At 32.5% G+C, this 119,672-nt stretch overlaps 7 protein-coding genes and 1 long non-coding RNA gene across 9 annotated transcripts; 5 read left to right on the top strand and 3 right to left on the bottom strand.

The window, feature by feature from the left end:
- Positions 1–28,525: 28,525 nt before the first annotated feature.
- Positions 28,526–42,022, bottom strand: LOC145312750 (uncharacterized). Its single transcript, XM_080151995.1, has 20 exons — positions 41,978–42,022; positions 41,185–41,266; positions 39,740–39,811; positions 39,027–39,054; positions 38,212–38,241; positions 37,781–37,822; positions 37,220–37,308; positions 37,030–37,079; positions 35,963–36,036; positions 35,036–35,086; positions 33,889–33,966; positions 33,350–33,403; positions 32,628–32,723; positions 32,266–32,280; positions 31,132–31,236; positions 30,487–30,546; positions 30,317–30,381; positions 30,007–30,085; positions 29,026–29,088; positions 28,526–28,656 (listed from the first exon to the last, which is right to left on the bottom strand). The coding sequence occupies exons 2-20, from the start codon at positions 41,256–41,258 to the stop codon at positions 28,540–28,542; spliced, it is 1,242 nt and encodes a 413-aa protein (XP_080008121.1). The 5' UTR covers positions 41,259–41,266; positions 41,978–42,022; the 3' UTR covers positions 28,526–28,539.
- A 1,426-nt stretch (positions 42,023–43,448) lies between these two features.
- On the top strand, positions 43,449–45,817 carry LOC145312751 (uncharacterized). The gene is made up of 5 exons (XM_080151996.1): positions 43,449–43,572; positions 44,219–44,292; positions 44,986–45,057; positions 45,235–45,347; positions 45,655–45,817. The coding sequence occupies exons 1-5, from the start codon at positions 43,509–43,511 to the stop codon at positions 45,767–45,769; spliced, it is 438 nt and encodes a 145-aa protein (XP_080008122.1). The 5' UTR covers positions 43,449–43,508; the 3' UTR covers positions 45,770–45,817.
- Positions 45,818–52,095: 6,278 nt separating this feature from the next.
- Positions 52,096–70,226, bottom strand: LOC145312477 (uncharacterized). Its single transcript, XM_080151735.1, has 14 exons — positions 70,200–70,226; positions 69,454–69,875; positions 68,963–69,023; positions 67,960–68,103; positions 64,425–64,473; positions 62,109–62,211; positions 61,262–61,930; positions 60,866–60,872; positions 60,548–60,679; positions 59,972–60,060; positions 59,203–59,560; positions 58,805–58,912; positions 54,817–54,881; positions 52,096–52,826 (listed from the first exon to the last, which is right to left on the bottom strand). The coding sequence occupies exons 1-14, from the start codon at positions 70,224–70,226 to the stop codon at positions 52,736–52,738; spliced, it is 2,325 nt and encodes a 774-aa protein (XP_080007861.1). The 3' UTR covers positions 52,096–52,735.
- Positions 70,227–71,320: 1,094 nt separating this feature from the next.
- Positions 71,321–75,062, bottom strand: LOC145306833 (uncharacterized). Of its 2 annotated transcripts, XR_013875242.1 has the most exons (5): positions 74,874–75,062; positions 74,414–74,480; positions 74,114–74,181; positions 73,569–73,685; positions 71,321–72,783 (listed from the first exon to the last, which is right to left on the bottom strand). It is a non-coding gene; the product is annotated as an uncharacterized LOC145306833 (long non-coding RNA). The 2 variants fall into 2 exon arrangements; XR_013875240.1 differs by lacking the exon at positions 71,321–72,783 and having other exon boundaries at positions 73,359–73,685.
- Positions 75,063–78,354: 3,292 nt separating this feature from the next.
- On the top strand, positions 78,355–80,119 carry LOC145312752 (uncharacterized). Its single transcript, XM_080151997.1, has 3 exons — positions 78,355–78,550; positions 78,815–78,989; positions 79,457–80,119. Exons 1-3 carry the CDS (start codon positions 78,470–78,472, stop codon positions 80,068–80,070), a joined length of 870 nt encoding a protein of 289 aa, XP_080008123.1. The 5' UTR covers positions 78,355–78,469; the 3' UTR covers positions 80,071–80,119.
- A 1,795-nt stretch (positions 80,120–81,914) lies between these two features.
- LOC145312753 (uncharacterized) lies at positions 81,915–83,379 on the top strand. The gene is made up of 2 exons (XM_080151998.1): positions 81,915–82,025; positions 82,254–83,379. The coding sequence occupies exons 1-2, from the start codon at positions 81,936–81,938 to the stop codon at positions 82,572–82,574; spliced, it is 411 nt and encodes a 136-aa protein (XP_080008124.1). The 5' UTR covers positions 81,915–81,935; the 3' UTR covers positions 82,575–83,379.
- Positions 83,380–83,934: 555 nt separating this feature from the next.
- Positions 83,935–90,364, top strand: LOC145312478 (uncharacterized). Its single transcript, XM_080151736.1, has 9 exons — positions 83,935–83,970; positions 84,248–84,370; positions 84,681–84,875; positions 85,286–85,904; positions 86,158–86,299; positions 86,584–87,929; positions 88,259–88,345; positions 88,826–89,173; positions 89,519–90,364. The coding sequence occupies exons 1-9, from the start codon at positions 83,935–83,937 to the stop codon at positions 90,322–90,324; spliced, it is 3,702 nt and encodes a 1,233-aa protein (XP_080007862.1). The 3' UTR covers positions 90,325–90,364.
- Positions 90,365–93,398: 3,034 nt separating this feature from the next.
- Positions 93,399–96,123, top strand: LOC145306841 (uncharacterized). Its single transcript, XM_080149157.1, has 2 exons — positions 93,399–94,958; positions 95,332–96,123. Exons 1-2 carry the CDS (start codon positions 94,892–94,894, stop codon positions 95,577–95,579), a joined length of 315 nt encoding a protein of 104 aa, XP_080005283.1. The 5' UTR covers positions 93,399–94,891; the 3' UTR covers positions 95,580–96,123.
- Positions 96,124–119,672: the final 23,549 nt, after the last annotated feature.

Consider the following 119,672-nt stretch of genomic DNA (forward strand, 5'->3'; position numbering starts at 1 on the left):
TTTAAATGCATTTATTCCTTTAATGTAATAATGAGGAAAATAACCTATTTTATTGATTTAATCTTAAGTCGTACAAAAATTAATTTCCTTAGGGAGGGAGTGAGAATTTTGCTGTTTATTACGCTAGTACTCAAAGTAGAGTTTTCGGGTATAGTCCCTTTTGTAACATCGCACCTTATGGGGCGATTCTTCGTATTTTTCACAATAGCTTTTATCTATTTCCAGCCCCTGCGGGGCCAATTACCTAACCCTGTCGGGCAATCACCTAACCCAATATAACCTAAAATAACCTCTAAAAAGCCATTTTAAAAATACGACGAATCGCCCCTTATGGAGCGACGTTACGAAAGGGACTATTCCCGTGTTTTCTTATTCGTTGGCCTTATAACTTTTGGGACCTTTATTAAATTTGTTTGGTAGGTTCATTAGTTGAGTGTCCAAACGATTCAACCCCTAATTGTAATTTATAGATTGGGTAATTTTGTGTATCGCTATTGATTATTCACATCAATTTATGGACTATTGTCTTATCGCATATCTTCTATAAGTAAGAAAGATTTATATATTAGTTTTTATTTAAGTGTCCAAGGACAACTGTCTGTAATGCTTTTAAAACATAAGAAGGTGTACACTTCTTGAAAATATATTTTGCAACCAAAAAGATGTTTTCTTCTAACAGAGAGCAAGTATTGAATTAAACACATTTTATCTCTTCTTAATTTCAGCAGCGATTAAAAAAACGGAAAGGTATTTTAGGTTTAATTCAAAAGAATAATTAAACAACCACTTTGTTTTAAAGAATCTGGTATAATTCTTTAATTGGTCTGTGTTGCTTTCTGGTATTTTTAAAGATTTGTGTTTGTTGTGTATATATTCAAATTAAATTACGCAACGAAAGCCTTTAAATTTGTTCCTTTTTCTTTGCCTTAACAAATAGATAAGCTACCTTGGTTTACTTCTTAGCAAACTAATTTTCTTAGGGGAAAATAAACAAAGTGTTTTGTAGAGTAGCTTCGCTTGCAAACCAAATATCCTCGGTATTTTCTTTAAATGTTATTTATCAGGCCTATTTTGAAGATGAAATATCTTGACCATTTAAAAATGTAATAGTTATTTCTCGCATCGTATTATAAACGTCTTTCCGCGGATATAGAATGTACAATTATAAGATTAAAACTAATTTTTTTAGCCCCGAGGTGCCGAAGGCACCGGCTAAAAAACTGGTTTTAATCTTATGATTGTATATTTTTATATTCGTAGAAAGCTGGATATAATACGATGCTAGACATAGTTTTTTCGTATGGATAAGAACCGGTTCCTATCCACCGGATTCGAATGAATACGAGAAATACTAAATATAACCTATCCTCACATTATAAAGTATTTGCAATTTGATTAGGGCTAAATTCATAATAAGATAATATAAATATAATTTAACTGTAAGAAGAATTTGAAAGAATATATAAGAAAGATATAGAGAGAGACAGATAGACTAATGGGTTAAAGGGAAAGTAGCAGATATATGGTTTAGGTTCGAGTGGGGGAGGGAGGAGGGGTGTCTCACCCCCTCATACAATACCAGGTCCCACATCATACACAATAATGGGCGGAAATTGAGTATTAATGGAGTAACAATCAAGGCATACTTATTAGGGTAGGCTTGTTACAAGTAGCGTGCACAGCGATATTTCAGAGGGGAGTGTCACCTTAAGGGATTTTTAAAAAAGGAAGCCAGGCCTTCCCGATTTCCATTTCAAGGATGGTATTGACACCACTCTTCTGCACTCGTATGGAAATTACAAGTGATTTATTTTATATATAAAAAGTTCAAATTCACTTATTATTTAGAAGCTTTGCTACTAAAAACGACACATTTAGCTTTTAAAAAAGCAGGATAATTTAATGGACAGAGTTGAATTTTTTCTGGGGCAATTGTTCATGTTTCAATCTACTAGATTACAATGAATTTTTAAAAATCAATATAGTTTTAACACACAGGATATGCAAATAATGCAGCTCTTAGATTTAGAATTTTTAATAAACTACCTGTACATATTTCCTTGGTAAAGATGGGTAACTGTACAATATCTCTCAATACTTGTCTGTGAGTCTGTGTACTTCTGTGTGTGTGTGTGCGAGTCTGTGTAAGATCCCACACTCAGGAGATCAGTGTGCACACACAATTACACAGAATAAAATTTATTGTCTTAAAAAATAATTTTCCGTATAAAAAATCATTTATCTTAAAAAATAAAAATGTATAAAAATAATATTAAAACCAGTTGTAAGCCCGTACCTACTGCATCTCAGAACTAAAAAAACTGGCTTTAATCTTGTAATTGTACATTTTTATAACCGCGAAAAGCTGTATATAATACGTTGCGATAAATAACTAGTCTTACATTAATAAGAAGCAGAAAGGGTGAGGTCAATGACAATGAAATAAATCTACAATACTTTCACCTTACTCCCAAAATAAAAATTTACTAAAGGCAAAACGGTTGAAGCCGATATCAAAGAAATAATAATTTTGTTTTTGGAAAGAACACTGTTTTATTTTGTAGGTGGTTTAAGGGTTGGGCTAGGTGACTGCAATTCAGGGAGAAAGAAAGAGGTGAAACACTGAAAATATTGGGTTTTTTTTATAGTGGATCCTTCGCCAATCTCTGTTTTAGAGTTAAAGAAAATGGCCAAAAATTTGTCCAATGTGCAAAGATTACTAGAAAAAGCCCAGTAATCATACACAGTTTAGAGGGAAACAAGATTTTGTCTGTAGCTTTTGGTTTTGATGACTACTTCTTAACTGATTAACTTATTCATTTTTAGGAAAACTTCGCCTTGTTAAAAAATAAGATACTTGAACCCTCTACTTAAGATTAGTAAAATCTTCAACATCAACATATGATGTGTACTAATTTTTAAAGGTCTAATTGAATGTCGCTTTATCTTTGATATAATACAGAAAAACCAACATTTTTAAATATTATGGTTTTTGGAAATCAGTTAATTACCTACCACGTAGTTTTTTGATGGGTTTTAAGGTCAATAAATAAATAAAGTATCACGGTAATATAATTTGCCAATTTAGACAGTAAGTCTAATGTTTTGTTTAGAATTAAATAACTATAAATATATGGTATATACTGTTAATTAAAAATACTTTAAGTTTTTCGCGGTTTGAAAATTTTGCTTTTCAAACTACCAATAAATATATTTTTTTTAATCACATGATTGGTTTTTACTATTTTTGCAGTATATAGCTTGAAATGTTTTTCTGTTAATAAATATATAAAAAGAGGTAATACTTTTCAAGTGTGATTATTATGATTTTGTCATCCTTGTTTTATTATTTTTATTGTCAGTACGATTTCCATTGTAGTACTATTTGATACAGTTACTAATATGCCATATATGTGTGCCGAAAAACTGACAAAATAATTTGATTAATTAGCTAAAAAAGTAAAACTAATAATCTATACGTATAGTTAGGATTTAAGAGGATATTTACAAACAAAAAATAGTTATTTCTCGGCTTTCCGCGGATATAGAATGTACAACTATAAGATTAAAACTAGTTTTAATCTTATGATTGTACATTTTTATATTCGAAGAAAGCTGGATATAATACGATGCTAGACATAGTTTTTTTTTGTATGGATTAGAACCGGTTTCTATCCACCGGATTCGAATGAATACGATAAAATATTTTCTTTCGGTATTATTCTCTTAGAAATTTTTTTTCAATATTGAAAATTTGAGTATTTATTTACATTTTTTTTTTTTTGTAAAAACTCAGTAAGTGCTGAACTGATTGGGCTCTACTCTTTAGGGAATATAGCTACTGGTTTTAATCTATTTTCTTGGGGGGGGGGGACACCCCAACCCCCCAAAAATAAAAAAAAACTTTCAAAATTTTAATTTTTTTTTTGTAGACAAAAAACAGTAATTGGGGTGGGAGAATCCCACTGCACCATGGGGCGAAGCCCCCATGAATCCCCTCCCCCTCAAAAAAAAATTTTAATATTTGTTTTACAAATTTTAATTTTTGTGTAAGCGAACAACCTAGGTTTAATTTTTACGAATTGAAATTTTTGTGCGTACAGCGCACAACCTGGGTTTAATTTTAACACAGAGTAATTAAACAAAGAATAACTTTTTTGAATATTTCTATTTAGTAGGGTTGACTTCCTATTACTTCATAAGGTGAAGCCCCTAGAGGCTAGGGGCGAAGCCGCTAGTATGTTATAAGTTCCTGAACTTTTTATAAAAATATTCTAAAGTTAGTATGTTTAAACCTATTTTAAAAAAAAAATACACTATTCTACTAAGACATGAAGATATATTTCGATTTTAGCAATCATTTCTAATTCATTAAGTCGATCTCTTGTAGAAGTGAATAAAGCTTGTCTTTTTAGCAAATATTCCTCACTCAATCAACTTAATTTTTAATAACCTATTCTACTATTATCATAAATTGTCTATTAGGACCCAAAAAACGACACATTACAAACTGTCCCAATTTTGTATAACTTTTGCGGAACATGTCCCAGTTACGTCATATTTTTCTTTCCCGAAAAAGAGAAGGGGGGAAGAAAATCTCTTCAAAAGAGATGGGGAAAACCCCCTTTTCTCCCATCTCTTTTTTCTTCCCCCTTCCCTTTTTTTTCTTTCCCCTTTCCCTTTTTCGGGAAAGAAAAATATGACGTAACTAGAACATGTTCCGCAAAAGTTATACAAAATTGGGACAGTTTGTAATGTGTCCCAAAAAACACTACAAAGGATCAACAAAAGACGATTTCCATAAATCCACCTTTAGATTAGATATCTATAGCTTATAGTATTACATACCTACATGTACAAAAGCATTTAAATTTTACAGTCTTGATAACAAAAGACACATCTTAAAATATAAAGACAAAATTATCATTGACAATTTTTTATTGATATTTTTTGTCAATTTTTTATATACCCACCTGGTATTATTTTATTTTAGGAAATTTCAGTTGGTTTGAACTTTTTTTTTGTGTAATTGTATAGTGTCTAATATTGCTTCGGAACCAATTAATATCTGCAGAATTAGAACCAGTTCTCAGCCATACTGAAAAATCATGTATAGCTTTTTTTTCACGAATACATAAAAATCATAATATCAATACCAGTTCTGTTAGGCCGCGCCTTCGGCTCTCGGAGAAAAAAATAGTTTATTCTTATTATCTTTCATTTCAAATCCGCGAAACTTTCTATAATACGATGCGATAAATAACTTCTCCTTTTTGCTCTATACATGATATTAACTCTCGCCATTTGTTTAATTTTTCCATAAAAATTTTAATTGAATAAAAACTACATAATATACTATAACCATTAAGGTAAATAAAAGAAATTTAATAGTTCCGTTATGCATAATATAATTTATTGTTAAAATTTAAAGTATTTTATTATGAAAAATTGTAAACAATTTGACAATAATAAGATTATTTTATGGAATAATTGAAAATACAGTATGGGGACCACCTATATGGTTGTGAAATGCAGGTGCCTTTGAACAAGTTGCCTGTTGAGCACCGATAACCCCACCTTCCCTTGTTCTTGAAATTAATTCAAAATAAGGGAGGAGGGGGTAATTTTTGTTTGACTAGCTACTGCTAAAACCCTCCGTTGCCTATTCTTGCGGTGCCCTATCAAATATAACCTAACCGTACCTGATCTAAAATAATAAAAATACTCCCACCCCTCCCCTTTATTTTCAATTATTTAACTTGTAATTTGTCTGAAAGCATTGATATGCATATTTTATAGTAAAAGTAAAAGAATGTCCGTTCATGAACTTGTCAGTTGAACTTGTCAATTATCTGTCCGTCTAAAACAAATGATATATGCAAAAACTAGGATTTGAACCGCCTTCAAAATTAACCTACACATTAATAGGGAAAAGTTGAAGAAAAATGAAATAATCCTTCTTTATTATAGTTCCGGGAAACAATAAACCTATCTGTCGGTCTTTAAAAGACAAGTGATTAAGTGTCTTATAAAAGACCGAATTATATATGAGCATGACTATTCAAAGTAGATTTGATTTACAGTCCATACTGTAAACCTAAAATTTAAGCTTTTACTTTATTATCAGAGTATTCAGTATCTAAAAGAAGTAAAGAATTGTCAGTATATTCGAAACATATTGATATCCGCTGGATTAAAAACTGGTACTCAGTCATACTGAAAAATCATGTATCGTATTGTATCATAATATCAATTAATACCAATTTGTTGTCCCGGGCCTTCAGCCCCTCGGGGCCAACAAAACTAGAATTAATTTTAGAATTTTCAATTTTACTTTCCGAAGAAAGCTGTCAAATAACATTTCTTACTTATTCCATTTCTTTATACACAAAAAGAATTTTAGTAAATCGTCTTAATTTAGTTAGAAATAAACTTTCTTCCTAATGTTTTAAGAAATCCTTATGCACATTAGAGTTTTTTTAGAACTATCTAATACTATAAAATCACAATACGATTTTCACCTGAGAAAATGTGGAATGATTTGTAAGTCTGCTGTCAACTAAGGACCGTGAAAACGGACTTTATTGTTTCAAGGTATAAATAGAAAAGCGTGTGCTTGTATATAATAGAGTTACTTAGATTATAAAGCACCCCCCCAGTTAGGTTATATGAAATTAATTTGTAGAACTTTGCAATCATACTACCAGACAAACGAACATTTACAAATGCAGAGTAACAACGCATTTAAAATTTAACATTATTTAAGAGTTATACATTATAAAAATCTGCATTAATAAATTACTGTAATACAGATTGGTTATTATAAAATATGTATGATTTAAAACTAGATTACTATTCGCTTATAATATTGTGGCAAATCAGGGTTTGAGTTAATACTTCGGACAAATCAACTTTAGGCCTTCTATCAATCTAGTACATTAAATCTATTATCGACTGCTTATGCTTATATATGATAATTGGTCAACTAAAACAGCAGGGGGTTGGGGGAGGAGAGAAATTATGCAATCTATTCCCCCTTCTTGCTAAATTTTATTACAGGGTTCTTAGGAATAGTAAGATAGGTAAATGGACTCAATACCTTTAGAGACAATTAAACTGACAACCTAAAAAGAATAGAGATAGACATTGAAGTAGAACAATACAGAGGGGAGGGGTTGAATAACTGTGTTTGCTTACCCCATGGACCCTATGCAGATTTTTAATAGGGCCTTTGAATATCAGCCAATAACACAGGCATGTCGCTTAAAAAGATCAGAAAGCAATTTGTTAGCAGACGAAAAAGGTCCCTAACAATAGATCCAGGTAGTTGTCTGTCTTTTACATCTATACTTAATACATTTGTTAGATGGACAAACATGTTTAATTTTGTCAATATCTATATCCTTTTATCTATATTACAAATTTAACTAGCTCATCCAGATTTATAGCCAATTAAGGAGTTATTTTTACCAGTTATATGTCTAGTACAAAATTATGCTTCGACATTTAGCACTTGGATAGATAGATAGATAGATAGATAGATAGATAGATAGATAGATAGATAGATAGATAGATAGATAGATAGATAGATAGATAGATAGATAGATAGATAGATAGATAGATAGATAGATAGATAGATAGATAGATAGATAGATAGATAGATAGATAGATAGATAGATAGATAGATAGATAGATAGATAGATAGATAGATAGATAGATAGATAGATAGATAGATAGATAGATAGATAGATAGATAGATAGATAGATAGATAGATAGATAGATAGATAGATAGATAGATAGATAGATAGATAGATAGATAGATAGATAGATAGATAGATAGATAGATAGATAGATAGATAGATAGATAGATAGATAGATAGATAGATAGATAGATAGATAGATAGATAGATAGATAGATAGATAGATAGATAGATAGATAGATAGATAGATAGATAGATAGATAGATAGATAGATAGAAAACAAACAAAGAGAAATATAAATAGTTTTGGAACGTTGTAATATATAAATGAGCTAATATTTATCTTCTGATGCTTAAACTAAAAACAATTTAGTTTATAGAGGAGTGAACTTTTTATATAATTCTTGCTAACAGTTTTAATTTTTGTCAAACTTCAAATACTGATTCCAATTACCACAAGGTACAATGGTGTAAGCGAAGCATCTTTGTAATCAAGTCCTAAAATTTTAAGTATGTTCTTAAACATTATTCTGTATTTAAAAATTTTGCATCATATTTAATTACAACTTTGTTTAGACTTATGCATTAATATTCTGCTCATTCAGATCTGACACTAAAGTGTTAGCGTTAACTTTTGTTTGTCCTACCGTTACAGGGCTTCACTTTTATTAATGTTGTCATCCTTGTTAAGTTGAATATTATATTTATTTCTCAAAAGTAATTGTAATTTAGTTAAATAGATGCATACATATGATTTAATTTATCAGAAAATATGTCCCTAACTTTAAGTTGAATAATATATTTAATTATCTAAAGTAAATGCAATTCAATGTTAGTTAAACCTTCCAGCATTTAATAACAAATTTCCCAGTTATTTCAAGATTTCTGAACCCCCATGAGGTAAGGAACATTGGACTGTTTATATTTTTCAATAAATTTATCCAGATTAGACATATTTTAATTTTTTTTTTGTTAATGCAAAGGTAAAGTTTGATTGTACTTGTTCGTTAATCAAAAGGAAAACCAGCTGAGTTGCCTTAAAAATTAGTCTTGATCTTTTTTTGCTTAGATACTGAAATAATTGTGTTTTGATTTTAATAAGTAATTACAACAGTTTGGCATGTAATGAGATTTAAGATAACTGATATATTATCGACATATATCTTTTATTTTATTGTCATTATGACTAGCTGCAATCAGCTAAGAATAGGTTTTAAAAAATGGTTATTACTGATGGTAAGATGTTGTAAAATCAGCAGCTAGACTATTCCATATATTCTTTCGAAAAACAAGGATGACAACATCCATAAAAGCGAAGCTCTGAAACGGTAGGACAAACGGACATAAACACTTGTATAATGTCAGAACTGAATAATCAGAATGCGAATGTATAAGAGTCAAAGCAAAATTGTAAGTAAATTTGTTGAAAAACTGCTTGGTACAGGATAATGATTATGGACATACTTACATTTTTAGGACTTGATTATAGAGTTGCTTCGCTTATAATATTGTACTTTGTTGTCCCAGGAATCAGTTTACCAAAAATAAGACCAATCGGATAATTAGGTCACATACAAATTTGTTGTTAAAAATGTAAAAAAAATCAACATCTTTAAAATGGACGTACGGACATTCTGGTAATGATTATAGAGTTGCTACGCTTTCTTACTCGTACCTAACTATTACAGGAATCACCATGCAAAATTTGAAATCGATAGGACAATTCTAACATGCCTAAATTAACGAAAAAAGCTATTTAAAAAAGTCAAAAAAATCAACATGTTTAAAATGGAAGTACGGACATTTTGGAAATGATTATAGAGTTCCTACGCTTTCTAAATCGTACCTAACTACTAAAGGAATCACCATGCAAAATTTGAAATGAATAGGACAATTCTAACATGTCTAAATTAACGAAAAAAGCTATCCGTGACGGACGTACGGACGGAATGACGGACCGACCCTAATTATAGAAAAGCTTCGCTTTTAAAAACATAATTAGAGTCAATGTAGGGGGGGGGGGGGTGGTTCGTCTACTATCCCGATAAAATATCATGGGATATTACCGATCTAATTGTAATTATCTTGAAGCTATTGATTTAGGTCGTTAATGTTAATTGCCCCCTCCCCCCTCCCAGAGATAAAATGTTATGTAAGTTATGATTAAACCTAAAAGATTAAATAGCGAACCTACTCTATGTGAATAGCGGGATAGTTTGTCTGTTTGTTTTGGTGTTTTTCTAAGTTCTACTTTGATTTTTTTTACAGATTTTTCGTTTTTCCTCATGTAAATAATTTTAAAAATCACACAGCATTAATTTAATTTATTAATTCTTATTTTGGATAATCTTTTCTTGCAAAACTACTTTATAAGAAGGGTTTGTCTGTTACGTCTGTCCATATTTTGTAGGTTATCAAAGTGTTGATTCAAGGTGGGAAACAAAATAGGCGTTAGAATTATATAAAAAAATGTAGTAGGCATTTTCTAGGGAAAGCTTTAGTCTAAAGAAGGCGTTTTTTAAGATAGGTATTTCCTAATATAGCCGTTTTGGAATTGACCCTCTACCTATAATCAACATATACTTATGCATTAAATAACAATTAATAATAATAATGAGTAAAATTTTCACCTTAGTTACCTAACCCTTTTGTCTCAACTCGTCCTGATTAAATCTGTTTAACCATATTATGTCCCCGTAGGGTTATTTAATATCTAAACTTTAATTCAAGACAGGGCTAGGCATTCTGAAAACAAAGATTATATTTAATACACACTTAGGATAAAAATCAATCAGATTAAACCTATTTCATTTTTTTACAACTTAATTATAAATCAAATATAAGACTTAGAAAACTATTGGGATCATATGAAGAAAATGAAGTCATTCCTTAAAAGGACAGAAATTTCATTGCAAAAAGGACAGAAATCATCTTCCTTTTTCTCAGATAAGTGAAATATGGACAAAAATCACTCTCCTTTTTCTCACATATCTGAAAAAGAGAATAAAAATCACCTTCCTAAATCTCACTTAATCTTCCTAATCCTAAGAAAATTAACCTAGTTCCTCCAAATTCTACCTTTTCATAACAAAGTCTACCTTTTCCTTAAACATTCTCACTTATTCTCAGATAACCTACCTTATTCTAAGAAATTCTTCCTAAATCTAAGAAAATCTACCTTACTCCCCCAAATTCTTCCTTGGTTTCCCAAATTCTTCCTTATTCTAGGAAATTCTACCTTATTCTAAGAAATTCTTCCTTATTCCAAGAAAATCTACCTTATTCCCCCAAATTCTTCCTTATTCTTGGAAATCCTATGTTATTCTAAGAAATTCTTCCTTATTCTAAGAAAAACTTCCTAATTCTCCCAAATTCTTCCTTATTCTAAGAAAATCTACCTTATTCTAACAAATTCTTCCTTATTCTAAGAAAATCTACCTTATTCTAAGAAATTCTACCTTATTCTTCCTAATTCTTTCTTATTCTCCCAAATTCTACCTTTTTCTAAGAAAATCTTCCTTATTCTAAGAAAGTATACCTTATTCTAAGAAATTCTTCCTTATTCTAAGAAATTCTTCCTTATTCTAAGAAATTCTACCTTATTCTAAGAAAATCTACCTTATTCTAAGAAATTCTTCCTTATTCTAAGAAAATCTACCTTAATCTAAGAAATTCTTCCTTATTCTAAGAAATTCTTCCTTATTCTAAGAAAATCTACCTTATTCTAAGAAATTCTTCCTTATTTTAAGAAATTCTACCTTAATCTAAGAAAATCTACCTTATTCTAAGAAATTCTTCCTTATTCTTAGAAAATCTACCTTATTCTAAGAAATTCTTCCTTATTCTAAGAAAATCTACCTAATTCTCCCAAATTCTTCCTTATTCTAAGAAAATCTACCTTATTCTAAGAAATTCTACCTTAATCTAAGAAAATCTACCTTATTCTAAGAAATTCTTTCTTATTCTAAGAAAATCTACTTTATTCTAAGAAATTCTACCTTATTCTAAGAAAATCTACCTTATTCTAAGAAATTCTTCCTTATTCTAAGAAATTCTTCCTTATTCTAAGAAAATCTACCTTATTCTAAGAAATTCTTCCTTATCTTAAAAAATTCTACCTTATTCTAAGAAAATATACCTTATTCTAAGAAATTCTTCCTTTTTCTTAGAAAATCTACCTTATTCTAAGAAAATATACCTTATTCTAAGAAATTCTTCCTTTTTCTTAGAAAATCTACCTTATTCTAAGAAATTCTTCCTTATTCTAAGAAAATCTACCTAATTCTCCCAAATTCTTTCAATATATAGGGGTCCCAAACTCAAAAACGAAATTTCAGCGCGATCCGACCACCCGTTCTCAAGATACAGTGACCTGGTGTCCTTGGCACTGACGTTGAGATTTGGGAAATGGTTCGAATCCTTAATAAAATATTTTGGCACTTAGTCAAAATTTTGAAGAAAAAATACCCAGGTGGACAAATAATTTTGATCAAATATTTAAAAATTATTTTAAGTGTCAAAATATTTTTGGACCTTAACCAAATTTACTAAGGATTCCAACCATTTCCCAAATCTTACTGTAAGTACCAAGGACACCAGGTCACTGTATCTCAAGAACAGGTGGTCGGATTGCGCTGAAACTTTGTTTTTGACTTTGGGACCCCTATATATTGCAAGAATTTGGGAGAATTAGGTAGATTTTCTTAGAATAAGGAAGAATTTCTTAGAATAAGGTATATTTTCTTAGAATAAGGTAGATTTTCTAAGAAAAAGGAAGAATTTCTTAGAATAAGGTATATTTTCTTAGAATAAGGTAGAATTTCTTAAGATAAGGAAGAATTTCTTAGAATAAGGTAGATTTTCTTAGAATAAGGAAGATTTTCTTAGAATAAGGAAGAATTTCTTAGAATAAGGTAGATTTTCTTAGAATAAGAAAGAATTTCTTAGAATAAGGTAGATTTTCTTAGAATAAGGTAGAATTTCTTAGAATAAGGAAGAATTTCTTAGAATAAGGAAGAATTTCTTAGAATAAGGTAGATTTTCTTAGAATAAGGAAGAATTTGGGGGAATAAGGTAGATTTTCTTAGAATAAGGAAGAATTTGGGAGAATTAGGTAGATTTTCTTAGAATAAGGAAGAATTTGGGAGAATTAGGTAGATTTTCCTTATTCTAAGAAAGAATTTCTTAGAATAAGGTAGATTTTCTTAGAATAAGGTAGAATTTCTTAGAATAAGGAAGAATTTCTTAGAATAAGGTAGAATTTCTTAGAATAAGGAAGAATTTCTTAGAATAAGGTAGATTTTCTTAGAATAAGGAAGAATTTAGGAGAATTAGGTAGATTTTCCTAGAATAAGGAAGAATTTTTTAGAATTAGGTAGATTTTCTTAGAATAAGGTAGAATTTCTTAGAATAAGGTAGATTTTCTTAGAATAAGGTAGAATTTCTTAGAACAAGGTAGATTTTCTTAGAATAAGGTAGAAGTTCTTAGAATACGGAAGAATTTCTTAGAATAAGGTAGATTTTCTTAGAATAAGGAAGAATTTCTTAGAAGAAGGTAGTTTTTCTTAGAACAAGGAAGAATTTCTTAGAATAAGGAAGAATATGGGAGAATAAGGTAGATTTTCTTAGAATAAGGAAGAATTTTTTAGAATAAGGTAGATTTTCTTAGAATAAGGTAGAATTTCTTAGAACAAGGAAGAATTTGAGGGAATAAGGTAGATTTTCTTAGAATAAGAAAGAATTTGGGGGAATAAGGTAGGTTTTCTTGGAATAAGAAAGAATTTCTTAAGATAAGGTAAGTTATCTGAGAATAAGGGAGAATTTGTGTAATTAAGGTAGAATTTCTGAGAATAAGGATGAATTTGGTAAAATAAGGTAGATTGATTGAACATGGTTGTAATAGTGAGGAAAAGGAAGAATTTCTAAGAACTAGGAAGAATTTGTAAGATGGTGGACAGAGGTCACCTTCCTTTAGTGAGAATTTGTAAGATAGTGGACAGAAATCACCTTCCTTACTGAGAATTTGTAAGAAAAAGGAAAGGAAATAGCCTTCCTATACCCAAGGAAGGGAATTTCTGTCCTTTTTAGGAATGACTTCATTTCCTTCATATGATCCAACTATTGTCATAATGTAATTATAGAAGTTATAAAATTGGTCTTAATGTGAACGTTAAACTCAGACAAATTAGCTTCTATAGCGATATGTTGTATGTATATAATATGTCCACAATAGATCATCAAATCTAATTTCAATTTTCTATAATTTGATTTTCGTAATACTTTTCCATATCTGATTGACTTAAATACGAATTGAAAATATTAATATGAATATAATCTCTTTTATCAAATATATCAATTTATATATTTTGCTATTATTTAACTAGGATGAAAATAGAATAAACAACTCTTTGCATCGCCACCACACTCTAGGGGAGGGTGGGAAAGGTGGGAAAACTAGCTTTAAACTATCCCAATGCATCTATAAAGCTTTCCTGAAAAACAAAACATATAAGGACTAGCAATTTTCGAGATATTGAGCAACTTCTATTTCGTAAGTCTGGCATGTAAATGATAAAATAATTACAGTTTCACTACTAATTTAAGACATCAAAAATCAACAGTCAAATTTAGTCACTCCGATTTTTATTTTTATATATGATAGTCGTTTCTTATAAAATCCTATATTATTATATTTATTTTTGATTTGGGTTAAAATTTATCTTTACAGTATTACTAAACAGCAATTTTGTCTATAGTTTTTAGAGGCTTTGCTTAACAAATTATTCAATAACTAAATCCGGCCAGCTATAGATATACATATAAAGTATCAGACTGGTCATTACCTAGATATTTTACCTCAAACAAGGAACCCTAACAGCTTAACATTATATATCCTTATATTTATAAATTCATACATATATTTGTAAAACCATGCTAAATTTTATGATTTTTACTTAAATAAAGGTTGGCAGCTCTGTTTTGAAGTGCACTTTAAAGCTTAGATGTTAGATGAAGGGCGGATCCTCTATATTTTCCTGCACTTACTTTAATCTACAAAAATGTATACTGTATCAGTATTACGATTGAAGCAGTAGAGAAAATATATACATCTAAAGACTTTTGTCATTTAGTCCAATATCATAGGTCCTTAAAATATTCCTTACTATTAAATTCTTTTTGGCCTTAGCTAAAGTTGGAGGAAACATTTTCTACCCTAGGTAATATGTTTTCTAGTAGCTACTACGATTTTTTTTTATTAGGTTTGTTTTGGTTTATCTAAAAAATCCTTAGTATAGATGTATATACAGATAGCTACCTGCCCCCATATTCCAAGGACATTTTTCTTCTGCTAGCAAATTATTTTCTGCTACTTGGCTGTTTTAATATTCCCGACACTATTGGTTGATTTTAGAACACCCAATTGAGAGTCGTCACAAGGTCCTTGGGATGAGGAATACAATTATTTAACCCTCCCCCCCCCCCCCTTAGTTTAGTGTTTTACTCTAATGTTTATCTAATCACCTGAAATATATAGATTAAATTTCATGACAAATACAATATTTGATACATAATATTTGATAAAACTATTATAAGTAGAACTGTATTATATTTGCTGAAGCCTAGTTCTAAATCTGTAACCATTAGTTTAAGCAGAGCAAGACAGTTGCAAATCTCATTTATTCCAACCAATTTACTTTTTATTACGTTTTGATACAATTCTCTACCCCCTACATTTTTGTTGTTGTTTGATTTTTATATTATTTTATGTAACATTATTCTCAGTAAAACTTTAATCTATTCTGCAGAATTTACATTTGGGAGGAGGGTATTTGCAAGCCCCTCCAAAGTAATGTCTTTGATAAGTTTACTAGGGCCAATTTTTGACTTGTATAAATATCTGGCCATTGAAGTACCCAGTACCTGGAGCGTTGTGCTGATCTTAAACTGTCATAAAACTGATGTTACCAGACAACACTTTATTCTTTGGGGTCAAGAAATAATATTTATACATTAATAGTTTAGAAATTGGGTGTATTTCCAATTGAACGTGTCATAGCTGTCTGTAGTGCCCTAGCAAAATGGAGATAGATGTCACTGCTTTTGGCCTACCTATTCTTTTAACGTCAGGAAATATCCTATACCCCATCTCTTTTCTAGGGGGTTTCTTTCCCCTTTTTCGCTTTCCAACTACCATGAAATCAATAGAATAGATAGGCCAAAGCGGTGACATTTACTCCCTTTTGCCAAGGACACTAAACACAGCTACGAAAATGTCTGTCTAGAGAAAGATGACTTCATAGAGACGACAAGACATGGTATAGACATACAGAAAATCTTTAATATAGATGAGCTGCACTAAAAATACTTGCAATCTTTTTTAAGGGAGGTATTTGAAACAGTCCGTTTGTCATTATTGAGAAAATATCATTAATTTTAACTCAGGGTAATTTATTTACTTTGTCTATTTAAATAGATAGAGAAAGAAGTTTGAAAATCAGATTCTATATTAAAGCTTTTTGTTTAAATTTAAAGAGTTGAAACATTTAAAATGGTTTTGAAAATTTTTACAAGAAGTAAAAAAAAGCTCTTATACAATTAAACCCTGAACAAACATATTATGCAAATCTGAATTTTCAAAATAGCAGCTTTATTATTCATTTAGGATGATTTTACAATAAATATGAAATTTAGATGCCTCTTTTGGTTACAAAATTCCACTGTTATTTTCTAATTAATCAGCACCAATAAAGCACAAGATCTCAAAAACAGCATTTGGGGGAAATACTGGTGAACAAACATATTATGCAAATCCAAAACAAAGCAAAAAAAAAAGTTTTTTTGGCACTTTTCTCCTCTTTTAAAGATTGATTATGATAAAATAATAATTTTTTAAGGGATTTATGCATTAATTATTATGAAATATAGTATAAGGTAGAAATTAATGATTTTTCTAAATAAGAAATGATTGAAAAAAATAAATTCGATCCCTATCACTTTAGAGGACAGCTGCTGACCCCCCAGTCTTATGGATGAACCTAAATACATGTTAAAGATTAAAATTACCCTGAAAATGATACAAAAATATTTTTTGGTGTGTTGAAAAAATCTATTTTAAAATCTTGATTTTGAGGATGATGACCTTTAAGATGCCCCTATTGGTGGTGATGGTGAGCCAAATGTTATCAAAGTGCATGTCCATGATGACAACTTATATATTAAACTATGATCCAATTTTTGTAGTTAAAGCATCCTCCAGCCCAGCATTATTAAAAAAGAAAAGAATTGCAATTTAATTTACTTCAATTCATAAGGTGAATACTGTAGTTTTTAGAAGATGGTTATATTTCTTGTCGGAAGGCTCCATTGGAGGCTGCTATGACTACAAAAAATGGTACATAGGTTAATAGATAAGTTGTTGTAATGGGCATGTACTTAGATAACATTTGGCTCACCATCACCACCAACAGGAGCATCTGAAAGGTCATCATCCTCAAAATCAAGATTTAAAAATGAATTTTTTTAACACATGAAAAAACATTTTTGTATACTTTTCAGGGTAATTTTTATCTTTAACATGTATTTAGGTTCATCCATAAGACTGGGGGTCAGCAGCTGTCCTCTAAAGTGATAGGGATCGAATTTATTTTTTTCAATCATTTCTTATTTAGAAAAATCATTAATTTCTACCCTATACTATATTTCATAATAATTAATGCATAAATCCCTTTAAAAAAATATTATTTTATCATAATCAATCTTTAAAAGAGGAGAAAAGTGCCAAAAAACCTTTTTTTGTTGCTTTGTTTTGGATTTGCATAATATGTTTGTTCACCAGTATTACCCCCAAATGCTGTTTTTGAGATCTTGTGCTTTATTGGTGCTGATTAATTAAAAAATAACAGTGGAATTTTGTAACCAAAAGAGGCATCCACATTTCATATTTATTGTAAAATCATTCTAAATGAATAATAAAGCTGCTATTTTGAAAATTCAGATTTGCATAATATGTTTGTTCGGGGTTTAGTATATTTAATTGTTAGCAAAGGACAGAGCTTTACAATTGTTAAAAGAAAGTTAATTTTAAACTTAAAAAATAAAATACTTTGCCACTACACTTTGATCGATTTTTAGAAGGGTTATACTACATATTATTTTTTTATATCAATTCCTGGGGCGATTAGTCATATTTTTTTAAGTGCAGCATCTATATAATTATGTCGTATTTTTTAAGCACTACACACAAACATTTAATTTTGGATTACAAAATACCTATTGATTATGAATGAATATATGTGATGAAAGACACATAATAAATCACATTTTATAAATGATATAAACAATCTAAATTAATGTTTTATGAAATAAATTCTATTCATTACTTTTAAACGTTGTATAGCAATTTTCTTCTGTCTGCTACGACAATGCTAACAATTGAACCGAGTAAGTTCTTTATTTAAGTAAAGCTTTTATTCAAGCTATTTCATTTCCAAGTTTAAGTCTTTAGATAGTTTTAAGGCTACCTGTCTGCCTCTATTCTCCAACTTTCCTTGGACCTTTTTATATTTTTTTTTATCACCTCTAGAGGCTAGGGGCGAATAGTTTATGATTTTTTTTAGAATATCCATCACTGCTATTAAGAAAGTTAGGATTATTGTAAAATGACCAATTATGGGCTCTAACTTATTGAATACTGTAATTATTTTGTTTTGTATCTTATGTCAAAATATTAGGATAGAAGATCGACTATCTTTGTTTTCATACCAATGAATAGATCCATGAGGTTTTGGTTCTTAACAGACCCCAGCGATAGTATTAAAATATTATTGTAGGTATATCCTTATAATAAATTAAAAAGATCTCTGTCTGTCTGTCTGCGTGTGTGTACCGAAGGATCATGCTAACCACTGAACCGATAAGGTTCTCATTTACATGGTAGCTTCTCATAGGAAGGTTTGTAACATTTTCTTTTTAAAACTACAAGTGAAACTATAATTATATAGGAATCAAAAGCAGTGAACAAAAAAACTTTTAATGTTTATGAAATCAGTGCCTTATATTATTCCTCAATTATAAGAAGATCTGAGAAACCATTAAGTAGGACCTTTCATTTCCCCCCACATGACCTCCCTTAAAATTTAATTGTAACACCCCCCCCCCCCCCTAATTTTGTGATATGTGACTGGGCTCAGGGAACTTCAAGGATAAGACAATGGCTAATAAAACTCTCGTAAATTATATAACAAAATTAATCACTCTGTAGATTAATATCATTGGTGGAAATGTTTGGGTACTGCTAGTTTCAACATTTTTAAAAAGTCTCTCCAAAGTTTTTAGGCCATCCAATGAATGACAAAACGTGATTAAAAAACTTTGGTTACCAGTGAAATTTGCAGTGCTATGTCACCTCCCTTCCTGGACTCTGCCTTAGTCAACAACAATATCGGTGTACATACAAAATAACCATATTCAGTTATGCCAATAAAGAAATTATTTTAATTGAATAAAAGAATTCTTCAAAAATTTAAAGGAGGATTTGTAAACATCAAATTGTTTACATTTAAATAGTTGACTTTTCAAGACACGAAACTTGAAATATATAAACTATTAATAATAATAATTATTTTATAATCAAATCCAAACAATGGTATTTTTGGAAGAAAAAGATTGCCAAATTAAAAGATTTTGTTTTAAATTAGATAATTTGAATCAATGGAGCTGTGTGCATTCCCCATAGTTAATCTTTGTGCATGCCCCTGGTTGGAATATTTTTTTTCATTCATATAAAGATTAATTATGGTATCAATTCATTTTCAAAATATTGTTATTTAAATGATAAAATAAAATAATCATAAAATTAAATTCATAGATTTTGTAAGAACACTTTTGTGAGCTTTATAAGTTGAATGAATCAGCACAAATTATTAATCCAATTTTCACCGTTTTAAAACTTTATTTTGCCTTTTATTAAAGCGTATAGCTACTCTGTAATTTGTGTTTATCGTAAGGCAAAATCTTAGCTTTAAAATAGTGAAAGAAATCTATATTACAACTTGAAACAATAAAGCTATATTCATATATGTTTATATCGTTTAATGAAAACTTAAAATTGTCATCCTCGTAAGTTTCAGATCGGAATGGGATGGGATAGTAAATTGTTAACCAACGTTTTATGTACACGTTCTCTCAATAGTTGTCTAAAAAAATTACGTCCTTTTATTAAATCTTAATTGGTTGATTCTAATCAAAAGAATAGTTGTTGTTTTTTTGTCATTATTAGGGATATACAATTATCTATCGTCCATTGTCTTATCCCTTAGATTAGTTTTACAAGGAGCTCCTACTTTTAGGCTAACCTTTTCTATAAAAATTGGGTAATTACTTATGTATATTTATTAAAGGAGGTATAGATCTCTAATCAGTAAATTAGATTAATAAGAACGCAGTGTAGGAACAATATGGCCATATTATTGTATGTCCAATACAAAATCCTAGAAATTCCTTTTAAGTTGAACGGACTAATGCGTTTTCTAGGGTAAAAGATTTTCTAAATGAATCTCCCTATTCCAGATTCAACTTTATATGGATTATGAAGATTTTAGATTTTATAATCGAACAATAGCTTAATTCAATGGTAATGAAATTAAGTTGTAAAATAAACACTTTAACCGCCTAAATGTTGAGTTTTAGTTTAACGTTATTTATAAATTTCTCCCTCCTATTCTAGCCGATAAGGATAATACATCATTTTAACAAATAACTCCTAAAGAAAACTTTGTACAAACCTACCTATGTTTTTATAAAATGGGGTAAATATTCCATATTCCAAAGTGTGGGAATTTTCCCCCAAGGGGGAAAAATCATGCCGAAAGCTTAGAGATTGAGATTTATCCCCCCCCCCCCAAAAAAAAAATAAAAATAAAATAAAAGCTTGGGCGTTCTCCAAAGTATGAGGACTTGATTTCTGCAACGATCCGCTTAAATGCCTTTGCAAATCATAAAATAACTAGGTACAAGATTTTTTGAACTTTTAAAGCAATGTCAGCTATAGTCAGCTAAATAGCCGCTAGTTATATAATTAAAGTTTAAGAGTTTAGTTAATTGTTTCAAAATTGAAATACTTCTTTTTCTTACATTGGCTAACGATTAAATTTTTACGAAAGTATATTTATAAAGCTTAAAAAGAACTGTTTTGATCGGTCAGAAAAAATGTCCCAGTTAAAACATAAAATCAAGAATGAAGTATATTCCAAAATACGATAATTAACAATAATTTAGAAAAGATATGGTATAAAGTCGGATATAAAAAATAAGATAATTTTGGAGGCTGCTTGCCCCGAAACGGCTAGCCTCACAGACTAGGTCCTAATTGAACTCTATGACTGACTATGTTATGTATCTTAATTCTAGAGAATCTTTGGTTACTTAAGATTTTTTGCATCGCGCTCATTCCTGAGCACTTTACCTTTTCTTTAATGAAAATTTATTAGTGCTTAGACCATAATTTTATTGCACAATTTACAAAGCTAAATGCCTTTTTAAAAAGGGAAACTAGGCTTAAAAACGTACCAACTAGAGTATAGAACGTTCGTGTATAGTCCCTTTCGTAACATTGCGCCTTATGGGGCGATTCTTCGTATTTTTCACAGTACCTTTTCTCCTATTTCTAGCCCCTGCGAGGCCAATTACCTAACCCTGTGGGGCAATCACCTAACCCAATATAACCTAACCTAACCTAAAACAACCTATTAAAAGCCATTTTAAAAATACGACGAATCGCCCCTTATGGGTTAGGTTTTATTGGGTACTGGGTAGCATCGTAGGGTTTAAGTATCGCAGGTATAGGTCCCGCAGGGTTTAGACACAGGTAAGGCAACCCTTTCTTACTTTCCATGATTTTTAGACTGGCCAAACCAAATCTTTTATAGTAATATTTACAAAAAATAAACTTAACTAGTTTACTTTTAAATTGTTTAAAATGCCATTAAATAACTTGTCTTTTATTGTTTTCATCTACATTTAATTGAATCCGTTTTGTTGGTGCCAACAAGTATATATTTGTTCTGTTTAGCAAAGCTTTGAAACACTTTATTTTTATCTGTTTGATTAGTTTTTATCCGTTTTTTTTTAAAGCGAAGCTTTTCTATAATTAGGGTCGGTTCGTCTGTACGTCCGTCCGTCCGTAACGGATAGCTTTTTTCGTTAATTTAGGCACGTTAGAATTGTCCTATCGACTTCAAATTTTGCATGGTGATCCCTGTAGTAGTTAGGTACAATTTAGAAAACGTAGCAACTCTATAATCGTTACCAGAATGTCCGTAGTCTATTTTCAACATGTTGATTTTTTCACTTTTTTAACAACAAATTTTTATATGATCCAGTTATCCGATTGATCTGAAATTTGGTATACTGATTCCTGGGACAAGAAAGTACAATATTAAAAGCAAAGAAACTCTATAATCAAGTCCTAAAAATGTAAGTATGTCCTTAAACATTTTTACTTAACACCATAGGAGGTTGAAAAAGGAAAACAATATATATTTCATCTTAGTACTAGTTGCTTCGCCTTTACCCCCTAATATAAAAGGCATCGACCCCATACTTGATGTAAAAGAGTAACTAAAAGACAAGCAGATATCGTTCTACTGTTATACAGACTGCTTTGATTTATAGTTAAAAGACTTATGTTTGATAATTGGATTTGCACTTCAAGATTACCTATTTTATATCCCCATTATGTTCAACCCCAAGTACCCCCTTATATGTATATTTAAAGAAGATATAGTCTCTGGAAAAATACTGTGCACACAACCGATACATATATTTTATTTTCAATTGGTCATATTTGATATTAAGTAGTTTGATTTTTCATAGAGGAAGTTTCGTGATTTCTATTCATATTACATACATACAGTAAACACAGTCGATATAAAATAATGAAATTACAATAAAAATGACATACCCTCTTTAGGAATGTAGGATACATTAATATACATAATTCTCTTTTCTGTAGAATAAAACTATTAGTTGAAAAGTTTGGACACTTCATGTTGAAAACAAACATTAATATTTAACAAAAGTGCCAAGTTATTAATCCCACGAATGAGAGGATCCAGTATATAATTTACTATGTATCCCTCTCCTTACTGAAGTTACAATTTTTATTAATCTTTTTATGTTGAGAAAGCTTCAGTGTTTTAAAACTCGAGAATGTTTCTTTACTTTTGCTAAAATCTAATTTTTCAAAGGTATACATAACAGGTTGTTGGAGGTCAAAAAATAGCCTAAAACCACCCCAAGACACTGTTAGATCTACCCTGATAAGTAAAACCTAATCGGACTGGCAAAAATATGGTATATATTTTCGATAAACTGAAGTTTAAGTTCCGAATGTGTACACAGTTTCCTCAGTTTTTCCTCATCCTATCTCAATATTTACTACTAGCTAAAAAAGCTTCAAACATAAAAAAAAATATAATTTGAAAAATTAAGATTTTAAATGTATAATGTATAAATCGTTCATACATTCAAATTTTGATTTTTTTAGTTTTAAATATTGAGATAGGATGAGGAAACACCGAGAAAACTGTGTACACATTCGGAAATTAAATTTCAGTTCATCATATTTCCCGACTAATTATATATTAATACATTTTGGTTGTATTAAATGATAAACAATTTAAGCATTGGCGATTTTTCAAGATGTTTATCAATAAATGCTTCTCTGTAAATGTTTAAATAGTTGTTTCACATAAAAATTTGTGTCCAGGCTAGCCTGGTTTAAATAAGTAAGACTATAGTGAAAATTTACTCTAGACCCAACTGTATGAATGCGCCTTGCTCCCAAATTGCGCGCAGCAGCAGCTTTTAGTTGCAATGCTACGCGCGCATGGACAGGGATAAGTTATAGTAAAAAAAGACAACAACAAAAAAGGCAGATACATTTAAGTGTAAGATGTAAAGTAAATATAAATCATTTCCGTCAAAAGATACAACTGTAAGTAATTTAATACTTACATGTTTTTTTTTAATTTTTGCTTAATCTTCGGACAATTTAATTTTAATTTTTATAGAATGCCTTACTGTGGTCCTGGTCCATTAACCCTTAACGGTCGGGGGGGGGGCGTTGAACGCCCCCCCCCCCCCCATTCGGTTTTTTCTATCTCATTTTCTGTGTGTGAAAGATAAAGAGCCCAAACTGCTTGACTTTTTAAGTGTGGTTATGACACATAACTGAGAGTTGAAATTTTTAAATATCTCCATCCTGGCGGGCACAGGATGCCAGCAAACCTGGCAGGGTAATCCAGGTAAAGAGCAAAAATATTTTTGACTTAAACAAAGCATTTTATCTTACCAAAATACTAAAATATCCTCTAGTAGTACATCCTCATATTAAATACAGGTGTTCAAGTCAATTTCAGGTTCCAGGTATGATCCTGCAGGTCCTGATCCACCAGGTCTCTAGAAATCTATAAAAGGCTCCTGTGGCCGCAATTTTTGACTTAGAGACTTCAAATTTTAAACTTAAGCTTTTCTTACATGTCTACATAATGTATTAAAATTTCATAAAGATCCGCCGCCGTTTTCCCGCCGACCGCCGACTGCGGCGGCTGGCAGTTGCCAAATACAGCTGCGGCCGCTGAAATTTATATTTTGATATTTCAAATATAAAATTTACATAAAGATAAACATTTTCTGCAAAAAAAATTTTCTTCTGGCTTCAAAAATAAAAAAATTACAGCTGTTTGAAATTTTTAAGTAAAAAAGGACCTAAAAGCAAAGGTTGTTAAATAAAAGGGTGAAGGAAGCGAAAATTGACTTTGACTTACTTAAGGTCGGAAATTCATCATTACACAGGGGACTTGCACAAAAAATTTTAGCCCTCTAGCTCTAATAGGAACTGAGATAATATGGGGGGGGCGTTGAACGCCCTCCCCCCCCCCCCTTGACTGATTAAGGTGCGGCAAGGGGCCCGACTGTTAAGGGTTAATCTAAAGAGGCATTCATAACGCTATGTTTAAAAGTGTGTTGAAAAAGTGGAATAAAATCAGCACTCTTATCAATAATTCTAAGTGACCTATAGATAACGTCTTTCTTACCGTTTAAAATTTAGGCTGTCAAAATCAGGAAGGCACTATATTAGTCTTAATCCATAAACATCTTTAAAATAATTTAAACATCCTAATCACTTAATTTATGTTTGATGCTTAAAACATTTTTATTATAATTTATGAATTTCCCTTTTAAAATTAATCTTCAGATATCAATAACAATCTACAGGCAGTGTATATTAGATTTCTAAAGGTTTTAAAAATAATAAAGTGTATCTATTATAAAATGAAAAGGTGGGAAGTTTTCCAGTATTAGAATGAATTTATTATTACTTGGATCTTACACCAGATTAGCATATATTCTATTAAAGTGAACTTACCCCTTCCCTTCCCTCCTGCGATAAACTAACTGCACAATAAATAACAGGGAAAATAGAAACCTAAATTGACGAAAACGCATTTATAAAACTCTGGGGACTAGCATAATAATAGTCAAATGTTTTTTCCCTGCCTGGAATTTCTGTTTTCCATATTTCTTTATATTATCAACTTCGAAAATAGAGATTAATCGCTCATTTATTATTATCACCCTTGTTATAATTTTCTGCCAAAATAAATCAGTTTCAATTATTCCTAATTATATTTGAGGTATGATAATCCTAAAATAGTTTAAAACTGGCAAACAGGCCAAATTATAGAGCCTTTTTTAATACAAGAGGTGTTTTAACCTACCTGCGAGAAATTTTCATTAGTAAGTTAGCATAAGTAAGTATGTAACTTTCTTAAAATAGAATATGTATTTATCAATGCTTGGGATAAACGCAGAAGTGACAAACGTCGGAGTGGACACTTAACCTAACTTAACCTATTTTAAACCATCTTACATGTTTCTTAAATGTCTAGCCCCTGCGAGGGTGGGGGCTTATTTGTATATTCATATTTAAACCTAACCTATTTATAAATACTTAATTAACTTAATATTTTAGACACTAAGACGTTTGTCTACTCCGACATTTGTTAACTCCAACGTTCGTAAGACCTCAAATAAGCTTTCCACATTGAGATTACCTAAAAAACATAACTGCCTATCAAAAAAATAAAAAAATCTTTTTTCTCTTCGACTTTTTTTTTGTAGCTTTGTTGCAACAGAATCATTTAAAATGCGTAGAATTGGATCCAAAATTGACAAAGTTAGTGAAGGAGTGAGTGAGAAAGAATAGCTCTGAGACAAGGAAGGATATTTTAAAAACTAAACATAATCCTAAAATATAAAGTAATAAGGTTTTTTGTCTGATGCTAAGGATATTAGAAATTGGTCGGTATTGGCTGTACTTATCAGGAAATCTTTAAGATATCTTAATATGGTTTTAAGCTATTTTCCTGATATCTCCGCCCTCCTCTAGAGGCTAGGGGCAAAACAACTTGTATGCATAAACAGAAGGAATAGCATTCATTAAATTAATCTTAACAACATGCTATTCTTTGTAGAAGGAAAAGCAAATCACCTAGTATTTTGTAAAACCAATATTAACTCTTGTCATTACTTGTTTGAAATCTTTAGTATATTTTCAATAAATTTGAATCGATTGTTTTTCTTTTTAACATTCTTTAATCCTGGAAAGATGCAATTGAAAACTGCAGTATCAATCTGTCCATGGTTACCGCATAAGGAAAAGGTATTAAACAAGAATTGCATCATACAAAACAAGCGTGTCCCCTTCTGACTTTATCCCATACCCTCCCCTGACCATGATAGAACGATTGACCAATATTGAAACTATATTAGCAATCTAAATTGAAAACAAAAATTCCCATGCCGCAAAATCTACGTATTCTATATCCATATTTCTACAATTTATCAATATAATATGTATCAAATTTAAGTTGTATTAGGTTGGTGAATTACAGCTCCTTTTTTAACGTACCACCAAAAAAAATATTCCCTGTGACTCATCTGGTATACTGACGGAATGACCTAGAGTTAGAAAATCTTTGCTTATAATAATCTTATAAATGATGATGATTGCTGATTTTAGTGCATACCATGGTTGCCATATTCTATCATTTTTAGGGACTGAATTTTTTCTAGAAACCTGTTTGGCACCTCAATAGAATTCAAGAAAACATGACTATTGCAAAGCTAAGATTATAATACTTTATTTTCAAACTAGCGACTGCGACTCCAGTATTTAGGAGCTCTCCATAAAAGGAGTAGAGAAAATCAAAATGGCCTAAAAACCCAAAAAATAATTCTATAAATGCTTAAAACGGAGAACTTAATCGGTTCAATAGTTATCGAAATCTTAAGGAACAGAGAAAAAAAACCTTCCAACTTTATATAATATGATTGCATTACTATTTTATGTTAATACTTTGATAAAATTTTCCCAACTCAAAAATTTAAATTTGGGAGCCCCAGTATAAACTGCACAACAAACAATTTATCAAATCTAACTTTTTTAATTTTTACTTTTTTAGCACAGGGACTTACATTCTAAAAAAATAATGTTAACTCAAAGTTAGATATAAAATAAATTGAACATTATGTAACTAATTTTTTATATTTCTTTCATTTTTCTTCTATTTGTTAGTTTACTGACAATTCTTACAGTATTAATCTTTTTGTACTTTTAACAGTTAAAAATCTAGTTTCAATGGGTCACAATTTACAAACTTGTGCCGTTTGTCAGCAGTTTGGCCATTAAGAGCTTTGGACTTCCAGCTGATTTTTAATATTATAAAAGGTTGATTTTCCTGAGGCCTAAAAGCAGCTAACCAAAGTTATAAAAAAACATTTTAAGTTTCTTCAGAAAGCCTAACCCTTCAATTGAATTTTACTCTTATCAATTTAAAATTCTCAGTAATCAATTGAATTGGATGCACTGATATTACAGATAGCCCAAGAGTTATGCAGATATTCTTAACAATAAGCTTTCAGAAATAGATTTATTACCCTAGATGGACTGTTAGACACAATAACTCATCTAACTTGAGTTTTGTTGATATTTAGTCACATGATTGATTCCAATAATACGAGCAAATATATTTTGGATGATATAATTTACCGAGAGCTAGCTTAATATAACGTAATTCAAAATTTATTACATATGGATGAAATGAAAGAAAACAACTGCATTTTCGTACTAAATATATAAATGTTCCAACCAATACTATGGCTGGATTGTTCCTATTTGTTTATTTTACTGATCAGGGATCTAAATATTCTATATCTATTGTATCAAAGATACTGTGGTATATGGCAGAACTGATCACAAATATATATTTTCTAAGCAAACATTTCAGACAGGATATTGGCCAGTTTTCAGGTTTAGAAGCAGCTTATAGTGCCTATAAAAAATGACGCCATACAATATAGATGGCCAAGGATAGGCTAAAATAAGTATATAAAAAGCTTCGCAGAACTAAATACAGGATATTGTTTATAGAGATGCTTCGCTTATGATATTTTACCTTGTTAAAATAGGAATCAGTATTAAAAAAAATCAGATGAATAGGATATTTAAATCACATACAAAATTGTTGTTAAAAGGTTAAAAAGCAACATATTTAAAATGGACGTACGGACTTTCTGGTAACGATTATGAAGTTGCTACGTTTTCTAAATCGTACCTAACTGTTATTGGAAAAATCATGCAAAGTTTGGACAATTCTAACATGTCCAAATTAACGAAAAGAGCTAACAGACTGGCGTTACGGACGTACGAACGGACCTTTACTGTTCATAAAAAAGCTACGCATTTGAAAATGAAAAAAATCTTAGAAAGAAACATTTATTTGAGTAACTTTTTAGCATTTGGCATTATGGTGCTTTTTCTTAACAGTGTGAACAAAACTTCACTGAGACTCAAACAAGACACACCAAGGAACAAACCAATATGTCCGCCAATCTAAAAAGAACAAAAATATGCTTTTAACCTAAAAATGTTACTTCATTTGTTAAAAACTTTAATTATGCATATATTTTGTTTTTAAATGGCAAGTTTAAGGTTTCGTGAATTTCTGTATCATTGTATTTTTAACAGGACCAAGGACGATTTTGAAAACTAATTATGAATGATTGTAAAAATAAGTTTGTTTTAATGGAAAATTTTTTTTCCGTAGATTAGATTTATTGGTTAGAATGCTTTGAAACTCTTAGTTTGAAATAAACTCAAGAATCTAATAAAATATCGTATCGTTTTTTAGCTAACGAATAATTTTACTTGAATATAAAACTTATACAGTCCAATTATCATTATAATATAATTTATATTTACCTCTCCCATGAGACACACACTATTACAAGCATAAACTTCTTGACCTTCTAGTGTATCAAAATTCTATAAAAATAAGTATGACAATATAAAAAAGCGAAGCTCTGAACAAAGAAATGGTAGAATGACAGAACATGAACGGCCGCATGTAGAGGGTGAAAACTTAATAGACATAATATTTGTCTAAATGTATAAATAAATTGTATATGAACTTGTAGCAAACCTTTGTACTCCTATTTTTAACTCTTTAATATTGAATCTTGTTGTCCTAGTAATCATTGTTTCAAAATCATATTAATAGGATAATTATAACTTACAAACTATTTTTGCCAAACATTTCAAAAATCTGCATGTTTTAAATGTCAGTAGGATTGCAAATCTTAACAGACGGACAGACAAACGAACTTTTACAACATTCGTCATGATTAGTTTGAAATGGAGAGGGCATTACTAACATTAAACTAATTATTGGATTCTAATTTAAACCAGAAGCAAGGAAACACCAAATCACATCAAACTGATCCTTAATTTTTCAAATAATTGGTCAATGTTGTTAAATGGTGGCCTTACACTGAATGAGATTTTCAATATTTGAAACTTAAACATAGATAATAAAAAACCTTGCCTGAAGCCTATTAAAAGCTTCCTAAATCAGCTTTGTGGCATCTCAAAGCCACACAATAAGCTACAGCCACTAAATTTCTATACAACCACCTGTCTATTCACCACTGCCCCCGGACGAAGCCCAATCTGTACCACTTTTGATTCTTGTGACGTAATAAAAATGAGGGATTCTCCCTCTCTTTTTTAGGGGTTTTCTTCCCACTTCTACTCTCATCTCCCTCATTATATGACGTCACAGGAATCAAAAGTGGTACAGATTGGGCATCGTCTAGCCACTTTAGCCACCCTCAGTAATGTGGCACTTTTGACAAACCGCGCAGATTCGAGAAAGCTGGTCGACCCATGGGAATTTAATCTAACCTTAGCCCAGATAGAGAGAGCAAAATCAAATCTTTTTTGATCCCACCAATCTATATGCATAGTATCAGTTGGGATATACCTAAACACATAGATTTATGAGTATATGACAATATATTAATTATTTAATAATAACATTAATAATTTTTTATCGCATCTAATTATAGACAGCTTTCAGCAGATATTAAAATTAAAATTATAAAGTTAAAACAAGTTTTGTTAGTCCAGAGAAGCCGAAGGCCCTGGCTAACAAATTTAGTATTAAATTAGTTTAAATTGATTAAGAAATTTTCCGTGTGGTTTTGCTACTCACGTGTACTGTAGTGTGAAGGATGTTCTATTACAAGCAGGATAACATCCCTTATCTTTCCATTCTTTCTAAAAAAAACGGGTATAGTCCCTTTCGTGACAAAGCCTCTTAAGGGGCGTTTCGTCTATTTGTCTATCTTTGAGAGAAATAGCTTTATATGTTTAAAGATATACCTTAGAATTAAATACTTTGTCTTTAACAAATTGCCATTCTCCGCCACCATGTAAGTAACTCTGAAAGTTAAACAATTAATAAGAAAAACAAGGATGACAACATCCATATCAATAGATGTCTTTAAAAAATCATCTATAGAGTATGTCATAAAAGAACTTAAATAAAATAAATCACGAAACCTTTTAAAAATGTATAATGGTCCTTTGAAACATCCAGACCAGAAAATTACGAAAACGTAAAAATCTAGGAACCTATCTAGCACTCCAATTAAGAGACAACACAAAGTATAGATTACATGAGCATATGCCATAGGAATCTTCACTAAGACAGACGGACGGATGGACTTTTGGAATGATAGAGTAGCTTCGCTACAAAAAAATACAAAAAGGTAAATGCATTAAGTAGTTATAGTATCTTTATCTGTCTGTCTGATTCTTTTTACTGGAAGATCTCGTTAACCACAGAACCGATATGATTTTCCTTTTCCTTTCTTGCAGGGAGGTGTCATTGTTTTTACAGGAGGGGGAGGGAATACCTGACCCCGCCCCCCTATCCAATAAAATCTTTTTCTTAATTCATAAATGAAATGTATGTGTTCGGACAAAATCTTTTACATTTTTTGTATTCAAAATCTAAGAACAAACCTCATTTCTGAAAAATTGTAAGATTTGATCTTTAGAATATGATATTGTCTTGTTGATGAAAGGATTGAAGTACCAAGGCTCCTGCCAATCTCGCATCTCTGTACACTACAAAGCACAGTTCATTGTAATTTAGTTTTTAATTTCCAATCTTAACTAGACATCTAGCTAAACAAGTAGCGTAGATTTCTGGCAACTAGAAATCAAAAGGCATCTAATTTTTGAGAAAACTAATGTTAAGAATTTCAACTTTATTTTCATTAAAAAAACAAAGATTAAATCTTAAGCAAGTTTTTTTTATAGTTCTTCAAAATGGTAATGTTTAGCAATTGCTTTGCTAAGGTCACGCAAATCCAGCATTTAATAAATTAGGTACAGGGTGGTTTATGAAAAACTCTATAAGAGGATACTTGTAAAGAGTGAAAAAATTTGAATATTTCTTTTTCTTATCCAGAATTATTGTGAGCTCCAGGACGTCACCGAAACTGTCCCAATTTTGTATAACTTTTCCGGAACAAGTTCCAATTACGTCATATTTTTCTTTCCCGAAAAAGAGAAGGGGGAAAGAAAAAAAAGGGAAGGGGGGAAGAAAAAAGAGATGGGAGAAAAGGGGGTTTTCCCCATCTCTTTTGAAGAGATTTTCTTCCCCCCCTCCCTTTTTCGGGAAAGAAAAATATGACGTAATTGGAACTTGTTCCGCAAAAGTTATACAAAATTGGGACAGTTTCGGTGACGTCGAGCTCCAGCCAAATTAAATTTCTAAAAGAGAAATTCTTTAGATATTTGTTTGATTAAATTTTTTTTTAATTATAGAAATGATCTATGAGAGAAAAAAATGAATAATTATTTCTAAAAACAGGATTTACTTTATTTGACAAAACTGAAATAAATTCACGCAACCTTTTGTTATATTATTTTCAAAAATATCTTATTTTCATTTTAGTGTAGATAGTTTTTTTCTTGCAATGTTCCTTTTGGGAATGAGCTTTATAGTAAGTAAATTTAACATAAATTTCAAATAAGGCAAGTGATTTTTTTGTCATTAAAAATATATGAATTGAACTAATGTGATTTAAGTACATAATTTATATAAGGATACTAATTTTTGTTAAATCTTATATGAAAATTTAACCTTACCAGTTTGTCAACACAATTCCTTCAACAATAAACTTTTATTGTTTTAGTTCAAAAATAGGTTATAGGGACTAAGCACCAAAATATGGATATTAACATATCGGGAAAAATTTCTTCCAATCTTGGCTTTAGTAAAAATCAGAAAAGGCCATTTTTGCTCTGGCGTTGGGATAATATGAGTGATACGATGTTAAAAATTTAAAATCAAATGAGAAATTTTTTCTTGCTTAGACCCTTTAAAAGGTTGCTTTTATTTTGTATAGTTAAACAGTGTTTCTACTCTATAATTTTCAGTTGGACATTGCAGTAATTTTCAAAGTAGTCTTTTTCTTCAATAAAAAATCAACCAGGAGAATAAAAGAGTTATTCCTATATCTATAGTTTAATTCATCAGCACATTTAGCTTCTGGTTTGTTGATACTGCTGATTACTTCTTGGTAAAATGTCACCGAAGTTTCCATCTAAAATACAAGGACAATTGAATAAAAAGAATCACATTAATATTAGGATAACAAGATTATTTTCTGATTACAAAAAAAAGAAAATATAATTATAAACAAGGATGACAACATTCATAAAAGCGAAGCTCTGAAACGGTAGGATAAACGAACAATAACACTTGGAGAGAATATCAGAACTAAATAATCAGAACAATGTATAAAAGTCGAAACAAAATTGTAAGCATATTTGTTGAAAAACTGTTTAAATGCAGGATAATGTTTAGAGCCATAGTTACATTTTCAGGACTTGATTATAGAGTTGTTTGGCTTATAATATTGTACATGTTGTCCTAGGAATCAGTGTTCAAAAATCAGATCAATCGGATAATTAGAATACATAAACATTTGTTGTAAAATTCAAAATGTTTAAAATGTACGTACAGAGACATTCTAGTAACGATTATAGTATTGCTACGCTTTCTAAATCATACCTAAAAACTTCAGAAATCACCATGCAAATTTTAAAAAAGGACAATTCTAACATTCCTGAATTAACGAAAAAACTAACTGTTACTGACAGACGTACAGACAGACGGGCCGAATCTAATTGTAGAAAAGCTTTGCATTTAAAAATTTAATAACATGACCTGGTATTTCAAGAGTGAAGTCTCAATTTTAACATTTCCTGGCATGTCGTCTTCCTATTAGCATTAGATCAATAAAGTTGTCTTCCTCTTAGCATTAGATGAATAAAGTCGTCTTCTTATTATCAATAAACATGTAAAGTCGTTTTCCTATTATCATAAAATATATAAAATCCACTTATATCATCATTAGGGAAAAATATTTGATCTGTCAAAACATTTGACTAATTAAAGAAAACATTAAAATGTACATAATATGTAATTCTTGCTTTAGGTTGCCAAATTTTTGATTAATGATAATTAAATTTTAAAAAAATAATTTTTGGTGAAAGTATCTTACATCAATGGAGAAGTATTTATTCAACTGTAGTCAATAGATACGTTTATATAGTTATCAAATAAAAATTAAATCTTTCGGTAATAGATATCTTAAATCCACAAAAAAGTTAAGCATGGCAACACTCAGACGAATGGTAACTGGTTGGTAAATCCTCAGTTATGACTAGCAGCTAAGCTTCTGAAAAGATATAACTTTATCTTACCCTGTAGTAAAGAAAATCATTGTTGGTGTGAAGAAAAATATTTATCCCTGCCATAAAGTTTACCTTCGCTTTCATAACCTTCAATATAAAAACATAGCCCATTAATGTTCTTGTCAAAATTATTTGTTTCATCCTCAAAAAAAACTTTTTACGGGCTTTTGTTCAAACAATTTTATTTGCAGAATTTTAACATATTAAGCATTTTCTACTTCTGTAAATATGCATTTTTGTAAAATCCTGTATATAATTGAACATAATTATATTGAGTAGCGAAGCTGACGGTTTCCCTCAAAGAGTGCAAAGTAAAACCTCTCCCCACTTAAAAAAAAAAAATTAAAAATCAGGTGGGTATTTATTTTATCTAGGTTAGGTTATAAAGGTAAACGCAGGTATTGGCCTCACAGGGCTATGCTCAAGGAGTTAGGAAAGGAATTATTCCTTACGCTTTACTTTAAATTTATTATTAAATTAAGTTGGGGGCACTTCGAGTTACATTTCCGACCGTGAAAAATTATCAATTATGACTATTGCTGCATTTTTTTATGAACAAAATAGTCCTTGTTCATTTATTTATTTATGTACTTATATAAATGTTTTGCACTGTTATAATGTCATAGATAATTATAAGTAATTTTGACGCCACTTTAATGTACTTAAAATCAGGGAGGAAGGGGACATTAAGCAGTTTATTACACTCGTCCCCAAAGCTTTATAATAACGTTTTCTTATTCATTGGCTCAAAAACTTTCATTGATATGTTTGTTCATTATGCTGAGTGTTCTAACGTTTCCGGAAGGGTTAATTTTGTGTATAATTATTTGGGATGTACACCAATTTACCGGTTATTGTCTTAACCCTTATATTCCTGACTTAAAGTAAAACCCAATAACTATCCTCTTTGCTTGAATTCTTCCAATAAATGTTCCTTAATTGTATACGAAAAGAAAATATGCATGAAAAATCTGAAAAAAGCTTAATTGGTTCATGCTTTTTTACTTTAGTCTTTGGGAATTACTAGTTCATTAAGCAATATGTACAGTTTCTAAACAATAAAGTGGCAAGATTGTTTCTACACAGCGTTCCTATTGGTCTTATTATGGAATTGTTCATCTACACGTTGTATATCTATCATGTAAAAAATAAAAACCTGTTCCTCATTTGATCTGTCTATGCCACTAGGTAAAGCAGAATCAGGTACCTAAACAATTTTTTTGTGATTTCCCTCACTGTGTCTAGCAAGCACAGATTTCCCCTCCTTATTTTTGAAAATAAAGAGACACTGGGTGTTCTTTTTTCTTTATGTATAAATCCTGCTTTACCCTGTTTAACCTAGCCTAACCTTGCCAATGTTAACAATAAACACAGGAAGAAACTTCCCTCTTCCCCTTATTTTTAAATTATTTTTTTTAAATCATAAAAACGGGGGAGTCATGGTACTTGAACAATCACTTTGAGGAAAACCACCTAATTATTGAATGTAAACTTTACAACCAAAGATATAATAACTGCTGCAATTTTCTTTATGTAGCAGAACCTATTAGAATGACTTATACCTCAGTATTAGGATTCTTAACAAAAACAAGGATGGCAACATCCTTACAAGTGAAGCTCTAAAACGGTAGGACAAACGAACATTAAAACTTGTAGAGTTTCAGCACTGAATAATCAGAATATAAATGTATAACAGTCGAAACTAAGTATATTTGTTGAAAAACTGCTTAAATACAGGATAATGTTTAAGGATATGCTTACATGCTTAGTACTTGATTATAGAGATGCTTCGCTTATATCACTGTACTTTGTTGTTCTAGGAATCAGCTATCCAAAAATAAGATTAATCAGATTATATCACAAAAAATTGTTGTTAAAAAAGTTAAAAATCAACATGTTTAAAATGGACGTACTGACATTCTGGTAACAATTATAGAGTAACTACGCGTTCTAAATCGTACCTAACAACTACACGTAATCACTATGCAAAGTTTAAAATCGAAAGGGCAATTAACGAAAAAACCTACAGACGGACGGACCGACCCTAAATATAGAAAAGCTTCGCTTTTAAAAATTAGCTTACCCCAATGTACATATAGTAGCCATACCATTTACCAGGATAATTTTGACCACTTGGATGAAACGTATAGCAGGTGCCTAAAACAGGAATAATTGATTTCTTTTTCATTGTTCTAACTTCGCATCATTGCTTTTTTTTAAACTAGGGGCTCTGAATTCGTAGGGGCAGACAAAGAATTGTCTAAAACTGAAATACAAAATAGCCTAAAACCACCATAGGACATAAGTGAACCTTATCTAAAATAGTAAACCCAATCTGTTCATTAGTTTTTGAGGTCTTAAGCTTCAGAAAAATATTATTTCAGTTAATAATGCAGTTGGACTAAAACCATGTAGCCGCAGCTATGCCGCATTTTTTCAAAAAATTGCATAGAGCCCTTGGTTTAAAGAATGATTTAAAAACAAGGAAACTGCAGGTAAAGGCCCTACAGTGTTAGGCATAAGAAAACAAGGATGATAACATCCATAGTATTGGGGAAAAATTACTATAGAGCAGTGTCATGCAATATATTTAACATGATAAGATAGGTAAAACAGGAAACCTTTAAAATCACGCAACCTTTAAATTAGAAAAATAGCACCCTAATTAATAAACAAACCTTAATGAAACTTGATAGAAATATGAATAATATGAGCATATATTTAGTCCCTAATAATTTCTGCCGTCAATCCTGAATAGGAATGGAGAAAATCAAGAAAACCTAAAAATCTAGGAATCTATCTAGCACCCCAATTAATAGACAAATCTTATCAAAACTTCGTGAAAATAAAGAAGAATCTAAAATTAATTAATCCCTAAAATTTTCACCCCCCTATATTGAAAAGAAATTGAGAAAATCATAAAAACTTGAAAATCTAGGTATCGAACTAGCACCCAAATAGCAAACAGATGAACAAAACAAGGTATAGATTAGATGGGCATATGTCATAAGAATCTTCACTGAAAATTTCAGCTGTCTATCTTGTATAGGAGCCGAAAAAAAATCATGTTTCCCCCATAGCGTTACGGACGGACTGACGGACAAAGTGAATTATAGAGTAGCTTCGATACTAAAAAAAAATATTGATAACCTGAATGTTCTGGATCAGGTATACTTCTCTTCCATTGATATGCATTGTTCCTTTAAATACCATTGTTTTCAAAAGTTTTACTTCTTTATAAAATGGAAAATAACATTCAAGTATTCAAGTTACTTCACTTAATTCTTTTTTTTTTGTAGATTAGCATGACACAAATAAGTATAAAGGAAATTATACTTACAGAGCAGTATCACTAATTCCACCATTCTGCCATTCGTGGGAGAAATGTTTAATTATTTCTCCTCTGGGGTAGGAAATATCATCTATTATCTAATTAGAATTGTCAGATATAACATAGTTGTGTGTTATCATCTTGTTATTAAAAAGCAAAGCGAAGCTTTTCTACTTTTTGGTCTGTCCCTCCGTCCGTAGTGTTGAGAATATATTGTCAATGAATCAGCTAGTAAACAAAACCAGTTGTAACCAACAACTGAATTAATTCGAGAGAAAAATATTCGTCAAGGTTTTGTAATATTGGGGGGCAAAACTTTGTAGTAAAGACTACCTGTTCATATGCTACAACCCCCCTTCCCCCCCCCCCCCCCAATATGATTTTTTATTTAGTACTGCGTTACACCTTATTCCTGAAACAAAACCTAGAAGGAGCCTTTTCAATTGAAACAACATCAACCAAATATCTACCAAATATTTTGGTTTTTTTAAGAATTAGATATAAAAATTCAATTTTTATTAACTAGTGGCTACGCCTCTAGAGACCTCTAGATGAAAATAAAATACTTACTCTATCTAGATCCCATTGTGATATTGTAGCATGAGGGAAATCCTAAAATAAATAAATTAAGAAAAGGTTTCTTGTAGAAAGAGTTAACTTAGATTAGCCAGGGAGATTTTCAACCCTTCCTTAGAAAAAGGAAATTTTCTTTATGACTCAAATCTAAAGAACAGCACATTTACTAAATCTTTTTCTCAAGAATGGAGAAGACATTGGATTTTTAATTACACTAGTACCCAAAGTTTTATGACAACGTTTACTCTTACTTCCCCCTTTGCTGTATAAGAGGTGTAGTAGACCCTTGTTAATGGGGGTGGGGGTTGTAGATAGATGCAAAAGGGGATCTATCCATCCCCCTTAATTTGACCAGGGAGGTAAATACACCTACATTGTTTTTTTTTCATTAAGTAAATTGAACTATTTGTATTAAGTAAATTTACCTGGACTTTAGTAACAATGTTTCCAGTATTCTGTCATTTTAATACAAATAAAGGTGGAAATCAATTTAAGGTTTTTACATTTAGTATCATGTAATCTTTTTCCAAAGGTCAATGTTAATTTTACGCGCCAAGTACAGTAACCAAAGAAAGGGATGATTTTTCTGCAAAATTATTAATAATAAAAATGTTGATTTAACATTTTTAACTTTAAATTTGTCTCCAAAACATGTTAACGACCTCAAACTCCCCCCCCCCCCCTCCCTCCAACCCAAATAAAAAAATCTTTTTAAGCTCCTTATTTTTATCCCCGAAAAAATGCAATGCAGAAATTCTAAGATGAAAATATTATTTAATCGACTTGTTCCTAAAATTAAATGACAACGTAGTGTTTTTAAATTATTTAGCCATAGTATTTTTTTAGATTTCTATATTTCACTATTTATATTGCTAATTCTTTTTCATAGACTTTGTAAATTTTCTTGGATAAAATTTTAATTTCATTTGAGTAGAAATCAAAGTAATAAAAAATGTTAGCGCACTAATGTAATCAATGTCAGGGAGGGAGGGGGCATTAGGCTGTTTAATACACTAGTCCCCAATGCCTTATGATAATGTTTTTTTATTCGTTTCTTATACTTTGGGGACTTTTATTGAACTTTGAATGTTAGGCTAATTTAGTTAGAGTTTCCAAACGTTTCTCTCACTAATTTTAATCTACAGAAGGGGTAATTTTGTGTATTACCCAATTTACATAAATTTTTTCGGCAATTGTCTTATCCTTTTGGATCCCTGAATTAATTTTCCATCTTTATTGCCTTTACGCATAGTGTCAAGTCTGGATACCTGCAATTTACAGGGTCATCAACAACAGTTATTTAATGTATCGTATTATAGACACATTTCCGGGGAAAGTAAAATGAAAAATTAGATTTAGCCAGTTTTGATAGCCCCTAGTAGCTAAAAGCCCTGGCTTTAATTTTATGATTTTCATTTTGATATTCGTAGAAAACTGAAAAACAGCATTCCACGGATATTAAAATAAAATACAAAACAAAACTGGAATAAATCTAATGATTGTCTATTTATTATTGGTGGAAAATTGTCTATAATACAAAACTATAATTGTTTTTTTTCCGCATGGCCCGGGGATGGTTTAAATCAAGTGTAAATTAATAAGTTTTAGAACCAAACTGGAAAATATTATTTTATTAAATGAATGTTTTCAATATTTGTTGTGGGTAGATACCTAAACAAAGATGTAATTGTAGGGGGCTAAGGTTGTAGTTGATAACGTTTTCCTATTAGTTGGCTTCACAACTTTGGCTACTTTTAATGCATTTAGATTGGTTGGGTTATCAAATTGAGTGTCCAAACGTTCCAACCACTAATTGTAATCACACAAGTGGTAATTTTGTGTATTAAGTTTGGGGCTGTACATCAATTTATCGGCCATTGTCTTATCCCTTTTAATCCCTGGCATCTACTTCAAATGTGTTTGCTGGAAAGGGTGACTATTTAAAAAGCTTACCACATTTTTGCAGGTGATGTGATTGATGTTGTTATCAGTGTTCTATTTTCCAGAAATTTATGCACTGAGGCACTAAAAAAATTATTATCAATAAGCTTTTTATCTGGAGTCTGGTGTCTTTTTATCTGGTGTTTTTTTCTATACCCAACCATTCATTTAAAAAGCCTGAACCTTCCCTGAAAAATTGTGGAACAATCCACTCATTCAAGTCATACAAACATAGTTAGACAAACAGACAGATAGTTATTTTACATTACAGGATTGTAGAGATCGATCATAATGATACATTAAAAAGTAATAAATATATGTTGAAATTACGTGAGGACTAAAATATAAATCAGGGAGGGAGGGGAAATTGGACTGTTTATTACTATGGTATACATAATTGTAAAATGTTGTTTTCTTATTCGCTTGTTTTTACAACTTTGGGGACTTTTATTGAATTTTGATGGGTTGGTTCATTTAGTTGAGTGTCCAAACGTTCCAACCACTAATTTTAATCTACATACAGTGCAATTTTGAGTATCATTATTTGTGATGTACATCTTTAGATCCCTTAATATATAAATAGTGAAACTTTTTAGAATGACCTGGGTATAACAAAACTGGTATTAATTTGGTGATTTTCACTTTAATATTCGTTTTAAATTGTCTTTAATATGATGCTATATATGAACATAATGACTGAAAACCGATTCAAATCCAGCGGATATTAATCGATTTCGAAGCCATATTGGAAAGGGATTTTTTTACTCATATATTGCGTATTTTAAAATAACAAAGAAACAATGAAAAATAAGTTTTTGTTTAAAAAAGGAAATAATATTTGTTATCATTACTTGTTACAGTATTAACCAATATATTTTAGGAAGTATATGTAGATAAAATGATAAAACAAATATTTAAAGTTAAGATTTAAGAATTTTTGTTCAAACCTATTATTGGAAAAAAAACACGTTTGCTGTCAGTTTATTTTTTAGTGGCAAATCTATCGTATTACTCGAAATGAAATTTGTCTTAAACGTTGGAGGGAAACGTTATTTTCTCGGCTCCTCTTCAAGATAAACGGCTAAAATTTCTTGTTCATATTATGAAGCTAATTTAAGTATAAAACATTCATGGGTGTCAGACTGCTTTAAAGCAGCTTTTTAACCGCCTTTGTCTTTTATTACTGATATTCTCTTTAGTTGTTTTTGGTCCGATTTTCAATATCTTTATTGATTTCAGTAATAAAATTATATTTTCGTTAGTTCTAAAGGATTTTTATAAGATTTAAGGAAAAGTAGCTTGATGTTTCTTTCGTAATATCTTTTATATTTTATGCTTTACTACTCACGGATGTTGTCATTGTTGTTTATTATTTTTTTATATTTGATTTTTTATTTGTTTTAAAGATAAAATTTTAATAATATGATAAAACAGGCCACAGCCGCTTAAAAGCTTACTGGATGAAATAGTACGCAGCCGCGGAACAGCCACAGAACAGGATCAACCTAAAGGCTGCTTCATGAACTTCCATTACAGAAACCTATCATTAAATTTGGGTTAATATCAATTATTTATGTTTAAAATGTCAAATGTTTAAAATGTCAAAAAAGTTTATAGGACGATTGAGAATGATAACCTTAGTTATTGAAATATATATATGGCCTGTACAAAGATGTTAGTTTGATAAAGTAGTCTTGGGTTGAGATGGATCAATAGCCTTTAAATTTATTAGACAAGTCAATGAAAATGTTTATTAAAATTATAAAATGTAAATGGTAAAGTTTTTTTTTTTTGAGGGGGGGGGGAGTGAATAATTCCTTAATCTACTATAATCCTTGACGTTTCTATTATTTTTTTTTTAAGTATTTTGAAATGTTATTTAAGAAATGCAATAAAAGAAAATGTTATCTTTGTATAAAATGAGCAATGATTGATCTAATTATAGGGCCCGTATATAAGTTAGACCCAATATTATAGTTTTTCTATTAGTAATCTCTCATCAGTTTTATTTTTCAAATCTTATTATAAATTTTTTTCAAACAAATTTGATCTAAAAGTTTACCAACAACTATCTACTTCTCTAAGTTTTAACATTTTGTTTTAAAACAAAAAAGGAATTACGCATTTGTATGGTCCTAGTAGACTTAATGGTTCCTTACTTTTGTGTTACAACTGATAAAAAAATTTGTACTACATATGTTTAACCATGTTAAAGTTGAATAAATGTTATATTATGTAAATATTAATATCCCTATATCCTGTGTGTTGTATAGCTGACTGTACAGCCCTCTGGTGGTAACTGGGCACCAAGCCAGGATGACAACACCTATTTATGCTTTTCAGCTAGGCTTCAAGTGGATATTTGCAATTATTATTGCAATAATTATAACAATTAACTAGGCATGCCATTAAATACAATAATATTTTACACATTTTTAAATATATAAAACTGTGGTCGATAAATTGATGAAATTGTAATAAACATAATTACCCCTTCTACATACTTAAACCATTCGTTGGAAAAGTTTGGAATCTGATAGTTTGTTTAACTTAATTAGAATTAAATCAACGTGTTTAAGGGAATGAATAAGAAAACGTATATGGACCAGGACCAGTATAATTTTACAATCCTATGTCCCCTCCCTCAACTACCTGTTTAAGAAAGAAAGAAAACATTTGTGCTTGCATATATCAACAACCATTTATTTTAAATCTATGGAAAGTTATTAGAGGCTTTTTTTACCTTATTATATCTCATATTATAGACAAATTAGGTATCAAATTCAAATAGCCAACTTTTTTTTAAATGTCACAAAACAATAAAAAAATTATCTATTTTATTTGTAAAATATTTTCATGTTAAGCCTATTTTTACGTATTTGTAGCATTATTGGTTAATATTATTATTATTATGGTTATGAATGAAAATAATAAGAACCAATATTCCAGTATGGCTTCGAATATGATTAATATCCCCTGGATTAAAACCGGTTCCCAGCCATACTGAAAAATAATGTATAACATTGTATAACAGACAATTTTCGAATATTAAATTAAAAATCATAGAATTAATACTAGTTTTGTTAGCCCAGGAATTTGGCCCCTCGGGTCTAACAAAACTGGTCTATCTAATACGATGCGATAAATAAATAAAAAAATATTTGGTAATTAGAAATTTATCCAGCGGCCGTTTTTGGGCTCCTTAACAGTCAATAAAACCCTATGCCAAACCGCTATAAAATTTGCCTGGAAAATGGTTGTGTTTAAATATGTATTCCGTCTGATGATAACAAAATTTTTACGTCTATTTCTAGAAATAATTAGAAATTATTAAAATGTTTTATTAACTTGATAAAATAGATATTCAATAAAATTTGCACCATAATTTTCTTGATAACAATAATTTGGCAGTCTATCCCTAAAAGCCTCTAGTGGACCATCTACGCACCCCACCCACAGCCATATCTTAAACAAGGATGATATCATCAATAAAAGCGAAACTTCAGACAAAAAAATAAACATTAACAAATAAGGTAACAACACATTTAATATCCAATAAGCATAGAAGTATAATTAATTCTAGAAACTGAATCTTCGAATAAACTTACGGAATTGGGGTTTGACTGTAGGTCCATCAAACATTACAGGAATGCAATCAATTAATTTGATAAGAAATCTATTTTGATATTCAATATTCAGTTACTATTTAACAATTAAATAAACAATTAAACAACTAAACGAGCGTTACTTTTTCTACATAGGTTTAAAGATTAGTTGAAAAATGGCGGTGGAATTTACAGAAGAGCAGACAAAAAGAATGCAAAATTGTTTTAATATGTTTGACAAGGGATAAACTTTTATTTTGGTGTAAAATTATGAAATTTGGTCAATTTACTTTTTAAACAATGTAAAAATATGGGAGCTGCAGCTGATTAAAGCCGGCCGCCGATTTTTTTTACCGCGACAGTCAAATCCTAAATAATTTTTTCGTCAAGCTGCTCTTACAACTGCAGCCTCTATGCATGCATCAGAGTCGGTTTTAAAATCTGCAGCTGATGAGCCCTGTTAGAGAAACTATCTCTCTCTAAGATTATCAACTTTAATTAAGGTTTAGGGCTTTTTCTAACTTTCTTATTGTCCCTAATTATTTTCAGTGAAAAACTATATAGAAATCTTTAACCTAAATCATATTTTTACACATTTCTCTTATGGTGCTTATATCTAGTACTAAAATAAATTGAAAATAACGCAGGGAGGGGTCTTTCTTTTTCAATATAACCTAACCATTTACAAGCAAACGAAGAACAACCTCCCCCCCCCCCCCCTACTTTTATTTATTTCAAAATTGGGGTGTAAGACTCAGTTAAATCGTCATATTATAACTTTAGAATTTAAGGTCTATGCGCGGCAGAAGCGCGGCCGCGAACCCAGATTTATGTGCTCTACAAGGCATTTATGGGAACCCCAACAAACAAAAAGATTTATCTGCCTAGGACGGAGATGGTAAGATAGTTCCTAGTGAACTTGAGCAGGCCCTGCAAAATATGGGATTTCAACCCACAGAGGTACAGCGCTTATTATATTGTTGTAGCACAGATACACAGTATCTGTAGCAATTTGTCAGACTGTAATCACGCAACCTTCCCCGAGATCCCCTAAGGTTGCATGGGGGGAAATTTGTAGAAAGTTGGTATTCTACATATGAAACAACTTACATCATGCTATCCCTTGTCCATGCTCCTTATTCATATAATAGTGCCAGTAATTAGGGTTGCTTAACACTTCTGGCCAGGGTTATGTAATAATTGAGTAGCTTCCATGAGAATTGCGGGTAAGCTTATTATAAGTAAATTAGAAAACACCAAGCTGTGCGCAAAGCTTACCAATCTGTGATTGTCCAAATAATTCTCTTCTTTAATCTCCGTGTGCATTTGAATCCTAACTTCAGAGAATCAGGACTACATACATACACACTTTATTCTTTTTACAGTTTCAAAATATCTACCCTCCATGTTAAAACTAATCTAAATTAATATTGTGTGTAATGTAATTAATGAGAAAATTAATAGTTAACTAAACTGTTCTCCAATTATTTTTCCTTTTCTAATTTTACTGAGATTTGTATTTTTTTCTGAGGGCCCTAGCTGTAGACCTAACACCTGCAAATTAGTTTTTAACTAGTCATTTACCAATACTATGCTGCTCTAATAATTGGACTATAATATTATTTTCATAAAAACAAGCAAACAAATGTTCAGGAACAGCTGAAGGAAATGATTGCTGAAGCTGATATTGACAAAGATGGTTCTGTTGACTTCAAAGAATTTCAGGTATAGTATGTGTTTGCTAAAAGTGATGCATTTGAATTTGAATGTTGAATTTAACTTTAATTGTCTAAAGCTAAATAGATAAAAAAAAAACTCTTCAAATGTAGAGCAAAATATTTTTTTTAATTTAAGAGGGGTTTTCTTAAAAGAAAAACATCTAAATTTACTTTACAATTTCAGGCAATGATAAGAAAGAAGATCGAAGATACTGCAAAAGAGACCTTTGCTGAATATGATAAGAATGGAGATGGATTCATTACAAAGGACGAGGTTCAGAAAACAGTCCAGAGCAAGTAAGGAAGCAGCTAATAGTGCCTATAAAATAGTGACGTCATACAATACAAGTGACCTATGATAGGCTAGTATACAATATACTGGAATATCATTCGTCATTTGTATTGTATGTCGTCATTTTTATTGGCACTATAAACTGCTTCGTACGTAAGATCTTATTGTAGATTGACATATAATCAAAAATAAGATTAACTTTGTCCATTTAAAAGATTTTTATTTTTATCTAAATCTCAAATTGAATGACGAACATTTTTATGACAGTTGTTATTGTATTAATCCTGCTAGTTTTATAATAATATTTGGTAGGTTTATGATTCGTTTGAGCAGTGAAGATGCAGAGAAAATGATTATTGAAGCTGACACAAACAAGGATGGAAAAGTCAATTATGACGAGTACCTTGCATTTATGATGAAAATGTAATTGGCAGAAAAGTAATTTATATTTCAATAAAACATTTGATTTGTTAAATTTTGATTTTTTAGGCAACAATAGCCATTTCGCTAAAAATTAGCAGTTAGCGAGATCCTTTACTACACACAGACAGAGAGACATCATGTTAATATTATATAATTATTGAGTTCAAAACAGCTTAACTTGTTTTAGTTTATGCTGTTTCTTTGCAGATTTGTTTAGGAAGAATAATATAATTGTTGGGTGTTTAGTAGACTTTAGTAATAGAAATTGCTAAATTTAAAGTTCTTAGTAGTTACTGAGATCTTAATCTGAGACGGACATACATCATTCTACTTTGTATAATAGATATAATAAGGCATACCCAATTATAAAAAAAGAATTTCCTATAAAAAAAAATCTATAATTACAGTAAATAAATATAAAAAAAATACTACTTATAACAACAAGAAAATATCAAAAATCAATTATAAGTAAAGAACTAGAAATTGAAAAACTCTTATGAATATCGAATCATTATTGATTATGATTAATTGTAATTGTACAAAATCTATTACGCCATTCATTTAGATACCAAGAATAATTCTAATTTACATCTGAGACGAAAATTTTAGTTTGTTCTGTTTTATTTCATTTAATTTATACCTCTAGGGGAAAGAAAAAACTAGCGTTGAACAAGGCACAAACATCCCAACAGTTGCAATATTGTTACAGGGCAATACGTTTTTCCCGTTTGTGTCAAGACTTTTCTCTAGTATTTTTTTAATGACCCGCGTGTGACATAGGAACAGCGGGTTAAAACTTTTTAACGTTGTCGCGATTTGGGCCAAAATTCTAACCCATGTTTTTACCGTTGACGAGTGTGTTACGTTACAGTTGCGGGTTTTAAAATACACGCGATAGACTTCGGACTCGGCTCCGACAGGCTACTTTGAGTTCTTGAGGTAAGCAGTCGGCCCCTTGATCACTTTCAATTTTTTATATTAGAATAAAAAGAAAGTTTCTTTTTTATGGGGGAGGGGGGTCAATTTCTAGGGACAATTTACCTTAAAAGGGTGGAGGAACCCTCCTCCAAAATAATTATTAATTAAACTTCCTTGAACCTATGAGAAGCTACATTGTAAAGTAGAATCATATCGGTCATGATTCTAATTTTAGAAATAAGTATTTAAAAAAAAAAAGGTGGGGTGGTCATTTTTCTAGGAGCAATTTACCTTGAAAGGGTGGTGGAACCCTACCCCAAAATGGTTATTTGACATATGAGAAGCTTTACTGCAAAGCAGAATCATTTCGGTTTAGCGGATGGCAACTCATAGACATCTTGTTAATTTTATATCAATGATAACTCAAAATGCTAATGTGAAAACGCTAGTATAAATATATGTATGTATTTCCCGTTCTTTTTACTTTTCCAACCAAGAATAAGTATTTTTGCAAATACCTAGTTTTCATTTTAATCTTATAATATTCCGTTAAGCTAACTAATCAGCTTGTAGAGTAGCCTCGCAGCTTACATGAGTTGCGTCCTCAATAATTAAAGCATTTTCGGCGTCCTTTAATTATACATTTCCAATAACTGGCAAAATGTTGATATTATTGAGTACTCTTTAATTACTAACCATTTAGATGTTATTGACGCAAATAATTGATATTTGGTAACTGTATGTACACAAAATAACATGTGAAAATTATTTTTCGTATTTTTAAAATCCCAAAACGCTCCCTGACAGGTAATCAGTTGGGCGTACGGATATAGACAAATTATAAAGTAGATGTATTGCAATTATTTAAATCTAATATATATTAGTTTTACTATGTTTTTATTTTACACGTAGCGCATCCGCTCGTCGTCGGGAAGATTATAGGTTCGAATCTTGGACCGACACCGCGTTTTAACTAAAGACGTTAAAAATGGTTCCTACTGATGCTATTTCAGGTGTGCGACATAAATAGTAAGAATAAAGGGAATGCTTTGGCCCTTAAACAGGCACAACTCACTACCATCCACAGTTAGGACTTCGCAGACAAAGGTCGTGCAATCAAAGGTTTGGTTGTCTGATGGATGTAGCTCCGGTGGCATATTTTTGTAAATATCATCATTATGTGTGAACCGGGATATGATAAACTAAATATTGATACTCTCTCTCTTAATGTTTGTCCATATGTGTGCGCACTAATGTGCAAGTTATAATCAAGAGCTACGCTAATACAGGACACAATAGTCCTTGTCAACAGTGTTCTGTATAAGTGTGAATAGAAAATAACCACCTTAATCTAATTTTCATTGACGAGCATCTGACGAAATCACCAGTAAGAAACCATAATTATTAATTAATGCTTGGACGATTTAATATATTTTTAGAAATCGTTACACAGTTTACGCTACAGTTTTTACTTTGGCCAGTACAAAAAAGTGTAATTTGTAACACTTTGAATTCAACAAAACATTTGATGTTACAGTCAAGAACATTTGCAAACACGTGATTAAACTTCTTATTATCGTTGTTGAAATAAGGCCAAAATATTCCAGAAATCTCTTACATTTCTTCAATTTTCAATATAATTTGTGATATTATTTAAAAATCTATATAAAAACCTATAATAGTTGATGTTGTATAATGTCTCATGTTGCTAAAATCGAAGTATTTCCTCACGTCTTAGAATACTTAATTTTCTTTTAATTGGTTGAAAATCAATCTATTTTTAAAATATGATTTTTTAAAATTTCTTTAAAGCTTACGTAATTTCAGATTTTATTTGATATTGCCTGTTCAAAAACAATATTAACCAAAAGGTATTTTTCATTATAAATTGATGTAAATTACACCATTTAATTTTCCAGACGATTTTAAAATTTGAATCTCTCATTATCAAATTTAGTTTTGTTGCTAACCCAACCTATATTCAAATGTTGAGAATAGGGTTTTGCCGGATATCCGGCCATTTTCAATATCCGGCCGGATACCGGATATTAAAGCTATCAGAATACTGGGTATCTGGCTGAATTCTAATGACGTATATCCGGTTAACAGGCCGTATATCCGGTAATTTGCCGGATATCGAACGTTGACCAGCTATCCTGGCCGGATACCGTATATCCGGCATTAGAAATCAGCCGGATATCCGATATACGGTATCCGGCCAAAAAAAATATGTGGCCCAACCCTAGGTGAGACAAAACGAACAATTTCCAACAGATGTTCTTCCTTTATGAGAAGTGAAGCTACTATATAATTCACGTTGTCTGTACGGAAAATGTGTTTTTATCGACTGTTATTTAAGATTGACAGCTCATAGTTTTGGTAAAGATTTACTGTATTAACAACATCAACTATACGATTTACTTGCTCGTTGGTCCTTAAAAAGGGCATAAATACTTATCTTTTATAAAGGTTTCGCAATTTTGTTATTTGTCGAATTTTTTCTCTCTTTGTGTTTTCTATTGAAGACAACTGAACATCTGCTATAAAAAAAACGCATTTTGTCCGTTTGCTTATTAGATTTTTTTGTTCTTCGCTAATTAAGAATGTTTTCAAGTTTCAATGTGTTGCTTCAAGTTTTCCGCATTGTAAAACTGTGATTTTTATAAATATCAAAATTGGCCAATTCAAACCTTCACAACAATAAATGAAATCCTATTTTATTTACCAGGAAGTCCAATCGTGCATTTTTATTATTTTCGCCTCTTTTAAAAATAATTGCCCCATAAGTCTATACTATTAATTTTGTTAGTTCGATTTGTTGAGCAGCATTTTCATTTTTGTTTAAAATCTAAAGTAGCAAGTATTTATTTTAAGAAAGCGTTTTTCTGAAAATCTAGATTTTTCATTTCCTCGATGAGAATAGTTATTTATCGCATCGTATTATAGACAGTTTTCCACGGATATTAAGATAAAGAAATATAAGATTAAAACCAGTTTTGATAAAGGGCCGAAGGCCCGTTCCAACAAAACTGTTATTATCTTATATTTTTTATTTTAATATCCGAGGAATATTGTCTGTAATACGAAAACATATGTATTATGTACATGATTTTTCAGTATAACTGAGAAACGGTTATATTCCAGCGGCTATCAATCGGTTTCTAAAGTATTCTGGAATAAAGTTCTTTTTTTTTGCTACCAAACCAAAACCAATTTAATACAACTATTTATAGTATTTTAAACAAGAATGATTAAGTTCTATGCTCCTTGTTCAATGTGTAAAATAATTAAATTTTAAAAAGAAGGAAGGTTACACAAAACAAATTTAATTGCATAAATTTGGTGTATACTGTGTACTTATCTTTTTGTTAGGAAAAAGTTGGATATAGAATTTAAGGTGTCTTGAAGAGTTACTTCGCAGCAAAATAAAATAAAGTACCTCATTAATTATCTCATACCTCGTCAGGTTCAAAAACCCAGGATAAATAAGGGGAGCCAATTTTTTTTTCTTTTTCTATCCGAACAAGTACCCGGGGTTCTAGTTTAAGTAACACCCATCAGAAAACCAACTCTTTGATTGCACAATATTTGCCTGTAAGTCCTAACAGTGCTTGGTATTGAGTTCCGCTTATTTTGGACCAAGGCTTACTTATGACGCGTTGATAAGCCGAGATTCGAACCTATCTCCTCCACGGCGACGAGTGAATACGCTACGTGTTAACCCACGGTCGCAGGATAAAAAACAAAACTTCCAGCAAAACCTTGTTGTATTGAAACTTTCAGACAATAAGTTACAGACATATTGATAATAAAACTAGTTATAGAAAAGCTTAGCTTTTATAACAAATCTGAGACAAATATTATAATCTTTATTGGACAATGACTTGTCGAACTAGAAACAATTTCAACTTTTCATAAAAATGGTTTTCAACAACAGAAATAAATATTTGAAAAATCAAGTAAAATAAATGAATTATGATTTCCAACAAGTATGACATATCAATATGATGTTTTTCTGTGCTTAAAAAGTTAACTTCATAAAAATTATTTGTATTTTTCCAAATCTGTTGATTTTCAAATATTTTTACCTGTTTTTTTTAAAAGTACGAATACAAAATTAAGACTGAATGAAATATCCACTTTATCCAATACTAGCAGCTGCGCCCCTATCATTTAGGGGCTCTATATTCGAAAAAGATAGCTTTAAAAAAAATCTCAGAGCCTATAAGAAGATTCACTGTAAAGGGGAACCATATCGGTTTAGCAGTTAACGAGATCCATCGCTACAGACACAAAGGCTCACTTCTTTATATAATAGGATAGTAAATGAAGGTTAATTAAGACAAATTTCAACAGTTTAAATTTTAGAGAACTTAAGCTTTGAATCAAATGAATTTAAAGAGGCCATTTAGAATATTTTTGATAACTAGCGGCTACGCCACTAGAGGCATATAAGAAAAGGGGAAAATTAGAAGTCGACTAATTTTTTTTTTTTTTAAAGAATTGGTGGGGAGTGATTTTTGTAGGGGCAATTTCTTCAGGCTGGATTTCTCTTCCCCCCCCCCCCCCCCCCCCTGTCATAAATCTTCCTCGGGCTTCACTGTAAAGGAGAACTATATCTGTTCAGTGGTTAGCGAGATTTTTAGGTACACACAATCAGATAAATAGACACCCTGTTACTTTTATACAAAATTCCAAATTATCTTCTGAGACTTATTTCTCTTGTTAAAGCTTAAATTGATTATCTTAATTAACGAAAATTTCAACATACTTTAATATCATTACAAATCACATATTTTTTACAAATGTTAACTAACATAGTAAATACTAATCAATATAAAAATAACATTCTAGACTTTTTTATCTACATATTTTGTAATTTGTGCTATTTTTATTAAAAGTTTTTTCTTACATAAACAAACGAATACAATTTCAAAATAATCTCAAATGATAAAAGAACTTGTTTTAAACAAGTAAACCTGCTACTCTATTTTATATTCAATAAATTTGAATGTATATACTCCCGAAGCTTTTGTATAATTATTAAAAGCGAGGCTTTTCTATAATTAGGGTCGGTCCGTCCGTTCGTCCGTAACGGATAGCTTTTTTCGTTAATTTAGGCATGTTAGAATAGTCCTATTGATTTCAAACTTTGCATGGTGATTCCTGTAGTAGTTAGGTACGATTTAGAAGGCGTAGCAACTCTATAATCATTACTAGAATGTCCGTATGTCCATTTTAAACATTTTGATATTTTTACTTTTTTAACAACAAATTTTTATGTAATCTAATAATCCGATTGATCTGACTTTTGGTATACTGATACCTGGAACAACAAAGTACAACATTATAAGCGAAGCAACTCTATAATCAAGTCCTAAAAATGTAAGTATGTCCATAAACATTATTCTGTATCAAGCAGTTTTTTAACAATTTTACTTGCAATTTTGCTTCGACTCTTATACATTTATATTCTGATTATTTAGTTCTGGCACTATAAAAGTGTTAATGTCCGTTTGTCCAACCGTTTCAGTGCTTCGCTTTTATGGATGATGTCACCCTTGTTTATTTACAGCATCCCCGCTTTCCCCTGATTTTTTAACCATTGCACGCTCCCTTTATAAAATATTGTCCTGGTTATTTTCCATTATTTTTGGGCTAGTTTTTGCTGGTTTTAATGTAGCTGGACAAAGTGTCTCAAAAATTCAGCCTTGTGACGTCATAAAAACGAGGGATTATCCATCTCTTAATTAGGGGTTGTCTTTCCCTCTTCTTTTCTCATCTCCCTCATTTTTTTGAAGTTACATGGCTGATTTTTGAGACGCTACGTTTGCCCAGCTACGTTTTAATAATGTGCAAAACTAGGCAGTAAAGCCGCCGTTTTGACGTCAGTAGCCCTCAAAGTAACAAAAAATTCATATGTTTTAGTATTTATTTTTTCTTGCTTAAACCAAATATAGCAAAAACGAAATTTAATCTGTCCTGAACTGTTTTATTCATATTGCTGTTCTACTTATGAACCTAATAGTTCTATAAAACAAGGCAAAAATATTTATTTAAGATATTTCGCTTTCCAATCTGTTCTAAACTGTAAAGATTTCTTGGGTTCTAACTGAGTTGGCTGATAGCTGGAATACGGAGACCTGAAACAAAATATTTTTTTTAAAGAGGTTGTTAGTGGTCTGACTTTTTGCCATTTGGAAGGACTCGCTTTACCTAAATAAAATCGAGATTATCAGTTCAAAACCGTTTGGTTTAATTATAAATGTTTTATAGAAGGTTGCGTAATTAAATAGCTTGTAGCCGTCGTTAAAGCGTTTTCATTACATGTCAAAAATATATTTTTTGACTAAAATAGGTCTCATACAAACACCTTAAGATAATGACGATTTAAAATGTTTTGTTTAGATCTTTTTGTTCTTATTAATTTTTATCAGTAAAGTTGATCTTCAAGTGTATGTGTCCGTTTGTGTCTGTCTTTTTGATTGTATGTATTGATGGGGTTTTTATTCCTAACCCTTCTGAAGTTTAGTGAGTGTGTGTTATACGGGAGATGACGAGCCAAATACGTTATACATATGGCTGAGCTCCCAACATTTAGGGGCACAGTATTTGAAGGATTAAAAATTAGCATAAAACCATAATAAAATTTAAAACAGATGAAGCTTCTCTAAAATGGAGATTTCAATCAGTTCAGTAGCTATCGAAATCAAAAACTATAGACAAAAAACCTTACTACTTTATATAATATGATATATCATGTATACTCTACTGTTTGGACTATATCGATTTTGCTTATAATTTCCAACAGCTTCGCTTCCTATGGGCTTAATCCTTCTTGTATTAACTTCAATAATTTAAAGTAATAAAAATAGATTTTCACTAGTTTTATAGTTCTTTCTATCTTTTAGTCCTTTTGTCTGTCCGTTTGTATCTGTCTGTAAGTCTGGCCAATAAATTTACAATAGAGTAGACCATTAGAAAAATTTTACTTCAACTCCTACATTAGAAATCTCCATTTTTTAAAGACTTGAGTCTTTGAATGAACTGTGAGATTTAAGAGGTTTTTATAGCTCTTTATAGTGCCTATAAAAAAAATTAGGTCCTAAATTCAAATGACCAATAGTAGGCAAATACACAGACTAAATTACCTATGTCGGGCCAATATACATTCTAATTGACCAATGGTTGGTAAGTATGATGTCATTTTTTATAGGCGCTATAAAAAAAAACTTATAGAGGTACTATGTAGAATAGTAATAAAAGGAGACACTATATATTAACTGTCTATTGGATGAAATCTATTGTAATCTAAATATTCTTCCAATTGTCCTAAATAACCAGCTCCAAGAATTATATCAAACAAGAACAAGAAGAACTAAAAGCAGTGTAAATCAATTTATATGTATACTTACAGTTATTGATAGTCTAAAGTTGTATAATAATTCAAATTTTCAATTAATTCTACCAATTTTCAAGGCCAAAATTAGAGACCCGTTAAAATCTTAAATTTGATGTAGACAGCGCTATTTTTAGTTGTTTAAACATAACATTCAATTCAAAAGAAATATAAATAAAATGTAGTGATAAACAAGTCATCTTACAAAAGACATACAATTAATTGCAAAGCTAACTTTTCTTGAATACACACCGTTTGATGGAGGTATCAAAAGAAAGAGTAGCTTCGCTGCAAAAATGCAAATCTATATTTGCATTTTTCCTATCCAATAAATTGATCTATAACAATTCTTCTTTATACTTTCTAGTAATTTGACCTCAGCAGTACATTTCATATTTATGAATTGTTTTAAAAATAGAGAAGAAAAAATGAATAAAAGAAAAAACTAAAGATTGGTTTCATTTAAGTGAAATAAAATATCTGTCCTTTCACGTTTAGAAAGAAAAATGTACTTTCCACTTTCAATCTTAGTATTCAAAAAAAGAAAAGAAAAAAAATATGGGGATGGAAGAGGTACCCACCCCAAAATAAGTAAAAAGTACTACAGAACTCCTGCGGTTAGCTAGATCTTTGGCTACATACAGACAGACACATAGACATCCTGTTATAGGATTTATGCCAAAAATATTAAGATTAGATAAAATTAGGAATGGTATTTAAAGTTTATAAATTACCTGTTATGAAGATCTTTCTTACCAACCAAGAGTGTGTCAGGTTTGAGCTCCGGTAAACTTGTAACCTTAACATAATACAAATGTTATCCTTCCTTATATTTAGAGTTCTATTTTCATCAAAAATATTGCTGGAAGATTTGTCATTAAAATAAAGGTATAGATATGTAATCCTAATAACTAACTGGATCCAGAATTGGAGACCTTTTTCGTCTTCTATAAAATTGCTATCTGCTCTTTTGCAGCGACTTGGCTGTGTTAATATTTGGCTGATATTCAAAGACCTAATTGAAAGACGGCCAAGGTTCACGGGATAGGGACATTCAGTTATTTAACCCCTTCCCACTCTATTGTTAACTTTACTGCCATTACTGCGCTTATTTAGATTTTAATTGTCTTTTTATTATTTTTTGCGAAAAAAAATTAAATTGATGTTACACAGCACAGAAGGAAATTGAATTAAATTTCAAAATTATTCAATTTTTACTTTTTGTTTATTCATTTTTATTTGTTATTGTTGTTTGTTGCTTATTTTATGCATTTGTTAACTAATTGAGTGTTTAGAATAGAGTCATAATCTTCATATATATAGTTTAATGATTTAATTGATGACCCTAGTTTGCTAACTTTTTCCCCTGCAATTACCAGACTCGTCACTGGGTACAACAGCCGCAAAAAGCCTACTCTGCGTAAACCCCCCTCTCAAATGCAGCCACCTTCGGCGCCACTCAGCAGCAGCAGATAAAAAAAAATTATTCTAAAAAGTTGATTAGGCAGAATATATGAATTTTTATATCCTCCAAATTTAAATGTATTTTTTAATCCAATCTTATGTATTAGATGTTATTCTGTAGATATTTTAAGGTAGAAAGGAGCATTGCTTCTTTAAAAATAAACGAAAAATTTAACAGATAATTAAGGTAGAATTTTAATAATACGATTGGGGAAAGATAAGTTAAGCGTCCATTGTTCAATCACTGAATTTATAAAAGGACTTAAATTAATTTAATTATGATGGTTTCCAAGGCCAAGATGTACTAGAAACATTTTTAGAAGATATGAAAGAGACAAAGCTATTTCATTCTATTTCTGTTATTATTAGTCTATTTTAAACTCTATATTTCACAGATAAACGTCATTATTAGTTGATGCAATCAAAATATAATAATTTTCAAGGCTGAAGTAGATCAATAGAACAATTACTCTACAATTCTTTTCTTGGTTACAGTGGCGTGCACAGTGATTTACCGGGAGAATTCAAAACCATTAGGGGTTGAAAATAGGAGAATGCAGACCTAAACAATTATAATTTTATGGGGGGGGGGGTGTAGACACCCCTATACTGCACGCAACTAGTTGGTTATGTGAATGGTCTAAATCCTGGCTTAAATTATGCAACTAAAGTTCAAAAAGATCTACATGCTGCTGCTTGTCATATTCCTGACACTTAATATGTTTGCCTAGGCCTAAATGCTCAGAAGTTTTAAAAAGAAAAGAAATATGATCTAGGGGAAAATTTTTTGCCATCGTTGCCTCTAATAAAATTAGCTATTTAAAAGAACTAATGTACTGTAGTCTTTGTTGGAATTACAAATTTTATGAAAATATTCGAATGTTACTCTAAAATTATTTTTTTTACATTCATCTAAAATTATTTTTTCTCCATTCTTTTTACAATGCATAATATTTAGAGAGAGAAAATTTAATGTGCAAAACATAATAATTTAATAATCTGCTCACATATTCATTTGAACAAGTTGATTGTTTACAGTGAAATAAGGTTATAAAAAAACAAGCCCACCTCTATTCTATTAATAATCCAAGTTACTTTAATAATTTATTCTAATACATTACTTGCGTTCTAGGAGTAAAAAAAAGTTATATATATATCGTTATATATATTCCTATTGTGCTAATAAAGGGAATTAAATAAAACTAAAGCACTGCCAGAAAATGCATGAGTTATTTTTTTAACTAAAAGGAAGGTATAAAAATTTTCCTTATCTTTACTTTTAAAGTAGTAAAGATATTCTCTAACTTCGTTGTATGTCTGCAAGTCTGTACCTCCTTTCAAAAGGCATTAAAACAATTTGTCAGTAAATTTTATCAAAATATATTCATATAACACTTTATTCTACTCAGTCGCCTAAAAATCAAGTTTTTTGCATTAAATTTTTGTCTGTACAGATTTATTTTTTCTAGATATCTTTCCCTCCCTGTTTATATGCATTTTACCCTTATTTCAACTAAAACTAAAACTAAAAATTGCGATTTTCCTCTCCAACTTGTAAAGTTGAAAGATAAGGTTTGTGCAGCCGCTTGATTATTGCATCAAACAATATTTACCTTACCTCGTAAGGGCGAGATTCTCTTTCGATTTTAGGATCATCTAGATAATCCAGAGCATCATCCGCTTGTAATGGAATGCGATACTCTAACACCCAAGGATATTAGGTTAAGTAACATCAAACAGACAACGAAAACATTGCACGACCTATGTCTGAGAAGTCTTATGAGTTACGCCTATTTATGGACCAAGGCATTCCCCCTACTATTTATTTCACGCTCCTGACATAGCAGCAATAAGTTCCATTTTTAAGGTCTTTAGTTATGACGTGGTGTCGGACCGAGATTAGAACCCTTCATCTCCCTTACGACGAGCGGGTTCGCTACGTGTGGAGCCACGGTCGCATCATACAACTTGTCAATTTGTTTATAAAGAAAAATTCCGCGGTTGCCATACCCGCAACTGTTACTGTTATCGGATCTACAACGATAAGACAATGTTCGATAAATTGATGAACCATAAAGATAAATTACCCCCTCTTTAGATTAAAATTATTGGTTAAACATAGGGCCGTGATTGAAGCAATCAATCAGCATTTTTGAACAGATTAAATACCAAAAGATTTATTGACTATTTAAAACTAAAAATATAATTTATATTTCAATGTTCTCTCCCTCCCTGGTTACTATGGACAGCTCAGTGAAGATTAATTACCCTCAACTTTGATTATTATTTTCCTTTCATTCAAATTTATGCTCAGTTCAATACTATTTTTCTACCAATAGCCTTTTAACTTTAATTTTCTAAAATGAATTTAGAAGTTATTGACCTATTATTAGATTAAATATAGATGCGCCTCTAGCATCTGAGAATAAAATTACTTGTGATAAAATAAGATAAAATACATGGAATATATCCAGTAAGCTTTAGTTCCCAGATAAACCCCTTAATAGTAGGTGTAATTGTATTTTTAACCCCTAAGACTGTGCCCCCATCTAGTGATAAAAATATCAATAACATACCTTGTGAAATCTTAGAGGAAAGCCAAGAATTTGTCCCCCTCTAGGGATACAAATATCAACTAAAATACCTTGGGAACTCTTTCAGAAAAGCTAATAAATGTATTCCCATTTAGAGACGCAAATTTGAACAAACAGATCATGGAAAAACTTCCAGGAAATCCAATTAATGAGTCCCCACCTAGTGACACAAATTTCAACTTATATGTAACACTTCCAGGAAAGCCAATGACTGTGACCCCATCTATTAACGCAAATTTGAACTAACATACCTTATGAACTCTGCTAGGAAAGCAAAAGATTGTGTACCCATCTAGTGACGAAAATTTGAACTAGCATTCCTTGTGAACTCTACTAGGAAAGCAAAAGATTGTGTCCCCCTTAAGTGACACAAATATCAACTAAAATACCTTGGGAACTCTGATATGAAAGCAACTAAATATGTAACCACCTAGTGACACAAATTTAAACTATCATACTTTGTGAACTCTGCAAGAAAAGCAATTTAATGAGTCCCCATCTAGTGATGCAAATTTGAACTAACAGACATTATGAACTCTGCTAGGAAAGAGAAAAATGTGTCTGCCTCTATTGACACAAATATCAACTAACATACCATGAGAACACCTTCGAAAAATCCAGTGAATGTGTCCCCATCTAGTGGTGCAAATTTGAACTAACTTACCTTATGAACTCTGCTAGGAAAGCCAAGAATGTGTCCCCCTCTACCGGAGGAAATTTGGAAGTCAGTGAAACTGTTCTTTATTCGGGAAGTAAAGTCAGGCTTAGGCATCTAAAATATGCAGAGCTAACTCTTTTAGGAATAAACATATTTAATTTCAATAGTTTTTGTACATAAAGAATGGTTATATAGGACAATTTTTTTGCATGACTAACACAGCAAAAAAAAAAAAAACAATGACCAGGTTTTTTCATTTATTTAAGATGGCTAATTTAATTTATTGATAAAAACAATATATTACTTGTAGATAACTTTCTATTTAAGCCATACAAAAAAAATGTTTAATAAAAAATTTCCAAAGGTTTTTATTATAAAATGTTATTAATATAAAATATCTATACCTGGATTGGCGGTTGTTGAGGGGGCGAGGGTGGGAGATGTCCACCACCCCCAAGACCACCATGGTTGTGTCCACCGTAGTGTACACCACCATTTAACATTCGACCCACAGAGTCTTTTTTAACAACATTACTATAATGTCCTCCATGCGGCACAGAGCCATTCGCGAGTTTTTCTGTTTTATTAAGGCTCTGATCAGACCCGTATTTGGTTCTTGTAGGGCTTATGGATGAGTCTTTTGGTTTGTTACTAATATTATTGTTATTGTTGGCGTTTTGATGTTGTTTCCGTCGGCCAAATGAGGGAAGATAGCTGGATAGGTTCTGGTTGAATCTCTTCTGTTTAGCACCATATGAATATCTGAGTTAATAGCAAGGATAAGTATTTTGGAAACAAAACAATCTATAATAATAAATGTTTTCCAAATAAAGGCTTTGGCTTTAAAGTAGAATTTTTTACCTTAAATTAAACTAAAGTTGTTTATTTGAGTTTTAAAGCTCATTTATAAAAATATCAAATATGGTTAAGTTTGTTAGATATGTTTTTTTGTGGATAGTTTCATTTATTTATGAAGTTAGCTTTTAAGAATTTAACAAGTATAGTCTTTTAAAGCCAAACTCTACTATTTTTAAGTTTTTAAATTCTTAATAGGCAAATTTATCTAAATGCTTTGCTACCAACTATGCTTTCAAGATATGTAAGATAATATCTTAGTTTAAAAAATAGGTATACATTATTTGTTGATATGTTCCAAAATATAAATCCCCATGCCTGCGTCCAGGTGACTCCAATAGCTCTCCATCAGACAAATCCAGGTCAGAATCCAGGAAGGGCTTAGTATAGCTGTTACTCTGCTGTACCTGTAAGATTTAAAAGTACATTTTATCACTGAACTTTTATTTGCTGTCTTATTGTCTATTAATATCAATAAGTCCGTCAATTTCTTTATGTTTCATGATTGATGTGTTAAAAACATTTTGTGAGTCGAAAAATTTCTGTTTTGTATTGTTTTGACAAAGATATTTATTTTTATTTCCCATCAATTGTATTTGATGAAACGAACACCACCGGTTTTTATTTTGTTATCTATCAATCTATCAACTTTCTATTTATAATACTAGCTAAGCCCTTAGTGGCCTCTAGGGGCACTTGAGGGAGGGGGGATGATAGTCGAGTTTTCGAACTATCTATTTTTGTTTTTTAAAAATGTTAATTAGGTAAATTATTCATATTTTTGGATGGGGGGGGGGGGGAATGGTATTTTTTGACGGTTGTATGCAGGAGTATGTAGGTACAGACAAACATCCCATTACTTTTAAATAAGTATTTCTTATGAACCTATCTTACCTGGACGGAAGGTTTTGTATGTCCCTTCTTATGCTTGACAGACATGACATCACTAGATTTGAGTGACTCCAGCAGGTGTCTGAGTTCATCCTGGTCCCCAGCTGTTAAACCTGGATCCTGTAGCTCATGCTCCTGCACGTAATTAGGTTATTGGCATTATTCTTATCATTATATAATGGATATCCTAATATATAAAGTAATAAGCTTTTTTGTCTGTACCGAAGGATCTCGCTAACCGCTGAACTGATCGAGTTCTCCTTAACAGGGTAGCTTCTCATGGTTCCCGGGAAGGTTTATAACTATTTTGGGGAAGGGTACAACCACCCTACCAAGAATAATCGCCGCTAGAAAAAAAATCAATTGTCCCTCCAAAAAAAAAAAAAAAAAATTTAAACTATTTTTTGTAAACTAAATTTTAAAAAATATGTTTTGGGATTCAACTCAGCCTCCCTTAAGTGCTCCTAGAGGCCTCTAGGGACGTAGTCGCTGGATTTTAAAATATTGTTAAACTTTAAGAAACAGTTTAAAATTGACAGATAAAGATTCCAGTGAAGGGTTGAACTAATATTTTTATCTTGTCTTTAATACCTTCTCTATATTTCTTTAGCTGAAAATTGTTCTATTAAGTTGGAAAAAATAAAAAAATAGATATTTTTAAAGCTTAACACTTTAGCATAAATATTGTTTTTATGTTATTTTTTTTAAAATGAATGCCAATTTTCCTTGTAGTTTCTGAGTCCTTCACGTTCAAATACTGGCTCAACAGGAGCTACTGGCATTGTGTGCCTATCACCTTCCGCCCTGGCGCTCCGCCGCGCCTTTGGCTTCAACGCCACACTGAACCGCGCTGAGCCCGCCGATCCTGGCTGCGAGTTCACGCGAAAATATGAATGTTTTAGGGATTCCTGCGCAGAGCTGCGCCAGGTTGGATTCCACGTGAGCGTTGCGTACATCATGGAAATTGCGCGCGCACCAACCCGCGCTCCTAAAATCTGCGACAAGTGTGTCGGCGAAAAGCGGGGAAACTTGAAGCTCATCTGGGCGGCCAACTGTTGTCCTTGCACCCAATCCGAGGCTCCCGGCGTTCCCAGCACCGAGCAAATTTTATAGATTTGATCAATTTCTGACGTGCCTGGAAACAGCGGCCGCCGTGTGTATAACTCCGCCATAATACACCCAACCGCCCACACATCAATAGGACTGGAGTAGTTTGTTGAGCGGAGAAGCACTTCCGGAGCGCGATACCATCTCGTGCTCACATAATCTGTGTACGGCGGCTGCGAGCGTATTTCGCGCGCCAGGCCGAAATCGGCGATTTTGACACATTCAGGCGAGGCGCATAAAATGTTTTCAGGCTTCAGGTCACGGTGGAAGAAACCATTTCTGAAAAAAAAAATCTTAATAATCATTTTTTAACATTCATAAGGTTTCAAAATATTTAATTTTTGTTCATATATTTTTCGTACATAGGAGGACAAAAGTAGTAAGTTCGTACATAGAAAGGTTATAGAGTAGTTACTAAATTAAAAACATTTATTTAAAAAGGAAAACAAGAACCTACCTATGCATGTAAGCTAAACCTTGTAAAATTTGCAAGATGATCATCCTAATACTGTTCTCTGGCAAGGGTTCACTATTTTCTCTCATTAATCCAAGTAAATCTCCTAAATAGAATAGGACATTACGAAAGCAGCTTATAATGCCTATAAAAAAATTGACGTTATATAATACAAATGACCAATGATAGGTCAATAAACAGACTAAATTACCAATTGCAGGTCAGTATACATTTTAATTGACCAATGTGAATGGTAGGCAAGAATGACGTCATTATTATAGGCACTATTTTTACAACTAGAAAAAAATATGTTTTTCCAGTATGGCTTCGAAACCGATTAATATCAGTTTTCAGTTATACTAAAAAATCATGTATCGTATTATAGATAATTTTCTACAAATAATTAAACCAAAACATAATATTAACACTATTTTTGTTAAACTGGAATTATTCTATAGACGTCCATAAACGAATTTGGGGGTGCCGTAGGCACCCCCAAAAATTTGTTCATTTTACCCCCCCCCCCCCATTTAAAATTTACCCCAACCATTTAGGAGGGGGTATTTACCCCCCCCCCCCCCAAACAATTTTGGGGGGGTAAATACCCCCCCGAAAATAGAAAATCTCTAACAAAAAAAAATTTGCGGGCTTCGCGCGCATTTTTGATAAAATTTAAATTACTCTCCCCAAAAATTTTACCCCGGGGGTAAATTTTTTTGGGGGGGTAAACCAATTTTACCCCTGCCAACAGATTTCAGGGGGGGTAATTACCCCCCCCACCCAAGCAAATTTTACCCCCGGGGTAAAAATTTTGGAGGGGGTAAAAAAAATTTGCGGCGCGCTTCGCGCGCCATTTTACCCCCCACCAAAAACCGAATTACCCCCCCTTAAAAAAATTTTACCCCCCCCAAAATAAAAAGCTTGGACGCCCCTGAGTTATTCATATTTTATTATAATATCCGTGGAAATCTGCCACAATACTAATCGATAAAAAATTATTATTGTGTTTTTTGTTATAATTTAACGTACATTTCAAGTTTACACATTCAGTTAAAAAACAATCATTATTCCTAAAGCTGTAATAACAAAACCTTAACATTTATCTATTATATGAAAGCCTTGCTCCGGAAAAAAATCCGATAGGAAATTAAATTTGGATAATAATTAATTATGTCTAACTTTCGAAAATATTCAAGATCCATAACAGCGAAGTGCAAAAAATATTACTGTGTCAGGCAAACGAACAGAAACTAAAATAGAATAACATCTAATGTTAAGAACTTCTAAAAAAGAAAATATCTTATAAATATGTAAAAAAAAAAGTCCTTAAATACATGACGTACGGACCGAAGTTAAATGTAATTGTACAAAGGCTTCGCTTTTTAAAAAAATATACAAAAACAAACAATTTAGCATTCTAAGAATTGTAATTGTGTAATTGTTATTAGAACAAGGACATTTGCACACAAAAGAAAAAAACTCATCTACTACTCTAAAATACTAAATCAGAATAAAAGTTTAACAAGGACATTTATGTCCACTAGAAGAGCAATATTACAAGCTAAATAACACTTGAAATAAATTAAACATTTAATATTCGTATAAATATCTTTAAATTGTAAGCATTTAATATTTTTGGTTTCATCAATAAATAATAAAAATATAGTTAGATTCTTTATCTTACTCAGATGTAGCTACGGGTAGACCCTGTTACGTTTTTTGTTCAGGTACTATATCCTTCCCTCCCTGGTTGTTATCAGTAAATTGTATTGCAGGAATAACCTCGTGTGCATGTAGGGATTTAAAACAAGGACAATCATGTATATAAGTTGGATAGCTGACCCTGGCCTCTTGGGGGCTCAATCACCCAAGGTATTTAGTTAGGTAACACTTAAGAGACAACCCACTCTTTGATTATACGATCTTTTCCTGGAAGTTCTAACTGTGCATGATACTGATTTGCGCCTTTTTAAGGCCAAGGCTTTCCCCTTACTATAACTAATAATGTCGCGCATCTGACAGAGCAGCGGTAGGAATCATTTTATCGTTTTGACGCGGTTAATTAGATTATTCTCGCAAAAAAAAACTTTGAAACCCACGATTCGCTTATTACTACCTCCCCTCCTTCAAAAAAGCTTAGTTGTCCTTGCTCAGTGCTCACGTTATTTAGAAAATTATATAATATACCCACCAATTAAATACTTTTCTCATCTTGTTAATGTTTCATTACCTATATGGATATAATCTCGTGAAGGAAGATTAACAGACAACAAACTGACATTTGTGATTTAAAGAGTAGCTTCTTAAATAAAGTTTTACCTTTTATATACTCAAAAACAAAGTAGAGTCTGTTATTTTCTCTTATAACCTCCTGAATTTCATTCACGCATAATTTATTTTATATCAGTTTGACCTTATACAAGCGTTTGATTGATTCTCTACTTTTATCATTTTATAATCTCAATAAAGAACAGGTTTTTGCCTATATTTCGTAAGAACAATTTCACCGGAAAACACTAATCCCAGGAGGTTAGTATCTTTCCTTTTTCTTTTAAATAAACTAATTTTTCTAAAGACTAGATTTAATAATAATAAAAGAAAGGTTGACAATTGTAACTAGATTTCCCTTTAAAGCCAAGAATAAAATTCTTTTCTAGCATAAAAAAAAACCAGGCAGTTTTACATCACGATCGGAACTTTCATGTTTTAGAACAAAGATTATTCCATTTAATAACTGCTTATTTACGCATCCACGGCAAACTGTTTATAATCATTTAAACGTTAAAACGAATTTTATCTAATGATTAAAACTGGTTTCGTCCTCCCAAGAAAAAAAATATTTTGTTTCATATTTCTTTTTTTTTCATATTATTTTGCGTATCTTGAAAAATAATAAAATATAAACCCAGACAGACTCACAAACAGAAGAAATAAAATAAACATTTGGCGACAAAAAAAGCACAAAGTTTACGTGATTTATTTTTTCTTTTGTTTAAAGTTTTAACCACTTTCATTAAGAAAGCTGTGAAGCTCCAAGGATACAAAAAAAAACAAGAATAATTTTATACATAAGTCGCGCGAAATCATCATTATATGAAAGAAAAATAAACTGATATAAAGTAAAATACGCATTTTTAATACTATATATTTAATAAAATTTAAATTACTAAATTTACCCCTGCCAACAGATTTCAGGGGGGGTAATTACCCCCCCCCCCCCCAAGCAAATTTTACCCCCGGGGTCAAAATTTTGGGGGGGGTAAAAAAAAATAGCGGCCCAAACACGAATTACCCCCCCCCCCCCAAAATAAAAAGCTTGGACGCCCCTGGTATGATGTAAGGCAGTAATGTATTTATGTATGTAGTTTCAGATTTCGATAACTACGTAATCGATTAAGCTTCACACAGTCCCTGGGGTGGTTTATTGCTATTCTTTTTTATTTCCGCTTTATGATGGGTTTAAGCTATTATTCTATTTATTCCTACCCATTAAATTACACAACTGCTAACTCGATCCTAGTGGTGCAATTGCAATTGTATGTATGTATGTATGTATATATCACCACATTTAGATTTTCTGAAATCAAATTTGATTGCAGGCTTAAGCATTTTAAAGTAACTGTACGTAGAAAGTGATTGTAGACGTATGGATGTGTATACGTTATAGAGTAGCTTAGCTACCTTAAAAAAAACATGCAACAAATATAACTTTGCAAAAACTTTGACATAATTCTTTTTTTGTAGTGAAGCTGCTTTACAAATAGGCTGTGGGTTTGAAACTTGTGTAAATATGTAAGAGCGAATAAATGCAAAATCCGCTGAGGGTGGGAGGAGACAGTGGCCTGTAAAATACATGTGAACAAAATCTTTAAAACACGAACTCTAAAACAATTGCTAAAATGTCTTTTAACCATGTACATTATCATAATAACTGGAGGTTGCGCCCCTAGCATCTAAAGTACTTAAAGGGTAAGGCTAAAACCACACAACAAGTTTTGAAATAAAATAACCTAAAACCATTATGGAACCTATGTACATTGTACACTTCCCAAATTGGAAGAATTTAATAGGTTCAGTGGTTAGAAAAAATGTACTGACAAAAACCTTACAACTTTGTGTAACATAATATGAGGGTAATTTTGTTCGTCATCATTTTTCATGTACATCAATCTATCGCCCAGTATCTTATCCCTTAAGATCCCTAAATCAGCTATACTGCATTTGGATGCAATTATCTTTGTACTTTATATAATAAATTGAAGCAGCTTGATTAAGGACAAAATTGTCCATAATCTTCGGAAGAAAAGTTTCATTATCAATTGTGTAAGATTTACTAGTTCCAAAAATCTATAAAAGATTGCTTACTTATCAAAGAGAGGGAAAACTGGCCTTCTAAAAGAAATAGATAAATAGTACAGACAAAAATCTTAAAGAACATGTAAACTCTGTATATTTGAAATTTTTACAGATTTATATGTATATAAGAGGCAGAATGTCTAATTGACTGTCTGTATGTTATTTCATCTCCATTGAAGAAGTATAATTTCACATCATAAGATTTATCGCCCCTAGAAAAAAGTAAATCCTAAAGCCATTCAGATAGAATAGCCATTCTAACAATTTCTTTTAATAATAAACTGTTTTTATTTTTATGTCACAAAAATCCTTCAAAACTCTTTGTCAGTCACGGTCTATCTTTTTTTGAAAATAATGTCTGTAGTCTGTAAGACAACTGAAATATCAGTCTTGTCTAGCTAGGATTATTTATTTTAACATTTTTCCTTATGACCCACATTTCAAATAAAATAAATACAGTTAATGGGATTTCTTGGTTTTTGATAAATTTCCAGCGTGGTTATTTATACTTTTTTGCATTTTGCATAGTGTGTACTTAAGAGTAAATATGGACTTAAAATCATTATGATTTTTCCAACTTTTATTTAGATTAAAACATACTATTATAATTTATTAACAGCGAAGCTTTTCTAATATTGAGGTCGGTCCATCCTTAAAGAATTTATTTAGGCATGTTAGAATCAATTTCAAAATTTGCATAATGATGTGGCTGTACAATTTTTAAAGCGTAGCAACTCTATTTTCTTTACAAGGAAGTCCTAACTTTTTTATTAGATTTTTTTCTACGATATAATTATCTTATTCATCTATTTTATTTAATAATGATTCCTAGGACAATAAGGTTGAACATTATAAGCGAAGCATCTCTATAATCAAGTCCTGAAAATGTTATGTAAGACAATATCCTGTATTTAAAGAATTTTCAAACAAAGTCATATACAATATTATTTTGGCTTGTAAATTAATATTATGCAAATTGAGTTCTGGCTACCTAGTTTGTCGTATAGGCTTAACTGTCGATTGCTTAAAATAATTCATCGCTTAAAAAAATTAAAAGATATATTTAAAGTTTTCTTAACCTATCCAAAAAAGTAGAATAATCTATATAGAGGTGGTCAAAAATAAAGATTACTACTTCATTATATAGAAATGATAAAAAATGGTACAAAAAACTAACTTTGTTAAGAAACCTAAACTATAATAATGTCTGAATAAGTTTTACTTATAATTAAGTTGACTATTGTTTCTATAGAAAAAGTTACAATTAACAATTTATTAATTGTCTAATGAAAATGGTAATATTTATTTAATGGTTAATATTTTTATTTATAATTTTCTACAGAGGGAGGGATAGACGAATTCCCCCCCCCCCCCCATCGTCGATGAGATATTCCAACACCACCTCCCCCCTTCCCTCAACAAATGTTACATTGTCAAATTTTATCCTAATACCAATAATCTTATACTTTCCAATGACAGAAAGTTCATTTTCCTCAACATATTTCATGCTTTCCTTGAGTTTGACAACATTAGGATGATTCAATTTCTTGAGAGACTTGACCTCCCTGAGGTCCATGACCTCGCTCCAGCTGTAGTACTTCCTTTTCATCGTCTTGATGGCCACCTTTTCCCTAGTCTCCTGTTACATTTTAAATATAAAAGAATAGGAAAAAAACCTTAAATTTTTATAAGACACAAAGATTTTTGGAAGATTGTGTAAAAAAATATTGAATCTTAATCGGTTTAATTTTTTATTACAATTCCCCAAAGTCCCTAACACAATTGTTTTATAAAACAAGGATGACAACATCCATAAAAGCGAAGCACTGAAACGGTAGGACAAACGGACATTAACACTTGTATAGTGTTAGAACTTAATTATCATAATATAAATTTATAAGAGTTAAAGCAAAATAGTAAGTAAATTTGTTGAAAAACTGCTTGATACAGGATAATTTTTATGGACATACTTATATTTTTAGGACTTGATTAAAGAGTTGCTTCCCTTATTACATTATACTTTGTTGTCCCAGGAATCAATATACCAAAAATCAGATCAATCCGATGATTAGATCACATAAAATTTTTTTGTTAAAAAAAGTAAAAAAAATCAGCAATTTTAAAATGGACGTACGGACATTTTGGTAATGATTATAGAGTTGCTACGCTTTCTAAATCGTGCCCAACTACTAAAGGAATCACCATGCAAAATTTTAAATCGATAGGACAATTCTAACATGCCTAAATTAACGGAAAAAGCTATCCGTTATGGACGTACGGACGGACCGACCCTAATTATAGAAAAGCTTCGCTTTTAAAAACAGCAATGGATGTTAAGGTTTAGTACAATTGCCTTACAGTTCCAGGGCCCTGCAAGAGATAAAATAAAATTTTGAAAATTAGATAGGGAGGTAGAGGTTTTGCATATCGATTTAAGTTTCAAGCTAAAACCTGATAAAAAAAACACAAGTAAACTATCCAAATTCTTTTATCCTTTCCTGGTTATAAGCAAGGTAGACTAAGCCATAGGTTCCATCTCCGACTACATTTACCATTTTATACCTAATCATTGGGAATAATTATAGTATAAATGATTTTTTTTAAATTTGCCTATCCCGCTCTCTAAGCCTTTTCTTCGTATATTAATATGCAAAAGAAAAACTAAATTTAATTCTTGATTTTAACAACAGAATTTATTTAATTCACGTTGTAAACTTCTAAAAATATATTAATTTGTATCTTTTTGACTTCAAAGTAATCAAAGCAATCAATGTATTATATATACATAGGTGTTATTAGTTTGAGTATTGTCATTAAATAGAATTTATAAAAAAAAAACGTAAACAAGCACGTTGTTTGAAATGAAATGCTAAACAGCTTTTAAAAGGAGAAAAACAGTGTAGCTGAATAAACATGGTCTAATGCATCTTTATGATGGACAGACAGTTTTAAAGTAGCTGCACTTCTAAAAAATGCTCTAAACAACTTTTACCTTTTGAGGCCTCGTTGTTGTTCATGTCTGATTACTGAATCAGACTGCTGTTGATGATTCAGCGGATGCGATTGTTTCAATGGCAGCGGATGATTGTGGACCATATTGCCACCTTGGCCGTGGCCAGTGGCAGCCGCCGCTGCCTGGTGGTGGTCAGAAGCTTCAGGTACTTGCATCTGAACTCTGGTGGAAGCATAGGAAGACTGATTTGCGTTGCCATCTCCCACTCCATTGTAATAACTATTTCCATTGGCAATATAACTGCCAGAATTTATAATGCCATTTGGCTGGCCACCATATTGTGAATTGTTTCTTGGCATGGGAGTTTTGCCCTCGTTGCCAGTGTTTGTGTCGAACATGACCGCTGACATCCGGTTAGGGCTTTGGCCACTCTCATCATTGTCTCTATATCCTCCTCCTTTCTAAAAGATTAGGAAATAAAATCAGAAACTAAAATAACTATTCTATTCTAAGGTTTTATTTAGATTACACTTGAAAATTTAAAATTAACTCAAAAAATAATTTCACATGATGCAGATTGACTTACTAAATATTCATTAAGTTTTTTCAATTATGGTATTTTTGTATTTATATTGGTATATCAATTAGTTTCCTTAAGACACCTGGTAAGGCAAGGTGTATGTTGCCAGCTTATTTTTCGACAGGGCATTTTGTTATTTTATGCTTAGAATTGACTATTTGGAACTAAAAATACCAAAGGTATAAAAACTAGAACTAAATTGTACCTGAAAGTCGTCTGTATTGTCATCCATGCTACTGTATGTTGAGAAATGTGTTGAGTACTGGGTGTATGTTGCCAGCTGGCTGCCTCCAGGGTCATGCTCTTCTTCTGCAGTGAAAGCTTTTCAACTCAAAATAACAGCTCAATTTATTTATTTGAATTTTTTATGTATAGGAATAGATAGATATTGTATTCTTCAAGAAAATTATTTTCTTTTTACATTTATATATTTCAAAAACGTTAAATTTTAGATATTACATGTCTAAAAATCAATTATGGTTCTTAAATTGGTGAATTGGACTAATAAAATTTTTCAACAAATGCTGTGAATGTATTACGACCATTTTATCCCAGGTTCTACGAAATACCAGAAAAAAAAATCGTTTTACCAGAAAAGTGGTAAAGCTGGTCAACCTGGTAAAATATACCAGTTTCGTGGTAAATTTTACCAGCAAAAATTTTAGCCAAAAAATTAGTCAAATTTTACCATTTTTTTTGTAAAATTTGACGAAACAAAAAAACCCGTTTTTTGTGTTTTAAATAAAAAACAGCTCTTCATAATCAGTTGTAGTACTTTAAAATAATGACTTCTATACAATGAAGCCTAAATTTAAATTTTTTTTTTTTTTTTTTAATTTTACCACTTTTGGAAGTTTTACCAAAAATGTGGTCAATTTTACAACTCTATTTTTCAGGTTAAGTCCGAATTTTCGGACTTAGACAAAAAAACGCAATTTGGTCAATTTTTACCAAAAAGTTGGTAAAATTTGACAAGGTATTTTTTTAGGCTAAGTCCAGATTTTTGGACTTTGCCAAAAAAAATGAACTTGGTAAAATTTGACCAACTTTTTGGTAAAAATTGATAAGGTAAATTTTTAGGCTAAGTCCAAATTTTTGGACTTTGCCAAAAAAAAAACTTGGTAAAATTTGACCAACTTTTTGGTAAAAATTGACAAGGTAAATTTTTAGGCTAAGTACAGATTTTTGGACTTTGCCAAAAAAAAAAACTTGGTAAAATTTGACCAACTTTTTGGTAAAAATTGACAAGGTAAATTTTTAGGCTAAGTCCAAATTTTTGGACTTTGCCAAAAAAAAAAACTTGGTAAAATTTGACCAACTTTTTGGTAAAAATTGACAAGGTAAATTTTTAGGCTAAGTCCAGATTTTTGGACTCTGCCAAAAAAAAAAACTTGGTAAAATTTGACCAACTTTTTGGTAAAAATTGACAAGGTAAATTTTTAGGCTAAGTCCAGATTTTTCCAAACAAACATCCTTCTACTTAATGATAAAAATCGCAAATAAAATATAATGAGGAAATATTCAGACCTAATACTTTCCAAACAAACATCCTTTTACTCAGCACTATTTGCTTTCGTTATATGGAATATGAAATTAATAAAATATGATGATAATGATTTTATTTAGAATTTATTTCATATTATAACATAACAGGTCATATAGATATTATCCAGGTCAATACTGAAACTACAAAAGATTGGCATCCAAGATAACAACAGTCTAGTACTGATGCCTAAATGTCGATTGATAACAGTGCCACCTGGAGAGGGAAATTGTAATGCTGCTTTTATGGAGATTAATGTACTGAAGAACAATCAGGCAAGTCTCCTACCTGGAGGTACTCTGACTATTTGGCTGGAAGTTATAAAACCTGGACCTGAAAGTGCAGTATCCTGTCTCTCTGGTGACCTGGAGAATTGTTTTGAGGATCCAGAGTTTACTGATTGTTTGATAGAAACTAGTACCTCCAAATTAAAAGTGCACAAGTTTATACTTGCCTCAAGATCTCCAGTATTTAAGGTAGGTTTTTCCATTCTTACTTGTTAATTAAATTCTTGTCAATATTTTTAGGTAAATTTTTAGGCTAAGTCCAGATTTTTCCAAACAAACATCCTTCTACTTAATGATAAAAATCGCAAATAAAATATAATGATGATAATGATTTTATTTAGAATTTATTTCATATTATAACATAACAGGTCATATAGATATTATCCAGGTCAATACTGAAACTACAAAACTTACTAGTATCGTTTCTGTAAATAACATACCATACACCTGTCAAATGTGTAATGAAGTCAATATTTTTTAGAATTTTAGCTTGTGGAATGTTTGGAGCTCTCGAGTAGAACTTAATTAACTGACACAAATTTTCTCGGTTCTACATTGTTGTCATAATAAACACCGATTGGGCGGATTGTAATCAATACGCTTTATATGTTAAAGTCAATATTTTTTAGAATTTTAGCTTGTGGAATGTTAGGTGTCAACATTGTCGTCATAATAAACACTGATTGTAATCAATACGCTTTATTTAAGTTAATTTTAACTGACTAACAGAATATTCTCTGTTCAACATTGATCGTCATAATAAAACTTATTAGTATCGTTCTGTAAATTATTTGTTAATTTTAACTGACTAACATATTTTCTCGGTTCAACATTGTCGTCATAATAAATAATGAAATTTTTTGTATAATCTGTGACTGTTACATGTTGAGATGGAACTCTAGTTGTTCTCCATGGAACTGCAAAGCTCCACACTTCAAAACTGGTTCAACTCCAAAATCCTGAAAAAGAATATTCATTTTTAAATTAAGCAATTAAAGGATTAACAAATCAAAAAGGCCTTACAAAAAGGAAAGTTAACTGTTTTGGGAAAATTTCATGGAGAAAGTAGATACAGCTTGTGTACGTGCCTGCTTATTAGAGAAAGTTTAATTCAGTTATCAATACATAACCAGACTGAGAGAAACTAAGAATGTCTTATAACGGGAATTTGGAGTTATGGTATGAATTAAATAGTCGTATGTTAGTTTTAAGAGAGAGTCTAGAGATTAGAGCCAGAACTGACAATGTCGAGATCCAGAGGGAGGTTTGTAAGAGGTTATATCAGCATGGATGGATTACTACACATCTTAATCTCTGCCGTCCTTCCCCTCTGCTGCCCGCCGCTGCCCAGGCTGCCGAACTGGCAGCTGTTCTTCACGAAGTAAACATGCACGAGGATGAATGTAATGCTGTTTAGATTTTAATAATATCCTGAATGTACTGTTTCAATAATATAAAGTAGTAAAATCTAATTTTAAATAGCTACCTATCTAGTACATTATTTTTATGTATTAACTTTTGTCTAACCAGTTTAATATCTATCTAATAAATTTAATAATAGCTTAATTGTTAATATAATTTAGTATACAGTTTCATAAAGGTAGTTCGATGTGTGTCTGTGTATATTAACTTCATATTTGTTATGCTTGTATACATGGAAACTACCTTTTGGGGCCGAGGTGTTGCCGTAGTTGCGTGTAGGATTATTCCAACTATCTTTTATTACAAATAATTAAACACTTACTTTTAACGGATGAATTTCTGATGGCAACAGCTTCATGTTGGTGCAAGAAATGTTCCACGATCGAATTGCGGTCAGCTTATAATCAGAGAATACACCCAGCTGTGTGCGAAGCTAAACCTGAAAAAGAATATTAATTGAAATATAATTTATATATATTTTCAATATTATTTTACATAAAACACATCTTATAATATCTTTCTATTAAGGGTATAAAAATTCGTTACGCTTAAAACAATCATAAACCTTAAAGGGCGAATATAGGTTGGATATAATATGAGCTTATTTCAAAGGTGCTATTATATAGATTATAATAAATAATTTAAAGATAATGACATATCTAATTGTATTAGTCTGTTTACAGCTTATAAAACCTGTCTAACTCAAGATAATATTATGTAATTAGTGTGGTTCCCTAAGAACTCAAACACTCTACCATCACACAAGGCTTCGTAGCAAGGTTGAATTAAAAAGGTTTCGTTAAAGGATAGTCTTAATAACATGGCCTAAAATATCCATGTTCTTATTAAAATTATTTTAACACTTACTTCTATGTAAACCATTCATTAATTGCAGCGCCCATATATTTTCTCACGAATCTGATTCCTGGTTAAGTCTGAAAAACAATATTAATTGAAATATAATTTGTTAATATTTCTATTATTATTTATATATATTAATAGTAGAATACTTTAAATATTAAGAATAGGATAAAAAGTCGTTCTTATATCATATATCAAAAAGGTTTAAAAAATTATAAAACAAATGCAGTTTATCGTAGCAGCTTAAAACCATGCGTAAGGTCCTAAATTATATTGATTTTTTTATTACATTATTTAAACACTTACTTCTATCTCGCCAATCTTTAATTGCAGCGCCCAAATAGTTATTTCTGATGAATCAGTGTTGCTGAACCTGAAAAACAATATTCAATTTAAATATAATTTATTAATATTTCTTTTACATTTATATATATTAAACCCGGATTATTTAATATTAAGAATAGGATAAAAAGTGTTTCTTAGATCAAATCAAAAAGGCTTAAAAAAGGCTTAAAACAATTATCCTATTATATAAATATATTAATATTGTTCTCTTTTACAACGAAGCTTTTTATTTATTTTAATCTATAGCTGAAACTCAAATTAAAAATAGGATGAGGCCTCGACTTTTCTCTTCCTACTTCGAGGCTTCTAAGGGGCATAGCCGCTAGTAAAACTTAAACCGTTAATCGAAGGCAGCCTAAAACCGTACGCTCAAGGTCCTACATTATTAATGTTTTTATATTAAAATTATTTAAACACTTACTTTTACGCAAACCACTCTTTGATTGCAGGGTCCATATACTAACAGCCAAGACTGAAGGTGGACACGTACTTTTTTAAACTTCTGAATATCAGCTCTCTAGGCGTTCTTAACTGACATTCATATAAATCTTGTGACATGGACCATCTCCTGTCAATCATACTTGGATATAACACGTATTTTCTCTAAGAGACTTGAAATATAACACTTATTGTTTACAATAGTTTTCAATCGGTATAGCGGCATTCATGCACATGCTCTGTACAGGTATACAACTTTATATTGAAAAATATTTCTTTTATATCCATTGCAATATATTTTTTTATATTTTATCGATGATATTTCATTTAAGTCATTGCAAAAATATATTACATTCACATTAAAAAAAATTTACATTAATTTAACTTTCGTAACCCTGTTTTCAGATGATCAAATCAGCGTGCTCGACAAAGTTGCCAAACTTTAAAAAACACCTTATGTATATAATATCATTTTAATATTTTACCGGTTAATTAATTAAAACTGCATAACTTATATAATTCATGAAATGTTATTATTCGTTGCAATTTTACGATTAAAAATATAACTGTCTTGCAAAGTGTTTTGCCACCTATTCAATCTGTATGTTGGCAACCGTAACTTTCCATCGGCGCAATATTCAACTGGACTATATGACTACGGTGCATTTTTGTATTTTAGTAATCATTTTTAGTGAAATTACAGTGAATTTTGAAGTTAATATGTAACATTCTGTTTTATAATTCAAATTTTATCATTAATTATTGAAAATTCTTTGTAAAATATTCTTCGTATTCGTTTTTTCTCCCATTTTTGGGACTCTTTTTAGCTTACGTAATATACAGGACTTTTTTAAATGTAAAATTAATAAATATATTTCTTGCACCGTAGTATAAACGGATTGTCGCAAATATAGGAGTACAATTATAAGAATGAAACTACTTTTTTTGCCCAGAGGTGCCGGAGGCACTGGCAAAAAAAAATAACTGTTTTTAATCTTATGCTTTTAGATTTTTATATTCGTAGAAAACCATGCATATAATACGATATGCTAGTTACCTAGTTTTTTTGCGTATGAATGAGAACACCTGTTCCTATCCACCGGATTCGAATGAATACGAGCTATTTTTATTTTGTAATTTTTTATTTCTTAAATATTCTACCTTTTCAGATAGTTCTGAATAACAGGCTATTCAAGTCAATCACCTGGGTACGCGTACATCATAATAACAGGTATGGGTGTATATTAGCTGTATAAGATTTATTTTTTTTCTCCTGCTACAAAATTTGTTTTAAATAAATAGGGGGGGGGGGGGAAGTTTTGACACATTTGCGTAAACAGGGAGTATAGGCTTTATCTTTGGACTGAGAGTATAGGTTATTAGGGATAAAATCATTCTTATATGATGAATTTTCCCAAGTTTTAATATTTTTTGGATAGGCCTCCAGGTTCCGGAGCTCCAGGCCTTCCCCCCCCCCCCCCCCTTGTTTAAGGACAAATAAAATACCGGAAAGTTAAAAAACATTAATCACACCCCTCCCAAAAATAAACAAGACAAACAAAATAATCATTCCTCAAATTAGGATGGATCCATACCAATACCACGAGCTGCATGACAGATGGGACGCCCTCATGGTTAGGATGTTGAGACTCTTCTCCAAGCTAAATATTCGAGTTCAAGAAGAATCATGTGGCATTGATGACGCTGTTGAAATAGTAAAACTGTTATACCATCACGGTTGGGTAGAGACACACTTAAAGAAGAATGAACCTATGCCCGAGAATCTCTACGAGAACGAGAGACCCCGCCTGGATGATACCGAGAGATATGTCATTGACCATGAAGCCGACTGTGCACCTTTCCTCACCAACGTCAGCCCTTTTTTTCTAAATAAAACCCAGAGTAACACAAGGTAAAAACTACGAAATTATTGCAGGGGTGTATATTCTGCTCCGGGGGGGGGGGGGGAGGGGAGGGGGAAAAAAGAAATAAGTGGATCAATGATGGAAGTTGCTTCAAATCACCTGCTCTTGTTCATGGCTAGTTGTCTTTTGTAGCAGGGGAAAAAATTGTTTTTAACCAAAAAATGTTTCAGAATTCTTTGAGTTTCTTCATTAAAAAACACTTTAGTTTTCTCATTTTTAATTCAATGTTCTTTCCTTTCAGGGAAGAGAAAGGAGAAGCTAGGAGAAGCCGAGCTCGCCGCCGGCGATTTCATCCAGTCTCCGGATATCCATGCTGAAAGCGAATTTTAATTGTAATTTGTGGCGTTATCCTCTTAGAAAATTTTGTTTGTATTATTTAACTCCCCATCCCCCCCCCCCCCAAACTAAATTGCTGGGTTAGGTTAGGCTAGGTTAAGTTATACGGCTAGGTAGAGGCCAGGGGCCGTTTTTCTAGGGGGGGGGGGGTATTTCCTAAGAGGATAACATCAATTTGTTCTTTCAGAACATTTACGTTAACCTCTCTTTGATTGCAGCGCCCATATATTTTATAATTAAGTACCCATGGTGACAGTGATCGAGCCCCACTGGTCGTGCAGATATATAATTTCCTGCATATAAACATTAATAAACATTATTTACCCCTAAAGCCGACGATTACGTATGCACGTGTACAGTTTTTTAAGCTTCTGGCTATAGCTCTCTAGGAGATCTTAATTGATATGTTTTATTTTTTGTTTTTGTTTTTTGATATTTTTGTTATGTTGTTTTATATTATTTATTATTATTTATTTTATAGCAAATTAACAAATTTTCTGGGTTCAACATTGTTGTTATAATAAAACTCCATGCAACTGCAGAATTCTGCAAAAGTCACGACCAGTGGGGCTCGATTATATATGCGTTCGTCGGCTTTTCAGGGAAGGCAGGAAATTTATATAGGTATTATCCAGGTCAGGACTGGAACAAACAAAATTTTATGTATATTGTATATAGTTATTTTTTTCAAAGTAAAAAAATGTCAGACCAACGCTGGATGACGTATGTATAATTGGATCACAATTTTGATAGGTAAGTTTAATTAATTTTATAGACAATCAAAGAATAAATAAGGGTATTTTCTTATGTTTGTAACTCTAACTCTTTATTTTGTGAGTTCCTTTGACATTTAATTTTGGTTTCAAAAAGTGTCACTCCCCCCCCCCCCTTTTTTACTTTCTCCTTCTTTCGTTATATGTAAACAAGTAATAACCTTATTATTATAACCAGGGGTGTATATTCTGCACAAGATTTATTTTTTTTCCCCTGCTACAAATTTTTTTATTTTTTTTCCCCCCTAGATTTTTCTGAAAAAGTAGGGGGGGAAATAGAAAAATATTTAAAGAACTCTATATTTCATTTATTTTATCCCTCCTACCACACATTTCTTTAGTTTTTTTAACCAAGGAGGGGGGCAAAATGGAAAAAATGTTTTCAGTTTTCTTAATTTTTACATTTTTTTTTCCTCCAACCACTTATTTTTTATTTCCCCCCCCCCCCCTGAGCAGGGGATCCCATGCAGAATATACATCCCTGATTATAACATATACTTCTTATTTCAGGAGTTACCTATACACCCCTGTTAGACGTTATTGAAATGGGAGACAATTTGATTGGTACACTCTCTAAAGCTCTACTGAAGCGTATAAGAAGTGGAGATAAGAGGAAAAATGTACAGGTGACTTTTTACAACTAATTATTTCTACATATTTAAGATGAGACCTTACTTTTCATTACTGTACTTAAAGTATAATCTATGCTCGACTTTAATTTCTATTTTTCACTTGAAGTCAGCGCACTATAAACATGCTTGCTCTTACACCAGTATAGTCATATGTACTGTAATCAATTGACACGTGTAGCTTGCCCAAATAACGATCCATAACAACTCCCCTATATTATTTTAAATAAGTAATTCACTAATTATGTAATCTTTTTCCAGTTGCAGCATAAACTGAGGTCCATAAGAAAACTCTTCTGTAATGCAACGAGAGCCAGAAGTAAATACTGGCGCAAGAAACATCAACAAAGTGAAGACAGTCAGCCATTACTAGAAGAAGAACAGCAGGAGGATTTGATGGATGTGGAATATGAGAACGAAACTGCATCGTCAAAAGGTAACCTACAATATCTGTAATATAAAGTAGAACGATGTCGGTCTGTCTGTTTGTTGTTTGTTTGTCCAAATTCCCACAAACATTGTCTCCCAATTTTTGTTTTTTATTTTCCTTTCAATCTAAATTTCAAACAATTGGTTTGATCAAACGTTAGTTAAGTTTGTCTCAAGATATCCTTGTTCCAGGGGTGTATATTCTACATGGGATCCCTTAACCTAACCCACCTTCACCCACTCTCTACATTTATCTACTTTTTCTGGAATTTTTAATTTTTTAACTTTCTAATTTGACTAGTTTTTCTTTACGGCATTATCCTTATACTAAAGTAACAGGATGTCTGTGTGTCTGTTCAAAAGGATCTTGCTAACCGCTGAACCGATTGGGTTCTCCTTTACAGGGTACCTTCACATAGGTCCCGGGAAGGTTTATAACTATAAAACATCATGTTTAACATCGTATTTTTTTAGGTAAAGTTTGTACAGGCTGCAATACCAACTTCACAAAGGAAACCGAAAGTATATGTTATCAATGCTACGCAAACCAAGTTTTGGAGCGATTAAATAACAATCCTGAAGAAACGGACTACATTAATATTGTTGTAGACAATATTAACAACAATAATACCAACGATAATAATGATGCAGACAATGACAGCATTCAAGATGCCGAGGACTGGGAACACGTCGAATTGTTTGATATACCTGAAGATTATTTTGACCCAGATGATGACGATGACCCTGATGACGAACCTGATGGCGATCATGACGGGGATCGCTTCAAACATCTTACAGAACTTGAGAAAGAAATTGTTAATGATTTCAGAAGCGTTTGTGTTCTAGACAACCCCATCTCTCACAACAAAGTTAGAATCATCCTGGCGATTCTGAAACGCTCGTGTATTTTCAAATTTCCGTCATATAATACATTATTCAAACCCAAATACAAAGTTGAAATCAAAGAAAACAAATATAATCCTACAAATGCTCCTGGTTCACTGATTGAGTGCAGGTATGTTTATATACGATTTAGAAAGCGTAGCATTTCTATAATCATTACCAGAATTTCCGTACGTCCATTTTAAACATGTCGATTTTTCTCCTTTTTTAACAACAAACTTTCAAGTGTTCTAATTATCAGTTTGATCATTCTTTGGTATATTGCTTCCTGCGACTACTTGAGAACAATATTATAAGCGAAGCCACTCTATAATTAATTCCTTAAAATTTAAGTATGTGCATAAACCTTATCCTTCTTGAAGCATTTTTTTTTAACAAATTTACTTACATACAATTTTGGTTCGACTTTAATATTTTTAAATTCAGTTCAGATACTTCACAATTGTTAATGTCCGTTTGTCGTACCATTTCAGTGCTTTGGTTTTTATGGATGTTGTCATCCTTGTTCCATTACTTTTCATCGTAATATTATTTGGAGCCCGATGGTGCAAAATTTCTTTGAATTGTGCAAGTTTTAGTTAAAAATATATTTCTTTTTCCAGATTCCCTACCTATGAGATCCTCCAAGACGCCATCACAGACTTTAAACGGTTGAATGGACAACAGGCCGTTGATGATCATATAACTTTTGACATCTCGGGCGACGGAGTGAAAGCAGCTCAGGGATCTCATATCTCCTATTATACTGTCTGGATTAGGTAAGTAATTAATATATTGTGGATTTGAAAGGGTTGGGTTGGGATAAAGTTCTTTTCATATACAGCATGACCCTCGAAAAGGTATTTTTTAGGATTGGCAGCCTATATTTCAAAGGATATCAAAATATTTGTTTTACATCAATTGACAGCCCAGATTTTTAAAGCCAAAGTTTAGGAAACCATTCAATAAACAAATAAGAAAGAAAACTAAGTTTACAATTGATACTTTTTTCTATTGCATACATATATAAAAATCTGTCTTACTGTATACCAGGACTTAATTAATACCATAAGTAAACCTAGTTTTTACCACTTTTACGGTAAAATTTTACCAGCCTTTACGTTTTATAAATCAGTGACTACAATTTTAAGTCTAAGGTATTAAATGCTATTATTATTAATTCTTCTTTATTATTTCAGGTTATTCTTCAACAAGGATTTCAGTGTTATATTGCCAGTCAGCATATTTGAGAAGACGAGGAAGCGTCCCTACAGTTACAACTTTCTGGATAATGTTACCCGATTCATCAACAAACTAATTCAAGAAGGATTACCTGGACATACCTTTCAATGTAGAACCATCATCCACGATGCCGTTGCCAGAGCCGATGTATTCGGCATTCTTGGCCATGGATCAAAAAATGGATGCCCACACTGTGACCTTCCAGGGATGGCTTTTTCACAGACTTATCTCCGTCAAAAGAACTTGGTATTGTTCGAATCAATGAATGTATTTTACCCCAGTGACAGTCAAAATATGGGTACGCCGAGGTCTGACGAGAAATTCCGCAAGTTAGAGGAAAATAATCAGAACATGAAAACCAGTTTTTCTGACCTTGACCCGAGCTTGGATTTAATACAAGATACCCCCAGTGATCCGATGCACGCGTTGCACCTGGGCTATGTAAAGAAAGTGATGACGTACCTGAAGAAAGGACGTAATAGTTATCCAGAATTGGAAGAAGAAGACTTAGTTCAAATGGAGAGAATTACAGGGATGTACTGCATTTGACTAAAGAAATGACGCGTAAAATAGGTGTTTTCTTCGCGCATTTCTCGGCACTGCGATAAAATTCTGCATTTTTAGATTTATGTCTATTACACATTATTTGTACGCCTTGTTATGCCGCTTAAAAGAGTGTTAGTTTGAAAAGTTTAAAGAACTTAAATTTTGAAAATTTTCTCCTTATCACCCATATTTTACCATGAACTGCAGTAACTCCAATTATAGATGAAATCAACGATCAATTGAAGCTTGTTGGCATTTTGATCGCGTTCCCCGTACGTCCATCATGCGCCTGACAGAGAAGAAGCTAGCCCTCAATTTGAAAAGTTCTGAATTCAAAGTACTGGGCTTCTACCATATGATATTTTATGCAGAGGTAGGTTTTTACCATATTATAATCTTTTTAGAATTTAAAGCTTATTTCAGTTTCATTATATTGTATAGCAATAACATTCTTTTTAAATTTGCGCACGTGTGCTATATTATATATATATTTCTATTGAGGAGGGTGGACTTCCAATAAGTATATAGGGCGAAGCCCCTAGAGGCTAGGGGCGAAACAGCTAGTTTTACCTTAAATTATTACAATGTTTTTTTTTTCCAGTTGGCAAATCTTAAAGATGAACAACGTCTGATATGCAAGTTTTTATTCCACATATTGCGCAGTCTCGAAGAGCATATAACAACTGAACGTGTGGCTGAGCTCAAGACCATGATAATGGTCCTGAACTCAAAATTGGCGGAGATGTACGGCGAATCGTGCTTGAGTTACAATACTCACATGCTTTACCATATGCCGGAACATGTCCGCCGATTTGGACCATCCATGGCGTTCAGTTGTTATGCTTTCGAAAGTGCCAATCATGTGATATCAACTTACATCCGAGGATATAATTTTGGCCTTAAAGAGGTTTCAAACAGGTAATACTATTTTTTTTTAGTTGAGTTCCTTTGACTTTTAGTTTTGGTTTCAAGAAGTGTCACTTCTCCCCCCCCCCCACTCTTTACAAATTTTAATGTAATTTTTAAAAATGTAACATAACTTTCTTTCCGTGTATTGCTGATCAAACACTTAAGCTATAACGATTTCACCAGCAACATACCTTTCCGTTTAACAGCCATTAATGACATAAATGACATATTTAGATTGTTGATATTTCACACAGTGAAACCGTACATAAATGAAAAGCTGGCTGTCAGGGGAACAAGGAATGCCAACAAACGAAAGTTCGAGAGTAATCAATTCTATACAGACTGCCAAGACCTCTACTTTGTCCCAGACTGCCGTCGTGATAAAACAGTATGGTTGGTCCACAAAGTGAGGACATTTTTTCCGGCATACACCTTTCCTGAAGATTCCAGAATAATAGGTAGGGGTGTATATTTTGCACATGATTAATTGTTGTATAGAAATATTTCATGAACTATACATTTCATCTAATTCCTTTTTAACCTACCACAATTTATTTGTAATTCTCTTATCATGCCAGGAGGAGAGTGTGGTAAAGGGGGGGTCTAGGAAATATGAATTAAGTTTTATGGTTTTAAACACTGAAAATATACACCCCTGGTATTAGGAGTAGGCAAGACTGACGATCCCGAAGACTATAGCCATCCTCCAACACAACTAGCCTCCAACCTACTGAAGTACAGAGTAGCCTGTATCTCCGTACACCTGTTGCATCAAGATGTCTCCATCGTAATTCCTATCGGAATTTAATTTTGTAAATTGAAAGCAGAGAAAGGGGGGGGGGGGGAAATGACACTTTTTAAAACCAAAACTAAAAGTTCCATATTGTACCCCTATAAAACAACTGCCATGCAAAATGACAGATCTGTAACTGTTTCTTTAGTTCAGTTCCTTTGACTTTCAGTTTTGGTTTCAAAAAGTGTCACTTCCCCCCCCCCCCTTTTGTTATAATATGTATGTAAAATGTTGTAAAATTCAACTGAAGGCCCTTCCCTCTTTATTTGGAATTTATGTGAAATGTACTTTAAAATATTTTTTTCATTAAAATTATTTTTTATAGCTAATTTTAAAAAAGGCATTTCAACTTAATTTAGCAAAACCCTACCTTTTTGGCCATCGATGGGTATGAAGTTAAAGTGTTATAAGTCTAGTCTGTAATTTGAAAGAGTACATGTTTGCAATTTAATTTAATTTTACATAAAATTTTAATTTCTGTCTACACATTTCAGATTTAAAACTATGCAAATTGCCCATGCCAACGACCTGGATAGAACAGCGTAATTTCGACTGGCAATTGACCAAGCTAGATCCCAAAATGACGAGGACTGGAAAGAGTGCTAGTTCTGTAAAGGTAAAAATTATATTTAAGGCCTAATTTACTATTGTACAAATTGCTGCTACCCTTCGCTCTTAAAACTTATAAATTCGCATGTTACCGGATTGAAAGGAAAACCTTATCGGTTCATGCTTAACAGACCACAAAAGATTATTGACCAAGTATAATTATTTATTAATTTTCCACAGTGTGTTTAACATTTGATATTAGTAATTAAAATTCTAGGGGCGTAGCCACTGCTATCTAATATCTTATTATGCATTGTAAATACAACAATTATTTCTTGTTTTAGAACAACAAGCCTACTGGAGGTGCCAAACCTAATGGAAGTGCCAGAGGTGGAAGTGCCAAAGCTGCAAGTGCCAAACCTGGAAGCAACAAATCTACTGGAGGTGGCAAAGGTACAACAGCAAAGGTAGGATTTTAAGTTTTATTGTTATCGGTTTTTGGTTTGTTGGTGTTTTGTTGTTAAACTAAACTTACTAACATGATGTCTGTTTGTGGGTTTGTACCAACAAATCTCGTTAACCGTTGAACAAATTGGGTCCCTCTAACCATATAACTTAACCTAGCCTAACCTAACACAGTCATTTTGTCGAGAGAGGGGGGGGGAGAGGGTAAAGTTTTAAAAAATAGAAGAAAAAAATTAGGATAATGCCGGTGTTGTTTAAAACTATAATCCTCGGTAAGTAATGCTTTACAATAATTATCTATATTATTTTTAGAACACAACTAGAACCACAACATCTCCAATAAGGATTACCCCACCTCCATCTCCACGGCCACGGCCACGGCCCCCCTCCGCGAGTCAACGGACCGCGAGAGTTGTAGTTCCTCCTGCAACATCATCACGACCCCAGTCCCAGTCATCACGACCCCAGGGATCATCTGCCCCTTCTGGTGAGATGGAAGAAAGCGAGGTATTATTTTTATTTCATTTTGTCATCCAGAGGATACAAATTACAATTATTTAGGATATATATCGACTTAGCCTGGAAAAAATAACTTGTAAGATTTGACTAAATTTTTGGTAAACATTGACCAATAAAAATTTACCTTGTAAATTTTTACAAAGAAGTTGGTCAAATTTTACCAAGTTGATTTTTTGGTCAAAGTCCAAAAATCTGGACTTAGCCTAAAAATTTACCTTGTCAATTTTTACCAAAAAGTTGGTCAAATTTTACCAAGTTTTTTTGTTTGTCAAAGTCCAAAAATGATGGAAGATGCTTAGGATCACTTGCTCTTGTTTGTGGATAGTCTTCTTTTCTACCACGTAGTTTTTAAAATACCAAGACTTGAAAATATGTGGTTTAATATGTTTAATTTTAAGGATTTGTTCACCGGGGCCGTTATGAACCAAATTCAGAACCAATTTCAGCAGCTACGTACTTTCTTCACCTCACACATGAAAAATCAAATAGAGCCCATTAATGCGTCCATCAGAAACTTGGCAAACAAATCGTCCACAAACCATGAATTACTGAAGAATGAAATCAAAGACCTGCAAGACAGTGTATCAAGAGATATGGCTGAAAATACTGTAACGCTGACAACAGAAATGAAGAAAACCGGAAAAATAGTGGAAACCTTGGTGACTGATCTAAGAAGACTGACCAATGTGGATGAGCAACTTGAGGAGGAGGCGAATAAAGGGCCTAGTGAGAATCAGGATGTTGTCGTGGACCGTATTTTCTCACCAGAATTTTACAAAGAAAGAATACAGAACCATGACCCCTTGAAAAAAGATGGTTATATGCGAAGAGAAGAAATTGTCTTTTTCATCCAAAATTTCGATGACTCACTGAAAGTGGATAAAGACTGGCAAACCTTACTGAAATTATGCAGAGACACCATCACCTTCATATATGTCGTGTTCGAGCAGTTCACCTTTGACGCCCGCATCACCGCTGCCTTTTGGACTGCTCCGGAACTTATTGATGACGAAACTGGTAAGTAAATATTATTTTGTAAATTTGACATGATGAGAAAACGTTTAAAACAGGGAGAAGGGAGGTGGGGGCAAGGGAAATAAACCGAATAAAAGGGGCATTCCTATTCTTGCTAGCAGGTGACCATGTACAATAATCTTTTTATATATATATTTTATTTGTGAAAATAAATCTTGTGCAGAATATACACCCCTGGTACAATAATAAACATGTACCTATGCATAGTTAATTTAAAATTTCATTATTATTTCAGTGGAACGTTTCTTGGATCATTGTAAGTTAGTGCTTAACCAGACGTACCTACATGAAGCTATCCCACCAAATTTGTGGAGAACACAAACCTATGTGTCTTCAAGCGACCTTTTTCTAGTGAGGAACCACGTACAAGCTTGTAGGTAATTCAATTATTTATCGCATCTATTCCGCGTCTATTAAATGTGAAAGTGGTAGTTTCACAAAATGCATTTCAATGTTCTTTAGTTAAAAAAGTAGTTTCACGAAATGTTAACTGCATATTGTATTCTTGTTAAATTGTTAAACTACATTTCTATGGCATATGTTTCAAAGAATTTCAATTTTGTACCATGTATTTTTTTATGTGGCAAGACTTTTAGTTCATCTTTTCTTGATATATGTTATATATTGAGACTGTTTTGATATAAACCCTTTTTTTATCTAGGTTCAAGCGCAATTTCGAACACACTTTTACCAAGGACGGGAATGGTTTTTGTGAAAATATGAAGAGAGCCGAAGATTATATGATTCATAATGATGATCCTGTCATCTGGAGGTTATTTCGAGCGCTGGCAACGCGAAAACAAGAACGCGCATTGTCAACCCCCCTCTACAATTTCGAACAGGTTTTTGAACTCAAGCCAAGCAAGGAGACAAGCAATAAGAAAGGCAAGAAAGACAAGAAAGACAGGAAAGACAAGAAGGAAAAGCCACAGAAACGATCAGCCTTAGAGATGTGTGGATTGTATCTGGCCCCTGCAGAGATACAAAGAATTAAGCGGCGTATTAAACCGAAGACAATCACAACTTCAACACCAGGTATTACAGCCGAAGACAAGAAATTTTACTACATGTTAGGTGGCCACTCAATGGGTTGCTTACCCCACGAAGTTCAAGGAAAGAACAAGATTTACTTGAAAAGAAACAATGACAAGTCGAGTACTGCATATCAGATCAAAAATTATGCAGACATTGGGAATGCAAAGAACCCCAAGCAATTTTTCAAGACAGTCCATAGTGATAAGAAGGTTATAGCAAGAGCTGTAATGTATTATACGTACGCCACAATAAATTTGAAACCAGAAATGAGTGAAGAACAGACAAAGATTCACAATGCCAGTGAGAAAGCAACAGTAATTTCCAGAAATAGAAAGATCGGAAGAATGAACACCACTGCTGATGAATCCACTGCTGATGATTCCACTGCTGATGATTCCACTGCTGATGATTCCACTGCTGATGAATCCACTGATGGTGAAGACAATGATGGTGAAGGCAATCATGGTGGAGGCAATGCTGTTGAAGACAATGATGCTGAAGGCAATGCTGTTGAAGAAAATGGTATGGAAAACATTGCTGATGAAGAAAGCAACAATGGTGAGCTTGTAATTGATGACAGAGGCGACGACGTTGAAATGAATTCAAATGATGATCAGATTGGGAATGAGTTTCGCATACCACCCGCGGAGAATCCAGCAGTAACTCCAGAACCAGTAAAGCAACCAGTAAAGCCACGTAGGTTATATGATGATCCAATTGTCAACAGCCAGTCCAATAATAAACCCAAAGTAAATGTATTTGAAAACATCACAAGCTCCAAAAGGAAGAAGCATGGAAAAGGAAAGGGCTCGAAAAAGTCGAAGAAGATAATTATTTGTGAAACAGACGATGAGGCCCAAAATGTGGGAAATCTTGATGATACAGTGCCAATGCAAGATGATGAACCACCACCAAACTTTCCACCACTGCAAAGACAGAAAGAATTTTATGGACGAAATAATTCAATCACAGGTACATATTTGTTGAACATTAATTATTATTTATAAGTTTTATCTTTCCTCGTATTGTGTATATACTGCACAAGATTTTTTTTCCTCTGCTACTAATTTTTTTTAAATTTTTCTTCCCCCCCCCCTAGTTTTTTTTCACCAAGTAGGGGGAAAATGGAAAAATATTTAAAGAACTCTATGATTTATTTATTCTATCCCTCCTACAACACATTTCCTTTTAAAATTTTTTTTCCACCAAGTAGGGGGGGTGGGGGGGTGGAAAAAATGTTTTCAGTACTTGCTTTTTGTTTGGAAACGTATAAAATTAATGTATAAATTAATTATTTACAGGCAACAGTAACGAGAGACAGGTGACTGGAAAGGCAACAAGTGTCGTGGAGGAAAGCAGCAGTGATGAGAATGATGAGGATGCCGAAGGTATTGTTATTTATAGTTTGAAAAACGTAGGAACTGTATCACCTAAATTTAAGTTTATTAATATTTTAGTTGAGAAGTAGTCTTAGATAAAAACCCTGTGCATTAATTTTGTTTTAAGGGAAACTTCGTACAGGCCCTGACAGGGTTTTAGGCTAAAATTTGTATGGGCGCAGCCGCTATCTATAATACTAAGTAGCTTAATGTCTGTCCGGCCGTCAGAAGCTTAAGATCTCAGTAACCACTGAATCGATCGAGGTTACGGTAAAATTTTACCACCTTTTAAATCGTATAGGCTGGTAAAATTTTACCATAAAAGTGTTAAAAACTAGGTTTTTATGGTATTAATTGTGTCCTGGGGATCGGATTCTACTCTTCTGTGTATTGGTCCTGCGGTGATTTTAAGCTATTTCCTTGGAGGGGGAGGGGGGGGGTTGGGTAACATTTATACTATTTGAAATAATGACTATAATAATTATTTAGATGATGTGCCGATCATTCCAAAGAAGAACCGGGAGCGAAGGCAAACCGCATTGGAAGCCGAAGCAAAAACCAAGAGAAGTTTACAGCTGGACTCAAATGAACCATCATTCGAGGTGGATAACGAAGATGACAGAAACGAGAGTGACGAAATTTTGGAGGTTGAGGACATTGAGGGCAAGAATGACGGCAAAGCAAGTAAGGAAATTCGGATACATCCATGTGGAATAATATTACCCAAACTTGCCATTATAATTGAAAACCACCTGGGTCATTATGAGGTTGTTGCAGTAGGCTCAAATGTTTCTATACACAACCAAAGGGAAATTTTAGAACTCATCAACATTGACGGTAAGTTACAGGTCTTAATGTAATAAATGGGGGGGGGGGGGGTGGGCGAAAGTGACACTTTTTGAAACCAAAACTAAAACCAGCCGAATTTTTTTGGGGCTTTTATTGGCGGTTCTCGGCGGTGGCGACGCCGTTTCTTCACAGTTCCATATTGTACCCCTATAAAGCAACTGCCAATGCAAAATTCCCCCTTTTATCTTTGATTGGCATATAAATATAGGGTAAAAAATATTGCTTGTTTTCATTTGAATCTGATTAATAGTAACTAATGTTCATATAGGTATGGAAATAATATTGAAGCTACAATTATGTACATTTGCTTTAACATTTTTTATTTCTTTGTAGGAGAAAAAGCAAAGTGGAAAAAAGATGGAGAAGAAGGTGAATTAATTTCTGACATCAAAGAAGAAGCACCAGAAAGTGATGATACAGATCAAGGTCATCAATCAGACCCAGACACTGGAACTGGCAGTAGTAGTAGTAGTGAAGAAGAAGAAGTTGAACGCAGGCCAAAAGCAAAAGTGGCCCAAAAGCCAAAGCCTACCAAAGAAGTTCCTAAACGTCCCAGAAAACAAACAACATTTCCATCAACGAATCAAATTGAAGCGGTGTTGTACAGAAACCAGAGCAGAGCAAGCACGAGCAGAGCACAAAATTCAAGCCGGGATTATGCTGAAAGTTGCGCAGGCACATCAAATCCTGATGAAGACGTAAACCCAGAACCAGGTTGTAGTTATAGTCAACTCAGTCCAGAGCCAGGTTGTAGTTATAGTCAACTCAGTGAGCAACCTAACCAAATTAGGATGCAGCAAATGTTGAACAGAACAAATACACATTTGCCCGATTTCGGCCAGCGTGGTGAGGCTCGGACAAGAAGAGATGCCAACAAACGAGTAAAGGCCAACATGAAGAAGCAAAGATTGTGGGAACAGGGAATCAGGCCTGAAGATGCTGAGTTAGAGAAGAAGAAAAGATCAAGCTCCAGACCACCACAGAGAGCAAGTTCTCAACAATGTTCTCAGAACATAAGCAATTACAGTATCTTTGGCAGCTACATTGATTCGGGAAAGGGGTGTATATTCTGCACAAGAAATATTGTTTGTCCACGGCTAAAAATTTTTAAAATTTACAAATGTTTTCAGTTTTCTTAATTATTACCTTTTTTTCTTTCCTCCATCTATTTATATTTAATGAAATATAATATACATCCCTGCGCAGAATTGGAAAAAATATTACACATCCGAACCATGTAGAATATACATCCCTGGCAGAATGGAGACAAGTATTATTCGTCGGAACTTTCGTCTGAAAACGAAGTACAAGACGAAGAACAAGACGAAGAACAAGACGAAGAACAAGACGAAGACCTGATAGGTCCCAGTCAATCCCAATAATTCCAGGACTTTACGTATATATATATTTATATGTAATTTTTTTTTTATTTCATAAGTTTCATCTTCAACTTTTTTTTATAATATCTAGAAAGGAGTAGTTTCCCAAAATGCATTTGAAGTTAATTTAGTGAACCGTATATTTGAACCTGTTTAAATGTGTTTAAACTCTATTTATATGGCATAAATTTGAAGAAAGTTAAATTTTCTACCACGTACTTTTACCATCTTAACAAAGAAAAATATGCAATTCACAAAATTAAGTTCAAATGCATTTTGTGAAACTACCCCTTTCCACCAATTAAGTTTAATGAGCTTAAAGTTAAGAGCTTAAACTGAAAATTTTTTGTTGTATAATCTGTCGCATTTTTTGTAATTCAGTATATAGCAGTTGTAGTTTACCCCCTAAACTAAGGAAAAAAAGTATTCACAACTAGCTTTTGTTAATTTTATATATTTGTTTAATTTTGTATATAAATATTATATATATGACAGTTATCGTAGGGAATGTTTTAATTAATAGGGTGGTAGATTTCCATGGTAAAATCCGTAAGGTTTATGTGCTGTAATTAAAAAAGAGAACGTTTCAAATTTGTATTAACTTTTTGTAAATGAAATTTGTCTATATACTTGTTTACAATATAAGATATACCAATATGTGATCTTGCTGGACCCTATTATATTAAAATTCCCTACGTCAGTTTTTTGGACATTTATTCATGAAAATTTAATTACCAGTGATAATTTGTTTCTTTTCAAATTTAATATAGAATGTCCGACATGTCAGCCGCAGCAGCCGACTTAGAGAGAGACGAACAGCATGAAGAACAGAAGCCGGAAACCACAAGTGGGTGAGTAATATTTTAATATGTATAAAACGAAGTAGAATGATGTCTGTCTGTCTGTCTGTCCGTCCGTCCGTCCCTAGCTATATTTTGGTAACCATTCATAGAATCGGATTCGACAATCCATCACAACATAATTACATAAATACATATTACATATTTTTTGGTAATTACTTCTTTGGGCAAAGGTCCGATTACCTGGGATATATAATATATATTTATATATTTCAGTGATAGCGAAAAAGAGAAGAACGAAATGAGTGTGTCTGAGCCTGAGCTGCCTGCTAAGCTGGCTGACCTGCCTGATAGCCCTCCTAAATCGTCTGATACAGAAGCTAACTTTGGATTGCACTACGTAAGTTTATTTATTTTTGTTACCATTCTATTTCTGTTCGGAAGGTGGTAGTAGCCGGATTGAAAAGAGTAGGATAAACATTATTGTTATGGCGAATAATTATAGTTTCATTCAGGGGTGTACATTACGCACAAGATTTATTTTGTTCCCGTGGTACAAAATTTTGTATTTTTTTCCCACCTATTTTTATCTCACCAAGTAGGGACGGAAATGGAGAAATATTGAAAGAACTAAAATTTTTGGTCCTACCACACATATTTTAGTTATTTTCCCCCCACCACCTGAACAGGGGATCCCATATAGGATATACACCCCTGATATTTCAAATTAGCAGCTACGCTAAACCCTCTAATATGAAGTATATCTCTTAAAGTTTCTTTTGCCACTCCCTTCCCTTGCCGGTACCTATGAGAAGAACCCGATCTGTTCAGTGGTTATCGAGATCCTTCGGTACATAAACACGGACATCCTGTTACTTTAGTATTATTTTTTTTTATTTTTCAGGGACGACGATGGATGGGAGACAATGCAGAAAATAAAACAAGACCTTGGGGCAGCAAAGCAAAAAATTGCTTCTTTGGAAGAGGAGATCGCTTGTTTGGAAACACAAACAAAGTAAGAAATTTTTTTCACTTCTTTTTTTGTATTTAATCCGGGCGACTGTGTTGTAAATGATTTTTCGGTACAGACAAATTCACCTTTATATATTACAAAACTAGCAAGTATGCCTCTAGGGGTAAGGTGGGAGGGGTAAATGTGGACCAAAAAAAAGTTTACTATTTAATTATAATATGATTGCTTAATTCAGGGAGCAATCCAAGAGATGTCCGGCACAAAAGGATGACCAGAAGGTCGGACAAGCCTCTGTTATGGAAGGAGAAGCAAAGTAAGATATCCTATTATATAAAGTAGTAAGCGTTTTTTGTCTGTCCCGAAGGATCTCGCTAACCGCTAAACCGATATTGTTCTCCTTTAAAGTGAAGCTTCTTATAGGTCCTGGAAAGGTTTTAAACTATTTTTGTGCAGGGTGTCTTCACCCCCTCCCCCAAAAAATATTTTTACTCTTCTGAAACTCAAATTTAAAATGGGAAGATGTTGATTTTTCCCCTTCCAACCTTAAGTGCCCCTAGAGGTTTCTAGGGGCGTAGCCACTAGTTTCTTTTAATAATCTTTTTTCATACTTTATCCGGGCGACTGTGTTGTAAATGATTTTTCGGTACAGACAAATTCACCTTTATATATTACAAAACTAGCAAGTATGCCTCTAGGGGTAAGGTGGGAGTGGTAAATGTGGACCATAAAAAGTTTACTATTTAATTATAATATGATTGCTTAATTCAGGGAGCAATCCGAGAAATGTCCGGCACAAAAGGATGACCAGAAGGTCGGACAAGACTCTGTTATGGAAGGAGAAGCAAAGTAAGATATTTCTTTTAATATTATTTTTTCATACTTTATCCGGGCGACAGTGTTGTAAATGATTTTTCTGTAAAGACAAATTCAACGTGTTCCTTTATTTATTAAAAGCGAGTACTAGCAAGTATGCCTCTAGCTGGGTAAGGTGGAAGGGGTAAATGTGGAACCAAAAAGTTAACTACTTAATTTAAATAGATTATTATATATATATTGTTTAATTCAGGAACAAAACAGCTGGCTCTCCAGAAAATTCGGATGAGAACGAGGTTAAGGAAATCACTGTTATGGAAACACCAGCAAAGTAAGATTTTTTTAAAATTGTTTTTACTACTTTATCCTGGCGACAGTGTTGTAAATGATTTTTCTGTAAAGACAAATTCAACGTGTTCCTTTATTTATTAAAAGCAAGTACTAGCAAGTACGCCTCTAGCTGGGTAAGGTGGAAGGGGTAAATGTGGAACCAAAAAGTTAACTACTTAATTTAAATAGATTATTATATATATATTGTTTAATTCAGGAACAAAACAGCTGGCTCTCCAGAAAATTCGGATGAGAACGAGGTTAAGGAAGTCACTGTTATGGAAACACCAGCAAAGTAAGATTTTTTTAAAATTGTTTTTACTACTTTATCCTGGCGACAGTGTTGTAAATGATTTTTCTGTAAAGACAAATTCAACGTGTTCCTTTATTTATTAAAAGCAAGTACTAGCAAGTACGCCTCTAGCTGGGTAAGGTGGAAGGGGTAAATGTGGAACCAAAAAGTTAACTACTTAATTTAAATAGATTATTATATATATATTGTTTAATTCAGGAACAAAACAGCTGGCTCTCCAGAAAATTCGGATGAGAACGAGGTTAAGGAAGTCACTGTTATGGAAACACCAGCAAAGTAAGATTTTTTTAAAATTGTTTTTACTACTTTATCCTGGCGACAGTGTTGTAAATGATTTTTCTGTAAAGACAAATTCAACGTGTTCCTTTATTTATTAAAAGCAAGTACTAGCAAGTACGCCTCTAGCTGGGTAAGGTGGAAGGGGTAAATGTGGAACCAAAAAGTTAACTACTTAATTTAAATAGATTATTATATATATATTGTTTAATTCAGGAACAAAACAGCTGGCTCTCCAGAAAATTCGGATGAGAACGAGGTTAAGGAAGTCACTGTTATGGAAACACCAGCAAAGTAAGATTTTTTTAAAATTGTTTTTACTACTTTATCCTGGCGACAGTGTTGTAAATGATTTTTCTGTAAAGACAAATTCAACGTGTTCCTTTATTTATTAAAAGCAAGTACTAGCAAGTACGCCTCTAGCTGGGTAAGGTGGAAGGGGTAAATGTGGAACCAAAAAGTTAACTACTTAATTTAAATAGATTATTATATATATATTGTTTAATTCAGGAACAAAACAGCTGGCTCTCCAGAAAATTCGGATGAGAACGAGGTTAAGGAAATCACTGTTATGGAAACACCAGCAAAGTAAGATTTTTTTAAAATTGTTTTTACTACTTTATCCTGGCGACTGTGTTGTAAATGATTTTTCTGTACGCTAAACCCTCTAATATGAAGTATATCCTTAAAGTTTCTTTTGCCACTCCCTTCCCTTGCCGGTACCTATGAGAAGAACCCGATCGGTTCAGCGGTTAGCAAGATCCTTCGCTACATACAAACAAAAATCGTTTTACTTTGTAGTATAGATTGTTTAATTTCAGGATGGAAAACAAACCGGATTTTGATATAATTTATGAGAACATAAAGAATCCAGGACCAAAAAGCCCAGGTATAGTACAATATTTATACTAGCGACTGTGCCCAAAGCATATAGTGAAACATTTCTGTACTAGGCACTAAGAAAATGCCGTAATACATTGTATTATTACACTAGGTTAGGTTAGGTTAGGTTAGGTTAGGTTAGGTTAGGTTAGGTTAGGTTAGGCTAGGCTAGGCTAGGCTAGGCTAGGCTAGGCTAGGCTAGGCTAGGCTAGGCTAGGCTAGGCTAGGCTAGGCTAGGCTAGGCTAGGTTAGGCTAAAACTAGAAATATTACTCTTTCTATTAATACACTAGGTTAGGTTAGGCTAGAAAAAAAAACTATTGTAAAATTGAAGTATTTTTTTGTACAAAAAAATAATTTTAAAAAATATTTTAATTTCAGTGTATCGAGTGTCAGATGATGAGCAGGAGATGTTTGAACCACCCCCTCCTACAATCCCGCCAGCATCAAAACTGAGTAGGCGCAAAAGAACTGCAACACCGGGGAAAATCAAGACCTGCGCCCATGGACGCAGTCCCCGAAGCGAGCTGCCAACAAACACAAGACTCATCGAATGCACCTATTTGTGTGCAGACTGCCGCGTCTTCTTTCACAAGAGGCAAAAGGAAAGAAAAGAAGGACAAAAGTAAGCTGATGTATAATAGTCCTTCCAGTCAGATCATATATAAACTATTTGTGATAAAAAAGTGATATATATCAAGATATCTTGAGTCAAAAATATGTTTAACCACCTTTAATTTGTACGTACATTAATCTATATGACAGTTTTGACAGTTTTGTTCTGACGATGAGAATATTCATATAATATTATATTTGAAACCGCTATTCCTATATAGCAAATTTTTGAAAATTTTATAATGGAAAGTAACTTCGTAATATATTTTTCTTGTGTATAAAAATGTTCTAGTATAAAGTACAATTAGAATCCAGATCTCAGCTTAAAACCTATGTATATTTGTGTTAATTTCTCAGCTTAAACCGATTAAACATGCAGTTATAGTATCTGAATAAAACTATGTAATATTTGTTTTAAACCATGTCTAGAATTAGACTAATTAAGAAAATTTCTGTGAATATATACCTATATAGTATCGCGCTATCGTACCTATGTAAATCATTATGTAAAAAAATATGTTTAAGTGTTTCAATCAATAAAGATAATAATGAAAACAATTTTTTTTTTATTTTTGCGATTTGTGTACAAGCGATGTTTTTCTATAATTAAGGTCGTTTTTTACCACTTTCTCGTGATTTTTACCACCCGTTTTTACCACAATTTTTGGTAAATTTTTACCATATTTACCCTATTTCTGGTAAAATTTTACCAATTTAGGGCAAAAATATTACCAGGTGTTGAACAGTTTTACCACTTTTTCGGTAAAATCTTACAGAAATTTGCGGTAAATTTTACCAAAAAAGTGGTAAAAATTGGTCAAAATCTGGTATAAATTTGCGTCCTAAAATGGTAATATTTTACCGGAAATCTGGTAAAATTTTACCGATAATTGTGGTAAAAATCGATGGTAAAAAGCGTGAGAAAGTACCACAAAAAGTGTTTTTACCACGGTTACGGTAAAATTTTACCACCTTTTAAATCGTATAGGCTGGTAAAATTTTACCATAAAAGTGGTAAAAACTAGGTTTTTTTATGGTATTAATTCCGTCCTGGGATATTAAACAAACAGCTGTTTTCTCACGAATCTCTTAAAATACATCGTTTTGCTTCGCTATCAATGATAGTTTTATCCTTGTTTAATGCAAAAAATGCAATGTGTCCTACTTTGAAGCATTTAAGAATTTCAATATTATACATATAAGAATGAATTTATAGTCATTATGCATGATATACATTGATACAATGTACTTTATAATATTAAAATTTTGGGTATAGTCCTTTTCACGACATCCCTCCATAAGGAGCGATTCTTCGTATTTTTCACAGTAGCTTTTCTCCTATTTCTAGCCCCTGCGGGGGGCTCTAACCCTGCGGGGCCAATTACCTAACCCTGTGGGGCAATCACCTAACACAATATAACCTAACCTAACCTAAAATAACCTATAAAAAGCCATTTTAAAAATACGAAGAATCGCTCCTTATGGAGGGATGTCGTGAAAAGGACTATACCCAAAATTTTTTATTTTTCTTTGTTTTTTTCAATATCAAATTATTATTGCTATAAATTGACCTATAATATTCTAAACAATTATGATGACTCACAAAAATACGATATTTATAAATGCTAAATATATATGTTAACCCTTACAGATCGGGGGGGGGGGGGGGGGGCTCAAAGAGCCCCCCCCTCTAGTTTTTTCAATCTCATTTTTTTTGTAGGTAAGATGGAGAGCTGTAACTTCATGACTTTTTAAGTTTAGTAATTATACGTCGGCAAGAGTTGATTTTATTAAGATATATGGTCTGTGTCGGTCGTGGTGTCCGGTCAAAGTCGGTTGGGTAGCAAAAAAAATTAGAAAAAATTCTAAATAAATCTTAATTTCTACATTATGACTTTTGTGTATAAGGTAGAAACCTAAAATTTTTTTGGTGAATACTTAGATATCAATGACCATCTGAGAAAAGTGGTGTTATGACCGTTTGACCGCTCCCTGACCGACTTTATGACCGATTTTTGTCCGGCTTTTACTACAGACATATATCATGAATATCGTGGCTTCTATTACAGCTAGAGACCTATAATTTTTTTTGGTAAATCCTTGAGCATTAATAAACAGATAAAAAAATTAATTTGCGCCGCCAACCGCCGTTTTACCGCCGTAACCGCCGAAAACGGCGGTTTTCGTTATTTGCCGTTTTTCGGCGATGATCAGAAAAAGTAATTTTTTTGTTATAATAAATAAAAGTTCGTCCTAAAATTTGGTCATCCTAGCTGCAAAATTGGCCGCTCTACAGCTGTTTTAAAATTTAGCGGCTGGCCGCTAAAAAGCGGCTAAGGAGCGGTCTGACTGCTATGACTATAAAAAGTAATTTTCTCTAAAAATACACATGAACCTCCAGAAAAAAATTTTACGTCTTTATCTGTACTAGGAGCCGAGATAGAGGGGGGGGCTCTTTGAGCCCCCCCCCCCCCCCCCCCGATCTATTAAGGTGGGAATTGGGGCCCGATCTGTAAGGGTTAATATCCAAATATTATGTCATCAAAATATTACAAGGATAAATATTCTCATGGAAGTAAAGCTTAAAAGTATGTCTGTTATTAATCATCCAAAATTGTGTCATAATATGTTGATAATATAAAAATATTCTCCTATACAAAAGTAATTATATTTTAAGCATTTTATCAACCCTTTGATTTCAGGACTTTATTCTAAAAGTATTGTAATGCGTTGGCCCTGTTCTTTAAACAATGCATTTCCACTTACCCAAATTATTAAAAAACATTTATGTGTCAAAAACATACGTACTATAATAATCATGGAAAAGCTGTGCTTGCTGATGAAAGCTATTATTAACCTTTACCTTTGATTCCCTTTTTTCATTAATTTTCCACAAAATTGACTAAAAAGGAAATATGAGTCATAAAAAGAAATAATATCATATACATCATGTTTGATATTTTTAACTCTACAATGTAAATACTGAAAAGTTTGTTTTTTAAAACTTTCAAAATATTATAAGTTTAGATTAATTTTAAGGTTTATTAGATTTTTAATCAACCTGCAAATTCAATTTTACATATTAAGGGACAAGGAATTATTCATCTGAAAACTATTTTACTTAAACTTTTTGTGAGTAAAATTAAATACTTATCTTCTTATAATACAGGGTGTTTTAAGAGAAATGTATTAGAACAATAGTACGTGTGTTTAATCAGTTAACAATAAAAAAACATTCATAAGAAACAAGATTTGATAAAATTACCAAAAGTTTTATGCTAACAAATAAGAAAACTTTCTAAAAAAACTTGACTTCCAGTATAATTTACAGTCTAAAGTTCTTTATCTCCCTCTGATAATTGAGGTGTTAAGGTGTATTCTAAGCTACATACAAGGGGAGGGGGAGGAGTGTCCTTTCTATAAACATAGAAAATCTGGGGAGGAAGGAGACAACTTAGGGTACTATATTAGATTTTGTACAAAAGATTTAACTACAAATAGTAAACTTTATATATCTTCTTTGTACATAAATTTATTGGTCATTGTCTTATCACTGTAGAAAAATATTCTACCAAGCTTCGCTTTTAAATGGCATTATTGTTCTTTTAAACTTGTTTGAAAAGCTTTCACACACACCTGGTGGCATGGAATGTATCCCTGAACCAATCTTCCAAACACGTTAATCAATAATCAAATCTCTATTTCACTTTTTAAAACACTTTTTTTTTATTTGCCAAAAAATTAGTTTTTGGATAGTCTTTATATCACTTCATTTAATAATTGTCACATTTTATGATTATTTTTTTTCCAGTATTTATTAACTACATTGCTTTAGTAAAAACTAATGTTTACATTATCTGGCTCTTGTGACATTATAGACATCTGCAAATAAAAAGGTCATATCATGGTAATATTTAAATAGGTATAACCATTTATCAATGTTTTTAAAACTTAAATGCTTAACAGGGAAACAAAGCTAGCTTTGACGGATGACATAATAGGTAAAATTATTGGTTACCCTATGTTCATATGAAAGTGGAAGATAACCAAAAATAACAAATCAAAAGTAAATATTGAGTAAAATTTAAGGATTTTTAAAACTCGTGTTAATTTTAATACTTTTTTTGCTAATTTGTTGCTATGTTCAACAAAAACTTTCTTCAAACGCCTATCTCTTTCTCCAAGAAGTTAAGGCGACATGGGAATTATTGTAATCAAAATAACTTTCAACTTTTCCTACAGAACAGGAATATGACAATGAAAGAAAAACTAATGAACCTGAAACTTGTCCACTAGTCACAAATAATATTTCAAAGTAAGATTGATAATACAATGACAAAAAGTTTTTCTTAGATAACATATTACATTGTTGTCCACCATTATATGGCTTAAGTAGTTTAGCAGTTTTCAACAAATCATACCTTAAAAAAACATATTTTCCATAGCATATGATTTGGGAAATATTAATGGACCATACCAAATTTAAAAGTTATTGTTTTGGCTAATGACTTTAAATGCAGCTAGCTTTTGAGGAAAAATTAATTGAAAACTGCTGAATGTTTTTTTTCTCCCGAAGAAAATAAGGTTTCAACAACTAATTTTTGTCAAGAGTAAGTAGGCCTAATAAGCCTTTATTTTTACTCCATAAAAGACTTTATTTTGGTTATTTACAATTTTAACTAACACACCCTTATTTATTTTCAAGTTATTATCATTAACATAATGATTAATAAAACTGGAAAAAGTATTGATGAAGTATATAAACACTTTGTATTTGTTCCATGGGATAATTTAAACTGTGGTATTCCCTCCTCCCCCTCCATCATGCTAACCCTTAAAAATGATTCCCACCACCTCTGGAAGCTACTTCTACTCCTAGTATTAAGTTGTTATATGTATATTATACACAGGGTGACCACTATCTTACATTTCTTTGCCCCTTTCAACTTTTTAAAAATCATTAAGTTTTAAAAAAAATCTAAAGCCTAATGTTATGGTTGTCCTAAGACCTTTGATATCCTATTATATAAAGAAGTAAGGTTTTTATCTGAAGCTAAAAAATTGGAAATTGTTGTTCCAAATTGGTCGTACTTTTTTGGGAAGCTTTATTAATGTCCATGGGTGGTTTTAGTGGATTTTCCTGACATCTCCTGCCTTTACCCAGAGGCTAAGGGCGAAGCAATAAGTAGCTTTTCAAGGGATTACTATTTAAAGATGGTTTGATAAGGTACTATACAATAATGACATAGAAGTATACACCTTGCAAGAAAAGGATTTTTTATTTTTTTTCCGAAATAGTGTTCAAAAGTAAAAATCCTTTAGAAAAATGAACATTAGATAATTATTTTTTTGTGTAAACTAATGTAAGATAGAAAATATCATATTAAGCATGCATTGAAAGATTTGACTTTTTAATAGCATTTAAAAATATTCTATAATGTCATTCAATGAATATATATTAAAGCAAATTTTTATTTTTTGTTAGAGTAGCATTAATTATTTTCAATTTGTTCTCAACTTAATTTACCTTATCGCTAGAATTAGGTGTTTTGTCCACAGATACAAAAATAAAAAGTGCTAAATTGTATTTCAGTCGTCGGGCAATTAAAAGTATAATCTTGCCCGCTTACGATGAAAATAAGTTTCTTGGTAAGTCGATTAAGATCTCACAAATTAGTAAACTGATTTAATTCCTTATTACAAATCTTAGTATGAGTCTTTATATTCAGATTTTTATGGTATTTCAAATAATTTATGTATACAAAAGTTAGGTTAGGGTTAAGCTTTTTTGTGAAATATCTCTTACATTTGTTATGTAATATTAAATTTCTATATTGATAAGGCTATTGTTTGCAAAAAAAATAACCCCCAAACAATACTGTTATATCTTTTATATAATTTTATATTGTTTCATTCTTGAGGTTTAACTTTTTTAGTGTCCACCCTGAAAACTCAGTTTACACGAAATTGATCAAACTCTCTCTCTCTCTCTCTCTCTCTCTCTCTCTCTCTCTCTCTCTTTCTCCCATTCTCCCATTCTCTCTTTTAATGTATACAACCAAAGGAAATAAAAAGGGGGAGGGACAGGAAGGGAAAAGATAGAAATATGGGGGAAATATTTTTGAATGATAAAGAGGTGGGGAAAATAAAAGTCTTGCTTAGATATTAGAAATGATAAAATAGAATATTATTTGACAAGGCAACATTTATTGACAACGGAAAGTGTCATGTGTGACGTCATATAATGCGTCTATTATCCATCTGTTAAATAGAGGTTTCTTTTCCCACTTTTCCTCTCACCCTTCCCTTTTAGATGTATTTTTATGAAGTCACTCATGACACTTTCCCCTGTCCCTAACATTTATTCTTACATAAAAGGGTTAGTTTGTATTTAAAGATCTCGCTAATCGCCTCTAAGCTGGTTCTCCTTTACAGGGGTGCTTCTGAGGTTATGTATTTTACCTAGAATCCTATATCCTATTATATAAAGTAGTAAGCGTTTTTTGTCTGTCCCGAAGGATCTTGCTAACAGCTTAACCGATATTGTTCTCCTTTACAGTGAAGCTTCTTATATGTCCTGGGAAGGTTTTAAACTATTTTTGGGGAGGGTGTCTTTACCCCCCTCCCCCCCATTTTTTTAAAAACTCAAATTTAAAATGGGATGATGTCGAATTTTCCCCCTCTTACCTTATGTGCCCCTAGAGGCTTCTAGGGGGCGTAGCTGCTAGTTCATCATATAACACTAATAATTTAACTATCTATCTATTATATTATATCTATTGTATAGAATCAAATACAACTTTGTAATTTTTTTTCCTGGTTTACCTCTTTACTTTTTTATAATAATCACGCCCGGCAAATAAGTTCAGTTTTATCTAACCAGGACAATTTTTTCCACAGGAAGATTTTGTGCTTTTGTAAAATCTTAAGAAAATAACGTATGATGCACCTTGCCAAATTTTCAAGAAGTTATCAATGTCCATATGAATAATAGCATTTCGATTTTAAGTCAGCAATAAACAGCTATTTTAAATAAGAAATATACTTCGACATTAACCATTAATTTTATTGGAATAGCTATTTATTGCATCCTATTATAGACAGCTTTCCGTGGATATTTAAATCAAACCAGTTTTGTTAGACCATTGGGTCCTGGGCTAAAAAACTGGTTTCAATTATAAAAAATTATTGTAACCTCTGTGGAAAATTGTCTGTAATACGATACGATACATGATTTTTTTTCAGTATGGATGATAACCGGTTCTAATTCAGCGTATATTACTCGGTTTCAAAGCCATACTGGAATTAATGCTTCCATATTTGTCAGATTGTTGCTGTGCATCTACATTTTCTGTCATAATATCTAAAGCTGGCTCTAATGCCTGTATAGAATCATGTAAATTGGCTTAAATATTGATAACTTCTAAGGACCAAATTTACCAAAGGTATGTAAGTTATTTTTCGAATTAAGTTTCAACAATTTGAAATTATAAAAGGTATATCATTGAAGAAATTACAACATAAAAGTTTTAGCTTTTGTAATAGATATTAGTCATTCTTTACTCATAAGTTCTGAAAACTGTAGTTTTATGCAATAATTTTAGCTGTCATTTTATAAGGGTGGAAATAAAGATGATTTAAAACTATTTGCAAGGAATAGTAAGCTTATTTTGTCCTAGCTAGTATTTTTAACTAGTAACTATTACCTAATAATGAAATACAACACATTAATCTTTTGATTATTAGTGCTTTTTAGAATTTTAATCATATTTAGAATAAATACTTTTTCTCCCCTTTATAACCCTTTATCATTTCTTATATTATTTTGTATATCTTAAAGCTTGTTAAGGTTATTTGGTGTAAAGGAGAACTACTTGGGACGTGCGACGCAACGCTTTGTTTCTTGGTTGGGAAGAGGTGTAAAAAGTTAAAAGTACAAAAGTACAAAGGAAGTGAATAAATTTGAGGGTAATGAAATAATGCTCGACTTTCCTAACTCAAACCCAAATTGTTTACCCAGAGTGCATAATTGTTTTTGGATTGGTATTAACCCTTTTCTTATGAGAGAGTTTTAAAGAGTAAAATATCGAAAACATTATTAGACCTGATGTTTAAAAAATATCATAGCTGCGCGAAGCGCTAACATTTTTTTGTAAGTCTAACAAGCTATTGAAGGTTAATCTTTCCATTTCTATCTGAATTGTTGTTGCGAATCCATATCTGTCATATTTGCCACAATGTGCAAAATATTTATGTTTTCTGTTTATAGATTTATGACGAAACTTGACGGCAAAAGCTAGTATTATAAGCTAGAAGCATAGATTGATATTTTGTTACATGCGTTTCTAAAGTCAAGAAGACTAATACTATAACATTTAAAAGTCATAAAAGCAAGAATTTCATAAATGTTAGGCAAAATAGTCTTCTTATGGACATCTCATCTATAGAAGAGAAAGAAAGGTCGTCGATTTTAATAAGGTGATTATGTTACAGAAAGTTTTAAAATCTATCTTGATTTATAGAGTAAACTAAATTAAGAACGTTTTACATACTTTATATCTTCGATTTTTATGTTAACTTATGGGAAATTGGTAAATTTTATTTTTGTAAGATAATTTCGAATATAAGATCATAGAGCTTTCATATCTTTTGTAAAATATCAAACCATCGGATGGACGTACAAAACTTATTAATAGAGTAGCTGCGCTTCTAAACAAATGTAAATTATGATTTGAATGCCAATTTAAATCAATTATAATAGAATATTTGAAGCAGACAAAATCAGCTGATTATACAAATATTTACATTTTTAAATATCCATTAATTAACCTTTGCAAATATTAATAAAACATATCATACTGCATATATTAAAAACATGATGATTACGAATTTATTAAAATCACTTCAAATATGTAACTATAAGTATCTTCAATGAAAATATATGTAATACTGATATTTTTTTAAGGTAAGGTATAAACAATTCGTCAACCAAGAATTTAGTACATCTGATTATGATCATGGGTTTTTTAAAATATTTTTCTTTTTTTATTCATTAATTGAATTTTAGATACAATCAGTTAGGACGAAGAAAGTCCCTCAATGACGTCATAAAAATGAGGGATGAGGAGGGGGTAAGAAAATTTCTAAAAAACAGATGAATATTCCCTCGTTTTTATGACGTAACATGCTGATTTTTTAAGGGACTTTCTTCGTCTTCTCAATCAGTAAGTAAGCCTAGTGGCTCCACGCCTTGTAACAAGGGACTCTGTATTTCAAGGGAGGTGATAAGAACAGTAATTGTTTAAAACCATCTCTGGGACCTTTGTAAAGCTTCCTTAAAATGGGAAACTCGTGACGGACAAACAGAGATACCTAACTACCATAGGTATATTCAATAAACAAGGATGGCAACATCCATAAAAGCGAAGCACTGAAACGGTAGGACAAACGGACATTAACACTTGTATAGTGTCAGAACTGAATAATCATAATATAAATTTATAAGAGTCAAAGCAAAATTGTAAGTAAATTTGTTGAAAAACTGCTTGATTCAGGATAATATTTATGGACATACTTACATTTTTAAGACTTGATTATAGAGTTGCTTCGCTGATTACATTATACTTTGTTGTCTTAGGAATCAATATACCAAAAATCAGATCAATCGGATGATTAGATCACATAAAAATTTGTTGTTAAAAAAAGTAAAAAAATTAACATGTTTAATATGGACGTACGGACATTTTGGTGATGATTATAGAGTTGCTACGCTTTCTAAATCGTACCTAACTATTAAAGAAATCAGCATGCAAAATTTGAAATCGATAGGACAATTCTAACATGCCTAAATTAACGAAAAAAGCTATCCGTTACGGACGTACGGACGGACGGACGGACGTACGGACGGACCGACCCTAATTATAGAAAAGCCTCGCTTTTAAAAACGGTTCCTATTCGGTTCAGCTGTTAATGAGATCTGAATGGTTGCAGGGGATTACAGACATTATTCTATTTTATATCATAGATAGATATACTAAAACTGTAAGGATTAAAAAAAGCATGAACTAAAATAATTTTAAAAACCCTCCAAATTGTCTCTAGGATTGGCAGAGAAAGAAAGAGAGAGAAAAGAGGAAGGGCTAATTACTCTCTCAGAGGTATGGGGTGGGAATGTCTCCTTCTAAGAGGTAGGGATGGGGGAGTTGTCTTGCTGAGAGTGCATGAGAAATCTAGTCTCTAGGGGGTGCTTATAAACATTAGAGGGACCCTCAAAACTATTTTTTTCTTAATTCATTTTTATTATTGATGACCAAGTTTCTAAACATAATTTCTAAATTTAATTTTTATTGGGAAAAAGGTTCATCAACCTTTGATTTTTGAAGTGGGCAACTGTCCTATCCATTGTGTCGTCTAAGGAGGGGGGGGGGAGGGGTGGAGGTAAAGGTAAGTTTTTTTAACCCCCCCCCCCAAAAAAAAAAAAAAGCTTGGACGTCCTTGTCCCAGCCCAAAGGAAAATACTTTGAAACATTCAAACCATTAGGTATATTCTCTGAAAAGTACTAAAATAATCACTTCAATGGTTGACGAGATCATATGGAACAGATAAACGGCATCGTTCTACTTCTACTTTTTACTTTCAATAGGGTAATACATGTTAAATTGTATGAACTATAAAGTTTGAAATTTCTTTAAAACACAAATATGAAATAATCTTTTTACTGAGAACATCTAATCAAAGTATATTACAGGTAACAGGCAGATATTACACACACACACACACACAGAAGAGTAGGGGAATATGAGAAAGGTAACCACTGCACCGCCGGGTTCTCCTACCAGAAATAAATAGTAGAAGGGAGACAAAAAAGGGGAACTAAAAAAAGGGATTCTTGCAGTAAGTTTCTCATGGAAAGCTAGGTATTAATATAAATCAAGGAGCATTGATGCAAAGGTTGAAAATTATGAGATTTTTTAAAAAGCGACGCTTTTCTATGATTTTGGTAAGTCTGCAGAGAGAGAGGGGACAATGGACTGTTTATTACAATAGTCCCATATGTTGGCCCCATCAACTTTGAGGACTTTAGTTAATTTTGATTCATTGTCTTATTAAGTTGAGTGTTCAAACCATTCAACAACTATTTTGTGTATTATCATTTAGGATGTACACCAATTAATCAGCTATTGTCTTATCCCTTTAGATCCCTGGTAATTCCGTCTATATGTTACAGATAGCTCTTGTCGAATAAAATCGTAGAATAGAACGATTTCAAACTTGGCATGGTGATGCTATAAATGATTTTTCAGTATGTCTGAAAATTAGTTCTAATCCAGCGGATATCAATCGGTTTCGAAGCCATACTGAAAATCATATTACCCTGCTTCGTTTTTCAGCCTTTAAGTTTCTACTCATTTATGTTTTAAGTGAAAATATGTATGTATATGAAGAATATACAATTAAATCTTAAATGTTTTATTCTCATGCTATTTACTTTTATACAAACACAAATATTTAATTTCTATATCTGTAGATATAGAAATGATTTAATTAAAATTCAATAAAACTAGCTGAATTTAATACTTCTAGCTTCGCCCCTTTTATTATCCGGAGGGGGAGGTAGAAGCAGAGAAGTAGCTTAAAACCATCCCAAAAATTTAATTTGATAATAAAATATACAAAAACCAAGCCTGCATTTATATAAAGCTTCTACAAAATAGAGAAACCATTCAGTTGAATAGTATGAGAGACAAAAAAAATAATAAAATAAAAGCAAAGCACATTGAGAATAGTTACTTATTGCATCGTGTTATAAACAGCTTTCCGCGGATATAAAAATGTACAATTATAAGATTAAAACCAGTTTTGTTATCCCCGAGATGCCAAATGATTGTACATTTTTATATTCGTAGAAAACTTGATATTATACGATACGTTACATGATTTTTTATTATGGCTGGAAAACATATTACAATAACAAGTACGCTATACTGAGAATCAAGAAATTGCATAGCTCGATTTCATAGCTGGAGAAACCATGTAATTTTGAATTCAAGAATCTTCGAAACAATAATGTCAACATTCATAAAAGCAAAGCTTAAAAAGAGAAGGTAGAACTAAGCAATAATAACACTCTAGAGTATCAGAAGCAGAATAAATCATGATTTTGCCTGATTTTAACGTTTATTTTTTCAGCAAAAAATCCGCTTACAACTAAATTACTCTAACTGATAATTCAATACATTTCTTATTTAGATTTTAATCTTTTTTAAAAGTCACGCAACCTAGGTAAAAAAAAAATTGAGCTAAAGGGTCAAAATCCTTTTTACTTGCTAATACTTTTTATCTTTTTAAAGGCTTGTATCCAAACCCTCTAAAATTTTATCAGGGGGTGGATATACCCCACTTCTGCATGTTACTGCAAAAACTGAATCAGATAAACTTTTATAGTAACCCTTTGAATTTAATATTCATATAAATATTTTTCTCCACTCCTTTGTTTCATATTTTCGAATATTCACTGACCATTCAAAGAAAATGGTGTTTCTACAGTTATGTAACTGTTAATGAACAGCAAAAATATTTTACTTATTGCTTATTTACACAATTGAAAAAGGCCTTGTTGTAAAAAAACATGGTTTTATAAGCACCTCTGATATCAATTCAAAGAAAATCCGTTATGTTCAATAAGTATATAATGTACCTTGTTCATCATATCTTTATATAAAGGTAACAAGATGTCCCATTGTTTGTCTGTTTGTCCATTAAAACTAGTTTGAAAACGGGAGGGGGTGAGGGGTGTAGCTAATATATGGCTCGTTAGAAGCAAATTTGGAAGCTACTCTTTTACAGCTGCAGATTGTTTACTCTTAACTGTACTCTATTCTGTTTTTCTTCATTTTTTTTGGTTTTAGCTGTATTTATGCTGCAGCTGTTCAAACAGACGAAAGTATGAACCTACAGCCATCCCATTATTATATAATTATATATCAAAAGTCACTTTTTAGTTTGAATATATGAACAACAGAAAGATGCCCTTTTCACATATAATCTGATAAAATGGAAACAAGGATGGAATGCATAGCGAAGACGGGCGGCCTGTTAAAGTAGATAATATAGAAAATGTTATTTGTCATGGTAACAAATGTAATAAAAGCAGACAAAATCAAATTTTTCTTACAGAAGCATAATTGACCGACAAAAAGACAGAGAAAGAGAAAGTTTTTAAGTAGATGCCCTATGTTCGTTGGGGTCTTAACAAGAAATTTCATGCATAAATAGAATATCACACTTCCCAGCCCTTCATAGAATTTTAATACTTACCATGATAAATGTAAGGACGTACAAAGTGTGCTATATATATAGTTGGTGTCATCATTTATTGGCTATCAAATTTCAGACATCTAACCTCAAAAGCACCCATCACACTTTTAATTTAACACAACTGACTAGCGGACAGAAGAAAAAAAAGGTCTAACATATATTTGGAATAATAGAGTAGCTTCCCTACTAAAACATTTAACTCTTTCTCTGTGGATCTCATGACTTTACATGCAAGCAAGATTTCGTACGGGCAGGTTTTATTCATGGATATCAAGGGATAAGACAATAAACAATAAATTGTTATACATCCCCAATAGTTACCCTTTCTGTAGATTAAGTTTAATGGTTTAAAAGATTGAAAACTACTAGTTTGAAACCATCTAATTAAACTCAAAAAAATTTGAGATAACTAATAAAATATCGTGTTTTTTTAAACTTTGAGTACTAAGGCAATTTACAGTATAATGTCCTCTTCCTCCCTGAATTTCAGAGCAGCGAAGCTACTCTATGAATTCAATTTGTCTGTCTACCCGGCATTCTGTAACGCTGTGAAAAAAATGTAAATTATTCGACTGGTATTTTAGATGGACAATTAGTATACAACTCACTTGGTCCGTTAGACAATATGTGACTTACACTCATATTCTCAAGTGGAAAAAACTCCCAAAAAAAGAGAAAAAGGACTTTGAGCAAAATAAGGATGAAAACATCCTTAAAGCAATGTCTCAACCATGACACTTTGGTTGAGTGTGACTTCCAAAATAGCGGGAAGTTCTCGAGATCTGTTGGCGAACATACAAACCCCCAATACCAGGAACCATCAAGTTTCAACAGCAGGTTTGATTATAGATTTATTGATGAAATTATTTCAAAGTCCTGAAATTACAAAATCAATTAATACAAAATTCCAGTTTTTTTTTATAACCACGTAATCTTAATTGCTTTTTAAAATCATTTTTCTCTACGGTTAAGAATCTTTAGAAACTTAGGCTTTAAAGGAAAATTATTTGGTTTAATAAATCATTGTTAAATGCAAAAATAAAGGCACATAAAAAATTACTAAAACATAATAATTACTCATAAAAAAGTTTTATGCTTAGCTGGCTAAAGCCTTTTAAACTAAATATAATCGTCCTATACACCATTCCACTTAATAAAATTGACAAATTCTACCTGAAGTTCTTATGGTTTCAAATCCCTGGTATACTAGGGTTGTTCACGCACTATGAGACCAATGATAGGCCAATTTTTGTTCTCCGAAATCTTCACACACTCATATCTCATTCAAAAGTAACAAACGTGGGCGCATCAAAATATAAACAATCCATACCGCGTCACTTTATGAAAGGAAAGTCAAACAAGACGACATTTGCGCTTACTTTGGGATAATGATAAGGAATTAATTTCGATCTTGATAAACACAAAGCTTCCTCGAAAAGAGGTTAAGACACACCCCCCGTTTGAAAGTCAAATTAACTTCCTTAACGAGATTCAAGGTTTTTTGCGCTGAGCACTAGCAACATTTCTCACTAAACTCAACTCACCATAATCACATGAGAATGGCCACATCCCGAAAAACATGACAATTTTTGCTCCTAACTAAATGAAACCCCGTGAAATGCATACACAACATTATACTCCTCACTAGGACTCATAATACCTCACATTTTAGGATAGAAGGATGGGGATTGGTTTGTACCATACAACATTCCAGGCACATGACACTCACAAGATCACATACACAAATCCTAAAATGGATAATCCTATTAATCATGATGTTGTAAATATAACAACTTATACTAAATAATAATCATTTCATAATCAATAGGTAATAAATCATTATTAATAAATCAATAAGTACCTACGAAATCAGGTTGAAATGTAAACAATAATGGTAAAATAAAACGAAATAAATCTTAGACAAGAAAATTAAGATTTATAGGTACTTAAAACTAAATTTGTTAAGCATCAAAAAGAGTAGTAAGAAAAAATATTTCAAAATCCTTGGGCAGAAAGTTTTTCAAACTTAATGAATAAGAACTGTACTATCTTAATCAACAATAAAACTTTTCAATACTTAAATAATAGCAAAATAATAATAATATCTTCGTTAGAATTTTCATCGAAATTATGAACAAAAATACCAATTTTTCTTTGTAAAAATATGAGACTTTAAATATGAATTTTCAATCATTCCTTGATCTGAATAAAAATGTTTTACTGATTGAAATTCATATATAATTTTAAAAAAATCTGCTAAAAAATACTTGATTTTTTTTTCTCTTAGGATAAATATCGAATCACGCAACCTCGACACATTTATTCCTTTTTGGTAAACTTTTCAGGTAAGTTTTATAATGAATTGTACTTTTGAAAAGAAATTAAACTCAATAAAATTAAATTTGAGCATATGAAATAGAATAAAAATTAATCGCATTTCACTTGATTCTTATTTTAGGCATAAAAATAGGCATATGAAAAATGTGGCTTTTTTACTAAAAAAAATCTCAATTTCCATAAAATAAGAATCAATTATTAAACATAATTTTTAATAACTGCCTGACTGATACAGCATGTTCTTCCAGGGGAGATTTATCTGTCAGCCTGAACAAGACTCTTGCAGTCTTTCTCCCATCCTCAATCCTCGTCACTCGGCCCATCCGCAAACATCTCATCAGCGGATTGGTACTCGTAACCAGAACTATATCTCCGTCGGCTAGCGGCTCCGCCATCTCCTCTCTCCACTTGGACATCCTTAATATCTTCGGCAGAATCTCTTGGCGGTAGGCAGTCCAAAACTGGGCAGACAAATCTTCTAACAACTTCAACCTGGAGGAAATTTGGTCCTCCGGTTTCATCGCCACATTGCACAACGGCTGGCGGTCAACATTTCCCAGCAGCTGGCCAGGGGTAATCAGCCGCCAATTCTCCACGTCGTTCGCAGCTTCTATCGTCAATGGTCTGCTATTCATCAACTTGCTAACCTCTGCCAACAGCACCAGGAGCTCGTTAAAATTAACAGAACTATTCACCAACTTCTTGGACAGCAATCTCTTGGTTAATCCCACCATTTTCTCAGCTTGCCCAATAAAATGGTGGGCTCGGGCCGGGATCTGAGACCAAGAAAACTCTACCTGGCTGCCCAACTTCTGCTCTAAAACCTTGCGAGCAGCGGATAATTGTGTGCCCATGTCGCTTACTATAACCTTCGGCAGACAATGAACAGCCTCCAACTTGCGCAGGGACAACAGGATACTGCTGGTATCATACTTCTCCAAGGCATCCAGCCATAGCGCCCCTGAGAACCTGCAGACTACCACGAACACCCACACCTTCTTCGTTGCTGTCTGACTCCTCGTTTTGGCGGTAGCTCTCCTCGTAACCAGCGGACCCATAAGGTCAACTTGCACAGCTTCAAATGGCCTGCTCGGAACCAACTTGTCAGGTAACACATCCTTCATGGTAGTACGACATTCCTTGGCCCTCTCAACACTGCAGGGCCAACACTTCTTCACCTCCATGATGGACAACCTCCTTGCCTTCACAATCCAGCACCAACGGCGGCTCTCAGCTAAAGTTCCACGGACACCAGAATGAAGCTCAACATGCGCTTCTCTCATAATGATAGAAGCTAACCAATTACCAGGCTCCAAAATTACTAAACCTGGCATGTCTTCAAAAAGCATTTTACGGCCACCAGTAATGGCGTCAATGACGGGCTCGCCACGACCAACCATTTTAAGAATTTTCATCTCCCTGGTCACATATTTACCTCCGGGACCAACGACAGGCCAGGTCAATGATACTTCATGCACTAATGGATTCAATGACGAATAATTGCCTTTAGCGTCATTTATCCACTCATCCTGTTGGCTACATGACACAATGAAAAGTTCCGCCGCCGCCATAAAATTGTACAAAGACGGCTTGTACACAGAATCTGCGGCTGCTACATGACTACCAGCGGATGTAGCCTTGCCTTCTTGTCTGCTCTTTAGCTTCTTCAACCAGGTGTTCGATACTTGCAGGACAGCTGCCATAATACGCTTGGCCTGTCCAAATGATCTCCTGTGCTTAAAGGGACTGTGAACGTAAATTTTTCTCATCTTAATATCAAATATTAACATTATCTCATTCATAATATCTCACAGATAGAGCAAAACGCGCTTTTGTTTGCTTAAAAAACGGCTTTTTCCGACGATTTTTATAAGGTACGGGGAAAGGAAGAAATTTTCCGTATTATATAAAATGTGCATTAAATTGCTTTTTTCTCCCATTATAGCTAAAATTAAACTTTTTCACATAGTTCTAGATTTTTTCTAACAGTTAAGCTGACTTTTAACATAATCCTTGCTTTAATCCAATGTATAGTTACTTAGAAATTGATAAAATAAGCAATATTTTTTTATTGAAAACCAAATACAATAACAAAGCCAGAAACAGGTTTTTTATTAGTATCCAATTAACTTTAAATGGCCCATCTCTCGCCCACCTTTAATTACAAATTTGTAAATAATAAAGACGCAATATTTCTTTATAAACAGTCTGATAAAAGTGTAAACTAATTCTCCAAAGTGGGTTATTTATTGTTCAACACAATAAAAAAGGATATTATTATTTTATATAACCTATGAGATTCAACCCTTTGTAGACAGTAAGGTATTTTTTTGTCAATAATACGAATTTAAAATATGTCTTTATTACCTAATTACTACGTTATAAAAAAACGAATTGGCAATTTTATAGCATAAAATAAATCCTTAACAGTAAGTAAATTGTTTCAACTATATATGACAAGTTAAATATCCCTACAAACATTATAAGAAACAAAAACGTTCAGATTTTCCCTGTTTTTTCCTTTTTCCCTCTCAAAATACCATAAAATCAAGGCATTATTTCTGGATATTTTTGTGAATAGGACATTTTTGGTGGATCAGTGTAGTGAAATGTGCTTAGTAAATGTTAAGATTTGATAATCAGATGAGAAATTTTTACGTTCACACTCCCTTTAAACCTAAAGACATCTTCAGCGGCTTCTCCGGTAACTTTCATTGAACATAACTTAACCATCTTGGTATTCAACTCCTCCGGTGGTAAATCCTGCTTGACTTGCTCGGCAGTTTTCACCAGCCACGCACTTTCATCCTGGCGCAACCATTCTGGGCCCAATCTGTACCTGGAACCTGGACCTAAATCTGATACCTTGCAGGTGCTCCTGGTGCCCAAATCTGCAACATTGTGTGTCCCTGGGACCCACCTCCAGTCATCCTTGTTGGTTGCAGATTGAATTTCTCCAATGCGATGAGAATTAAATGTGTTCAACATAGCACTGTTGGAAACTATTTGTGATAAAACACACGATGAATCAGTAAAGTACATCACTCTGATAACATCAAAGGGCAGGGCATCTCTGATGGACTTTGACAACCTTGTGGACATCTGGCAACCCATCAACTCAAGGCGTGGAATTGATTCAGTCTTGACCGGCGCAACTCTTGACTTGGTGGCTAGCAGGAACGTTTCAAACCCTTGCCTAGTTGGCCACCTCAAATATGCCATACATGCATAGGCCTCTGATGACCCATCCGAAAACATCATCAAGGATGGAAGGCCAGTTGGTTCCTCCGGGACCACACAACGGTCAAACTCCAATTTAGCAACCTCAGCTCTGTCCTCCAGCGACTTAACAAGTTCATCCCGTAGACTTTTTGGAATGAAATCTTGCCAGCCCAAATTCAGCAAACATGTTTTCCGCAGGACAAGTTTAATTCTCAACAGGATAGGGCTGCAAAGCCCGAGCGGGTCGAAGGTCTGGGCGGCGAACCTGTGGACCATCTTCTTTGTCAGATTCTTGTCCAAGGCGTCCTGGAGGTTGTACAAATCAGCATCCTCTTTCACCTTCTTTCCCTTGACTTTACCATCTTGGTTGACTCTCGTGGCGATGGATAACACATCAGTGGCTGGCTTCCATATCAGCCCAAGAACCTTGGTTGGCTGGCAATCATCACCAGAATAAATGACTTGTTTGAAGGAAAAACTACCTTTGCTGATAATTCTGTCGGCTTCTTTCATCATTTCCTTGGCTTCTGGCACAGATCCTGCTCCCGAAATAACATCATCTATGAAGCTGTGCTTCTCGAGCTTGACTGCAACTGGAATCTGAGGTAACTTGAAATCTTCCTCAGGGTAGGTAGGTATTTGTGGCTCCTTCCATAATTCAGGTTTAGCAACAATTTCACTACCATTAATCTTACCCTCTCCATACATCTCCTTGACCTCTGCTTAACTCTTTCCGCCGAACAGGCGGGACGTCAACTTCAGGGCTGTAACTGCCAAATTTCCCGCAGCCAACTCGCCTAAATTCACCACTTTAGTCAGGTAAATTTCAAGTGGGCCGTCTGGCGTCGGGGAAAATAAAACTCTCTTCATCTGGCTGTCGAACTCTGTGGCCAGGATGGAGTTATAAAACTTGGAAATGTCCGCGGTCAAACCAACCTTGTAACCGCGGAAAAGCAACAAATGATAAAAAATCTTCTGCATTGGCGGCGGACCTCCCAGCATTATGTTATTAAAACTGGTGCCCTTGAACGTCAGAGAACTATTTGCACACAATCTCATGGGTGTGGAACTTGAATCCTCCTTGAAAGCAACCACTATTGATGAACAAGACTTAGGCCCTTCATACTGCAATTCTTCAGGCGTGGCTTTTTGAAACACGCCTCTGGAGATGGCGTCGTTGAATACCTCCATATACATATCATAGGTACCTTCCTTGACCATCTTGGCACGATCCTTCTCAGCAATTTTGCGGGCTAAACTCTCATTGTAGGGCAAAGTGTGAGGATCTTCAATGTAAGCATATTGACCTGTCCACTTGTTGGACTGCAAGTCTAGTGTTAAACCTGCCTCAATTATCCTCTGCCTCTCACGCTGGTCCCAGGTAGTGCCGTCGGCCATAGCCTTGCACTCTTGACAGGCAGTACATCCTGGACAAAGTGCCTGCGGCTGTACGCCAAACGATTCAGACGTCAGAAAGTCTGGCAAGGTGCCTCCACTGACACTGACAGCCTTATATGCCGACTTTTGATCTCCAGCTCCACCGTCAGCACTTGTACAGATAAAACCACTACCAAAAATGGTTCGCCACAACATAGACTGGCCCACTTTCTGGTAGGTTGATGGAAACACGTCAGGATGTGTATTTCCAATGATGATATCTAAGCCTCCACTAATATATGTAAATCTTTCTGGCGGCATCTTAAATATTTCGGCGGCGGTTTCTGGGTGGACCGAGCGCATCTCGTTGGCCCCGCCGAGGGTAGGCATGACAGCTGCCTCAAACTCCCTCAAATTACCGTCCCTATCCTTCAGATAAAACACAACATTGCGGCAGGAAGACTCACTGCCGTCAGCTACAGAAATAGTTGTATATCTGCCGGTAGATTTCAGCTTCAACTTGTTGGATAACTTCTCAGACACAAGTGGCAAATTTGCACCAGAGTCAAACATGACAGTGGCGTGGCAGGTGCCGCCGCCAGGTGCTACAACAGGAACTAACTGAAGTAAGAAGGTACAGGGGCTGGGTGCAGAACTTGACTTGTAGACTGTATTCACACCAGCACTAGCCTCATGGAGCAACCTACTATGATATCTGTCGCAATTATTGGTGCCACAAACACCAAGCTTATCCGATTTATTACACTTGTCAGCAGCATGGCCGTCACACAGGCAGAGTTCACACAACTTTTTCTGCTGGACAACTTTCTTTCGGTCAACCACATCCATCTTCTTAAACGTGAGGCAACGGAAAATCGGGTGTTTCTCCTTGCAGCTTTCCACAGGACATGTACTTTTCCACTTGGAAGCCTTGTCCTTTCCAGCCTTTCCATTCTTATTGTCGCTGCGGCCAGATACTTGCGCGGCGGCAGCTCTGTCACGATTTCTCTTGCCGGCGCTAGTGTCATAGGACATATCACCGGCCAACATTGCTCCCCTGGTCCTCTCCAGCAGTTCTACAATCTTCTGGATGTTTGGTTGGTTCATGCTACCTAGCTCCATCATAATTTTCTCTCTCAGGCTATCAGGGCACTTGTCTTTGAAAATATGAATAAGAGTTAGGTGGTGGTAATCCTTAGCTGCAGAACCAACGATGGCTTCTACTTCCTGCATCGTGCTCTTGAAGGTAGCAATTGCACTAACCACGTCCACAGGTTTATCCACAGGTTTCATCTTGTTCAGCTTAGTTAAAATCTTCATGAACCGGCGGGTGTTTGATAAAAACATCTGATCGAGAAACAGCCATTGTTCATTATGATCTCTAATCGCTGACACTTGCTTGCGTAGCTCCGGGTTGGTTATCACCTTCTCCATACACAACATCAGACTTAATCTCTGGTCAGAAAATCCGTAACCAGCGCATAGATCCTTAAAGACCTGCTTAAAGTTGGAGTAATCTGTATCTGTACTGTCGAAGGACGGCAGCAAACTGTTGTCCCAGCGCCCATACTGCGGGTTGGAACTCCGAATATCCACGGCAGACATACTTCTGGAGAGTATGGCAGGTGTCCCACTCTCATCCAAGTTAGATGAACGACGTTCCATCTCTCTAAGCCTTCGGTACATATCACGTACTTCTTGGCGCAACTCCATGGAAATTTTAAGCACTCCCATGTCCATCTTCACCTTCTCAATGACGTCGAGGTTCCTGGCGACAGTGCTTGACCTCGCGTCGTCTGAATCATTGTCAAGCCAGTATAGAATTTTCGTACACTGCTCCAACGACGCATAAACTTTATCTGCAACAGTTTTCTGTTCACTAGCTTCATCCAAATCACGCTTGAACTCGCGCAGCTCACTAGTCTCCACGGCAGGTTTTAGACTTTTTATTAGGTCAGATTGGTCCTTGACCTCACTAAAAATGTCACGAATTGATTTTAAATTCACATTTTCACATGAACTAAAACTTTGGCAGGCTTTTAGATTGTCATAAAACACTTTTAACTGTTCGTCAAACACCTCTAGCCTTTCACTGCCAATAGCGATAGCTCGCTCAATTTTCTGCTTTTTGGTTAGTGGCATATTGATTCACTAGGTACTTATTTCACAGAAAAAATTGTCACAGTTTATTGCATCAATAATCACTGGATGCTATTGATCTCTTGAAGAATGCTAACGCCTATTCTTCAGATCCTTTGAAATTGTCTCAACCATGACACTTTGGTTGAGTGTGACTTCCGAAATAGCGGGAAGTTCTCGAGATCTGTTGGCGAACATACAAACCCCCAATACCAGGAACCATCAAGTTTCAACAGCAGGTTTGATTCTAGATTTATTGATGAAATTATTTCAAAGTCCTGAAATTACAAAATCAATTAATACAAAATTCCAGTTTTTTTTTATAACCACGTAATCTTAATTGCTTTTTAAAATCATTTTTCTCTACGGTTAAGAATCTTTAGAAACTTAGGCTTTAAAGGAAAATTATTTGGTTTAATAAATCATTGTTAAATGCAAAAATAAAGGCACATAAAAAATTACTAAAACATAATAATTACTCATAAAAAAGTTTTATGCTTAGCTGGCTAAAGCCTTTTAAACTAAATATAATCGTCCTATACACCATTCCACTTAATAAAATTGACAAATTCTACCTGAAGTTCTTATGGTTTCAAATCCCTGGTATACTAGGGTTGTTCACGCACTATGAGACCAATGATAGGCCAATTTTTGTTCTCCGAAATCTTCACACACTCATATCTCATTCAAAAGTAACAAACGTGGGCGCATCAAAATATAAACAATCCATACCGCGTCACTTTATGAAAGGAAAGTCAAACAAGACGACATTTGCGCTTACTTTGGGATAATGATAAGGAATTAATTTCGATCTTGATAAACACAAAGCTTCCTCGAAAAGAGGTTAAGACAAGCAAGCTTAACACATCAGTCAGACAAGACAGTCAAACGAACAATTTCAACATTATTTAGACGTTGAACAAAACCTTAACTGATACAAGAATTAATATACCCAGTTTGAAATCGATAGAATAATTGTTACTTTTCCAAATAAACGCTAAAAACTATCCGTTACAGACGTAAGGACTGACCTTAATCTTAAAAGCTTTGCTCTTAATAATGCATAGGTACATAGTCTCTGCTCCAAGTAATAACAATACTTTTTCTAAAATCAAGGATGATGTCATCCATAAAACAGTGGCGTGCGAAGCACTTTGGCTAGGGGGGGGGGGGCATTTTGAAGATTTTGTAAAATTTTGCATTTTGATTATACATACTAATTTTAAATAAGGGCGTTTTAAGGGGTGGGATTATTTGATTATGGGCCTTCTAGTCTTTATCCCTTCTTCCCCATCCCTATTTCCCATTTATATCCCCCATCTCTTTTTCCCCATCCCTTCTCCCCACCCTGCAATGACCGAAGGGAAGGGAGCTAGAAAGCATCTTCGAAAAAAAGTACAGAAGATAATTTAACCTTCCCCCCCCCCCCCTCCACAAAACATTTTTTATGGGTGGAAGGGAATGTTATAAAATCTAAGCAGGAAGGATGAATAACCCCATTAAAAATTTTTTTTGGGGGGGGGGAGATAAAAACACTCATTTTGGAAATAATTTACAAAAAATTAACCTAATATGTAAAACTGATTTTAGATATTTCTTTATTGTATGACAACAAGGATGACAACATCTTTAAGTAGCAAAGCACAAAAAATCATTAATAAAAATACAGACAAGTAGATTTAAAGAGCATCTGTTGAAATAAATATATATATTT

The sequence above is a fragment of the Acartia tonsa genome, chromosome 2 (genome assembly GCF_053477335.1).
Source record: "Acartia tonsa isolate MP-2025a chromosome 2, ASM5347733v1, whole genome shotgun sequence".
Lineage (NCBI taxonomy): Eukaryota > Metazoa > Arthropoda > Copepoda > Calanoida > Acartiidae > Acartia > Acartia tonsa.

Bases quoted from the DNA above. Each gene is read 5' to 3' on its own strand.
- LOC145306841 (XM_080149157.1), top strand. From the start codon at position 94,892: ATGGAAAACAAACCGGATTTTGATATAATTTATGAGAACATAAAGAAT. The intron at 94,959-95,331 runs GTATAGTACAAT...TTTTAATTTCAG, and splicing joins TCCAGGACCAAAAAGCCCAG to TGTATCGAGTGTCAGATGAT.
- LOC145312477 (XM_080151735.1), bottom strand. From the start codon at position 70,226: ATGGATGACAATACAGACGACTTTCAG. The intron at 68,104-68,962 runs CAGGAAAGGATA...TTTAAAATGTAA, and splicing joins TAGTCTACCTTGCTTATAAC to CAGGAGACTAGGGAAAAGGT. The intron at 52,827-54,816 runs GTAATTTATAAA...ATTTTGTTTCAG, and splicing joins AAGAAAGATCTTCATAACAG to GTCTCCGTATTCCAGCTATC.
- LOC145312751 (XM_080151996.1), top strand. From the start codon at position 43,509: ATGGCGGTGGAATTTACAGAAGAGCAGACAAAAAGAATGCAAAATTGT. The intron at 43,573-44,218 runs AGGGATAAACTT...ATTTATCTGCCT, and splicing joins TTGTTTTAATATGTTTGACA to AGGACGGAGATGGTAAGATA. The intron at 45,058-45,234 runs GTATAGTATGTG...TTACAATTTCAG, and splicing joins TTGACTTCAAAGAATTTCAG to GCAATGATAAGAAAGAAGAT.
- LOC145312752 (XM_080151997.1), top strand. From the start codon at position 78,470: ATGGGAGACAATTTGATTGGTACACTCTCTAAAGCTCTACTGAAGCGT. The intron at 78,551-78,814 runs GTGACTTTTTAC...ATCTTTTTCCAG, and splicing joins ATAAGAGGAAAAATGTACAG to TTGCAGCATAAACTGAGGTC. The intron at 78,990-79,456 runs GTAACCTACAAT...GTATTTTTTTAG, and splicing joins CGAAACTGCATCGTCAAAAG to GTAAAGTTTGTACAGGCTGC.
- LOC145312478 (XM_080151736.1), top strand. From the start codon at position 83,935: ATGACGAGGACTGGAAAGAGTGCTAGTTCTGTAAAG. The intron at 84,371-84,680 runs GTAGGATTTTAA...TATTATTTTTAG, and splicing joins GCAAAGGTACAACAGCAAAG to AACACAACTAGAACCACAAC. The intron at 86,300-86,583 runs GTAATTCAATTA...TTTTTTATCTAG, and splicing joins AACCACGTACAAGCTTGTAG to GTTCAAGCGCAATTTCGAAC.
- LOC145312753 (XM_080151998.1), top strand. From the start codon at position 81,936: ATGCGCCTGACAGAGAAGAAGCTAGCCCTCAATTTGAAAAGTTCTGAA. The intron at 82,026-82,253 runs GTAGGTTTTTAC...TTTTTTTTCCAG, and splicing joins ATATGATATTTTATGCAGAG to TTGGCAAATCTTAAAGATGA.
- LOC145312750 (XM_080151995.1), bottom strand. From the start codon at position 41,258: ATGGAAGTTCATGAAGCAGCCTTTAGGTTGATCCTGTTCTGTGGCTGT. The intron at 39,055-39,739 runs GTAAGCTTTTTA...TGTAAATTGCAG, and splicing joins ACATCACCTGCAAAAATGTG to GTATCCAGACTTGACACTAT. The intron at 38,242-39,026 runs GCAATAAAGATG...TTAAAATGACAG, and splicing joins ACTTGACACTATGCGTAAAG to AATACTGGAAACATTGTTAC.